This window comes from Equus caballus, chromosome 27 (genome assembly GCF_041296265.1).
Source record: "Equus caballus isolate H_3958 breed thoroughbred chromosome 27, TB-T2T, whole genome shotgun sequence".
Taxonomy (NCBI): domain Eukaryota; kingdom Metazoa; phylum Chordata; class Mammalia; order Perissodactyla; family Equidae; genus Equus; species Equus caballus.
The window spans coordinates 37,005,359-37,149,537 of NC_091710.1; the positions used below are offsets into that span (position 1 = coordinate 37,005,359).

Genomic DNA, 144,179 nt, shown 5'->3' on the forward strand with positions numbered 1-144,179 from the left:
CACAGCTGCTTGGGGAGAATTGAGTTTCTAACATGTGTGCTGTCTTATTTCAAGAACTGGCCAGACTGAATCGTTAAGTAACAGAGCCTATTTATTTGCTAAAGCCTTCCACTGATTATGAATAATAAACTCAGTACATCTCCAACCATGGTGATAGTCCCTGTCCATCTCTTGTTTAACAATTACATCTTATTTACTTTGGTTTTCCTTACCGGACCTAGAGAGGTGCTTGCCTATTTTAAGTTCTTAGTTAGTGTATGGTGGCATTCTCTCTTTGAAACTAAGGTGGAGAAGAATATTGTTTTAGCAGCTTGTAACAAATCCTCCTAGAGAGAGTGATAACTGTATTGGGTAAAGGTTTGTTGGTGGATTTAGAGAAGGAAAGTAAAACTCCTTCATCAGGGACATAGTGAAAAAAAATAAAACGAAGATCTGTGATGCAGAAGCAATTAATAGGCATTGGGCACTAGGTTAGAGCCTGAAGAAAAAGAGAAAGAGCTGAAGGAAAAGGTAGGTGTCTGAGAAGAGGAAGTGAGATCAACCAATGAGATGTTCCCAGTGGTGAGTGACTTCAACAACAGGGATGTTTCATATTTCGTTCTGAGTTGTTGATGTTATTGCAAATCTTATCTGTTTCTCTGAGTCCTCAGGCTTTGTGTTTGTGATATTTTGGGCATGATGGAATTTGAGCGGTATCCATAATGAGGCAATGAAGGAAAAAAAAGGTACTCTTCAGACTCTACGATGAAACCTAAATTAACTAACTCAGAGGAAGCAGGAATGGGAATTCCAGGTTGAGCAGGGAAAGCATCAGGTCTGATCATTCACTTTAGTAAAATTCCTGGAGACAACCGGAGGGACCTAGGTTTTCCTTTGCTGGTGGGGTGGGAAATCAACCTGTTTAATGTAAATTTAAAGGATTTGTTCATTTTAAAAGACTTCCCAGTTCCAGACCATGAGAGCAAAAAGAAATTCTCTATACATCTTATCCTCCCACTTTGTAATTCAATACAGATCTGACATTAAAATTATATATACCCAGATCTTAAAGAACTTGTTCACTATAAAAACACATTTATAATCCTTCAAAATGATGAATTCCTTAAATTAGCATCCTGCTGTGTACTTTCATGTCCTAGAAGTATATTTTAAGATTCTATGGGTAGAGAGCTAGAATTTCAACACCCAAAAATTAAAATAGATATATAGAACTCTGTCCATTGACTTCATTACTAGAGCTTTTAATAGTCTCTTTCAGTATTGTCTTTTGATATTGAGAAATCTTTCCTTCTAAATGACTTATTTAATACCAAGCTTTAAAAACTACCCTCAATTGTTCTTGCATTATTTTATTGATTTTAACGAGCCCATAAGTACTTTTATTATATCCATATACACGTGTGAAAATTGATACTCATGAATTGATGTTTATGGAGTTTAAACTCATATGTGGTGGAACCAGCACCAAACTCACATCTGACCATAAGACTTAAAAAACGAGAGCTCCTGTAAGCGAGGGAGCCATCATGGTCTGTGCCAAAAATTCTTCCCTTAACACTTTCCACACATCATGAGCCTTTTATATGCCAAGGTGGGCCTTTCTTAAGCCTTTTAAAAAAATATGGAAATTAAAGCAGAGTCTTTATTACTAACGATGCTGGCACCTGGCAATGTCATAACATGAATTATACAATAAAACAAGGTAATTATGCCAAAATGATTATTCAGAACTACTAAGAAACTTATATTATTATCATATATTAAAAATTCATCCTACACACATGTATAATTCTAGACTCAGAATTATACTAGCCAGACTCACTCCTTAAGTGTAAAACAGAAACAAATTTTCTCTGCCTTTCTCTTACTTTCTCTTCCTAGACAGCAATAATAATAATAATGCTAATTTAACATTTATTAGACTGTGCAGCTTACACAGGTTTTCATATCTGAATCCAATTTTTTCACAACAGTGACACAAGTAGAAGGTCGAGGTGTTAAATATCTCATTTTAAACATGAAAATGCGTTAGGCATAGAAAGTGTCATTGGCTTGCTTGATTTCACACTACCCACCTAGGGCACCATGAGGCTCCGATCCAGCTTTTGTAACCCACTTTAAAGTGCTGTGGCGCAACAGAGAGGAATATCACTTTCAGCTTAAACAAGCCCATCACCAAGTTAAACGGATGCCTGGTATTATGAACCATTGGTCCCTCAAGCCTGCAGATAACCAGCTTTTCTTCTAGCCACCATCATCATTAGATATTACTTCCCTTTCCACAGCTTTCCAGTGGTTCCCAGATGCCTCTTAAATCCAATTAAAAACTCCTGAGTTGGAGTTCTTGCTCTTCTAGCCATCAGTTGGTTTGTTTTCAGCTCTTAGTGTTTTACTCAGATTGTTCAATTTTATCCTTTCGTGGCCCTGCTTGTAAAAATCTCCTCTTTGCCAAAGCATGTCCTTCTCCTTGAGATCACAGCCACTTCCCAAGAAAAGCCTAAGCTTCATCCTTTTTTTGTTTCCCACTTCTCTAACTTTCCACGGCCTGGCTGGGATGATTGTGTGCTGTGTCAGGCGCTGGCTGACGGATGGAAGGAGGGAGGGGTTGGGATTAAGACCTTGGCAGGCGTTCTCTAGGACTCGCCAGTTTTAGTCTAACACCTCTTAAATTAAACTCTAGGCCTTTTCTGGAGTGGGAGGCGAAAGTGAAGAAGCAGTGGAGATAAGAGAGGACGGATGTAAAGAAAGAAAAATCTTCAGTAAGAGGACTGAAACTTTGGACGGCAGAGAGAAGTAGATTCATCTGGGATTGTTTCTGCCAGCACTTCTTGATCTGAGATTTCTGCTATGGCTCCATTCAGGATCAGTCTCTGTGAAAATTCCTCTTTCTCTTTTCTTTCTCTGAACTCCTATGGAGGCCTAGAGCTGGCTTTCTACACTGGGCAAGCCAAGTACCCCCAGGAAGGCTTGGAAAAGTCCCCCTGATTGGTTTTTATGTTTTCAGTTTACAAGGTAATTCCTTCACTAAATTAGACTAAGCTGATTCGCAGAGCATTTCTCCCTCCCTAAAGATCTGAGTAAATTAAAAGTTCTAGATACACAATAACTTTCTAATTTACTGACGCTATCATATTTTGAACCCTAATGATGTGTGGGGGTCTCCGAGTCAAGTCCAGATGAAAAGGACACAGTCTAGAAAACAGAGCAATTTCAAAATCATTCAAGTTCTTTACTTGTATTAACACCGTCAAATGTGGAAGGGCTAGTAAATACTAGCAGTACTTGAAAATGAGTAATTTCTGTCGTGTCAGTAATTCATGTTCACATCGGGTCCTCACAAGCACACCCTGAGTTGGGTAACACACATATAATCATTCCCATTTTATGTGCCAGGATTTGAGGATTAGAGATTAAATGACTTCCGTAAAGAACATGGAGCCAGCAAGAGGAAGAGCCAGGACAGAAATATGGATCTCCCCGCTCTTGCCCGGTCCACTGAGCACATATGGCCTCCTAATAAAAAGCAGCCTTTGCATGACATGACTACAATGAAATGCCTTGTTTGTGGAGAAGGCACTTGGCAAATAATAATGAATTGTTTAAGTTTTTCATCTCTACCAAAACAGCATAATCCACAGAGAATGTTATGCATTTGTACTTTATCTTAATGTGATGATTTTTCTCATGTTAATGATTAAAAGATAATAATATTGTAATTCTATTTTAAAATGAAAAATACAACAAATGGCGTTCTAGCATAGGAAATTTCTTTTGTTTTCTCTATGTGAACGTAAATCAAGTTTACAGGTGGAGATCTCCCCCGGTTCTAATTTGAGTAAACAGCCATTGCTAGGGAATTTTTATATGATAAATTTGTTCCCTTAAATTTCTTGAGTCCCTTACTACCTGTGTGGAATGAAACTCTGTTTTTAAGTAGAAAGTCAACTTTAGAATTTGAATATTAAGATAAAAATAATTATCTAATATTACTGTAGTCCAAGAGCTTTTCTTTCCAATTAATTTATCTCATTCCATTAGCATAAGATGTTTAAATGTATCACAAACCGACCTACCTTTTAATTCAAAATTTTCGGTGTATAATGAAGTGATGATTAGCAAATTTGCTATTCCTTGGATCTCTTCCTTCCTTCCTTCTTTTTTTTGTTTATTCCGAGTGCGCTCAGGTCATCGCTTTTATCCCCTAACCACTCTGGCAGCTCACTTGGATATATGACATATTAGGTCTATAAGTCAGCAGACCTTGACTTCTCTAATGGGCCCTCATTCAGAATAGCAGCTGTGCTTTCATTTTATTCAGCCATTGAACCTTTAGAGTGGGACAATTTTATGTAATTTAACAAAAGGAAATAAATGAGCAATTTGTGTCATTAATTTCTCATTCTTTTTAAGGAAATGATGTAAGGATAAAGAATCAAAGATTTTTTTAAAAAATTGAAATGTTTTACAGGTTTGATTGAACTTATTTGGCCCTAGGGAGGTTCTTATGACGATTAACAAATATATTTGACTTTCTTTTCTTTCCTCCCTAAGTTCAAATTACTCTAGGCATGTGAAATCAACTAAATAGATTACAAAGAAGACAAAAATGACAAAAATTGTAATCTTGTGGTGAAGATATAAATTGGAGCCTATGATTGGAGTGTGTTTCCATGATCATTGACTTTTGTATAGAATATGTATATTCTATGTAAGAATATACATAAACTTCAATATACTCAATTCAATATACGTCATTATGTTAGAAAAGTCCATTAAAAACCTAGAGAAGTTAAAATGGTTCAAATATAGACATACAGTAAGTATGAAGGTATTCAATATATTTATCCACTGACTTTTAATATTCCTTTTCCTTGGACAATATTCTTAATCTCTTAAATATTCATCAAACTGATTTAATGGAGCAAAGTCATAAAAGTCATTTTGCAGTGATTTCATAAGTGTAAATGAAAATATGGTACGTTCATTATACAGCGCAAGTGACTCCAGCATCTTCAGCATGTGAACAAACTCTCACACCCCATTGTTTGATTTTACACTCTTCGATAGATGATTCTCTCCCAAAGCAAAATACTTCATTCAGCCATATTGGACCAGTACCTGCAAAAATCCGATAAATCTGCATTAGTAAGTATAGTTTAGTGCTTATGTTTGAGTGGGACAAAGCCATTAATTTATTCACTAATTTAACAAAAATGTGTTGATCTTTATCTATATACAAATTCTGTGTCCTCTATTAAGATTCAAAATTAAGTGCCCACCCTAGAAAACTTTATACTCTGTCAATGTGTAGACTACCAAAATACAACCTAATAAGAGCTATAACAAAGGTGCATACACAGTTCCACAAAATCATAGGTTAAAGGATGATTGTTTTTCTCTAAGGCTTTGACAGATTAGTTATATTTTAAAAATAAGGAAGGAAATAGGCTTTAATAATAATGGATATATGCAGTGACCCGGTGATCTAAATGCATCTGTATGAGGCATATCTGGAATGTAAGATAGCCTGGGGTTCTTTTCTTAGCTCCCAGTGTATTTCAGTTTACATGTGCCTGGTTTACCAAATATATTATCTATTTTTAATTAAACTAAGACTAATACAATCAGCAAAGGGCTTACAAACTATCCTGCAAGAAGACCACGGGTTATTAATTGCAAGAGCAAGCAAACAACAAGAACACGGCAGAGTAATACTTAATGCTCTTTGTCGAGACTTGTCCTCAGACACGCTAGAAGGAAAAACAATGGCTGTCACCAGTGGTCTACCTAGCAGATAATTAACTAAATAAACAAGCTTAACTGCCGCTTTCAAGATAAGGATGTTATTTTATCAATGAGTAAGAAAACAGCTGCATTTCTTGAAAGGAATTCATGGGAAGAAAAGATAACTTTAAAAATGAATGTTTGGAGAAAAGGTTAAAAGTTCTCCTTTCTCTTACACTTAAGACATTTGGTAACAGAGCCTTTGAAAAACTTCTAAATGGTTTTGTTAAACATATAATTATGCAAACATCTTAATGAGTTTTCCAGAGCATTTCATGCCATCAAGAAACTGATTACTTAGCAAGTAAATTTTAACAAACACCTTTGCAAAACTGGTGAATGGTAAATAAATATAGTAATACTATAAGCATAATCAAAAATGCATTTTTTTCATTTGGATCAATATGATGTTGAAAGGTTCTCCTTCAGTCACAAGAGCTATATAAAACATATTTAGAAATAAATTCGACTTAGAAACAAACATTTGTGTAGCTATAAAATAGTACAAAACAAGTTAAATGAAGACTTGTGTTTCTTTTTTTTTTTTTTTTTTGGTGAGGAAGTTTCACCCTGAGCTAACATCGGTTGCCAATCTTCGTTTTTGTTCTTTTGGCTTGAGGAGCTAACATCTGTGCCAATCTTCCTCTACTTTGTACATGGGAAGCCTCCACAGCATGGCTGATGAGTGGAGTAAGTTCTCACCTGGGGTCCAAACCCGTGAACTTGGGCTGCTGAAATGGAGCGTGTGGAAGTTTAACCACTCGGCCACCAGGCCGGCCCCAAAGACTTGTTTTTCTAAGAGGCATATATCATGGCACATATAATGACATTACTCTTTCTGATTTTCACATATCTTGTGAGCTTAATAAATAAAAGTTTACAATATGTACATGGTTAATAATGTGCAGAATTGTATAGTAGTATGTGCATATATGAATAAATTAGCAGATATTGGGGATTTTGTAATCACAATGTAGATAACATTTGACCTAACCTTAAAAAATGGATAGAGGTTTTCCATGTATAAAAAAAAAGTCATTCCATGTAGTGGGGGCAGCATGAAAATGCTTGCTGTATTAGAACAGTTAACAGTTTCCTGGTATCTAAAACACACAGTATATTAATGAGGGGAGGAGGACTCATTGGAAAAGTTAGATAGAAAGATGGGGCCATGCTTTAAAAATGTTTGAACTTTATATTGTGAGTCACCAAAGAAATGACATCATCAGAACTACATTTTAGAATTGTATGTCCAACAGAAATGTAGAAGTTGAAGAAGAAAAAATTTGTAAGCCAGAAGGACAGTTAATAGGATGTCTAAATAGACATTTCTTTTGAAGACTCATGTTTTTATTTATCTTAGAATTAGACAAGGAACTTTGATTTCCACACATAAAATAAATTGGTGCATTCACTTAATTTGTTGTTGTTGTTGCTGAGGAAGATTCACCCTGAGCTAACATCTGTTGCCAATCTTCCTCTTTTTGTTTGAGGAAGATTTGTCTTGAGCTAACATCTGTGCCAATCTTCCTCTATTTTGTATGAGGGATGCCACCACAGCATGGCCACTGATGAGTGGTGTAGGTCCATGCCCGGGAACTGAACCTGGGCCACTGAAGCTGAGTGGGTCGAACTTAACCACTAGGCCATGGGGCCTGCCCACTTGATATTTTAATAATTTATACCTTCACTAGAAAAATCCAAATATTAGACAGAATTATATTTAGCTTTATATTATCAAGGTAATTAGGAATACTGTATTTTGCATTTCCTATAACAGTAATTAAATCATTAGAATCCTAACAATGTTTCTATTAGAAAAGCAAAGGTTTTCCTGGACTGATCAATTATAAGAGCAGAAACCTGGAGAGCTCAAGGGTTTTTCTGAAATGTTCGTAACGGTATGGAACCTTTTCGACTTGAAATTTTAAGACAGAGAAACAGGACAGATGAAGGAGATTGTCGTCTCAGAATTAGACGCCTTGTCAGGAATACGTTTTGGTTCCCAAAGTGCTCTGACTGGGCATAGCGCTGTGCCTTTTGTGTTTGTGAGTGTTTGTATGTGTAGTAGGTTTGTGTATGTGTGTTTCTTTTAAATACATAAAGTCTATACAAACTTTTTTGGAAGCCCCCAAGGGCTACTCAAAAATAGAGGCGAATAATAACAATTGCACAAACAGTAAAACTACTTTCATGTTAACACGGAAGGGAGCCAAAAGAGTGGGACAATTATAGATTGCATTTATGGACGTTTATAAATTGTATAAACAAACACAAGTAAAATTTTTGGTGCAAGCCATGGCTTTGTTGTAATTGGGAGCATGAGGATATTATGGCTCCATGGCCTCCATAGCCAGGCACTGGGATGTGTTCACTCTACATTCTGTAGATCAAGGCACTGGATTTAGATCTCAGCAGTGCAGAATTTTTACAATCCAGGGAAAGAGAATTAAGAATGAGAATCCTCCCAATGGCAGCAGCACCAGCAGGGCCATCCCCACGGGGGCAGCATAAGATAGATATTATTTAGTCAATTAACGTGCTGACACGTGAGCACAAGTTTTTAGAAACCACAGTAGGGGAATTCATGAATGTTAGAAGTTCTTGTAATCGTTCTTATAATAACCTTGTGAAATAATGGCAATTATCTCCATTTCATAGGTAAATAAACTGAGACTCAGGAAGGATGGATGACTTTCTCAAAATAGCAGAGAGAATAGAGCCAGGCAACAAAATATCTCAAATTTGCTGCTATTCATTGACTACACAGAAGCCCAAACAGAGTTATCAAAATAATTTTCAAAGGCTTTTAAAATTTTCCATGAATATGTTCAGAACTATTGAGCCTAAGGGGAAAATTTGTTTAATACTCATTTCCCATTTCCTTCCAAACTGTTTTCTGCATTAAAAATTAATGCAAAGGTAGCATAAAATTTTCTCTTCATGTAAGCCTCAAAGATTATCAAACAAATTTGTTTTTATTTCTTCAGGTAATAACTGTTACTCAAGGATTTTTGGTGTTGTTTCTGCCATTATTATTTTTTTGCCTCTGAACTATGCTTTCTGCTAGTGGAAACATGCAAAAGTAATGTGTATATTTTAGATATGTTTTTTTTTCTAATCCTATCAATTTATCATCTTTCTATCTATCTGCCTAACCATTTATATACATCCACAATTCCCTAGACAATTTGAGGGCTGTAGGGAGGACAAATTGATCAATTTTGTGTTTCCAAAAGCAGACAATGACAACGCTAATTGTCCATGGCTTCTGGAATTTTATGAGCTTGGTTTGTGATGCTTGAGAGTACGCTTGACAGATGATACCATTTCTTCTTAATCTCTTTTTTAAAAAAAGACAGATATTGATATTTCTTTGAGGGATTTGAGTTTCTTTAATCTGATCCTTAGTAACCCACTGCTTTTATGAAAAAAAAAGATAATCATATTTTATACATTAGCCAGATGTGTGGTAGAGTGACGAGATTTGAGATTAGCTGCTGAATAGATAAGTGGGGAAGCAAAAATCACTAATGGTTAAAAGTCTCTGAATTTTAATGAAATCCAGTCATGGCTGGGTGACATGAATTTGTATCACTTTTAAGACTTCTAGTTGGGAAATGCTTTGTTAACAGCTTCTCCTTCGAGGAAAACATTATTTTGAGGGGATCAAATTTGCAAAAGGAGTGGGAATCAGAATAGAGAACGGGTCAACTTTGACAATAGTTCTGGATTCTAGTTTTGTGGTTCTAGAGAAGCCACTTATTTTCCCTGTTTTATCATATATGCACAAGAGAGGGGTGGGACTAAAATAGCTCTAAGATTTCATTCATACAATTCTAAGATTCTGAAGAAGCAAGCTCCTTAGAAATGAAGTTCTTATGGATAAAGAACTTAGGACATTCTGTCCAGTGGAAAGAGACAGGTGAAGGCATGAATCTTCACCCACTCCCTGAAACCAACATAATAGCTATGTAAATTTGGCCAAGTTTTGTGACAGTTCTGTCAGTTTTCCTTCCTTTATGAAAATTGGGGCTATAATATCTAACTCTCACAGGTACTGTGAGCACTAAATGAGATCATGTGGTAAGCACTTGATAAACAATATTATTCCATACTTAATATTGTCTTTTTTAGCATAAGTAACAAAATAGATACGCTAAGAACTCCATAGGCTCTATATCAATTCCACAATATCCAACATTTAAACATCTACATTTTAAAACTTTCAGTGTTCACGGAGCAGTATGTAAGAATTTGAGTACTGACCCATTGATATATTTTATTTACCTTTGGGATTATTTTTATTCCTGTTCACCAAAGGATAGTTCAGAGATGCAGATATATTTTTGATCTCCTTCAGTTTATTCCTGTATTTTTTTAAATTCCACTTAGAGAATTATTATGGAATGTGAAAGGGGTAATGAATAAAAGATGGCATTTATGTCTAGAATTTTCTTTTGTTTCTGCTTTCAAGTTTGGAGCTTCAGCACACAGACTCTTGTGAACTCGGAAGACGAGATGGCTGCTCCGGGTCTTGCTCTTACTTCATGCATCAGCAAATAGGCCCAGACATGCCTGAAACAAATTCCCGGAGACCCACCATTATGTGGTAAAGCTCATCCAAGTTTGCTACAGGGAGACCATGGGGACAAGAAATAGGACAGCATGCTCAGGGGGAGAAGTGACTCACTCCCCCTTCCCTGCCCCATGCAATGACAAGCACCAGAGCCTCTCAGTGCTTCCTTAATTTACACTTTCTGTCTCCCTAGGAAAAAGAAAGAACATTCCACTTGATGCAAAAGGCATGCCCGAATGAAAGAACCTATTTAAAGGAGCGTGCTTTAAGCTTTATTCCTATAAATCATTTTGCTTGCAGCTGCAAAGCTCATTGTTCTTAAAGCTAACAAGGATTATCTCTGGTAAGCCAGGTTTGCTATTTTAAAATCAGAATTTAAAAAAGGGAGGGGGAAACTGTGTCCAGAAAATTGTATGCTTTCTTTAATGGGGGACTCATATAAAGGGTTTATCCTCTTCAAACCTTTTTCTTCGTTTCAATTTTGGTAATAGTGTACAATATAGTATTAATCTGATTCTTCTTACTTTCTTAAGAGAATGACAAATAATTAAAACTCTGGTGTATCTCTTACTCTTCTCTACCCCTCCAATCATATTTCTGTTTCCTTTCCTGTCGCTATTCTGCATTCAAAATTGCTTTTTCTTTTCCTCCCGAGTAAAACTGTAAATTTAAGGGGAAGAAGTGGAAAAATAAGGAAGAATTTAAACAGCTTTACATAAAAGGGTTGCTTGCCATGTCTAATCCAAAATCAGCTTACAACGTAAGCCTGTTTCTTAAAATACAATGTACGGTGAAGCAGATCATGGAATTCATTTCTCAGATTCTTTTTCTTCAGAACAAATAACCTCAGTTCTATTATTTCTCCCAGCTCATCGTGCTTTATTAGTTTAAAATTCTCATAATCATTCTTCACTTGTTTGGGACTGAACTCTACGCAGAGAGCTGAAACAAGAGCCGGGTCTGTCTTGAGTGGAGTGAGGAGATAAAGCTCCTACATAGCATACTTCTTCAGTCACACCTCTGTGCAACAGAAAATCACATTCAACTTTACAACCCTTAGAACATCACTGATGTCGCTACACAAGATAATACTGATCTGACTGTTTTACCTTTCAAAGAGGATGGCAAATAAACTTGTAGTCATGCAGTTGGTGGTGTTGCTAACTGTGAGCTCTGCCACCATTGAGCAATGCTGTGAGTCAAGCTTCGAAGTGGGCACTTCCTATACGTCAGCTCATTTAAGGTTCCAAATAAATCTGCTGGGTTGGTATTATTATTCTCATTTTGTTGGAAAGGAAATTGAAACTCTGAGACATAAGTATCAGAGCTGAGGTTTCAACTCTTGTCTCCTTAGTTATAAAATTCCTAGTCTTCCCAAGTCACTTCAGTAGGCACTTAAAAATGTGGAAGGAAAAACAAAATTCAGACACACCTTGTGTTATTATAATAAAGCTCTAGTATAATGTTTAGAATCACCAACTACCATAAATACACAGCCTCACCAAAAATGAACATCTTAGAGAAGTAGTCAGTTATCTGAAGAAAACTTGAGAGAAATTGTCTCCACAGGGCCAAATAATTTCACATGAGACTAAACTCTATTGTTTCATTACTTATTTAAATAGAAAACATTTTCTTGCCAGTATTTCAGAATACTTATTTCCTTCCTTTCTGACCAGTGCTTTCAGCCAGAAATCTCTCGAGATATAAGCAGGAATGAATAAAAGCTGTGGGGAAAAGAATATTTTACTTGTGAGGCGAGACTTTAAAGTTAATGCAATCTTAGGACAATAGTCGCCAACTACGTGTTTCCCATCTATGCTTGGAACTTCAAGGGAAAAACAGCTTTGAAGTCCATGGCAAAGCCTCATGTTCAGAGAAGAAATAAACCTTTGGTACAACATCTCGTTCGCTTTCCTACCACAAATTGGGTTGTGCCAAAACCTTCCTAGTTTCCCCTGAATTAAGGTACAGATACTACTGCTGTTGCTCTGAATTTGGTTTTCTCTTTGTAATAGATTAAAGATTTCCTTCAAGATATAAGAGATTAGTAAACTGTACTACCGGGCTTGTTTCTTAAAGATACAAAGCTAAATGCAGAGTTGTCAACTCTTTGGATAACGTAAGCTATAAAATAACTCATCTTGATGAAAGGTATTTTAGGATGTTTTTCTCTTTTTGAATTGAACTATTCAGCTAGCCCATGTGAATTAAATTATCTGAACAATTGACAAACTATATTTCATTTCATCAACAGAGGCACGTCCTGGGAATCCAAAGCATCCACATGCTGCTATTTCTGAAACAAGAATTTCAGGTGAGTAAGCCACATGGATGACGACTGTGTATCTTCCATTAGAACTAGAGCTGCCTGTTTTTCATATATGCTAACAGTCATCTGAAATGTTTTATACAATTGTGTATTTAAATAAACGGTCTTTCATGCTACGGATCTTAGTTATCATAGAAATGGATTCTCTCCCCATACTACACCGTGAAAACTCAGATTGGCAGCTTAGTTTTGCTAAATGATTGACTGATTCTCTAGGGGCTAAGAGCTGGGGATCTTTTTCTTTTCCCTTTCTATGGGAAAAAAAAAATCTAACTTATTGATGTTTAGAACATTTCACTTTAGGGGGTAAATTTTACAGGTGCAAGAATGATTTTAGGCTCGCACTTTTCAACCTGGGGAAAAAGTGCTGAAAGTGTAGCAGAGATGGAACATTTGGAAATTCCAAATATTTATTTGGTTTTGGCAAATCATGGGTATTTTCCATTTCCTTGTTTCTTCTTTTCAAACTTTTAAGGCACAAATTAAAAACTGGTGGCCAGGGGCTGAACTCACAACATCACCATTTTCTTGTCTTGTCTAGCCCTTTTATGAAAATAAATTATCTTTCTTGCCTCTGAAGCCTTTAGAGCCTGGACCCCTCCTTAAATCTGATACAGTGAATGCTCTTAGGTAAAAGAATAAAGGATATAATTGTGACCCATTATTAATAGTATTCAGGTGTTTAGCACAATGCCTGGAACATAATTGTTACTCAATAAATTGTAGCATAATATCACTTAATATCTTTTATGAATTTAAGAAATCTATCTTATCTTGTTCTGGTCTTTTGATATGATGATTTGATACACCTCCCTATTTTATCATATTTTTATAGAGATAAAATAGCAGCATTAACAGGTAATCTTATCTTTATAATTTTGCATACAATTTCTTTGTGCCCGTATCTATCCAGAATAACACTTATGAAATCAAGAATGTCAAATCTTTCTTTTTGGTCCACATCAACTTCAGAGAAGCCAATTATTTATTTATCAGATTTGGATAGTAGGATAAGTAAATGGGAAATATTGACTTTTAAATTCTAGTTCATGTATGTATGGCTACTTTTAAAAAAGTCCCTTTGTCATTCAGAATTGAAACCCTTGTATATGTTTAATAATACATAAAACCTGCTATAAGGTGGCAATTTAGAAAAAAACAACGGGACAGTAAAACTGTCATGGGTATACATTCAAATATTTTGTCTCCTGCAAATTTTCTTCCCAGCTCTTTTAATACATTCATGGAACAGGTGACTGGGTCATCCAAGTGAAAATACACAAATGCACATGCAGCCAAAGAATTATTCAAAGTTTTATCAGCCTCAAATAGAGGGGAAGTAACCTTACATCTTCCCTTATTTTCTCATGTTCCTTAAAGGAGAAGTCATAAGTTGTGGGTATAGAGATTCTGTGCAATTGCTTCCTTCTCTTTCATGACCCTTCACTGTCCTTTCAGAAACAGGTGCACCATCATGGATTAAGGATATACCTCATTCCTGTGGGACACGACTAGGAGGGAAATGCAGAAGCTGGCTCCCTCCTCTCCAGTTCTATAGAAGACAGAATATGAGCAAACATGCGGAATTGCTCAGATCCCCACAAGACCCAGATATGTAAACTGAGTTTCGCAGGATGTCATGCCTTGTCTCTATAATGCTCTTGTCCCTATTTCTCTTGCTCTGCTTTACCGATCACTCTATTTTCCTCTCTGTTAGTATTCAACTAACCAATTGAGTCTACTAGAAACGTAAACATTAAAGGTTGTCTGAGAGCATATATCATTTGTTTTCAATGTCTCTTTCTTTTCATTTCTACTTTCTAGGAAAGGCCATTAAAAAAATCGTACATGGAACTTTTCCTCTTATCCTGTATCTTCCTGTCTCTACCTGATTCTACATATTGGAGAAGCCTACATTTCATTTTTTAAGAAACAACATTTTTCTTAAATTACCTTGTCCAAAATAAGCTCCCTTGTGCACATTTTGAACATTTTGGTATCCCAAACTCCTGCAGATGACCTGTCCGACACGCAGTTCCCAGCGATCGTCACAAACTGTACCCCACTGGCCGTTATGAAAAACCTCCACTCTGCCCTCGTGAGGGCCGCTCCCACCAACCAGTCGAACCGTCTTAGATGGAGCTGTAACAAAAACAACCAGGGATTAATTATATATACACGTATATAGTTACATACGTGTATATTATATATACATATAGTTTATAACACTTTTTTAAAAAGTACTTTAGCATGTTTTTTCAGCAAGTTGAACTATTAGAATAAATATTAAACTTTCTAGCACCACCTATTGGTAAAGAGTTTAATGGCAAACATTGCATTAGTCAAAGCTGAAGCATAAAATCTATTCTCTCTAATTTAACATTTATATAAGTGACATATGCAGCCCTGGTGGTGTAGTGGTTAAGATTTGGTGGTCTCGCCACCATGGCCTGGGTTCATTTCTGGTCAGGGAACCACACTCCTCGTTTTTCAGTTGTCGTACTGTGATTGCTATGTGTCACTGTGATGCTGAAGGCTTTGTCATTGGTATTTTAAAAAACAGCAGGGTCACCTATGGTGGACAGGTTTCAGTGGGGCTTCCAGACTAAGATAGAGTAGGAAGAAGGACCTGGCCACCCACTTCTGAAAAGATGAGAGGATGGTGCAAAAAGACTGGGTAGGTTTTCGCTCTGCTGTTCACAGGGTCGCTAGTAGTTGGAGTGGACTCTACCGCACTAACAACGAAGTTACATATACGAGAGTGCTTTAAGGACTGTGTTCCAATAACTACTATTCAACAGCTATAGGTTTTTCAATGTTATATAGACTTTTCACACTAGTTAGAAAAGTTTATACCAAAATGATTCATTATTTTCTTGACACACTAACACAACCCAGTGACTTTCAATGATGTAAGAGGTCGAGGACATTTTATATCATAAACACAACAATAGGTGACCAAACATCCCATCTTTTACCGAGAGAAACAAGATAACTATAGTAACAACATTCTTTTAGAAATAGCGCAGATCTTCCTGGTTATAAGACCCCTGCATTTTGTCCCAATAATGAGATAAAAATCAGATAATTTTTGTGCATTTTGAGAAATGACTAAAGCAGTAAACTTTGTGGAGAAATATACAATGTTTTTAATTATAAAAGTAATTTTGTTCTGCCTTGTCTAAGTAATCAAAATTGCCATATAAAGGATAAACTTTTGTATAGTCTTGATCATGCTCAGAGATTTACATCAATATTAAATGTGTCTTTCCTATTTTTAAAAACCAACATAAACATTTTGAACCTAGGGACAGATAAATGAAGTGCGTAATTAACATTACAAAAACAATTCACTTGGAATATCAATATTTCTTTAAAGAGCTTGTGCTATTCTAATAAGTATTTGCTTAAAAGTCATTTGACTAAAGAAGAGAATGAAAGGCAGAGACAGAAAATGTTTTTCAAAATTTAGTTAGTGCTGAATAAAAACAATATTCTTCAATAATCATAAAGCCAATGAATACAGTTTTATTTAAATATATCTTTTCCAATATAAGTTTGAGATACACTATATTATAAAAAAGCAAGATATAATTACCACAACAAAAATATCTCTAATGTGAAACTGGAGTTTTACTAAATGGGGTTTCAGAGCTCAGTTAATTGAAGAAATATTTAGTAACCTTTTTTTTCTAATTGGAGTAAATTTTGTTGAAACAGTAATCCAATAACATGTAAAGAAAACCAACCATTTTCTATAACAAAACTGACTGAGCCACTTAGGAACATGAAAAGCTAACATGTTATTATATAGTATTACGATTATAATTATTTCTCGATTCTTTCAAAATATACTTCAGCGTTAGATACTGAATTAATGTAATCATGCCCAAGTGCATGAACCATCCCTTACTTGATAAACATGAGTTAAAAACATTCTAAAAGGGAAAATAATTTGCTATTACAGTATTCAAACTTTCATTTACAAAGTAAAATACCTGGGTGACCCAGTCATTCACGGTAATTGCCTAAGAAAATAGGAAAGAATAATCAAGGAATGGATTGTGTAGAGTCTTAAAAATTAGAGTCATGTAGTATTAACTAGTGTCACTCCCAAATGTTTATTTTTACAGAAGTCACATGTATCCAAGCATAATATATTTATCACGATGCTATAACAAAACAGACACCATATTCAAACATTTGGTTATATGAGCTCGATTGTCTCATTGCACCAGTAAGTGTAGGAAAGTCTTCTCACTGTGCCTTCTTTACCTTTTACCCTCCCAAATATCATTAAAGAGGCTTGGCTGTCCTGGAGCAGAGGTTCTCAAACTTTAGTGTGTCCTTAGTCAGCTTGGTCTGCTACAACAAAATATCATAGACTGGGTGGCTTAAACAACAGGCGTTTATTTCTCACAGTCCTGGAGGCGGGGCAGTCCAACACCAACGTGCTGGCAGATTTGGTGTCTTGTGTCTTCTGAGGCCAGCTTCTTGGCTGGTAGATAGCTGCCATCTCCCCGTGTGCTCACATGGCCTTTCCTCTGTGTATGCTTATGGAGAGAAGGAGAACACGCTCTCCAGTCGTCTCTTCTAATAAGAGTACCACTCCCATTATGAGGGACCTCACCCTCAGGACCTCATCCAAACTTTACCTCCCAAAGAGCCTACCTCCCAATACCATCACACTGGTGTTTAGGGCTTCAAAACGTGAATTTGGGAAGGAGGGACACAACTCGATCCATATCAGTCTGCACTGAAATCTTAGATTGTTAATCCCACACCCAGGGCTTCTGGTTCAGTAGGTCTTGAGTGGGACCCAAGAATTTGTGCTTTTAATGAATTCCCAGCTGATGCTGATAGTTTTATACAATCCTTTGGCCTCATTTATTCCAAAAAGAATGGCTGCAGGTTTCTTTCAAATCTCCCATGCTTGTGGGATTTTGAATTCCCCCTTTTTTTTTTTTGAGGAAGATTAGCCCTGACCTAACATCCATGCCCATCTTCCTCTACTTTATATGTGGGAGGTCTGCCACAGCATGGCATGCCAATCGGTGCCATGTTTGCACCCGGGATCCAAACCGGTGAACCCCGGGCCGCCAAGAAGCTGAAGGTGCGAACTTAACCACTACACCACCAGGCCGGCCCCTTAGGGCCAAATAAGTTTGGGCATGCCTATGCCTATCTGTCACCTAAATATATTCAACTATAAATCAACTACTGACAGGTGACCACACTTTGCTGATCCTTGACCACCTCTGAAGGAATATAGAGGAAAGAGGCAGGTTGATAGACTTATTCAAGTGTCAGCATCACACATTCACTTCTGTTCGGCTGATGGAGAAAAGTTCATTTTGTCATTTTGCACAGCCTCAATCATCACATTTTCTCTATAAGACGGCAGATCAGAATTTTCTTTGAATTTAGCCAACTCGTTATACGGATGTAAATAACGCCTATGGTTTCTTTGGCATCAAGCTAACATATTTAGTCAGATAGATTTTTTTCCAACGGAGAATTTTTGTCTTGTATCTAAAGATCAGAAGAAAGAATGGTTTATGCATTTTTCTCTGGGTAGCAGTCTTAATTTTCCTCTTGACTTTATTAATGTAGACTTTTTCCACATTCAAATCAGATAAACACAGGTAAGTAACTATGTGCCCACTGAATGATTCTCTGTATTAGTTATTTCTTTGCAATTGGCTCAAAACAGAAACACAAACAAACTGGAAATGATATTACATGTTAAGGACCACAGGATTGCCTATGGAACCTGGGAATAAGTTTATATTAGGCATCTGGAACAGCTGAACCAAAACTCGAATCTGCTCAGGACTCTTTTCTCCAACTTTTACCCAGGAGTCTCTGTAAGTTGCTTCATTCTTCTCTTTTGTTGCAGGCTGGATATCTTTGTTCCCCAGTCCACATGACAGAACACATCTGTTAACAGCCCCTAAGTTTATATTTTACAGTCTCTTTCTCAATGGCAGTTCTAAAACACCCAAGGAAGTTCTCCGATGGCCTAGTTTGGACCAGCTGTCAATTTATGGACTAAACAGCTAGGCCCAAAGACAGTGTCACTTGCAATAATGTAGCATTCCTTGAGTAAGGATGGAGAGGCATTTCTTTGTTGAAGGTTTTAAGGTGAGTTTTGAGCAAGACAATAATTCAGTCCATAAAAGACATTGTAATAATCTTGGTATCTATGAATATTAGTTATATATATATATATATATATATTTGTATATGTTTAGCCATGTGTTCTTTTTCATATCTGTGGCTGTAGAGAGTAACTGAAATTAAAAACCCAGGAGTCAGATAATCTGGATTTTAGTTCTGCCTCTGATACTGTTTATGCAAACTTATTAAACCATTTAACCTCTCTAGGACCAAATTTTCCAACTGTTAAAAAGAGAAAATGATATTTGCTCTCAGTTAAATGCATCTAAACACAACTTCTCTGTGCCAGCCATTTCCCTCAGTTCCAGGAATTATTTGAATGAATAAATAATTTAATAAATAAATAAAATTAATAAATAAATTTGGATAAATAAATAAATAAATTTGAATAATAAACACATATCCTGCCTTCAAGAATTAGGTATCTTTTAGGTTATTATGAAGGTTAGAGAAATAGTTCATTCCTTAAAATGGGGTGGAAATATAAAGTTTTTATTTTTATAAGTTGTGAAAATTTTGAGGTTTACATTTTGCCATGAAAGTGTTAGAATGAATATATTATCTGTGATATTAATCACCTTACTCATTAATTTTTTTTACTAATTCCCTATTTAATGCTTATCTTTCTCAAAGAGGAGTTCATAACCAGCTGGGATAAGCTTCTACAGGTAGAGAAACCTACCCCATGGTTGAAGATGTGAGTTCATTTGACCTTTGTTATTTCCAAACATGATGTTACGAAGAGTCTCTTCTAGGCCAGTAACTAGTAAACTGTGGCCCGCAGGCTGATTCCAGCCTGCTGCCTGTTGTGTGAATAAAGTTCTAGTGGAATGTAGATTAGCTTACACATCGTCTAGGGCTGCTTTCAGGCTACAACAGCACAGTTGAATAGTGTGACAGAGACCTTCTGACAAGTAAAGAATATTTACTATCTGGCCCTTTACGAAAAAAGCTTGCCAAACCCCTGGTATAGTTGAAAACTCAATAGGCTAGAATGAAAGAGGATTTGAGTGGGGATAGAGCTGCCAAGTGACCCTGGAAGAAATAAGGTCACGATTAATCTCTGCTTACCTCTCCAGTCTGCCTCTTTGAGAACCTCTCCGCCACCGCACTCCTAACTCTTTTTACTTCAGTTATAATCACTCACACTTCCCGCATATGCCTTGCTCTCCTTTATTTCTGGGACTTTGGTCCCTGTCTAGAATGCTCCCTTAGTCCCCTGCAACCTCCACTCCCACACGCATACTCCTCTCATTTCTCCACCCTCAGTCCTCTGGGTTTGGATGGATTTCCCTCTTCAAGCTCCCACAGCACTATAAACCACTTTATTTTCTCCACTAGATTGAGATCCTTACAGTATCTTTTCAGCACCTGACAGAACGCAGGGTTTCACTTCGTAGTCACTTGATGAAGAGTTATGTTACTAAGGACTGACTGAATGAATGAATGAAAATAGTGAGCGCTTCTTGATACGCGAAATGCGTTACCTGAGTGGATTAAATTGGTAAATGCCTAAAATATCAAAGAATAGAAGAAAGAGAATTTGGTATTTCACAAGTCTGTAGAGAGAATATAATTTCTATGTGTGGAAGCAATGAGAGAAATCGTAAAGGAAAGATTGATTTAAACAAGGTAAACATGAATCCTATTACGGGAAAAAACTATTTGGTTGTCTCCTGAGAGCTCCCCCCCGCCCCCAAAAGGTGGGAGGGACAGGTGGCAGGGTCCTAATCAGGAGCCTTAAGTATTCCAGAACGAGATTTTGTAGGTTTAGAGAATTTATCTCTTAGTGGCAGACTAATGTTCAACAGAATCTTGGGACTAAATGTCAATTCAATTTACAACGAGAAATGTAATTGCCTCAAAAACTGGAATATTTTATATCTGCTTGACAAGGCCATTTTCTCTCTGTGGGCAATCTGCACAGGAAGTCAAATCACAATCAGTGAATTACTCGTTCAATTAATTTATTAATTTACAGGGAGACATAGCAGTGAAATTTTGCCTCTGGGACTGGCCAATGCTCCTTGGTTAACACATTTTTCTTTATATATGTTAATACATTCAATCAGCTTAGGTGATTTGACATCTCTCTGCTCCGATTCATTGCAGTTTAACTTTCTAAAGGCAGTCTTATTACTTCCTAGGTCTGGAGGGAAGAGTATTATACTGATAATTTCTCTATATATTTAAGTCTGTATATAAAATAAAAACAATATGTAAAACAATTATTACACAAATAGCTCATTCATATTTTTATGGCCGTAAGACACCAAAAGAAAAACAAAAAATAGAGCAAATAATTTAGAACAGGTTTTGTAATCTAATCTGAGGACATAACTCCAAATATAGCAAAAGTTAAATTCAGTGATTATTTTTCTTTTGTTCTTGAAGGCTTATTTTTAAAGGAGGAAGTAAAAGAAAAATATGTTAGCTCAGAATAGAACAATAACTAAATTAAGTATAGTATATATCTATATATTAGAGTGATAGTTTTAGATGCATTAAACATAACTGCCAAAGATCATGTAGAAAATGGAAAAAAAAGATGATAAAATAATAAGTGACTATATTAAGATTAAAATTTTATTTCAATTATGCAAAAAAATTTGATACATAAAAAGACTGAAAGGAAGTATCCAAGCGTATTGACAGTAATTCTGTACATGGGACAGAAACTGAACATATAATCTTTCCCTTATTTTCTGTAATTGTGTTATTTTAAAAACTAAGAATAATTTAATTAAAATAAGTGGTGGCTGGATATTCACCAATGTCATTACTGTTCTAAAGGGTCTATGACTCAAAAAAAGCTGAAATTCATAAAATTGAAGGGAAAGAACGAGATCAGATGGGAGATGTAGTATAATGCCATTTATGCAAAACAACACAAAAAACAATACCACCTATTATTTATGCACACATACGCATGTAGTAAATGTATAAAAATGTAAATGGAGAGAAGCATATAAACTCCATGATGAAAGTTTACCCTGGAAAAGTGAGGGAGGCAGGCATAAATGGGGCTTCAACTGTATTAGTTAACATTACATTTCTTAAAAAACAAATACCTATAGTCACTATGGTAAGATGTCAACATCTCCAAAATCCAGGTGATGAGTACAGACTACTTATTAGCTATTTATAAATGTTCTTCCTTCTTTTCTTTATGTTTAAAATATATTCTATTTAAAGAAGAAAATACTTTCACAGTGACATTGAGGAAGCCATACATGAGCCCTAATTAATTACAAAAGTGCTTCATATACAAGTCTTTCCTTAAAAGTTAGAAAAAGGATAATATCAATTTACTAACCTATATTAGACAATATTCTGATTTGAGCAGACAAGTCAAGAAGGATGCGAACTCTGGGAGCTTCTTTGCATGGGTCCCTCACTGCTACACAAGTAAAAATAAAGAACTGAGGTCCAAAACGACTTTTGAGGGGGCGGCCTGGTGGTGGAGTGGTTAAGTTTGTGTGCTCTGCTTAGGTGGCCCAGGGTTCACGGGTTTGGATCCTGGGCACGGACCCACACACTGCTCATCCAGACATGCTGTGCCAGCATCCCACGTACAAAATAGATTAAGAGAGGCACAGATGTTGGCTCAGTGCCAATCTTCCTCAAGCAAAAAGAGAAAGATAGGCTACAGATGTTAGCTCAGGGCCAATCTCCCTCACCAAAAACGTAAAAAGATTTTTGAGGAGTGTAGTCCTTTCATTTTAATTATCATATTGTTCACCTCCTTGTCATGTTTCTTTTTTTGAACTAAGATTTAAGGTTAAATTTATCACAGTGGTGATTATTATATTTGAGTCCCAAATGTAACAAAGAAATTTTAAAAAAAATCTGGTTTCAGGTTGACCTGGAAGTCCTTGCAATATGGCAAAATTCCTCTAGAAAGGGAATTGATTTTTTTATTTAAGATAATCAGCTTAATGAGGTGTTTAGCTATGAAAGGCATAATTGGATATCAGATATTTGGAGAAATGTGTTAAAATCTACAGGAAAAAAATGTAACAGATTTTGACTCTTACTCTGGGAGTCAAAGGAGACAAGTATTTTGGAAATCCCGAGACAAGGTAAAGCGGAGAAAGCAGAGAAACCAGAGGGACAGAATTTCAGTGGAGAAGGAGTGTACAAAAGTATTTTGATGGCAGCAGAGAGATTGAGGAGAACAGCCAGTGAGGAAAATCTGGTTTCTAAGCCAGCTGGGAATTTCAACACAGTGAAGTCGATGGGTCAACTTTCAGTTGTAGACTCTTCTGCTTGCATTTTCCTGTTTTGCGTAAATCTTTAGTAAAATTCTCTTAGATCCCCAGGTGGAACTAGGGTACTTCGCCAAGGGAAGGGAGAGATGCTGCGCTCACAGCTGGAATGAGTGATGTGGAGAGAAAGGAGCAGCCGAGGATGCCTAGGGCTACTGTAACAGATGATCACAAATGTGTGACTGAAAAACCACAGAGATTTATTTTCTCACAGTTCTGGAGGCCAGAAGTTTGAAATCAATACACCATCAGGGCCAGGCTCCCTTCGAAGCCCGTGGGGAGAAATCCTTCCTTGCCTTTTCCCAGCTTCTAGTGACTCCTAGCAATTCGTGGAGTTCCTTGGGTTGTAACTGCGTCACTCCAATCTCTGCCTTCATCTTCACATGGTCTTCCTTGCTGTGCCTCTGTGTGTCCTGCTCTTCTTAGAAGGATGCTAGTCATTAAATTTGGGGCGCACCTGAATCCAATATGACCTCATCTTCGTTTAATTGCACCTGCAAAGACCCTGCTTCCAAATAAGGTCACATTTGAGGTTTCAGATGGACATGAATTGTAAGAAACACTGTTAAACCCACTATCAAAGAGGTGGCAGGGATGTGGATGAAGAGACATGGAGGAACATAATTTTTCTGTATTTTCCTCAAACTATTTTATATAGGAGACACTGGAATTGCCTTAGAATGTGAGGCTCGTGCTCAAACAATTTTAATTCAATATTAAAGAACAAACTGACTGGGGCTGGCCCAGCGCTGTAGTGGTTCCGTTCACATTCTCCACTTTGGTGGCTCGGGGTTCACAGGTTCGGATCTAGTGGATCTAGCATAGCTCAGCAAGCCATGCTGTGGCAGCATCCCACACACAAAGTAGAGGGAATTGGCACAGGCGTTAGCTCAGAGACAATCTTCCTCAAGCAAAAAGAGGAAGATTGGCAACAGATGTTAGCTCAGGTCCAATCTTCCTGTCCAAAAAAAAAGTTAAAAAAAAATGAGTAAAGAACAAACAGACCTCCAAGATGTGAGAACTGCAGAATAGCCAAGCAGTAGATATTTTGGTTACAATGGAAATTAACCAGTTAGCAAAGTCAAGCACAATTATACTGAACATCCATAGTTCAACTGCTGAATAACTGAACATTGCAAATGTGTTGCTCCAGAATAAACTGTGCTAAACTCAGATGATGCTGAGTAGATCTCACTTAATTCTGAGTAAGAGTAAGTTACTTCAATGTGTGAAAATTAAAAAATAGAAGGCTTTTAATTTCCTACATTTAATTTGTCAGTTTTTGAATCAAATCATGAAATAGGACTTTAAAATTCTTGCTAAAAGAAATGGCAAATATTAAGATGAAACAAGAACTTGGCATTTAAAAAGAATATTTCCCTAGATGTACAAATCCTCACAGGGATGTGATGATTAAGTATCCGTTTATCTGGGGAAAAAAAAAACAAAACTGAAAAGTCGACTGAGACAAGAAAAGCAGAGCATGGTTATGGTATAAGTTCTCTTCACAGTATCATGAGCTACAATGCTGTTTTTACCATTGGATTTTCAAATTTCCAATCAAATAAAAATGTCTGCATTTCAAAGAGCATATTGTCTTCTTCAAGGGATCATGTTCATATATTGGGATTTTGTTACGATTTTAGAGCAATCTTGTTGTTATTTAATATTTCATTTCTAAGTGAGTCAGTTTCTATAGTTATGTAGGAGAACTTTAAAAAATTTATAAAGGTGAATTTTATTTACCTATTTGTAGGGTATTTAAAATGTTGCTGTTCACTTAAAACCCTAGGGCATAAAAATAATCAAGTTGTCCATTAAGATATTAAGCAAACTAGTTTAGGAAACTCACTTCATAAAACAGCATAAATTACATTATCATTCTTTCTACTTTCTAAAAATGTCGGCCTCAGACCTAATAAAGTCCTCATGGCCCTCTTTATAAGCTCTTTATTACTTATCACTGATAAGTAATCTAATCTGTTTGACCCTTCATTTGCCCGTTTATAAAATAAATGTAATAACACCTACCTCTTAGGATTGAGGTTTCAAGTATGACAATACGTAAAAAAATGTATTTTAAACGGTAAATTACTATACAAATGGTAGTGATAGAATTATTAATTATATTTTATTCCGAATATCCTAGGAAACTGTACAATCATAGACTGTAGGAGATTTGAGCTTTGGATCTTGGAGAAAAATGTCCCAAATTTGGCCCACTAAAGTTTAATCTGTCCAGATATTGGCAGGGCTGGCAATTCAGTACAGGTTCTCTGACTTTTCATGAAGAGAAAATAATTTTCTGAAATAACTGAGTGTTTGCACCTTGAATTGAGTTGGGAGGTAAACTGAAAGTCAATATACATTCTCCTTGGCATTGTGTGCTATATTGTGTTCATGCTCATAACTGTTCAGAACTCTGCAAGCTGTTATCAGATTGACTTATGGGAATTGGTAGAAGACAACAGTGCGAGCGGTCTTCATTACGTCTGCACTCAACAAGAGAGGCCATAATTTGTGTCCAACAGCTGTGCCTGGAGGCATTTGAGATAGATCACTTGATGCCTCAAAAATCTAACAGAGAAGCTGTTTTCCTCCTCCAGGAAACATTGCTTCCATTTGCTTAGGTTAAATCTTGACTATCTTGGTGTAATCAAAGTAGATACTCTTAGAAACAAGAAAAAAACATGAGATGGGCATATTTTCTTCGGGCAATAATGGAAAGAAAACCAGCAAAGAACTGTAAAATATGATGTATCTCAACATCTGGGTTCTTAGTTAGATTGGGGTACTAAATGCTTTATTTCAAAAGAGAGGGTCCTGTGCTCACTCATCAGAGAAGGAGCAGGATGCCTACCATGAACCCGATGCTTTTCTAGACCAGGAGTTAGGGGACCAGGGCTCTAGTCCCAGCTGGACTGTGCTACAGACTTGCTTTATGACTTTGGACATACTCTTTTGCCTGTTTGCGCTTTAATTAGTTCGTTTTTTCTGGCATCTTTTGTAATTATCTCACAAGAATGTAGTGAGAATGACTCTAGTTCACGAAAGTTCTTTGAAGAAGTTTGAGAGGGAAAGTCAGGTTAAGATGCAGTATAATGTTGTACCTAAGTGATAGAATTTAAAATTAGATAAACCAAGATGCAAACTGCAGACCCACCACATAGACCCTGCTGTGTGCTTTTGCACAGGTCACTTAACTGGTCTAAATCCCCAGGGGAAAAACAGCAGCATGAATTTACTTGTGAAGATTAGGTAAAGGAGACATAAGAAATGCTTTGCAAAGTGCCCAGCACAGAGGCGTCACTATATACACGTATTATTGTTATTATTAATATTATTATTTCTTAAAAATTCAGATGTTTGGCCTCATGATTGGGAACGGGTTATGGTGGCACAAAAGTATCATAGATTAAAGAAGAGTTTCTCAACTACTTTGTGCTTCAGAATCCCAAGGGGAGCTTTTGGAAATCACGTATATCTGTCCACAATGCAAACCCTTGAAATCAGAATCTCTATGTGTCAGGTCCAGCCATCTGTATGTGATAAAAGCCTTAGAGTCATTCCTATGCTCGCCACAGCTTGAAAACAATTGCTAGAACAATATTAGAACATAGTGTGATTTCTTAGAGAGTTCTAAACCTTTCACATTATGGAAGAATTGACCTAATACATTGCTGCCTAATAGCAGTTAGCAAGAATATTAATAAATATTATTGGACAACACAGGTTGATCCACTTTTTCAGGGCCCTTTACCCTGCATTCTGAGATTCTGAATGGGCAATCCTAACTAACCCATCACTCAGTATTTCCCTCATTTTGTTGGCAATGAGTGTGCCCCATTCTCTAGACACTACAGTAGTTAGTCAACGGCAAACTCAGGATCCAAGGAGAGACAAGAGTTTTTTGACAGAACGAAGGGGGCATTCTTTCTCACACATGGTCAGATTTGAAGATAATGCAGCATAGCAAGAGCCTACTTGACAATGAAACATACGTAAAGAGAAAGAAAGACAGAGTCCAAAAGACTTAGTTTGAAGTCCTGGATCCTGCCAGACCTGAAGCAAACCCATCTTGGAATTCTTAATTATGTGAGGCAATAGATTCTGCTTCTTGACTAAGCAAGTTTCTGTTATTTTCTACTTAAAAAGTTCTTACAAATACCTAGGTGGCGATTATTTGACAAAGAACATTAGAAGTAGTTTCCCAGGTCATTCTGTTTGTCTCATCACCACTGGTTACTGTCTACTTAAATTTCATTACCCAGCAATTTTCATTATTTCATGAAACACCATAATGTAAAAGAACATCACAGAAACGTGAAAACACAATATTGGCAAAAAAACAGCATTGAAATTGTTTTCTTAACTATAAAAACACAAGAATGTCTCAAACTTATTTATGCTACAGTTTAGGCCCTCTTTAAGAACAGACTGACAGAAAGACAGGCAAAGACAACTGAGGCAAGATCTTCCTCATTCTGGAACAGTGGCAGCCCTGTGCTGTGAAGATTTAACATGAGACTGCTCACAGTCACAGATGCTGAGGTCAATTCTTGATACCTTGCTGTTACGGATCGACTCGTATCTCCCAAAATTCCTATGTTGAAGTCCTAACCCCCTAATGTGAGCATATTTGGAGATAGGGCCTCTTAGGAGATGATTGAGGTTAAATGAGGCCATGGAGGGGAGGCCCTAATCCAAGAGGACTGGCATCCTAAAGGCACCTTGATCTTGGACTGTCAGTCCCCAGAACTGTGAGAAAATACATTCCTGTTGTTTGAGCCACCCTGGCTGTAGTATTCTGTTTTGGCAACGTTAGCAGATTAATATACTTCCTTTTTTTTCACTTTGTTTTGTGTTTTTGATTAGTTTCAAATGAAATGAGAAACAGAGTACCCCAGTGGGTATAAAGTTGAAAATATAAGCTTTGTCTTTAATTTATAAATAAGAAATAAGCCGCCATACCCAGTACATTGTGATCTGAACAGATTACAAACTTCTCTTTAACGAAATAATCATTTTGTCACTGAAACACCTACTTCAAAGGCTTGGAAGATTCTTATTAAAAAACTACAAAAGACAACACAACCAGAGGCACTCACAACTAGAATATACAACTATGTACTGGGGAGCTTTGGGGAGAAGAAGGAAAAAAAAGATGGCAACAGATGTTAGCTCCGGTGCCAATCTTTAAAAAAGAAAAAAGAATCTTCAGGAATTTAGAAACAAAAGCAAAAAGAAAACCTACAAAGGTATTTATTAAGGACCTACTAGATGTCTGAATACAGTAATAACAATTATTCATTTAGCTACTCTCTGTGATTAATGCATGACACGTTGTTTTGGTGGAGAAATAGTGTTCCCCAGTACAGTAGGTAACAGGACTAAATGAGAATATAACAGGAGAGTTTTGGAATAGAACAGATAATCATTTTGTAGAGAACAAATAGATTATGCTGCAAGCCATGTAGAGTTTTTGTGAAAATATTGTGCACAGAAACCTAATATTTGTATTTGTATTCAGTTGAAAGAATTTACCTTTCAGCATTTATAAGAAATGAAAATTCAGAATTACACAAAACATCATTAGGAAGAAGGGTGTTTTTCATTTTGCTGAAGAATTCACATTGGGATTCCTTTAAATAGTTCCTGTAATGAGCATCAGAAAGGTTGCTGGGACTCAGTTATTTAACTTTGCAGGGGGTCAAGCAGGATGTAAGAATTCAGGGTAAGCAGGAAACGGGAATAACTATAGCCCCTGGGCAAAGGTCAAGAGTGTAGGTTAAGCCACAACAAGAGATCTTCCTCCAACACTTCATGTGCAAGCAAGTAACTGTAGGGGAGTGCATTTCCAGAGCAGCCAGGCTGATGAAGGCAAGTACTATGTTGTCAACCTGTACTCTTGGAAGATGCTTTAATTGGAACAAAATAGATGATCTTGGGTCAGTGTAGGACCAAATTTACTGTGGAATAGCGAACCAGGACCCAGTTCTCTGAAGAGGTGCAGGAAAGCCATGTGGTCCTCTGAGGCTATGGAGGAACCAGAAGTGGCGTGTTGGGTCTCTCTCCTCCATCTGCCTTCCGGCACATAACTGGGTGAATTTCAAATTTTCCTGGTGCAAAAGGCTTTGCTGAAGCTGTGTGGATTGTTTTGTTGTCCCTTCTAATTGGCTCTAGTGAGAGTCAGGCTGTGAGAGTCAACTGGAAGAGGGACTAAACCAGACTAGCACTAACTGCTGGATCCATTACTGAGTCAAATCTGTGTATCAATTTACAAGACATATCAGTTACACACACTATTAAGGAACACATCTATTGTGTTAATGGAACATTACGTGTTTTAGCAACAGTTTGTGGAATTATATAAAGCTTTAAATGCCACGTAACTGTCAAGACTGAGCAGCATTTCTCTAAGTTGCCTGGAGCCATCACTGCTCGAGTATGCTCTGCTCTGCTACACCATAACCGGGCCTCCTGGGAGAGGTACAGCAAGGAGTTGAAAAAGGAGGCACAACAAAAAAAGAGAGACATCAAAGCAGCCATGTTATATTGAAAAATGTTAAAATTGAGCCAGTTCCTGAAACAAAGCTAGAATACTAACAATAGCTCCCTCCCTTGGCGCACGTAAGTCACATTCATTACTGATAATGGAAGCTTTGTGAGCATTCCAGGGAGAATATGCTTTTGAGACATACACTTAGGGGAGAGACTGGAGGCAGTAGCTACAGCAGTAAATGAAGGTGGAAACATAAGTAAAGACTGAGAATGCTTTTTTGGAATTTGACCTAATGGAAGTCATACTGTAAGAATTTTCATCTCCTTAGAGTCTTCAAATTATTAGGCCCATTCTTGAAAACTAAATTGCTCATTGCAAATCTTTCTCTCTCCTCCTTCTTTCTCTCTCCATACCCTCCATACTACATATTTGTGGCATTTGTATATAAAAATGCGTAACGCTAGTGTGAGAATGTTGAATGGAGTCATAGTTACAAAGAGGAATTTGGGAGATCGACACATTTGGCTTTGAGTTTCTGCCCTTCTATCTATTAGCAGTAAACTTCAGTTTCTAATCTATAAAATGGGAATAATAATAGAAGTTACCTCAAAGGCTCTTCTGAGGATTAGATGAGATAATGCATCCAAAGGCCCTGGTGCACAGCAAATGCTCTCTAACTGTTCATTGTTATAACTATTGAGTGCTTGGAGGAGAAGGCTGTATTCCAGTCAATTGAATGCTTTGAGAAAGACCACAATTCCTTTAAGATTGTGCTGAGTCCTCAGTAGAAATCTAATGAAAGACAAACTGAGATTTCATAACATCGTACAAGCTTCAAAGTAAGATACTCTAAATTCACATCCTAGCTATAGTCTCATTGGGCATGAGCAAAGCACAAAATACTAACAAATGACACATTAGTAATTGAGATTTTTAGGACAGAGCATCACACAAGGTGTTTCATTGTGTGGAAGGACTTCATTTGCTTGACTGAAACACTTACCCTTCCAAGTCAGTGAGAAAACTGCAGACAAACCTTTGTGACGGTGTTAGAGCTCAGTGCAGACTTGTTTTCTCTTCATTACACCTTATTAAAGTTGATATAATTTGTGCGTTTGAACTGGGCATCCAGTATCTATTTTGATCTAAAGAGAGAAGACAAGCCCTTCTCGCCTAATTTGGAATGTTCAGGCTAGTGTTTCACACACTTAAGGATCCATTTGTAGTTTGGAGTATCAGCTAACTTATGAACTGAATCTCCTGGAATGGTCTCCCACGGTCTCTGGAATCAGGGCCATTCTGTAGCCAATGTGGACCAAGGCTGGCTGGCAAGAGAACAGGATTCCTCCCAGGCCCCACCTGTCCCCCAGTGCAGAGTAGGGTAGGAAGTCATATCCAGTTAAACCACGGACAGAGACATCCAACCAATCTCCAGATGTTTGCATTAACCGGTTAGTCAGCTCTCCAGTTTGCTAACATTGAGGGCTCTCTGATGACTGGCTCACGCCCCTCCTTCTCACTTCTTTTCCTGGAGACTTTGGTGTCATGCAGGCACAGACCCAGATGACCACTGACAACTCTAATTTGTGTCAACCCTTCTTGGAGCCTTCTCATCAGCCACATCTTGGGCTCATGCTTTGTCCTTCAGAGCCTGCCCTCTTGTTTTATTGGCCTGACATTTTGTTCTGACCTCTGTTGTCAGCTTCCGGCCCTGGTGTGGCCTCTGTTCAGTCACTTCTTTTATTTATAACTTATGCTCTTCTGCTCGGCTCAGACAAACTCGCTGATTTGTGATCTGGTCACACTTGCGTTGCTCTATCAAATGTAAGATCTCGTCTTATTCTCTAGCATCTCTCTTTTTGTCCATGACATTTATTTGGCTTCTTGCATTTTCATTTTGCTTTCCGTCCTGATTACAGATTTAAAATGTCTGCATTATACCAGTGAGGAACAGCAGTTCCAGTTCAGAGAGACCACTATGAACCATACTTTACATGTTTAAAGCATTTTATGATTTTATAGAGCATCTGCATCCACTCAACATCTTATGTGATCCTCACAACAACCCTGTGAGGTAGGTGTCAAGACCCCATCTTACAGGGGAGAGAATGGAAGTGGTGAGATACACATACACATAGTGTGACTTAGAATTCTACTAGAACCTTAATGCTGTGAGTTCTGGGACTTTGTGCTAAACTTTGAAGGAAAGCAGTGCTGTAAAAATGTGATCTGTTAATAGACAGACATTTAAAAATACCATGGAATCCCATATTTTACCTACTTCTTTTTTTTCTCCTGCCTTTTCCTACTTTTTCTCCTTTCTCATTTTTGGCCCTTTCTTCACCTACACATATCATTTCTAGTTCTACTGAAGTATTTCTTTTTCTCCAGGATCTATACTGGATAGCTAAAGCATAAAACAAAAAAGCTTTTTAGAATAAAAAATTATCAGCATTATTTTTTCATGATCAAACTATTCTTGCTTTAAATGGTCAGGTAATTTAAGGAAATAGTTTTGTTTTTCGGTTCAAATGTGTTGAATGAACTGTCCAAGCTCCACTTTTCCTCACTATAAAACTTGAAAAAAAGATGCTATAACTTGGATAATAAGACAAGAAGGTAAACTAAGCAAATCAAAATCAATTTATCTTTTTAATATTCTAAGGAATTTAAATTTCTTGATCTCCTCTAAACACCCATAGAGTCCTGTTCTTCCCCCAGCATAGCTTTGCTTTATTGTATAGTTGCCTCTTTACATGACTATGTCTTTCAGGGACAATCAGCTCTTTAAGGCCAGAGACAATAGCTATCTTATTAGCTGCTGTGTCCAGCTTTATAAAGAGCTATATGTATGTACGTAATGAACATATGCCAAATGCATGAATGAATGAGGGAATGAACAAATAGATTTTCTTTTATGTCATCTCTATCTCTAGTTGAGAATAGTGTTTTTGAATGTAAAGAACCCACATATAATCAGTATTCATGAGATTTCTCCTAGAACCCAGTGGGTTAAATTGGGTTCAGCAAGATACTAGATGAATGGGTGGCAGAGGGATGCTGGTCTGGCTCTGTGGACTGGTAGGAGCAGCCTTTCAGTTGGTACATCTCAACCAGGGGTGCTAGGGCATGGTGGTGATGGTGGGGTACTGGAGAGGGGAGAAGTATGAGCATGGGAGCAGAGTCCCAAACAGCACCAAGGACCAGGAGAAGCCATGAGGAAGCCGGGCACCGTACAGGAACCAAGGTTGTTTGGAGGAGCCACAAAGGGATCTCGGAGTCAGCTGTGCTGATGACTTGTCCAGAGGTGAAGGGCCTTTTAATGAGATGGTAGCAGAGGGTTCCTGCCCAACCCACCTGATCTTAAAAGGGCCCTGCCCTAATATGATCAGGGAGTTATACTGGTCCTGACACATATATAAGAGAGGAAATCAATGATTATTTTTATTACGTTTAAATTATGCCTGAAAAATATGAAAAAAATGCATATTAAAGTAATTCAATATAAATTTTCATATATCATAATTAATTGAAGATGTAGAGAATCAGGCACTTTCGTACAGAATACATGAGTATCTTTTTGGAGCCATTTGCAAGAATCCATCAAATTGTAAAATGCATATCATCTTTGGATTATTGATTCTACTTTTAGCAAATTCTCTATCAAAAACTGTTCCCACAAGATCGTATATAAGAATGCTGAATGTAGCACTGTTTATTAAAGCCAAACAAAAGAAAACAAAAATCATTAAGTGCTCACGGCTAGGGGGTTGAATGACACATTATGGTATAGCTATATAATGGAATAATGTGCAGCCATTGAGAGAGGAGGTAGAGCCATATATAATGACATGGGCAGACGACTGGCATATTAAATTAAGTTAGAAGAACTTATTTAAATAAGAAGAACTTAAATATTAAGAACTTTCTTAAATAAGAAAGCAGAATGTACTGTATAGATGTTTGTGTAGATGATTCTTTTTCTCTTTTGGGACATTATAGTATTACATACTTTCTATGGGGGGTGAGCATTAGGGTAATTTAGAGGCTAATACACGAAAATACCTCCCATTACTTTCTCAAAGAAAGTATGCACATAAACTTCAAAATAGCCATAAAAATATCTTATCTGCAGCTGAAAACATTTCTGAACATATCTGAAAAAAATGTTCAAAGCATTTGATAACTTCAGGTAACAGAAGACAGTGTGTGTGTTCAGTACAGACTACAAAATCAAGAAGCCCCTTATTTGCCAAGTTTGACCAGAGTCAAGGTTAAGAAGCTCAGAGAAACTCTCAAGAAAGCAAGACAAGAAGATAAAGAAGAACCAAAGATAAAGATAAAGAGAGAGATAAAGAGAAAGAAAAGCATGAAGACCTGGAAGAGAGCTATACAAGGAACTCAAGTGAAAATGAATGGAGGGACAAGAAGAAAGGGAAAGAAGTGGAATAAAAACTATACAGCAGACAAAAGTGATCACATGAAAGGATAAATGGATACAAAGGAGAAAAGATATACTAATGTTTCTATTATCTTAATACAATGGTAATAACACTGATAATGATTGAATAAAACAAAGCACTTTGAGGAGACACAATATTCTGTGTTGTTCAATTTAGGAGCAAAGACAGATCAACAAGGCAATGATGGTGGAAAGCACCCTGTGGTTACATTATATTTTAACGAATGGCATTCACAACGGTGACCCTAATTTGTCTAAATGTGACATCCATACACAGTATTAGGCTAAAATAATTATTTTTGCTGAGACAGGGAAATTGTACTATAGTTTTTAAAACAATAGCTACAATGGAAAACTGCTAGATTTTTAGTACTTTAAAGGATTTGCCATAACCTGTCTAAAACAGACCCTTGATGGGTAAAGATTATGTTGCTGTGTGTGTGTGTACCAGCTATTCCCACAGACACACACACATCGCTTGTAGCTCCTATTGGGAATCCAGAGGAGTTGTCCCTGCATTCTGAGAAGTCACGTGTGGACTCCTCAATCCTTTTCACAATCCTTTCACTGTATCTGTGAAGACTGGGCCTAGACGCACAATAGTTGACTTATGGCATGGCATATTGAAGGCAGCTCTTCTAATATTTAGTTTTTAAGGTCCAATTTACAGATTTTCTACACTGCAACATGAGGTGGGCATTCCATCGACACAGAATTCTGTTGTGAAATCTATTCTGTTGCAGTTTTGAAAGTCTAGGATATAGAATACCACTTCTCAAATTTTTGGTAAAATATAACCAAACACAAAAACCCGAGCCATCAGAGAATTAGTCTGTGAAGGTCCTTAGATTGTCCAAATTCCTACATGTAACCTTTCAGTTAGCTCAGTTAGTAGATAAAGAGGCTGTAATTGTTTCTATTCATAAACTCGATTTTCCTTCAGCAGATAGAAATGGACTTGAAAATTGAACAATTTTCCATGTGGAATTTTTAGAAAATCGTACTCACCACAAAAATAAAATACAAATGGGTAATGAGATTTAAAGAGCTGTGTAATTTAATCTATTTGTTTTACTCCAATTAGCACGCTTTGTTTGTAGAAAACTGTGGCTGACTTCCACAGAATCTCTACGGATTGATGCTGAAGCTCCCAACATTTGCCTCAAACCCAGACCACTACTATCACAACTCGTTTATAACAAAGGCACACACGAAAAACAAGAAACTATAAACTTACTTAGCATGCTTCCACTCCCCTTTTCTCCCTTCTGGCCTTTTTGTCCTGGATTTCCTTGAAAAGAAAAGCCAAAAAATAACTTTTTAAAATTAGGGAAGTTCACAATGCTTGCTTTAAAGGAGACAGGATACCTCAAGGTGATCTAGAATATTAACGTATCACAATCTACAGATATTCAAATATAATAATGCTGTTGATGATGGTAATAATAAAAATAGCTGTCATTTTAGAAGCCCTATTATGAACCTGGCGTTGTTCTGGGTAGGTCCTTAGCACATTATCTCATTATTTACAAGGGATTAAATGTTCCATTTTCCTAAAAGTGGGAAAAACTGAAATGTAAGCAGTTTAGCAGTTAGTTTGGTGCTGATTTATCCTTTCGTCCCCAGCCTTTGACTGTGCCTTCCTTCCTCCCCCAGGGAGCCTGGTGCTGTCCATCTCATCCTACTCCTTGTGACTCTATTCCCATGACAACTTCTCTATCTTGTTTTCCCTTTCTTTAGCATGGAGCATCCCAAAGACCCGGCTGGGATGAATTTCTGGGAGTGCCAAGACCCACCTCAGTCCTGGGGGAAGCCAGGAAGGTCTGAGGGGCATCGCAGCCTCTGGGCTAGTTCCTTTTGGCTTTGAGAAACCTCAGCCACTTCCCTAGGGGTGTGGTCCAAATGTTATCATTTTACATGAGGATCAGGACTTCAAATAGGTATGGAAACATTGCTAGGACCTTAGTCTTTGCTAATGGGCTGCTATTTCACCCACAGTTCCATTGTTAAAGGTATACCCAGAAGACCGCCCTTTGGTACCTACTAGAGATTTTAATGGTAATCATTTCATCTTCTGAGAGTGGTGGTGTTTTTGCTCATCAATTCTTCTTTCAACAGTCCTCAGATATCTACCTTGCAAGTAACAACCTTCTTGACATAAATATAGGACAGATCATAGTGCTGTCTGTCTCTAACAAAGTCTTTGTTAACGTTCTTGATTCCGCCCAACAAAATCAAGAACGTCTATCTTTCCATCCAGGAGGTCAGAGGATGTAGTTTAAAAATCATGGGCTTTGGAATAATAACAATAATTTACAAATCCCTATCTTGAATTATTTTGTTCTGCCACTTACTAGTAAGTGGCTCTGAATAAGTCTTCCTGAGCTAAAGCTTATTCTTCTGTCAAATGAAAAAATAACACTTTCCATTGCAGAGTTGCCTTGAAAATTAGCAGCCTTTCCCATAATTGATAGTAGCTCTTACTATTATTTTTTGTTTTACATCTCCCAAAGCTTAGCTAGAACTGTCTCTCTGTGATGTTATTCTCAGTGAATAAGAGGACTTTTCATCTCAGTTCACTTTTTTTTGTTTTCCTGAGGAAGATTCACCCCGAGCTAACATCTGTTGCCAATCTTCCTCTTTTGTATATGAGCTGCCACCAAGGAATAGGTGTGCGTCCGGGAACTGAACCTGGGCTGCTGAAGTGGAGGACACCAAACTTAACCAGTAGGCCACCAGGGCTGGCCTTTCAGTTCACTTTTTATGGCACAATTATTTTTTATTTTACTTTAAAGTTTTAATCTTTATTTTGGGTTTTTTGTTTGTTTGTTTCTCCAGTTTACTTTGCCTTCTTCTGTGCTTTATTTTTGAACATTTGTCCTTATTCACCTCTTAGAGAAGATTTTTTGATCCCCAATTTACCAGATTTAAAAAATATAAAATTATGTGTGATGAGTAATGTGAGAATTCAGACTTAGCACTTAAAAAGTATAAATAATTTCCAATTAAAATTCTATTTTGAAGAGTTCATGAAATGCCAACCATTCCTTATCAAAGTATTATAAGAGAATGCCTCTAATTGCCCTGCATACGTGATTACATTGTACGTGATTACATTCACTTTTTAATTATGATTCAGTCATTTCAGGTAATGTTAAATTGGCAAAAATAATTAATTTAGCACAGAGTACCTAAAACCATTCCTATTTTTTTCTTGATGGTATCTTTTTATGAGATATAGTATCAAAGTTTCTGATTTCTCAAAAGAAAAAGTCTAAGATAGTAAAAAACAATTGAGAAAGAGGGGAATTAAAAGGGTGTCACTGATCAGTTCTAATTCTTTTCAGAGAAAGTAATATAATAAGCAAGCTTAACTTCATCATTTCAGAATTATTTTCACAATTAGAATAAAGGAAGTGACCATATATTATTCTTGAAAAATCTTTTCATTACTGCAACTTGTGGTGGGTATTTTAAGAATAGAAATGCTCAAGTCAGAGTACCAAGTGAATGACCCACTTAAGTCTTGATAGCTCTAGGATTGTATAATAAATAAAAAATTAGGGGGCTGGCCCCTTGGCCGAGTGGTTAAGTTCGCGCGCTCTGCTGCAGGCAGCCCAGTGTTTCGTTGGTTTGAATCCTGGGTGCGGACATGGCACTGTTCATCGAGCCATGCGGAGACAGCGTCCCACATGCCACAACTAGAAGGACCCACAACGAAGAATGTACAACTATGTACCAGGGGGCTTTGGGGAGAAAAAGGAAAAAATTAAAAAATCATTAAAAAAAATTAGTTTCTTTTTTATTTGCTTTTTACCTTACACCACTCTTTTTTTTAATGATGGTAAAATGAAAACTACCTTCTTCTTATAAACAAATACAAATTTTATGTCATTTTACCATGATGCAGAGATTATCTCACAGATGACACTTGGAAATCTTTTCTCACACTTGAATCCATTAAAAACATTCTAGAGAATGGGAGTATTTCCCTCCTTTAGAAAGACACCTTTGGCTAAAAAATGAGCCCAGGAACTTAGTGAAAAGCTGGAATAAACCATCTCCTGTCATACATGTTGCTCTTCAATCAAAGACAAAGAACACGTATTTCTGAAAGTCATTGAAAAATAAGAAGTAAATAGTATGTAATATACTGACATTCTAACTTTAAATATAAAGGGAGGTAATTTCAATAAATCATTACGATTTTAAGCATTTTTAGTGCCCCTTCCAAGAGCTAGACATTAGACTAGTCGTTTTCACGTACACGTCATAAATATCCCAGCCATACTGTTTGCAGCTATTTGTTTCAGATGTGACCATCTCCCTCCTACGCCTAATACTTGTTTCCCGAATTCTTCACCTTCAACCTTCTTTTTAATCTTACACTATCCTTCTACCCTTCTTTCCTCTCTATCTTCAACCACTCCTCTACTTTATCTTCCCAACAGCATGTAAGCAAGATTCAAATCTCTCTTTCACAGAAATAAAAGCAAATCAAATGAAAAAAACACAACAAACAAAAACCTGATTTCTTTCTCTTCCTCTACAAAGGTTCAGGTTTCCCAGCAATTACAACTCTCATCCCCAGTTCACCTCTAAGCATTCCCCAATCTGCTTCCCACCTCACCCTGCCCCGCCCCACAGAAACTGCTCTCAGTAAAGGCAACATCCTTATAACAACAAAAGCAAGCAGCTTTCCATACACGTCATCTTACTTGACCACCTTCTGAAACTCCCTCTGCCTTTGGATTTTTCGTACCACATTCTCTGGGTTTTCTTCCTCACTCTGGCTGCTTCTGTTCAATCTACTGCTTTGCTGTTTCTGCTCAGCCTGTACTTCTGGAACTACTTAAGGCTTTATCCTAGGCCCCTTGTCTTCACATCTTTTTCTCATTGTCTACCCACAAAATATAATTAAAATCACTGATTCCAATGAACATGTATATATCACAGCTTCAGCTTTGTCCTTCTAGCTTTTGCCTCTCCTCTGAACTCCACAGCCATATATTCAACTATCTATGAATATCCGCATGAATGACACAGAGAAAGTGTTCAGTAAGTATTTCTCAAATAAATAAATGAACTATTTATGGTCCATAGTTTTAGATACTCCCAAGAAAGACCATAACTCACCCTTTGTGGAATCAGACTTGGAATGGACTCCAAAAGTCTGAGTGGAGAGAAGCACATTATTTACATGGTAGAAAGTCTAGTTTATTGGACAAGGTTATATCCAGAGTCCTCAAGGGATTTTGAAGATATGTAAGGTTACGCTTCAATTCAATCCTCAAAGCTTTCTGAAGTAAGTATGTCAGATCTTGTAAATGCCCTACTCCATAGATCTTCTATGCATGAAGAAAGCATGAATTCTTCCTTTTATCTTCTCTTATTTGTGTATCTGATCAGCCAAGGACTATGCCTTATTCGTTCATCATTTCCCTGTATCTAGCATGGTACTTTGTATATATAGTATGTACTTAATACATGTAGAAGGGGTTGGGGTCAGGAAGAAAAGGAGAGCAGGGGAGAAAGCAGGAGAAAATAAATAAATAGTCCTGCTCTTTCTTTAATTTTTTGCTTTGAACTCTGATAAAGCTTTTGATATCACTCAGATAGTCCAGGCTGTGTCATTAGACTATCAATTATTGGATTTCATCTCTAATTTTACCAGCTTCTGTGGACTCTTGTAGAGGAAGCACTCTGTATTAGTCCTTGTTTTAGTCTGCAGTACAACTAAAGCAGTACCAGGCACTGCTGCTCACATTTCTACCAAATTTGAACCTTTTTATAAGGAAGTGATATCTTAAGGATATTTTTTTTTTTTTTTTGAGGAAGGTTAGCCCTGAGCTAACCGCTGCCAATCCTCCTCTTTTTGCTGAGGAAGACTGGCCCTGAGCCAACATCTGTGCCCATCTTCATCTACTTTATATGTGGGACGCCTACCACAGCATGTGCCATGTCCGCACCCGGGATCTGAACCGGTGAGCCCCAGGCCGCCAAAGCGGAACATGTGAACTTAACTGCAGTGCCACTGGACCAGCCCCTTAAGGATATCTTTTGTTAAAGGTTTTATTACCTCTTCCTTTGGTTTTATTTTTGCCGAGTTTCTTTTGCTCCACTCCTTTTCGTTACCTGAAGATGTAGTTCTCAAGGTGTGGTCCCTGCATCAGAATCATCCCTATCACCTGGAAACTTGTGATGAATGGAAATTCCTGAGGGAAACCAAACGCTGACTCTTGAATCAGAAACTCCAGGGGTCGAGTCTAGGATGCTCTGTTAACAGGCCCTACAGGTGACTCTAATGCCTGCTCAAGTTGGAGAACAACAGACCTAGAGAAATTCTATGCATCTCTTAGGCCAGCACTAGCACCACTTCTGTAACACGTTGTCTTGCTCTGTGGAATTAATGACTCTCAACTCTCTACTCCCATAGCATTTTGTCCTACTTCACAAATGTTTATCACTTACCATATTACATTATAGCTAATCGCTTCTGTATTTTTCTGTCTCCTGCTCTGGGAGGGCAGTGCCTGTGCTCTATTATCTCCAGCATACAGTGAACCCTCATAATACTGTGTTGACTGCATGAATGACTCAGTGAGCGCTCTCCCGAGTACTTTGACTATGGGCACTTGCTGAATTCTAGGAGTTTAGGAGTAGAGAGAAACCTAGAGCTTGCACTGGCTGTAGCTAATAACTAACATGTATATGCAGCCTGCTGTGTGATAGACACTGTTTGAAGCACTTTAAGACATCTATTAATTCATTTGATTTTTATAGAAATTCTAAAGTGTGGGTCCTCTTACCAGCCCTGTTTTGCAGATAATAAAACCAAGGCACAGAGAGGCTAACTAAGTGGGGAGGTAGGGTTCAAACCTAGGATTCAAACATGCACTGTGCTATCCCTGGAAAATACAAATATGGACCATGCTATCCTTGTGCTTTCCAACAAGGCAAAAAGAATAATATACATGGAATAACTATGTGCCACCATGAGATTCAAGTTCAAACCCCTCTGACAAACATTTAATCCTCCAAAACAAACAACCTCAGATTAGATACGTCACACAAACTTTACAGAATCATCTTTTTGATTATACTTTTGAAGAGAGGTCATTGTGAAATTCCTGCGAGAAAACTTTTCAAGGATGGGGAACTAGCTTGTGTCATATCCCCAGCTCCAAGCAGAATGTATGAGACAAAATAGACACCTAACAAATGAGGAAAGTTATTTCTCGTTAAATCAGTTAAGTTGTGCTATAGTTACACGACTCTTCTGTGGTTCATTTCTAACTTCTTCCCTGACCACATAGAGAGAAAGTTGTACTTAACAGACAGACACTTGTGAGAAATAGTGAGGCTTTCTTAACATTCCTAAAATTTCTGCCACTTTTCCCCTTTTTGTGTAGTCTTTATAGAAAGACAAATTAGTAACTCTAATTTACTCAGAGCTCATAGTGATATTCATTGGTAAAGTTAATCTTATGATTTAATACAAATAGGAAGTTATAAATAGATCATGCCAGAAAGAGTCCCAAACAAAATCTTACCACAATTTTGCCAGGGATAATAAATGACTATCTATTTGAGATAGATAGTAGACTAAGACACCATTTTAACTAAAACAACACAAATAAAATATCTTTTCTCACTTCACAGAATTATTTTGAATTATCTTGGAATCTATAAGTAGCTTCACAATTTTGTCAAATTAAAGGTTTTCAAATACATTTATCTGTTGAACACAAACTGCCCATCCAGGAAATTCAGCAATTCCTGAGCGATGTAGATAATGTCAAACAAATTAACAAACAAACACACACTCTTCCCACGTTGCCCAAAACGCCTGATTAAAGCTAGCTGGTTTTAGAGATGGTTGGTACATAAATACATCATTCAGTTCAGGTGCTCAGGTCTCTGGGGGAGACACAGTCCACAAACACTGATACTACCAAAAGTACCTCAACCCACATATTAGAATTGCTAAAATCCAAAACACCGATGAACATCAGATGCTGGTGAGGATGTGGAGCAATAGGAACTCTCATTCATTGCTGGTGGGAATGCAAAATGGTGCAGCCACTTTGGAAGATAGTCTGGCAGTTTCTTATAAAACTAAACATAGGTCTCCCACGTGATCCAGCAATGACACTTCTAGGTAAACTCAAGTCCACACAAAAATGTGTGCATGAATGCTTATAGGAGTTTGATTTGTGGTTGCCAAAACTTGGAAGCCACCAAGATGTCCTTCAATAGGTAAATGGATAAACAATTTGTGGTGTATCCATACATTGGAATATATTGAGTATTAAAAATAAATGAGCTATCAGGCCACAAAAAAATATGGAGAAACTTAAATGCATATTGCTAAGTGGAATAAGCGAGTCTAAAAAGATTACATACAGTACAATTCCAAGTACATGACATTCTGGAAAAGGCAAAACTATGGAGATAGAAAAAAGATCAGTGGTTGCCAGGAGTTGGGGAGGGAGCAGGGTGGTGATGAGTAGGTCAACCACTGGGCATCTGCTTCACAGGGCAGGGAAACTATTCTGCATGATACTCCAGTGGTGGCTACTTGTCATAACACATTTGTCAAAAGGCATAGAAAGCAGAATACTGAGAGTGAACCCTAATATAAACTGTGGACTTTAATCACAATGGATCAATATTGGTTCACCAATTATAACAAATGCACCACACAAATGCTCGATGTTAGTAACAGGGGAAACTATGTGGGTAGGTAGTATATGGGAACTCTGCGTTTTTTGTGCAATTTTTCTGTAAACCTAAAAACTGCTCTAAAAAAAATCTGTTAAAAAAACACCTCAATGATAAGGATCCTATTCTCTTGGTCATACTTTTCTTTGAAATTAGGGTAAAGAATAAGCCTGTCTCCCTCTACAATTTCTGTGCAAAGTTCACAATTCAAGCTTAGGCTACTGGCATAAGGAGTAGAAATAACATCAACATGTATGTAAATTTTAAAGGGCCCAATCAATGTTGATTAAGTACTTATATATAATACCAGGCAGTTTATCTTGCATAGGATAAGATTTCAGGTCTATCTCTATTTTGCTAACCGTAACTGAACAAAGTTTGGTCAGTTTTGGTTAAAGAGATATTTATACTTTGCTTGTTTTTCTTTGCCCGTCTTTCCACTTTCTTTCTTCTAAGATAGATACCATTTTTCATGGTGATTTATGATTATTTGGGGTTTATAAATCCTGCTTTATTTTTAGTAAACTATTTTCCGTAGGGATATAGAAACTTTCCTCAGGTGGACAGAAATCAGTTTCAAAATGTTTAAGACCACAAAATAAATTGCATGAGTGCTACTGTTCATGCTATGATGACCATCATTTTGTTATCTAGGAAGTTGAAAACAATGTGTGTGGACTGTGTTATTTTACATATTCTATAAAGATAATATACGTTATCATAATACCTGTCCTCCCGCTCTTCCCCGGTTGTCCTGGGTATCCTCGACTTCCGGGAAAGCCAACTGCTCCCCGATCACCTTTAGGACCTGAAGGACCTACATGGTTAAAGGAGGAAAACACAGTGGTAATTATTCATTTTTCATATAGACTTGAGGGTATAATGAACAATCTAGTTTCATTGATGAATATGAAATAGGTGTATCTCCAAATAGAGGAAAAACATCTTTCCTAAAACTTCATGTGTGCCATTGGTAGATAATATAAACAGTAAATAGAATGTCGGTACAATTAGTACACTGTAGACATTCAATAAATACATTTTTTATTACAAATAAAAGCACATGAGAAAAAAAAAATCTTGGGGTTTTAACCAGAGTTTCATGCAGTCTAATCAGAAATCTCCAAATGGCAGGATTTTGCTGTAGCTGAAATGATAACTTTGAGATGTATAAGCTGAAAATTGAGTTCTTAAGAATTGTCGCAGAAAAAGCACAACTCAAGCAATAAGAAATATCAAAGAGTATTTATTTAAAAAACAGGGGTTCTATTTCTAGAATATATTACTCTATCTCTCATGGACTTATTTTTACATATTCCATTGTAATCCCAAACAATAGTGTAACTCTGTGTGTGTGTGTCTGTGTGTACAGTATACAGAGATTCATTTATGGGTATATATTATACACATATGCAAACCCAGGGTTTTACATGCTTAAATAAAAACAGCCATTTTTTTTTTTACCCCAAATATCTGTGGTGACTATGAAAACTGCATATAATAGAAAGTGTTATTTTCCTGTGGAGTAAAATATTTCATCCTGGAGTCCAGTGGTTTGAGAGAAACTATTGTAAAAAAAATTATCAGTTCACAGAGATCCTATTAACCCAATTTTCAGTTAACTCCTTGGGAAGCACATTATGAAAAATTGATTATACATCTTTTTCCAGTGTCAATCTTTTAATATATTACCATTATTTTACAAGTTCCAGGAGTCAGGACTTACGCATATTTAATTCATTTAAAAAATCTTTTGAGATTCATTTATATAGACACCTAAAACTGGGTTAACTGTTCTCTATGAAATGTTCAGTTTAAGAAGTATATTATTTTAAATAGTTAAATATTATTCAACCCAGGGTAAAACTTTCATTCCAATGGAAATTAAGTAGGTATCTAAAGCAATAAAATGGTAAGTTATGTTTAGAAATGTTAGTAAAGTCAGGCCACCTCAATTTACTCAATATATATTACTTTGTGTATATATTGATATATTGTGTATATATAGTATATATAGAAATATACAATATATACCTAAGTGCAATATATACATATGCACAATATTGATATAAGTACAATATATACATATGTAAAATATTGAGATTATATATATAAGTACTTTGTAGTACATATTGGCTAGACTTCATAGCATACAGCCTAAAAAATACATAAAATCAGTTCTCAGGACAGGCTTATAGATGAATATTTGTATCTTTCTTCACTATCCAAGCAAGGTAGTCAGAACTTTCGACTTACAATTGTTAAAATCTGTCACTCAAATTTATAAATAAAAACATCAACTCTAAATTCTCTCTCTCTTTTTTTTTTTTTTTAACCTTAGAACATCCTGCACTCTGGTGTCTCCCATTTTTACCATTTATCCATTAATTCAACAAAAGATATATTATGCTTGCATGTTGTGCATCCCTATCCATTCCTGGAGTTACAAAGGTTTTCATCCAAACAGATCACCCAGTGTGGAGAAACAGTAAGGGGAGATGGATGTAAGAAAGTTAGCAAATAAATTTTAAAAAAGGTAATGTTGGACGTCGTAATTTTAGAAAAATGAAGAAATGTAATAGAGAATGCCTTGGGATCTGCTTTAGAGAAGGGGATCTGAAAGAGCCTCTCCAATGATGGCTCATTGAGTACATTACAGTGACACTCAGAATACAGCTATTCTACTAGAAATTATGTTATATTTTCAAATAAATAAAATCCATGAATCCATGAAATTCAAATGAACCCATGAAGGAAGCACAGGTGATACTTTCATTGCAGTCACTCGATCATCAGACCTCTATTATGGGAGAAATTTAAGCAGCTCTACATGGCCTATGGGTCATGTGACTTGTTTGTTTAATGATGTTTGCAAATATGACTCCTAAATATAAGCACCACAATTGAATTTTATTCTAAGAGATCAGATTCTCTGAGCCTTTGAGTTGGCAATCAGCTAATTTTCTGCAATTTTATCTGTGGCAAAGGGAAAGGGTCTGGCACCTGCTTCTAACTCACAGGCAAAATCAGCACATTTTACCCAGAATCCAGCTATGGAATGTGAGAGCTTCAAGGGACCGTACAAATCATCCCGTCCAAATATGTCATTTTGCAGAGGCGGGAACAGAAGACCAGAGAGATAAAACCATGTACATAAAGCTGGTTTGATAATAATTCACATATTCTCGGTTCCCAGCTCTCCATCCAGGCTTCTTTCTGTGGTCTAGCGGACTGGTTAAGAGCACGGACTCTGAAATCATGTCCATCTGGGATCAAATAGTGGCTCTGCCACTTACCAGCTGCTGACTGATCTTAGGCAAGCCATTTAACTTCCCTGTGCATCTGTAAAATGGGCATATTATTTGTACCTACATTATAAATTTGATGTGATGATTAAGAGCTAATAAATGCAAAACACTTAGAATAGTGCCACCACATCATAAATGCTTGGTGTTAGGTCTTCTTTTTCTCCTCCTCTTTTTCCCCCACCCCTTCTTCCTCCTCCCTGTACTCCTTCTTTGTAGTAATATAATAATTATTTTCACCAGCCTTTTGTGTATAGTTAGCAGTGACATTTTTGGATGCTTTTGCACAGTTTGTTACCTCCCAAACAAATCTGCTTTCAGGGCCAGCCCTGATGGCCTAGTGGTTAAAGTTCAGCACACTCTGCTTTGGCAGCCCTGGTTCAGGTCCCCAGGCATGGAACCACACCACTCATCTGTCAGTAGCCATGCTGTGGTGGCAACTCACATAGAAGGACTTACAACCAGACTATACAACTAGGTACTCGGTTTGGGGAGGGAAAAAAATGAGGACAAAAAAACCCCCACCTGCTTTCAATACTCATGCACAGAGCAACAGCCTGAAGCTGTCAACATTCTTTCCTTAAACGTATATTTTAGGGAGCATTGTCCTTGTTGAGGCCTGGAGGAGAGGCCTCTCTGGGCCATAGACTATGAGGAGGGGCAGGGTAGGGCAAAGACATGCACGGGAAAGTGCTCAGTAGACATTTTTTCAAGTAAAATGCATTAGGTCATTCTCCCTGGCATGTTTCCAAGGAAATGATATTCTGAAATGGATTTCTATTATATTATTCTGAAGTGAAGCACATTTTAACATAATGTCCACCCCAGTACATGAGTAACAATTGTAATATATTTAATATATTGACTATTTAAGACCACTAAAATAAATACTTAAATTTCATATCATGGTTGTTAGTCTACGTGACTTTGACTTTGTCAAGCTGAGTTTAGTGGGCTCAATTGGATGTATAAGTGGAGTTTTAATGAACTTGCTGAAATCAGGAAGTAGAATTATCATGCCAGTACATCATATACCCTTAAATTCCAGATTCTAGTACCAAGTATGGGGCAATTAGGCAATCTGGCAGAGCGCAAAACAGAATGAAGCCATTAAGTGGGGAAGAATCCATTAGGAGAGATGCCTGGAAATTGAAATACTTTTGCCGCAGTGCAGCAAACCAAATGGTAACCTAATAATCTAAAAGAGTCAATTTATCAGCCCAACAATGAAATCGAACTCTCTTTTATGAGGGACTAGATAATGCCTACTTGTGTACATGAGCAGTACCAAGTGGAACAGACTAGGCTCTCACTAAAAGAATCAAACCAGCTTTGCAATGGTGTCTGTTTACGGTATTAATAGAAGCTGAAACTTTCAAACTCCTCTTTCTATTTCATACATCTGTAGTTCAGAGAGAGCTGCAAAAGATGCTCCCAAGATGAAGCTTTGTTCGGCAAGTTATAGCCCAGACTGCCTTTATGGTTGAGCTATAAAGCTTTGACAATTGCAGTTTGTAATGGCAGATCTGATGGGACTTTGACAATAGCAGCTCTGGCAGCTGATATAATACTGGTTACTTCCCCTTCTTACGGCATTAACGCACCATTGTTAAGATCTCCTGAGTGCTAGTCAAGTAGAAAGACTTTTGTGAATAAAGAATCGTATCTGGTAGTACTTTCAAAGGCACACTGACAACCCACGCAATATATATATATATATAGATAGATAGATAGAGATATATAAAATAGATATGTTTTTTCTTTAAAATAATTTTAAAATCTTTTTAAATGTAAACGTCATATATTGCTTTTTAAGCACAATGTTTTAAAGGTCATTTAAGTATCAAATTCATGCTCTTCATTTTTAAAAGTTATTTTTCTAATGTAACCTGGGCTAGTAAATACATTGATCAAAAAGAAGAACATTTTGTGTCATCAAAAGACAGAAAAATAAGATGATGTACATGGTATTTAGACATGTTTTTGGCAGCACAAACCATCCTAGTTATGATTAGACCATGCAATGTATTCCCCGCTTACAAAAAGCATGCAAGGTATTTGATTTCTAGCCAAGAATAACATGACAATCGTGTTATTGTTATTGTCTTTGTTTTCTTGAGAGGAAAGAAAGTTCATGCTCTTTCTCCTTTTCTGTCTTCTATTAGCTTCTTTCAAAATATTGCTTTCGAGATTGCAACATAGACAGAGGAAAATAATTTGAAATACTTTTGCTCTAAGTAAAATAGGGAGAGTGACTGACAGCAAAGGTAAAAGTCATCTGCGTTCTAGTCAGCATTTACATTCAGATTTCGTAGGTTTAAGCAGCTAATTTCCAGCGAAGGACTATGAAGGAATACAACCCAATTTGCCTTTGACTCATATTAATTATTTTTTTTTTTTTGCATTTTAAAAACCAGATAACTTGCAAACATATTCAATGTGAAGATGATTTTCATATTCTCCTTCACACGTGACCTAAAGCTAGGTCTGCCATACCTTGTTTCTAGTCAGTGATATAGATATAGACATATTCAATGACACAGATAGCACTCCCCAGACTTAATAATAGCCCCATGTGGTGGCTCTGGCTAAAGCATTTGACTTTCTTCAAAAATTAAGAGTCAGTGCTTACCATTCACTACATTATAGTGATTAGGCCACTGGAACACTTAATTTCCATCTCAACATACACACACGCGTGCACTCATCCCACGGGGGAAATCAAGTAGCTCTTCACCACCCACCCCGGACACATATATGGATGTATATTACCTGATTCTGTAGTATATGATTAAGCAGTTACTATGTCCATACCTATTGGACCTGGAAAGCCTCGTGGACCAACTTCTCCAGCGGGACCTCTATCTCCTTTTTCACCTGGGGGCCCAGGAGGACCTTTAAAAAAAATTACACTTACTGATCATAGTTTCAAAGCATAGGTAAAATGGATTCATCATTTGTTGAAGTAAATTCAAAGTCTTTTATTTGTTGAGCAATAGCATAGAATGAATAAGACTTCCCTTCCTGAATGGAGGCACACTCTGCTATTGAGTAGTGCAATGCCCTACACAGGTGTGGGTGAGATAGCCCTAAACTAGACAACCAAATTATATATTCAATATCGTCTATGTGTGCCTAGCACTTTTCTACATTCTCAGGACTTGGGGGCAGAGAAAAGACACTGAATCAACGATGGCACAAACCCACTTTAGTATTGTGTAATACCAGGTGGATTTCACTATACTGAGTTCGATAGATGCTCATAGTATAGATACATTGAGTGGAAAATGTATAAGTAAAGATTTACAAGTCATGTGTGGTACCCTCAAGGGAAACAGAAGACCATACATAGTAGACAACCAAAACCCATATTGGTGAAAATGACAAACTCAGATATTCGTTGGAGAGATGCAGATCAGCATGAGTGGCAAAGGTTGAAAAGACTTTACTGAGGGAGAAGGATTTGAAGGGTACTTTGAAGAATAGGTAGAATGAGAAGAAAGAGAATTCTGGGTAAGTGGGAGAGATGTGGGGAAAGGCAGGACAGTAAAAATGAGTAAATAAATACTTTTTCAAGTAAAATATTAAGTAGAATCTCGAGGTAGATATAGATATTATAAAATAAGATGGAAAGGTTGCAGGGAAAAATTTGACTGCTTTTGTCTCACAATTTCCCAGGTGTCCTCTGAGTACTGAGTTGGATCAACATTTATTTAGTCACTTGAATTTTCTGTGCCCAGCAAAACACATATCCAGTGATCACCTCTATGGAATAATGGCACTAGGTATGTCTTTAGAACTTAGAGGTAATCCTGCCAGTACTCCCTTTTCTATATGGAGTATACAGGACAAATATTATTCCTTTCATTTAAAGCAGAATGCTTAGCAATTTTCTTTTCAATTCCAAAAGGGAGAAACAAACCTGGATACACCATAGAATAATCAAATAGCAATGTTTTAAAAGAGGCATTTTCAATTGCTATGATTCAGCCACATACATAGGCCAAGGACAACACACAACTATATTTAGCATCACTGGTCTACAAATTTTGTTTACACCTTTTAATCAGGTGTGGAGATAGAATACCCGAAGAATTCTAAGAGGGGGCCACATAAATAGGTAAAGATTATCTCATAAATACGTATATTCTGTCCATTTTCTTTGCTTCTTTGGAAGTCTTTGTCCCTGCTTCTCTCCATTTCCTTATTTGTTCCTTTTTTCAAGGTCTAACACGGGTGTTAGAACCTTCCTTCCCTGGTTACTCAATTTTCAAAATATCATTGCTCTTCTCGATGGCACATTGTCCCTCGCTCTTAAAACTCAACATTGGGCAGTAATATTTTATTGTATTTTCATTATAAAAGCAATTCTACTTATTATAGGAAATATAAAAGCTTAGGAAAAATATAATTCGTAATCCTATCATCTTAAGAGACTATTAACATTTATTTCCTGTTTCTGTGTGTGTGTGTATCTTTTTTGGTTGCATTTTTCTTTTTACATAATCATGGTGCAAGCAAATTCTCCTAAGCTACAGCTTAATGTTGGAGACATATATTTAGGTGTTGCACAAGAAATGTCATGGTTCTTCATCAGTGGGAATCTGTGTGCATCTCCTATTCCACGCAGAATGTAGTTCTTCCCAACAAAGGGAGTTTAACTTTCAAGACCACAAACACAGCTGCAGTTCATTGCTCTCTGCACCGCGATGAAGGAGGGGCAAGTAGGACAGAAAGAGTCAATTTGCAGCCAGAATTTTGCTGAGTAAATTGAAGAGAAGCAAATCCACAGTACTTAAGGATGGTGTTTTGGAAAAAAAAAAAAAAAAGCACAAGAAATGATTTTGATTTAGTAATTAGGGTTCTAAAGCAAGACACAGACATTCCAGAAAAACTAGAATGTGTGAGACAAAAATCAAAGGCCACACAGACTAGATCTAGGCTCTCAGCCTCTGAGAATAAGAGTTTTCACCATTTCTTTAGTAGGTAAGAAGTGGAGCTCTTTCATAATCACTAACTATCCTTTCAATTATTTTGCATGTGACTATGTATGGTAAATTTATACAGCTCTAATGTTGGAGTATTAGTTCAATCATAGCAAACCCATCTGTGTTATTTCACAAAATTCTGAGTTGAAGATCCCTCTCTGTGTATTTTCATATAAAAATACTGACACCAAGTATCTGAACCCGAGTAAGAAAAGCAGGTAAAGCCTTTCCTTAAAGAGTTCCAACTAGGTGTATCAGATGATATATTTTTATTGTTATTTTATTCTTCATGTAACATTAATCTCACCTATTATATTATGTTTCATTTTTATACGTTGTTACATCTCCTCTACTGCCTAGAACAAAATGTGGGAAGTATCTCAATAAATGTTTTTAGCGTCTTTCAGCTCTTTTGGAGGGAATGGAAGTACACAGATCATATGCCACTTTTCTCTTAGCTTCTTGAGAACACTGTCACCATAACACTATCATGTTAGACTCCCAGACTGGTCTCCTCTCCACCCCTGCTACAGCTGACATCATCATCATCCTACAGGTGGACTTTTCTAGAGTTTTTTTTTATCTGGTCTGAACATATTTTTCTATTCTACCCTATTTCCTTCAGTGTCAGTTTTCATTTTTTTTAATTATATCTCTTTGTCAAAAAGCAAACCCAGGCATATTATATCATTTAAAATCCTCAGATAATAACACAGCACTAATAATATCTGCCTTAATTTCCAGAGCTATGCTCCTCTATGCCCCATTCTTTATGATCATCCATTTTCTACTTCATTCTTAATCGTGCCTCATATTTAGATCATCATAAAAATCTACCAAATCTTCTAAGCTATTGCTGCTTAAACCTGCCTCTTTTTTTTTTTCTACCAGTTTTCATGCTCATTGACTTAGATATGTTTAATCTGGAAGAGGCCTTAAAGATTTCTGAGTCAAATATTCTCATAGAGGGTCAGAGAGAATGAATTGCCCATGGTGGTAAAGCTAGTTGGGTAAAACCAGATCTGGAACACTTTTTCCTAACATCCTAGGCTATACTGTTCCAAACTTAATTGACCTCATTTTTAGCATCTGCTCTTCCATTATTTCTGAGACGAATTTTTCCTTTACGTAGTTGTTAAAGACACAATCCATTTTTTCACATACCAATAATAATTGCACAAATCTCCAAATTCAAATTCTATCAATTGCTTATCCTTCTTCCTTATCATGAAAATTGATTAAATAGATAGATAATTTTTGGCACTTTTAGATCTTGGAAAGAAAATATGTTTAAAATGTTCTCAAATAAATATCATGCTATCTTTTCTCACCACTGAGCCCATTATATTTTATTTCTCTTAACTTCTTTCCCCGAATGTTCACCAACTTTGTTTCTTTAGATCATGTTATCCCCCACTCTCCACCAAACTCTACTTCACCATTTCAATAATAAAATTTCATTTAGTCCTTTGGACTCCAATTACTACAATTACTTGAGAAATGAATTAAAACATTGTATCTTTTTATCTTCATGATTATTAGCCATTCTTAATATAAAGAGGAGAGACACAAAGTAATGATGCTAATCCTACCACCAACAAATGATAAAGCACTCATTAATTTATGTAATATATCTCTCAGGTTATAGTTTAATAAATATTTATTAACATTTTATTTTATGGCTAGATGTTGTAAAGGACATAAGAAATAGTCCCTAATTTTAAGAAACTTACTGTTCTAAGAAGAGGCAACATCTCACTAGAAGATAGTATGGGATACTTTTAGATAAGACTATCATACGAAGAATTCTCTTGTGAAAGAATACTCAGTGTTCAATATTAAGCAAGATGTAAATATCAGCAAGAGTATTATTATGGTGGAACCAGAGAAGTCTTCACATGTTAGATCGACATTGAATGATAGATATACTCAGATATAAATAGAAGAGGAAAGATATTATTTTAAGTGAAGGAAAAGGCATGAGGCAGGATGTAAAAAGTACTGAGTATGTTAGAATCAAAGTAAAATCAGTTGACATATTTCCTGTCAAAAAGGGAAAAGGGAGGCAATGAGGTATTTGAAAGTAGTTGAGACACATTTTGGAAGACTTTGAGTGCTAAAGAGAGAAATGTAGGTCTAATGAGGAGGGAATGACAAACTTTTTGCCATCTAGGGTTTCCCTTCAGGAAGGCTGCATTCTAACAAGGGTCTGAAAGGACAGAGTCTGAAAGACTGAGGCAGGAAATGCTTGGGAGACTATTTCAATCCGGCAGAGTAGTGATAAGAATAATTCACACAAGAATATAAAGAAGTGACAAGACCACAAAGAATATAGAACATAAGAACTAAGGCTGGTCTGGGGAGAAAGAATAAAAACAACTAAAATTTCTATCCTGGAAACCTGGAAGAATGACACTACCATTACAAAGTTAACTTAATAAGAAGGAGGAGCTAGCTTCACTTATCCGTTCAACACATATATGATTGCTCGCCTACAATACACCAAGCTAATAGGTGCTGAGTATTAAGGGATAGACGAGACACAAGACTCAGCCACATGGAGCTCACATTCTATTAGAGAAGATACATGATAAACAAATAAGCAAATGTATATAGGAAACAATTTCATGTAGTCGTAAGTACTATGAGGAAGTTAAAGCAAATAATTATATAGAGGGATGGGGCATAAGAATAGGAATGGAAGAGGGAGAAATTATTTCTATAAAAGGTAATTTTGAGTGGAGCCAAGGAGTGGAGATCTAAGAGAAGAACATTTCATGAGAGACAGAAAGAGTCTCGTGAACATTATGGACAAGAAGCGAAACTAGCACTTCCTCCTTACTACCATATACTTCTTAATGGCACTTTCATTCTCCCAGATTTCCAAGTCAGGCAGAGGAAATGCCAGAGGGAAAATCAGAAAACAAAGGCAGGGAAGTAGATGGGTTCTAGACCAAGTAGAACTTTAGATTTTATTCCAAGTTCAATGGGAAGATATTGGAGTGTCTTAACCATGAGAGAGAAAATATCTAATAATGTATTTTTCTGATAGCACCCTTTTGCTCTACATTATGGAGAACGTATTAAGGGTAAAGTCAGGGAGAACAATTGGGAAGCTGATGTAGCGCATCAGACTGGAATACAGCTGCTTGAGTTAGAACAGTAGCAGAGGAGATGAGAAGGGCTTTTATTTGAAATATTGGATATAAGAAGAGTTAACAGGACTCATAGAGAGATTGGATGTAGGGAGAGAGAGAAAGAGACAAAGAGCTTCCAAGATCTTGGAGTGAGTAACTAGTTGGACAATGATGTAATTGACAGATAAGATGGGAAAAGCAATGAATTTGGTGGGTGGATGGGGGCGGGATGCTCAAGAATCAAGGATTTAGTTTTGGATTTGCAAAGTTTTGGAAACTTATTTGAAGTCCAAAGTGGAGTTGTCTAACTGTTAGAGGGAAAGCTGATTAATTCAAAATTTTCTTTATCATATTTTTAATGTAATAATTAAAGAATACATGCAATGTTTTCTATATAAGTGAACTACAAAGCACAATAATAAAGAGAATACCCCTGCAACATGGCAACCCAAGAAATTAGTATCTCTCCAGGTGCTCTCCGATCTCATTCATCTACTTTCTTTTCAGAGAGAGATATTAACCTGAATTTTGTGTTTCTCATTTTCCTGCATTTTAAAAACAACTATTTTTATTACATGTGTAAGTATCTATAAATATCCATGGTTTGCTAAACTGTGAACACTAGAAGCAAAAAAGGCACTATATATAGTCTACTTGGACTTGTTTCAAAAATGTTTTTCTTGTAAACACTTAGATATTAGACTTCTTAATTTTCCTAAACTAGTATTATGTAAAATGAAATCTTTCGGATTTCTGTTTCTTATTACTAGCTAAAATAAAAAGATTAAAATTACAAAATAGAGCTTAACAGACGTGGAACCTAGAATAAAAAGATCTAACATGACTTTAATTAGTGTTACAGAGGAACGGATTGAGAGAATCGTGGAGAAGAAACATTCAAAGAGATCGAAGCTGATAATATTTCCAAATTTATGATAGACTTAAATATGCAAATATAGAAAGAAAAAAGTGCCAAATGAATAAATTGTAGATATAAAAACACAGATTAGTGAAATTCCATGTATTAAAGACAAAGAGAATGACAAGCATTTTGGTAGCAGTCATTTTTAAAACAACAAGGAAAGCCAGAAGCCAGGGGAATAATATCTTTAAAATACTAATAGAAATAACAAAAATAGCTGTCAACCTAACACAAGTATGTGCACTAAGACAGTTTTAAAGATCAAGGATAATACAGAAAAAAAATGAAATCAAGAAGTCTCATCACCAATGGGCTTTCACTAAGCGAACCTTCAAAAGATAGACTTTGGGAAGAAGAAAAATAATTCCAGAAGAGATGGCTGAGACGCATTTGGAAGGGAAAAAAATGGTAAACTCATGGGAAAATCTAAATAAATATTGTCTGTATAATGTAAGAAAAATAATATTGTCTGTATAATGTAAGAAAAATAATATTGACAAAATTATTCATTTTAAAAACCCACATAAAATAAAAGTGAAATGCAAAAATAGGAGGAAACCAGGGAAGGGGGTCATCAGACAGAGCATTTTAAGTTCCTTGTACATTTTAGGATAAAGGTGAAGATAGCGATGAACTTTAGATTTTGTTAAGATACATTTAAAGGGCAACTATCAATAAAATGGGAATAGACTATAAAGTTTTCAAAATCTTTTTTGGTGCCTTTGGTGGAGAGAAGAATTCAATGAGAAAAATGTCAATCAATCCAACAGTCTACAAGAGAGGAAAGCAAAAGGAAGAAAGAACTGGACAAAAGCAGCAGAAAATAAGGTGGTAGAAATAATACAATGAAAAGAGGTGGTCAGATTGCACAATAATAATAACAATAGAAATAATGTGTTCTTTACAAGATACAAAAACTAAAAAAAAATACAAGAAGGTTGACAGTAATATGGAAAAATATAATGTAATAAAAGCTAGTGTAAAACCATATATGATGTATATATTGATTAGAAATTCTCTAAGATTTAATTCACCTTTTTTACTAACATGAACCGAAGAATTTGACAAATTCTTCGTTATTTTTTAAGAGTTCAAAGAACTATTTACTTAAAAATATAATCAGGTAAGAAGTAAGAAAGAATCTGGAAGTTTTGAAAAACAAAATTAACAAACTTGGTTTATGGACAGGTAGAGACTTTGTGCCTTACAGAAAATTTGTCTGCAGTACATGTGGGATATTTTGAACAATGGCTTATTAGACTTTAAGAGCAATTTCATTTTTTATCCCTTTCTGTTCAAAGGATACCAGGATAGTGTTATCTTACCACGTCTTGACATGATCTCAAGATTCTTTCCCTTGAATATTTGTAGTAAATATTTGTTCAAAAACTATTTTAAACCTTTAGGATTTCAAATAGCAAATCTCTGCATATATCAGTACATTTTAATATGTCGTTTTCTGGAAGGTTAAGAAGATGTTTTACCTTGAATTAAAGTGATATTTTTCAATGTCTGAGAATGCTCCCAATCTTTCAGTCTGAGATCATTAGTGATGTTATTCAATACTTTCACTTCCCCTTTTATTTCCTCCTCCAAATGCGCTTGCTTTTCTCTCACTAACGTAATTTCTGCTGATGCCTTGTACACACGCTCCTCTAATTGACGGATCTCCTGTGAAACATAAGCAAGCACCCACAATTTCGGTCACACACATAATTATCAAATATGTACATTTAAGAAGCCCTGGGAACCAAGTTTTTAAAAAACACACATTATAGGAATATTATGGCATAAGAGTATAGAAATTAGAGAACTGTTTTAAAATAGTGATTCTTTCATTTGGAAGCATTTCCTCTTTTGACTGAATGGCTGAATTGTCACACCCTCTGCCAAAAAAAATTAGTTGAATATATCTAAGGTATGCTTCTATTCCCAAATATATATATGTCAAAATACTAAAAATAAAATAAAATAAATTAACTTATGTGGTTTTTCATTTATCTGAAGTGAAATTTCTTTATATTCTACTTAAAGTAGCAACATATTCCAATTCTGTGACTTCAATAATTTGTGTATTAGCTGTTGTATAGCAATAACAAAGTTTGATGTCATAATTCTCAGTGGTAATGAACATTAAGGATAGCTTTGCATATTCAATAAAATCTCAACTAGCATATTAACAATTAACAATATTAACAAAACTTTCCATTTTTATTACCTTTGTATCTGAGGTTTCATTATTATTTTGTGTTTTCAAGTACATTTCATTTTGTGTATATTTACATACATACATGCATATATAGAGAGAGATTATGAATAAGAGAGATCATGCTACATTCTGGAATATGCTTTTATTTTTCACTCAATAAGATATTAAGGATAATAACCTATTTAATACTTAGAGACTGTTTTCTTTTCTTTTCTTTTCCTTTTTTTTTTTTTGAGGAAGATTAGCCCTGAGCTAACTACTGCCAATCCTCTTCTTTTTGCTGAGGAAGACTGGCCCTGAGCTAACATCTGTGCCCATCTTCCTCTACTTTATACGTGGGACGCCTACCACAGCATGGCTTTTGCCAAGCGGTGCCATGTCGGCACCCGGGATCCGAACCGGTGAAACTGGGGCGGCCAAAGCGGAACATGCGCACTAACCGCTGCGCAACCGGGCTGGTCCCAAGACTGTCTTATTTTCAATGATTTAGTGGAGTAGTATTTTTCATAATTTATTTAAGCTTTCTGCTGATAGAATTTTGAGCTACACACTTTTTTTTACAACTTTAAACAATGCTGCGGTGAACACTATTATATATATATATATTTATTTATTTATACAAATGCTTCTATAGGACAGCCTCCTGGAAGTGGATCTTATCAAAGGGACTAAACATTACAATTTTTGCTCAGTACTGCCACTCTGCCCTCCAAATATATGATGTCATTTTTTGAATCTTACTAATTGTGTGTCAGTGCCTGCTTTTGGCACCCAGATACTGGGTACCAGCAATGTATTTAAGTTTGTAGAGTAAGAGTAGACACGTTACAAATCATTGTTACTTAATTTGCTTTTCAATTATGCTGAAAAATATCCGGTCATAAAGTTTTTGACAACATTTTTCTATATTACTTTTCCCTTCAAGCGTGTTGCTTGGTTTTCTTTCGGGTGTTGGGCTTTCTCTTTCCAATGCATGAAACCTTCTTATCTCCTCTGGTGGATGGGAGGTTTTCTGTCTCTCTCTCCTACTTTTATTGCATCCTCTGTCTTTACTCTATGTTCTATACTTTTCTAAGAACTTCTATGTTTAACTGATGGATTCTCATAGACGTAAACCAATGGTCTATTGTTCCTTAATCCAGGCATGAAGAGAAAATTACACTTTCCTCAATTGGGCTGGACAAGTTGAAGTGAGAGGGTCAAGACAGAGTGTAAAACCTTTGAAAAGAGATGAACGTGTACCAGATTTGTCTCTTCAATGGCACTGTATTCAAGCAAAGAGACTTAGCAGTTGTCACTGCTCTAACTGTGCCTTGCTCCAACCCAAACCTTATCCTAGATTGGAACACCTCTACCTTCTACTTCCTCCTTCCCTGAATTTTTGGCATTTTCCATACAATATGGTATCATGGTGGAGTAAGGAGAATGGATGTTTGCGGAACACAGCAACATGATAAATACACTTGGCTTAATTTAAATGGCTACAAATTGCTGCAGGTGTGTCAGGTAGCTCCAGATGTCCACAGAGCAGAGGTGAGGGGTCTAGCAGGTGATTTTGCTACCTAAAACACAGGAATTGCCTATGTTTTTCATACCTAAAGCTGAGGCTGCCTTTTTATTCCCTTCTTTGAAAACTGCGTATGGTGCTCACATTAGCTAGATTTCACTTGAAATAAGTTTTATTAGAAAGAGGAAAACTGCATTTGATTTTTTTAAAAAAGTCCTACATGGCATCCACACACACCTTCCACAGTCTACCTTCAGCGGCACTGCTGGAAACAGGCATTTGATTTTGCAGTCTTACAGTTCTTTCTATGTACAACAGAGACAGTAAATTCCACCTCTCTTATTATTTTGTCCCAGTATTCTTCTTTTTTCTTTCAGATTAATATTGTTGTGCCCTTCATAAGTATTATGCTGATATTACTTATAAATCTTTTCCTCAAACAGTATTTACTGATTCAGGCATTTGTTTAATTGACTTATTTCTGCATTGGGCTAAAGATTCAAAGATGTATAAAGTTGTTTCAGCAATGAGGATGAGATTCTGAATATTATTTTCAGTGAGCAAATGCATAAGCACATACACACACACACGTAAACTAGCACTGGTCTGGTTTCTGAATCTCTACAAGTGACTACTGCCTTTAAAAAGAAATAACTTTGGAAAAAAACTTACCTTTGGAAGTTCCTCCATTCCCTTGTACCTCCACTTCTAATGCTGGGACCCCCTCCAAAACATAAGTCCCCTCTATCCAACTCAAACATCTCACTGATCACCAGATTTTGCTTATTTCCGTTAACTATCACTTCAAACATGTTTAAGATTTCTTCTGCCTTCCAAATGGTTTCGAGTTTGGTTTCAACTTCTCATTTATGTGTGTTCACAGGTATTCTATAGTCTCTGCTGGATTTGGGGCATTACCAATATCAAATATATCCTTGCTCTTCCATCGTGTCCATCTTCTCTCTCCTCACCCTGTCTCACTGCGCCTCTGATCCTGTTTCTACATAAAGTAAAATTTCTTCTCCCTCCCTCTTTCCCTCCAACTTAGTCACTTTCTACTCCTATAACTGACTTTTTCTTTTTCGCTGTCTCCCCTATTCCCCAATCCTATGGACAATTTCTTCTTTGTACATTTTCTCTAACCCCTCCATAGCCCAAGTCCTTGATATGCCAACAGGATTTGATATGCTTAGATACTATTTAACCATGTGGGAAACACTAACAGTCAGGTTTTGGAAGATGTGACATGGAATGGAAGCAGAGTATCAAGGTTGGTGTTGGGATGAAATTCACCAACACAGTCCCCATATTTAAACAGCAATGCCATTGTCTTCTGACCCTTTAAGATAAGGACCATGTAAAAATTCAAAAGCTCTGAGTGATTGCACCTTACAAGTAATAATTCATAAAATATTCTTTCTTAACCTGTTTAGTCTATTCTCTACTGAATAATTTAGGTGGTTTTCATCTGAAGTTATAACTTTAGAGGCTTCCCTTTGCTCTATATTGATGACATCCATTTGTAAAAATCACTACTGTGTGATATTGTACCTGTACAGAAAACAATTTTATTAATTAAGAATGGGTCTATTCAAGTGAAATATACTACAAAGATGCCAGTGTTGCTTAACCAATGGTGGAAATTTGATAGGTTTCACATTAATATTGATCTTAGGTCTTAGATATTTTGTAATACAAAGATTACTTTTTCACATGAGTTGTGAACTTTTAGTCATAAGATTATTTTTCAGAGAAACGAGCAATTATAATTACTCAACAACAAAAAATAATACAATTTTGAAATAAGTGACTTGCTTCTTAATTTCCTTCTCATCAATACAAAATAATCCAGAGGGTTGGCCACAGAATGGTCTAGAGCAGAGGTGAGAAAACTGTGGTACCCAAAGCCTAAAATGTTTACATCTGGCGCTTTTCAAAGAAGCTTTTGCTAACAATTAGTCTAGACTATGCCTTGCTCTCTTGTCTTGTGCATTTGATCCTATGACGATAAGATGTCTACATTATTCAAAATTTAATTCATTAATTATAGTTATCTTTACACAGAAAAACATTTATATTTCTTGGGAATAACAAAATAAATTATTTTAAAGTTTAGATTTTGTAGGTTATCCGTGTAAATTAGGTTTCCATTCCTTTGATGATCAAGAAATTTGGGGTCTGTTGTAAAATTTACAAATACAGAGTACCTATGTCTCCAGATATGATAAGATAATTTAAAAGTTATAATTGGTTTAGACAGTCTCAAAAGGCGTTCTAACAGGACTTATAAAATTAAAATACCTTTAAAAAGTCTATATCCAATGGAAAAAAATCCCCCTTTTGTGGAAATCTGAAGCAGGCACTAGGTAAATCCATTTGAAAACTTCTGGTAAGATTGCCAGAGGAATCAGGGTAAGGAGGATGATACTGAAATAGGGTTTGCAACTTTTATTTTCCTGCACTGTCTGAGGAGATAGGATCAGGATGGATTCAACCCCACCATGAGATCTTCCAATACAAAAACTCTTACCTCTTGTTGTTTAAATGTATTCTCATGGACTTCGCCTTTCACTGTTTCAATATTGAGTTGCAGATCAAGCAAGGTGGTATTCAGACTTATTAATGACTTGGAGATCTCATCTATTGCATTTTCATGTCCCTGGACTGAGGAAACCAAAGTACTCAGCTGGAGAAGAATGTCATTAAATCTTTGATCAGTCATCACACTGAAATTTTGGAAATGCTCTGAATCTATGAGATTGGCTTCTGTGTCTGAAATAGATTGTATTCTCTTCTCCATGTTGCTCATGTGGTCCATAACAACTTCTCGAAATCTCATTTCATCTTCACTGTGATTTCCTTTTCCAGTGAGAGTTTGAGATATATCATTTGCATTAGTTGAACCAACTGTGCAATTCTTCATTTCCCACTTCAGGAGTTGAGCTGCATATTTAAGTAAAAATAAACAGGGTCAAGGCCTATATCCTTAAATGCATACACCATTCCATTTCCTATCATTCCATTCCATACCATTTCATTCTATTCCATTCAAACATCTTGAATACTTTTGTAAATCAGGTATTTATTTTAAATATACAATGTATGAACCGCACTGGGCATATTGCTGAGAGAGAGACAGTCTCTTTTTCTCACTTTACATTAGAATTTATTTCAGAATTAAGTCAATCTTTCTGAACTGCCGCTTATATGAATCGTCTGGGCCTTTGGGTTTGGCTTTGACGGTAAGAGTAAATTCTACAGATTATGAAGTGCGTTGTATCCTACTCCTCAGGTCTGTTATTAGGATAAAATGAGAAAATGCTTAACACAGTATCTGAAGCGAGCATGTTGAATACGTTAGCTATTACAAAGATAAACGATGACGATGGCAAAAACAATATGTAGCAAAAGTAGAAGAATTAATGTCACCCACTGTATGAATCAAATGTTGATTCAACTTCCTCATCTTATCACTAAGCTAGCAGAGAATTGTCTTTTTCACTTTATACAGGCCTAATTTACAGCTGGTGAAGCAGAAAAATGGACAAATTATTTTACTCTAAAAATATTCCTTTTATAAGGCTCCTCTTTACCTCTTATAAAACATATATTCATAGCAGAAAATTTAGAAAAGATGAGTAACAAGGAAAAATAATTTACCATTAATCTCACGATCCTGAGTTAAATGCTAACATTTTGGGGTATGAATATCAAATCTGCTTCTCTATTGCCACTATCATATTATTATTACAAAAGCAAGACTATATTTTACATGAAATCTGAAAGCTACTTTTTAATTAATACTACATCACAAAGACTTTTGCATATTATTTAATATTGTTTTACAAAAATAATTTTAGTAAAAGTAGCTTGTATTCTATGTATTGATCTGCCAGATTTATTTGGCAAAATCCCTACATTTAGTTTGTCTGTCTCCACTCATATATTCAATGTTTTGATGAAAAATTTTGTGAGTAATTATTTCCCAAAGAAAAAAATTCTAATAAATGATATTTTGGGGACATACAGAGCTGCTGACATATATTTCCAAATGAGCATATGTTCTCTAAAGAAGCTAATTATCCTTTTGAAAGGATCTAGAGCAATATGTTTACAGTTTCAAAAAATGAAAAGCATAAACATTAACTTTGAAGATAAAAATACAAGTTTATACACAATTAAGAAAATGTTAAACACTATTGTATCACTAATGAGCGATGGTTAAGATTTTGTCGTTTTTTCATCTTTCTCTATATTTATCTATATTATTTTTACCTTTTATCTACATATATATCAACCTCTTATTCACATTAGTTTGAATGCATACGATTTCCCATATTTGACCATTATCGAGCAATAAAGGAATAATTTTATATGGTTTAAAAATATATCTACATAAGCAGCTATATCTGATCTGTCACTTTTCTTAACACAAATGATATGGCAATAATACCAGCTTTAAAGGTTTTTGAGAACTAGATGAGATAACGCATGAAAAACATTTCCCTCCATCCTGAGCTGAGTGTACCTCTGATATGAATGAGAGCTCGATGTTTATACAGGAGCAAGCTGCCTGATTCTGGAATCTCGCTCCACTCCTCAATTACTAGGTGCGCTACTCTGGGCAAGTTACTTATCTTCTCCTTACTTTGGTTTGCTCAAAGATCTAAAAGTAATTACTACCTCAACAGTGGTGCCGAGGATAAATGAGATAAGGCATGTAAACTTCAAAGCACACAGCTGGCACACATGAAAACTCTCTTCAAATTTAAGTGCCTTTATCCATGGAAGATATTATCTTAGTTATACACTGTCCCCACCACCTTTACCTAAAGAAGCTGTTTGATGACAGTTGCTGCTGTAGCTATTATTATATTAAGAATAAGAATTAAATATATTTGCAATTAAATCCCAATTTTAAAAAACACATGTCATAGTCTCCTGGTTACATTCTTTTTATAATTACTTGAATTAATAAAATATGTGACCATATTTTGATATGATCCACAACAGAGGGCATATTGAGTATGTATTATTTTATACCTGATTTATCAAGAAAGTGAACAAAAAAGTATGTGTTTTAGTTGAATCTCATCACATTTATTAAATTAAATGTGGGGAACAAGCTTTGGCTGGACAGCCTCAATCATACATTCATCAATTCTATGATTTATTATTTACTAAGCACCGACTAAATAGACAGCACTGTTTGAGCAAATCTGGGAATATAAAATTGACTGGAAATGGATTTTGAACTTAGCAATCAGAAACCCAAACTAACAATTTTTACAAAATTATCTTAAATTTGTCCCTTAAAAATTTTCGTTATATGATGATTATTGCATTTTGATTATTGCATTTTTAGGCAGCAGTTAAGAAGTCATGTTCTGGAATAGAACTGCCTGGGTTAGTAAGTCCTGCTCTTTCCTTTATAAGTTATGACCTTGGACAAGTTAATTTGTCAAAGCTTCTTTTTCACTGTTTGTATAAATGGGATACTAATAGTCAGTATTTAAATAATTAAATGAGCTAACACAGTGCTCAGATCCTTTCCTGGCACACAATAAGCATTTGAAAACTTTCAGCTTTTTTGTTATTATTGATATTTTGGATTCAATATCTGTGACTTATCCATTTTCCAATATTGATAACTAGGGAGAATTAATATTGTGAAATAGAAAAAAGTGGTGGGAAGTTGGGTGTTCCGATGAGCACAGTAGTCTCTGTGCTTTATTTTACTAGGCATATTGATCTAATTACTCAACTACATAATTTTACTTTCACTGGAAACAATGAAAGTGTGGACATAAAAGACTGATTTGAGAAAATGTCATGTGACCAAGTGTTTTTATTCAATATCAAGTTCAATATGAGTTGACAATAAAGGGTACATTTTGCTTATAGTTTTAAAAATACAACATGGCTTGTTTTTCCAAATCCTGAATGAAAACTAATTTAATCTTTACTTTTGTTAAAAATGTTTAACTCTGTATCACAAATCTAGGTAAAGAATGCTAGAGTTCATATTTTCAAATGTTCCCTTTGCTCATTATCATCAGAGAGATGGCATTTTGTGACTGTTCTATTTCCCATAGGAAAGGAGACAAACTTTTACGGCTTGTGCAAACACCTAGGCAGAGTCATATTTGATTTTACAGATCACATTTACTCTTTCAAGTTGGTAATATCCTATCCTACTAAAAATTTTATATTATTTTGAGCTAAAGAATCTTCAATATTTCAGTAATGATTTATATGCATTAATCCCAGATTATATTTTATTGTCCAGAGACATTATTATGTTGTTATAATGGGACAGTGATCTAGTAGCTTCTTTAAGAAAAGGTAGCATATGGAGTAGAATTTATAATGAAGTAATATCTTTCAATGTATAAGACACTTGAAATTTAAGTAGAACAGTTATGTATGACATTTTATTTCATCCATCAATTCATTTCCAAAACAGAGTAATTTCTATCATTTTACAGACATATTTTGTCTATATTTGTAATTTTTTGATATCAAGTAGAGATACATATTACAATCTAGTTCCTTTTTTGAAAATATTTTGATCTACAACTTAATTGAAGTTGTAAATGGAGTGTCCATGTTTATTATTCAAATATGATAGACACAGTGAGATCTGTTCCATATTCTGGTAAATTTGGGTGCTAATGTGAACTTAAAAGATTTGAACATTTTCAGCTTCTTGTCCGGGCTTTATAGGTGTCTGTTGTAGTTTTAGAAGACAAAACTACTTCAGATCAATCATTGAGATCACTCGAGAACAAATGTATTGACTTGGTATTTTTGAATAGCCCAGAAACTTTGAACTTGGTTAGAACCCTGAATGCTTTTCAGACTTTTGTCTGCATTCTGCATGGGCCTCTTAGGAAGAAGTTGTGTTCCCTAGGGTTGCCTCTGCGGACGATAGTTTGCATAAAAGTAAAGAAATTCACCCAAATTCTAACTGGTTTATAGCTAATGATCCCAAACAATGAAACTTCTTTCAGTTATGCATTTCAAACTACAGATAAGCATATACATGAACAACATACAGATAACTTTAGTTCATCAGGAAGTTAACTGTTTACTGGCAGACACATCAGGTCCTTTTCCTTAGGATGGTTGAGGTTGGTTGGTTGGTTAACTAGTTTAGTTTGTTGTGGTTGGTTTTTTTGTTTCTGTTTGTTTTTAATGGTCAAAATAGGAGTTAATTTTTACCTGTGGAAAATATTTTCCTGGATAAAATTATGGCCACTCTGTTTAGTATTCTATTGGCCAACCATATTTTGTTATTAAAAACCCAATTACACTGGGAGATAGTAGACCATAGAGTTAGGAGTTAAGAGTCATGAGTAGCAAGACCAGCTCCACTACTGAGCGGTCTCAGTTTCCTTTTGTGGATAAAAAGGCTAAATATATGTCTACTGAAGGGTGATTGTAATGGTGTCTTAAGATAATCTGTGGAAAGTTTATAGCCCAGTAAATACTCAAAGATGATAGTATTGTTACCACTGTGTTGTTTCATTATCATTTCTTTGTTAACAGAATTTTAGCTGTCTTGGAGTATTCCTTTAGGTTGCCTCTTAGCAGGGGAGGTTTATCCCTGCATTTAGGAACATTTTCTTGTTAAGCTGATTAGTATGCACTTAAAAATGTATCTTACTCCTGGCCTCTCTCCTGTGAGAGCATATGTCCAGACATTTTGCCAGTCAGAGAGAAGAGGAGAGCGACAAGTCATATAAATTCAAATACCAATCAAGTCCATCAAAAATGCTACTGAAGAGAATGATATTTATGGATTTGCTTGAGGTATATGCAAGCCATCCACCCTTGTGGAAAGCCTCAAATCTATTCCCAATTCAAGCCCGACTCTCCGAAGAAATATGTACCTGGAAAATATGTTGAGCCCGCGTCACGTGTTTTCTCTAAAATATTTTTTAAGAGGATGATATCAGGTTATTTTTAGAGATGTTTTAAATAATAGCTTTATGAAACATCTGACTATATAAACTATATTGATACCAATGAGGTGTAGGCCAAGATTTTACAAGGTCTCCTCTTTTTGAAGACTTATAGGAATATTTCTTTTGTTCTCAATACTCAGAATAGAAAAGCTTTTCCTGAACAATAAGCTTTTGTTTATAGTCTACACATTAATGTAAATTATCATGTTTATATCTTCACATTGGTAACTAGAATACTTAACATGAAATTTGTGATCCACTGCCAGAAATATATAGGACTTCAGAGGATAACATATTTTTGTAATGATCTAATCTTTCCCATCTTACCTTCATTTTTTTATCTTAATCTTTTTTTATCTTAATCTATATTTTTATCTTAATCTTTCATTTTCTATTCTATTTCTTTTCTTTTCTTTTTTCACATAACTTTGCAGAATCTACTTTTTCATTTAATAAACTTGAGGAACACTTTGTGACATGAAGTTTCCCTTTTAAATCTCCCATATTCAAAAGATTGAATGTTTCTTTTTGCCTCTACAACCACTAATTCACAGGATAGGCGGCTGAGTTTCAGAACTCTAGGATACTGTACCTGCCACTACTCCGATGATGGGTACGAGAACTACGAACACAAGGAGATAGAGGACAATCAAGGCAGCTTTGAAGGACTTCAGTTTCTCTTGAAGGGCAGCGCCATTTTTGGGATCTAAATAAACAAAATCCAAACCTACTGTTAGAAAATTCACCCTTCTTATTTAAGATTCTTGTAATCTCCAATTATATTGTCACTACCAAGACTATTAGAATAAAAAGGGGAAAAAAATATGTCCTTGCTTATTTGGGAGGAAGCAAAAACGACAGTCACAGAAAAAGCCAATACAGGCGTAACTATGGACATTTGATTTACTTATCCATTCACGAAACATCCATGACAAAGTTACTATCCTCTGCAAGTTGTACTTGTCTCATTTTGGGGCATTTAGTTGGCAACTTTAATACCGTCCAACATACGCAAACATAAATTTTATTCTTCTGTTTCATGTGGGAATATATTCTGAGTGAAAATAAAATTACTCAAGTAACTATATAATTATGAATTCTTTAAGATTTTAAATCAGATAGAAATTTATTTTTGATGATAATTATGCAAATTTTCTTTTCCAATCCATCTCACTAATTTTTTATTTGGATACCTCTTATAATCTGAATACAATGTAAAAAAAAAAGAAAGCAATGAAATAAACAAAAGTTTTCACATTTTGAGTAAACTTTGGAATGGATCAATGAAGCCTATCCTCTGGATATTTCAGCACATATTAATATTTTCGTATTATTCATTTATATGGAAGAGTGATTCATATAATGGGATGCTAACTGTGGAAAAGATAATGATGTAGGGGGAATCTTAGTAGAAGAGGAAGATACTTCTCTGGTTAGGTGAATAAAACTTCCATTAAAAACTTCTTTCCTATGGCCATTGTTTATACTGCTCAAAGAAAAAGGAGTAATTTTTTTCTTTTCCTGAGGAAGATTTGCTCTGAGCTAACATATGCTGCCAAACCTTCCTCTATTTTGTATGTGAGTCACTGCCACAGCATGGCCACTGATAGACGAGTGGTGTAGTTCCTCGCCCAGGAACCAAACCGGCCTGCTGAGGCAGAGTGTGCCCAACTTAACTGGTAGGCCACCAGGGCTGGCCCAAAACAGAGGTAAATTTTGTTTTCAGGTTGTAAACTCCTAAATTTAACACAAAATTTAGATGTTGTTTAATAATGTTCTATGAGAAAGTGAAAGGAAAAGGAGAGAAAATTTTTAAGTAAAGAAAAGAGAAAGAAATAGGAAAGAAACGATCTAACGAAGGAGAAAAAGAACAACCCACAATACAAGCAAGCTGGGATGTTACATCTGCCAGATTGATTAAGCCTAAAACCCAGGAGTCATATTCTCTCTCATCTCCAATTTACAATAAATTCTCAGTATTCTGCCATTTAAATAGTTCTCAAAACTTTCTGTTGCCTTTTCTAGGTCCCCAATGCCTCTGTCCTCCCTCACCAATCTCTCAACAGCTCCACCACCTAACAGCTTTTACTATTATCTTTTTTCCTCTGTGTCATGGGAGTCACATTCTCTCATCCACCGTTTGCACAGCACACAAGATGCATCGTGCCTTGGGTTGTAGTCTGTATTTCAGGTTTGTCTATGTAAGAACTCACATATAATCCTATAACTTTGTATTTGCTGCTTCCTCTGACTGAAAAACCTCTATGGTTCCTTCCCCACTCATCCCATCCTTTTGGGGAAATGCTTCATTCTTTAAAAGTTAGCAGAGCTATAAGCCACGCCATCCTGCTGCCTTAAAGGAGCCTGTGCAGATACAGCTGAGCACTGCTTCTATGGAGCCCCTGTAACCTGTGCCAAATCTGTTTCAGCACTGTTGTGGATTGAGCTGTGTCCCTCAAAAGGATATTGTTGAAGTCATAACTCTGGTTACCTGTGAATGTGATCCTATTTGAAAACAGGATCTTTGCAGGTGTAATCTGGTTAAGATGAGGCCACACTGGATTAGAGTGAGCCTTAATCTAATGATTGGTGTCCTTATAAGAAGAGAAGAGGACACATAAAGACACAGGCAAGAAGACCGTGTGAAGCTGGAGGAGGAGATTAGAATGATGCAGTTATAAGCCAAGAAACACTAAGAATTGCCAGGAGCCACTAGAAGCTAGGAATAGGCAGAGAAGGATTCTTCTCTAGAGCCTTCAAATGGAGCACGACCTTGCCAGCACCTTGACTTCAGACTTCTGGCCTTCAGAAGTATGAGAGAATAAATGTCTGTTGTTTTAAGCCATCTGACTTGTGGGAATTTGTTACAGCGGCCCTAAGAAACTAACACAAGCACTGACTACCCATGATTTCTAAATATTCATGGTGCTAGGGTCATAGTCAATCCCAGGACCTAGTCCAGTGCCTGGGAAATCAGAGGACTCAATCAATATTGTAGACTAATTTAATCTATTACAATGTTTCCTTACTTCAACTTAAGCTTATTTTCTATTCTGTGTCAAGACAGGAGAAGACTGATTCATCCAATGAGTATTATTTGAACATTTATACACAGTTAAGGCAAGTCTCAAGATTATAATTTTACATGATGTCAATAACTCTAAGGGCAACCTCCATGGGCACTCCAACCTCCTACTTACTCGGAGGAAGCAAAGCTGTCATTGAGCGAGCATCAAACTTCACAGACTCTGTACAGCTGTCAGCGTCCTCTGGTTGATCAGAAAAGCTATCCCACTGCTCCATACTTCTATCAAACACATGGAAAAATATATTAATTACACATGAAATGGCTAAGGACCTTTGGCATAATGTTTCAAGTTGAATTTTATAATTATAGCAAGGAAACAAGCATAATTAATTAGCTAAATTTACAAATCTGCCATATAGAGCCATAAATTAAACCTACCCATGCCTTGCAATTTTAACATTACAAGACTTAATGGAGCCTACTCATGTATATTTCTACATACAAATGTGTATCTATTTGTAGGTGTGTGTTTTTTGAGAATGAAAGGTAGTTGTTTTTCTTAGCTAGAAAAATATTTTCCCAAGTGACAGAAAACAACTGTTTAGCTGAAAAGAAAAAATAGTTTCCCTTGGAACAAAGATGTGCAAAGTTTGGAGCAAATATTTCCTGTGACCTTTTATCAGAGCTTCATGAGTCAGTTTTCCTTTTACCAACGCATCTGTTTATGATTTTGGAAAGATGAAGTCTAGTTACTAGATTAGGAACAACAGGAAAAAGTTTTTGATTTCTTTTTTTTTTTCCCTTGTATTTATATATTTGTTCAGGGCTTTTCTCGTTATACACTGGCAGCATCACAAAAATGTCCTTGTACCTTTTTAAGCACAATCTATATTCTATGACATAATCTATGCCTGTGTCTCTTTAAGATGCATCAGAATCGTTTGAAAGACTTGATTAAAAACAGATTGATGGGCCTCACCCCCAGAGTTTCTGATATTTGGGGTGAGGGTCATGAATTTGCAATTTCAACAAGTTCTCTAGCAACGCTGCTCCTGCCAGTCTGAGGACCCATTTTAAGATCGTTTTCGGTCAAAAGAAATCGTATGACTTTTTCTTGGAAACAGTTGAGTTCATTTGATTGATAAATTTAGCATGAAGCCAACATCTTCTGATCATTTCTTATTTTCTCTCAAGCTAAGTTATGGATTTAACACACCTGTAATTGTAACTGAGTACACTGGCAGTTCCAGGACACCAAATTCACATTTTGTCCAGGAAATGAAGGACAATGGCTCATATGCAAATGCTCATCCTGCCTTGGGGAGAGATATTGACAAGTAAGGATGCGACTCAATTCCTGTCAATATATTGTTTTAAGTATTATCAAGGAGATTCTTTATTTTGCAGTTTGCAATGACAATCTTTGTACACGTATCATCCTATGGATTGGTTGTAGTTTCTGTAAATCCTATTGATCTGACCAAGAAGTGTATTTAAATGTTTGGCCACTGTGGAGGAAGGGAGGGGACGGGGAAGGTATAGGACCTACCTCCTCTTTTCTTAGGCAGAGGCAAAGTGAAAGAAATAAATAATTATCGGGGAAAATTGACCATTATAGAAAACTAAATTGGATAATTCAGATCCAACCTCTATTGCCATTTCTACCTTTTGAATTTACTCTACTATTTGATTTGGATGACAGTTTTACTTTCCAAGCAAAACAAATTAACAATTTTTTTTCTTTTTTTTTTTTTTTTTGCTGAGGAAGATTTGCTCTGAGATGACATCCATACCAATCTCCCTCTATTTTTCAGTATACAGGCTGCCAGCACAGCATGGCCACTAACAGAGCGGTGTAGGTCCACACCCGGGAACCAAACCCAGGCCACAGAAGCAGAGTGTGCTGAACTTAACCAGTAGGCCATGGGGGCTGGCCCTCAAAAAAACAAAATCTTAAAAACTGAGATGACAATAAAGCTTAGTTATATTCATTTTAAAACTATAGTTTAAAGCAATTGGGACTATGTGACAAAGATTTTTAACTTTGAGCTCAAGTTTATAAAGGATGGGCTCACAAAGTATACGTTTAGATACACCTGCTATGTAACTAGAAATCCTTTCCTTTCAGTCAGGTTTCTGGCCACTTCTCCACGTGTTTGATGATGGCTTTGGTCCTAATATTTGAGACATTATGACTCCATTTTCACTTATACACAAAAGAAACATCTCTTATGTTACTCTCTTCAAGATGGGAATATTTTTATTAAAAAAGTGAAACCTATTGAACCTGACAAATCTCTCTAGACTGTGAACTGCATAAGAGAAGGGACATGTCTGGTTTTGTTCAATGTTATATTACCAGAGCCTAAAGCAACCAGGAATCATAAATATTTATATTTATTATTTATTTAATATTTATTATAATATTAGCGTTTGTTTTTATTTTGTCAGGTCCAATTGACAACCAGCTACGGTCACATCCCATTGTGGTCCTGAAGGGAACATTCCTAGCATTGTGGCTGGAACAATTCCCTTTTGTGAAGGAGTATCTTAGTTGTGTAGGATGTTTATCACTCCTGGATGCCACCCACTAGATGTCAAAAATGTCTCCTAATCATTATTTCACTGCTTCCCCCCGCAATTATCCAAAAACTTCATCCCCACACAGTTCCAAATACCCATCCCTCTTTGAGAACCACTCTTCAACCTGCATCCTCAGCGTGAATGGACAGTCAGGAACTGTCTCTCTCTCTCCCCGCGATATTTGCCTTGAGCAATCTGACTGTTAACATGTCTTTAATGAAGATTTGTTTTCATGAAAAAAAAATCTTCATGAGCTTTAGCAACAGATTGCTCAAATTGTCTTGGAGGATTTCTCTCAAACCACTCCGTCTGTGTTTAGCCCTTTAAATACATATATTACAGAACTTTGTCAAAGCGTATAGGAATGCTTCTTACAGAAAACTTAAACATTTTAATATTTTAAAGAGAAAAGAAAGTGGCAAATCCAGGATGATCATTCACTGATCTAATCTTGGCCTCAATAAAGCAGAATGAACTTTATTTTTGTCCATATACTTGCTCAGAAACTTCACATGTACTTTCAAATAAATTTGCAATTTAGAACCCACATGGCCTCCTTGGCTTAAAGGACTTTTCTTGGGAGAAAGAAAGAATCCCATTGGGTTTTTTTAGGGGGCTCTAGAATGCTAGATGCTACATTGTAAAAACAGAAAAGTGAATGATAAATTTTGGGATATTTTCAATCAATGAATTTAGGATAGAAATACCTATCTCTTCACATAGGCCAGTCCAACCAATTCCTGGTATGAGTCATTATATTAAGCATTGTGCAAGTCACTAGAATGCCAAGGTCATCATGTATAGAACATTCTCAACCACCAACAATTTTCTGCATTAATATGAATGACTAAAATCTTCATAAATAATCTCCTGACAATGTGGTATATATACACACAAAGCACAGGCATAGTCCAAAAGAGAGTGATTAACTCTTTTGGGAAAGTGGCTAGTTAAGATGGGAATACAGAAAAGATAACAGTTTATCAGAATTTTGAAAAATGAGCAGGAATTTGGAATAAGAAAAATATTCCAGGGATGGAAAATACGTTAAAGAGCATGAAGGCATGAGGAACATGGGAACCAGAGTGGATCAGCATCATGGAAGCAGGAGCTCTGGGCAGAGGGCCTAGCAGAAGAGGCCAGAGGAGAATGTAGTTGGGGGCATCCTACTCATCAATTTCTTCTTTCATTCTTCTGATTATATAAATCAATCTGGCTTTCACAACCTACTCCAAAAATAATATTCAAGATATATCTATACAGACTACTATCTTAGCGTGTACACAAAAATTAACTCAAAATGGATTAAAGACTTGAATGGAAAACCTGAAACCATAAAACTCCTAGAAGAAAACTTAGGTGGTATGCTCCTTGACATTGGTCTTGGTGATGATTTTTTGAACCTGACAAAAAAGAAAATCAACAAAAGCAAAAATAAACAAATGGGACAACATCAAACTAAAAAGTTTCTGCACAGCAAGGGAAATCATCAACAGAATGAAAAGACAACATGCCGAATGGAAGAAAATACTTGCAAATCATATGTCCGATAAGGGACTAACATAAAAAATATACAAAAAATTCATACAACTCAATAGCGAGAAAAACCATTCTAATTGAACAATGGATAGAAGATCTTACTAGATATTTTTCCAAGGAAGATATACAGATGACCAACGGGTACATGAAAAGATACTCAACATCATTAATCATCAGGGAAATGCAAATCAAAACCACAATGAGATATCACCTCACACCTGTCAGAATGGCTATTATCAAAAAAGACAAGAAATAGTAAGTGTTGTTGAGGATGTGGAGAAAACGGAAACCTTGAATACTGTTGGTGGGAATGTAAATTGGTGCACCCATTATGGAAAATGATACGGCAGTTTCTCAAAAATTAAAAATAGAACTACCATATGATCCAGCAATTTCACTTCTGGGTACTTACCTGAAGAAAACAAAAACATTAATTTGAAAAGATATATGTATCCCTAGGTTCATTGCCACATTATTTACAGTAGCCAAGGTATGAAAACAATCTACGTGCCCATTAGTGGATGAATGGATAAAGTAAATGTGGTGCATATATACAATGGATTATTATTCAACCATAAAAAAGAATGAAATCTTGCCATTTGTGACAACATGGATGGCCTTTGAGGGCATTATGCTAAGTGAAATAAGTCAGACAGGGAAACACAAATAATGTATGTGTTATCTCTCTTATATGTGGTTTCTAAAAAAAAAAAAAAGACCAAGTTCATAGATACAGAGAACAGATTGGTGGTTGCCAGAAGCAGAGGGTAAGAGGTGGGAGAAATGGCTGAAAGAGGTCAAAAGGTAAAAATAAATAAATAAGCACTTAGAGCCCAGCACATAGTAAGTACTCAATAAATGTTACCTATAATAATTTCATCATAAAAAAACAGAAACTGTCCCCTCTATATCACTTAGAGTGATTTAGGTTAAAATTTATGTGATTAACCCATTCCTCCTGTGTTTTAGTTGAAGACAAAATTATGTTTGCAGCTATGTTTCTATCTTTTCTGTAATTCAACACTGCACAATCCAACTTGCTTTCTTTGGCTTTTAGTTTGCCAGAAAACTAAAGATATCACCTTCCTTTTGCAACTGTAATAGTCTAAACAGGCCAGCTGCCTTGAAAACATCTATCCAGACTTCTGTTTTACCTTTATCATTTTAGCTAACACTGTGATACAATTTAAATGAAATCAAATCTTGATGGAAATAGGAGGGAACAATCTCAAACAACCATATCGCTACATTTCTCACCTAGAAACATTTGAAACTGCCTTAATAGTGAAATGACTGGGGAATGTAGGATCTTTAATGTAAAGGTGGATTCCATTTTTCAAAAATGAAGATGTACCTACACAAATTAAGTAATAAATTACTCTTTGCTTTGGCTGTAGTGGTGTTTATATTACTAGTGATAAAATACATATATAGTCATTAAATACATTTTTGGTTATTTCACTCTCCCCCTGAAATAGAGATTAAGCTCAATTTTGTTTTTCTTCAGGCCTCTAAGCTTTGATCTGTCTTTTATGGGCTTATATAGATGATAATAAATGTTTTGTAGATAATTGTATTTCATACTATTGTTTCTTTGGGTAGATTTATTAAAATTTTGAAAAAACAAACCCTCTAATAAACCTCTGTGAGTAGATCACCCTAATTGCCCATATCCAGTGTATATAAAACCCCTGAGAGGTGTGGAGGGCTGGAAGGAAGATGAACACTAAAATCTGTTGAGTGGAATGATGACTGAAAAATATTCCTCTCAGTATATCACATGAAGTTTTGTTTGTTTTCTGGGGCAGCATATAATGCAGGTTGGTTCATCATGAACTATATGAAATATTGGTACATTTTTTTCCAGAAAAAAAAAAGGTTAGGTTAATCATAGATGGTGCTGTCACAGGACTGCTGGCATTTTCTCTTGTCACTTTCTTTTATTCTTAGTCTCCACGCTCTTTTTGAGAATGACATCTACTTCTATGGCTTGAACTACTACCTGCATACAGACCAAGCCAATATCCAGCTCAGATCTCACGTCTCAGAATCAGATTTTTTTTCTAAGATTTTATTTTTTCCTTTTTCTCCCCAAAGCTCCCCAGTACATAGTTGTATATTCTTCGTTGTGGGTCCTTCTAGTTGTGGCATGTGGGACGCTGCCTCAGCGTGGCTTGATGCGCAGTGGCATGTCCGTGCCCAGGATTCAAACCAACGAAACACTGGGCCGCCTGCAGTGGAGGGCGTGAACTTAGCAACTTGGCCACGGGGCCAGCCCCTCAGAATCAGATTTTTTGAAATAATACAACTAGCTACAATGGTAAATTTTCCACATCAACCTAACTTTTCTTTTTCCAGCATTTTTGGTGTTGGTATATCATCCATTTATTATTATAATCATTTATTATCTTCTATCTAATGTGTAGTGGAACATACATGATACAGTTAGGCATATGACAATACAGAAGTAATATACAGGCATTAGAAAAGCATGATCACTCAAACCAGCAGCCAAGGCCTTATTCTAGATCTTTCTCACGCACAAGACCCATATCTGATTGCTCAGCAACTCCTGACTTCCTCAGAGCCATGCCTTCCCAATGTTTGGGTTTCAGCTCTTTTTTCTCTACCCCAGACAGGCATCTTGGATAGAAGCCATGTGATAGGCAATTAAGGGGAGAATCCAAGAGGCATTAAGAAAAGAAGGAAATTAAAAGAATTGATGAACAAGCATCACAAGGAGGACTTTAACAAAGAATAGGAGAAAAAAATCAAACAGTAGAAAGTATTATTGAGGAAAAAAATATGGGGGACGTAAACTTGAGAACAAATGTATTTAGTGGGCAAGTAGAGGAAGACGAACTAGCCCTAAAGATAAAGAAGAACCTTGGACACTATGGGAGAAGAGGAAGTCAGGGTCATGAAGAAGAGAAAGGAATCTCAAGGCATGCAGGGACATCCATATCTTGCCACATGTCTCTGAGCTGTTTTATGTACGGTAGAGGCAGAAGCACATTCTTGAGAGATCAAGAAGCAGCCAAGGTAAAAAAATGAAAGGCCTTGAGTATATACCAGAAATTTGGTCATGCTCATGCTTTTCTGTTGAGAAGAGATACTGAAGATTGCATTGAGATGGTACCTTGAGGAGAGTTAGTTTTCCCTGCTTCTTATTCCTCCTCATCTCCCAACCTATTAACACTGAAGTGTGTCAGGTCTCAGTTCTTGTCCTCTTTCTAGCTTTACTCACTCCCTTGGTAATCTTCCAGCCTTATTGCTTTAAATACAGTTTCTAAAGCTGATGACTCTTCCACCTCTATCTCTTGCCCAGATCTCTCCTCTGAACTCCAGACTTATGTATGCAACTACCTAGCAACATGACTACTTGGATTTCTAATAAGGCCCAAATCTAGGAGCTTCCTTGTCCCCCACCCTCTCTCATCCTCCACATCCAATCTATCACCAGATCTTGTTGGTTTGTTTTCAAACCCTATGGAGAAACTGATTGCTTCTCATCACCTCCTCTACTACCATCCTGACCCAAGCTCCATCCTCTTCCTCACCTGGACTATCTTAATAGCTCCCTAACCGGCCTCTCAGCTTCACTCTTCACTTCTGGCTTATTCTCCACATGATGTCTTGAATGTTCCTCTTAAATAGTCAGTCGGATCTTGTCACTCTTCTGCTCAAAATACCTTCCCATCTCGCTCAGGTCCTAACTAAAACCTCATTCTCTCAGGCAGATATTTCTGGGGCATCGGATTTAAAATTGCAACCTCTCTTTTTCACTTCCTCTTCTCTTTCCTGGCTTGATATTTTTCCCTCAGATCTTATCCCCATCTAACATGAAATATTTTTTCCTCATTTATCTTGTCTATTGCTGGCCTCCTTTCACCCAAATTAGACCCATGATTCAGGAGTTTTTATCTCTTTGGGTCAATGACCAGAGAGTTCCTGACACTCAAAACGTGTTCATCACATACGTAAATATATTATGAGAAATCACATAAATAAATGAAATGCAAAATATTTTGCAGGATGACTGGGTTTCATATCTGGGGTTGTGCCTCAACCCCAAAAGTTCGTATTTCGCTAATGTGGGCATTTAAAAAGTTCTGTTACACCTTGGGTAATAAAAGGTTTTTCTCTGCATTGTGTTAATAGGAAGCGGAAACAAAATATTTGATCCCTAATGTCCCCACTTTGCCTCCACGGTATTCATTAGATTTACTAGATTACTTCAGTTCTTTACTCTGATCATTATCATTTTCATTTTTTTAGTGACGTTAGAGAACACATATACATGTGAAGTTTTGTTAGCAGTCAGTGAACAATTCACACAATTCAAATGAGCCTTTAATGTCATTTCCAAAGGTAAGAGAAAAAATAACTTGACATAAAGTTACAATTCTTACCAAAACGCAATGCGCTGACAAAGGATTGAGAAATCTTTTGAGTTAGGATAATCTATTAAAAGCATGTTCTCATGAGAAGTGAAACACATCTGTGCAACTTCAGCTTTTTATAAAGTGGGTGAAAAGCTTACAGAAGCTCCAGCAGGAAAACAATAATGAAAGAATTTCAGTGTGAACCTGTTTGGAAACACAGCCTTTATTTTCTCCTGTTTTTATTACAAAAACATTATAACAATATTACAGATAATTGGGACAAAATTTCTATCATTCCCGTCACCCTAATATAAGAAAAAATACCTTCATTTTTCATAGGAAATTTGAGTCTTCGTCCACATATATGTTACATAGCTGATATCATAATGTACATTATCATTTGACCTTATATATTTTCTTTAAAATACTATTAATATTTTTATATTTCAGATGATTTTTTTCAAATTTAAAATGATGGGCTACATAATAATTCATGAAATATATGTATTTTATTTATGTAACCATTTTCCTATAATGTAATTCTTTTTGAAAAATTTTTCCCCTCTTCTTTGGAGGCAATGTTTTACTAATATAGATGATGATGTAAATATTTTCATAATTCAGCCTTCTTCTTTTGAAGTGTTTCTTTATGATAATTCACCATTTGTTGAACCACCAGGTGTCAGGAAAACTATTTTAAACTTCTTTGAATCTACTGATTGCTCTTTAAAAAGATCTTAAATATTTACAAAGATTCCATTCATAAGAGTATGACAGTTTTAAACCAAATTCACCACTAGTTAGTAATAATTATTCAGTAGTAATTATTTTAGAGTCATTTAGATTTTGATAAGAGTTAAATGATATCTCAAGGTGGCTTTATTTCGCATTTTTTATTATGTGGAAGAGGTATTTCCATGTAATTGTTTACTATTTATTTTTCTTCTTGGGTTTTTGTTTATTTATATCAATAGCTTTTACATCCCCAGGGGATCCTTCTTTATATAGATGTGAAAATTCTTTATATGTATTAAATACTGCACATTCTTTCTTCTAAGACTGTCCCTATTCAGAGTTATCATCAAACTCTTAAGGTTCATTTCATCTTTACAATTTGGGGTAAATAATCACTGTGTAACTTTCCTTATTGTTTAAAAACAGAGACTTTGATTTTTTATGAACAGTTAAAAATATATATGAAATGAAAATAAAATTAACGTATTTGTCAAGCCAGTGGCTCTCCACAAGATGGATTAAGGTAAGAAATGGAAGAGTCCATACTGTGCGTGATGCCACTCATGTTCATCCTAGGTAGTGAAGAAGACAGAGCGTCCATTTTTAAATCTGAAGTCTAGATTTGAATATTGACTATGCTATTTCCTAGCTATGTGATCTTTGGCAAATATTTTAATTTATTTGACTGCAGTTTCTTTACATACGTAAAATATGATTACATCAATTGAAAGAATTATGAAGATTAAAAATAATTTTTGTAAATTGCCTGGTACATAGACAACTGTCAATAAATGACTCACCATTATTTTAAAATGTCAATTTTTTTATATGGATTTTTAAAATTTTATCCTCACAGCAGCTCCGTGAGGTACACAGCAGTATTTTCTCCATTTTACAAGGTTAGGAAACCAAGACCTAAAATGTTTAAGTAAGTAGTTAATGTTGTACAACTAGAGTGTAGGGGAGCTGATTTGAATGTAGGTGGTGTACGTCCAGAATAGCAGCTCCTAATTACTGCATAAAACGTAATAATCTCATTCTATGACTTTTCTATCACTATGCTCACGTGGCAGTGAGAATGCTAACCCTGTTTGATGCTGTGTAAATCTCACCTATTCTTCAAGATGAACCTAAATGCTAACATCTCCATGAAGTTTTTTTGAATAGTCCTTTCTCCCCTTGAAGTAATTTTGGCCTCTCATTCGTTCCCATGTTAGTTATCTATAGCGCTTTCCCCCTACTTAAGGTGCTCAAATTATATTACACCTATTTGTCTTAGATCACAAACTCCCTGAAGACAGAGACTGTATTTTATTGTTTGTATCCCTTCCTTACATCTAGCTCAATGAAGTGCATGCAGTAAAGGTCCAGCCAATATTTGCTATATGAGAAAGTAAAGATAATAAAATGTATTACGTTAAAGCCAAAACTATTATATGAAAAGTAAGGAAATGAAACTAATTAAAATGGTTAATCATATTTTGAATAAAGTCAATAATTTTTTAATAAAATATGGACAATTACATGCCAAAAATTTCTTGCTAGTTCAACCAACAAAGTATTTAGTATATTTCATATATATTTGTGCACACACGTTTTTCACTCACAGAAAACCTTGCAGAAATCTCTATTTTTCATCATTGAAATAACCAAATCAAATTATTAGTAGTAGGATAAAAAGTTCTACCATAAATTATGGATTATATATATATATATATATATCACATACACACACACACACACGTACACAAACACACACAGACACAGAACAGACTTATATACTCAATGGAAGCAATTTGGGAAAAATATTAAAATGAACTTCTTTTACCGTTTATCCTGAGGACAGCAGCACTGATTTATCCACTTCCCTCTCTTTACAAATGAAAGCTAAAATCTTTATCACATAGTATTTCGCCATCTGGTTCATGAAGAAAGGAAATGACACATTTGTGTGTTGAAAATCTTTCTTAACAATGTATTTCAATAGGACTCTCATCAATGTACAAGTTTGCAAAATCTAAATTTGTCGGATAACTCATTCCTCTTTCTATCTAGGATATCATAAAAAAAAGAGAAGTAAAGTGAAAAGAAATGAGGATTATTGTAACAGGGTACATAATATATGGTAGATTAATCTTTCCCTTTTTATAAGATATGAATGCCTTCTGTAATATTCTCATTATCTATTATCTTCTATTAATCTCATTATCTTCTACTAATTCATATTATCTCCTCTTTCATCCTATATAACATTGAGGCAAGACTCCATGTTTAAGTGATTTGTCTTTCTTCATCCTTTTTCCTATATCTTTTACCTCTAGCTTCAAACACAGGAGGAAAGACTATGGATGCCTACTAAGAAAACGTAATAATCCAATAATGCTTACTTCAGCTCAACCTATACTGATGTTAGCATTATGTCTAGACCTCTTTCGAGCATCTAACAAGTTGTTATTTCCCCAGGAGTAGAGTGTAGGAAAGGGGTCCCAGGTATGGGGTCAGAGGAAAGGAATGTCCTTCACTTTCTACCACTTTGTCAGAGTTTTACACTTTTCATCTCATGTATTTGATCACATTCAAGTTCCAGTAGGACTCATATAAAAAACACACAACATTGCATTACTGAGCTAATTTTTAAATCTAATTTTTCTGGGGGAAAGTATTTAGTTTATATGCCATAGGCACTTCTTGGTACTCTAAGCAGGGAGACATAATACGTCCTACCAAAAGATGGCCACCATGGTCTTGCCGTGCCCATGGCCACCGCAGAACACTCCCTCAGAAGACAGTATGCCTGGTGGAAAGAATGCAGGAACAGTGCACTGTGAGAGACAGAAAGTAACGGTATCACACAGTCATTCTTAAAGACTAATGGTAATAGTAACTGAGGAGTTGGAGCAAGCAACACACATTCTAGCCAGGCAGCTTCGACAAGGGGTAGGCTCCAGGGCAGGACCGGAGTGGATCCAGGTTAGACCAGCATAAAAGGTATTAGGCTATTCCTTAAGTACGCTAGTTTAAATTTATCACCAAATTCTCAGTGAAGAGGAACTGGAGACTGACATTAGGACTCATTCTATTTCCTTTATAATTGTTTGTATAAACATCTTATTATAGAATATGTTTCTTCTGTGGTCTTTACAAAAGTCTAGAGTTTAAGAACTCCTTTGTATATTGTTAAATTTGGATACCCCTTTCAACACCACATGATTAAAAAGTCAGACTCTGGGAATAGCAAGCTAAGACACCAACTTTCCAAAATTCTATCCTAATAAGGTTTATTTCTGTGAGGGCTATATTTCTAGGCTGTCTCTGTAATATTGTTATGTATACATCTTTACTTCCACAATGCTAACCACTTCTCTATTTGATTACTTCCACATTCTTCCGCCAATCTAAGTATTCATGGAAAACAAAATCTGTCTCTCTGTATGTATGTGTGTACATATATATATATATATATATTATATTACATGATATTATCTATTAGGTCTTACTGCATGTAAGGTGCCTTACCAGGGAATCAAGTAGAAAATGTTCAGGTCAAGCTAATGATTAATTGAAAGAACAGAAAGAATGTCTAAAAAGTTGGGATTTTCTATTCATCGTCTCATTTGATTTCATGGCAACTTAGGTCAATTTCCTGATTAAGAAATTGAGGCTTAGTTGGACATGTTGTGGCAGTGTCCCACATATAGAGGGAGATTGGCATGGATGTTAGCTCGGGACCAGTCTTCCTCACCAAAAAAAAAAAAAAAAAAAAACCAAAGAGAAAAGAAATCGAGGCTTAGACATATTAAGAAAACTTGTCAAACTCATAGAGCTATGAGTCATAAGAGCTGGTATTTAAACCCAATTAAGTTTGATTTCAAAACTTGGCAAAATATACATTTTTCTCAATCTGAGATCAATGTATGTATTACCAGTGTTCTTTATCACAAATGTTATATTGAAAACAAACCACAAAAAAGACACATTCCAGATTACCTGAATGAATGGTGGCTTTACTATCAGTTACTGCCATGGGATTCCAATGACTTTGTTTTTGTTGCTTATGGACATATGTGTCTGGAGTGAAGGCTCCATAATATTATGCCCAGTGTTCAAATAAGAGTTTCTCAATCAGAGAAATGGGTTGGAAGAATTGACTTCAGTCTTGTAGGGCTCATTGTGGTAGAGACATGCACGCTGAAATCAAGCAAAGATATATTTCACACTCATTAAGAGGTACTTTTGCATGTCTAAATGAACAGGTCATTTGTATAAGGTGTATAATACCGTATATTTGTGGGATAAATTTGCAAAGATAATATTTTTTCATATTCTGATCTCAAAGCATTAACTAGATAGTGACTTAAATAAAAGTTGTAATAATGTTGCAGTGGACACAGCTCTCCATGTGAACATAATGCATTTATAGAATTATCAAAGCATACTTCTTCAAATATATTGAAAAAATGCATGCTAGCAGAGGTTAAGTCTGATGGTCATAAATAGAAAAAAAGAAAAACCTTGATGTTATCAATGACATTTTATGCAATCCTATATGAACAGAAGTTTCTTGCATGAGTATTCCTGAAGTTAACAGACAGAGACAGACTGAGCAGAGGAGCAGAACTAAGCAGTATCTTCCTCTATTAAACCTGTTAAAAATGTTTTGGTTCAGCCACACAGTCTTAAATTGATATTATTGATTAAAGTTTTAGTATTTTTATAGGATTTCTGAGTTTAATTTGCAAATGCGTCATATTTCAAAAGTTGGTTAAGAACTATAGGCCTAAAGAACTTAAGTCTAAATTTATGTTTCTATGTTTTAACATAAAATAATATAGTATCAACACTCAGTGGGGTGGAGGGACCAACACATTTACTTTCGTCTGAGAAACAATGCACTTTACCACACTGTCAGTTTTTAAAACAAAGTGCATGGAAGACTTTTAGTTCCAGCCTCGACATCTTCCTCTATTTCATGTGGGGTCCTGCCACAGTGTGGCTTCATGGGGGTCCACACCTGAGATCCGAACCCCTGAACCCCGGGATGCCAAAGTGGTGCACACAAACTTAACTACTACACCACTGAGCTGGGCCCTGCAAGGTTCTTTTTGAAGGGAAACCCAAAGACCACAGAGAACACAAAAGTAAGGACACTAGAGGAAAGTTTAGTCTCTGATGGCTACAGCTGCAGCAAACTTTAAACACAGCCCAACTCCTAGCCAGGTTATCATAGAATCTCCCACCGCAAGCCTATTTACCTCAGTTCCTATTACCTGATTGATCATCTCCAGCTTTCAACCCAAAATTACAAGTCATGCTAATAGGCAAGTAAGCCTATCCCAGGCCCTAATAGTCACACTCGCTGGACAGTCAGGGAAGTGGAGGGTTAGAGTGTGGACATAATACCAGTGACTAATTTCCTTGCAAGCTCAGCTGTCTCCCCAAAGCAACATTAACGATTCACTCTTTCCTTGTGACTCATGTCTTCATAAAAAGCTACAAAAATGCCCGTTAAGAAAAAAAGTGAATGTGAGCTCATTTTTAAGTGATATTTTGAAACCACGAATGCATATTGGACTGACTTTAGGGAAGCACGACTTCAGAATTAAAGTGACAGACCCACATAGTTTAAATAAGCTTAAAAGTGGCAAAAGTGTTATTTAAACGTGAGCAAAATTCATTAAGCAAATTCTTACCCAGAAGTCTCCTGGAATCATTGTAGGATGTCAGCCTAGGGACTCAAAAAGAGAACAGGACTTATATTGTCACCAAGGAAATTGTAGCAAGGTGCATAAAATTTACTTTATGGCAGTTTCACATACTCCATATCCTTTTCTTCTCATAGCAAAATCTCTTCTTTTTAAAATGAGAGAGCTTGAAGACTCTTCAAAGGAAATTATCTAGGGCCACCTGGCTAGTGACAGAGCATGAACTAGAATCTATACTCCATGCTGTTCTTTCTACTATGCCACATGGATCCTTAGCTTTTGTGAACATACATAATCGCTCATTCTATATATCTCCATTTTCTCCCACAATATCTTCAGAAGCTACAGCTGATGATTCCAAGGAGTGTCTCCAAAGCTCAGATCTCTTTTGCTTTTTGAACTGCCTGCAATGGCTTTCAGAGAATAAAGGGTACTTTCTCTTTTACCTTCCACTTGAGAGGACCACTCATTGGCGAACTCCAACCAGGAACCCTATGGGGAAGGTGATTCTGAGCAATGGAGTTCACTGTATCTCTTCTAGGGCACAGAAGAGACAGTAAAAACAGGGTGGTGCTGATGTGTAGTGAGGCAAAAAGCAATACTGCATCCCTACTTAGTCTGGGAACTCTGAAAAGGATACTTAGTATTTGAAGAAAGAGTGGAAGTTGAATTGCAGAAAAGGAAGAGAGAAGATCCTGGGTGGAGAAAACAGTGCATTCAGAAGCCTGAAGAAGACAAGAACATGAAAAGTATCAAAGACCAAAGCAAGGCCAAGGGGATGGAGTGAAAAAAGCAAAAGGCAGCAAGCAAAATTCCAGATCAAAGTCAACGGATCAAAGAGTTTATCTTTAGAGCAGTGGAAAGACATTAATGTTTCTAAAGTGGGATGAATGAGACACATTTGGACTTCGAAAGTTGACTCTGTTTGTAATGTGGAGAAAAAATAAGTGCGAGAAGTTCAATTGAGGGCAAGTAGACTAGTGAGGAAGTTGCTGCAATAGTGCAGGGGAAAGCTGAAGGCAGCTTGGACTTGGGTGGTGTCAGTGGTAGTGAGGAGAGGTGAATAGAGATATTGAAAGGCAAAGGGTGATCCAATGGTGAGAGATGGTGGGCTTGAATTTTTCTCATTTCTACTCCAGATTCATTCTCCCCCTTTCTCCACCCTTCTATTTTCCCCAAGAGGCTGACCTTTTTGTGTTGAAACAAATGGCTCCCTGGACCTCTGGCTTCTGATTAGTTTTGGCAAATGTGCTGCACAGCGGGAGATTTGTAAAGGGAAGGAGAGTTAGTTCTTCATATTAATTGTCTAGAAATGAAGTAAGTATTTATTGTCTAGGAATATTGGGTAGCCTCTTAAGGAGCAACTTGATCTATATAAGCAGAAAATTTCTATGTGTTAGGCAGAAATCTAATTCTCATTATTGTGGGGATTTCAATATCTTACCTAGTTCCAGAACTGTGACAGTTAAAAAAAATTCCACTACTTTTTGAGTGATGGGACCTTTGAGGAACAACTCAGCAACTCCATGATAGGTCTTGTGGTAGGCAGACTAACGCACTTCCCCAGAAAGATAGGCACCTCATAATTCCCAGAATAATGTTATGTTACAGGGCAAAAGGTAATTAAGGTTGCACATGGAATCAAGGTTGCTAATCAGCTGACATTAAAATAAGGAGAATATTCTGGATTATCTAAGTGGGTTCAATGTAATAACAAGGATCCTTAAAAGTAGAAGAGGGAGGCAGAAGGAGAGAATCAGAGAAAGTGAAGTGATGATGGAAGAATGGCCAGAGAGGTACAAGGTTACTGGCTTTGACAATGGAGGAAGACAGCCCCAGGCTAAAGCTGGTGGGTGCCCACTAGAAGCTGGGAAAGGTAAGGGCATAGATTTCTCCTGGAGCATCCAGAAAGTAGTACAGCCCTGCCAATAACTTGATTTTAGCCCAATGAGCTCCATTTTGGACATCTAACCTATAGAACTATAAGAAAATAAACTTGTGTTCTTTTAAGCCACTAAGTTTGTGTTAACTTGTTACTGCAGCAGTAGAAAACTGATACAGGACTCGATTGTTTTGCTAGGGCTGTGATAACAAAATGCCACACTGGATGGCTTAAACAGTAGAAATTTATTTCTCACAGTTCTGGAGGCTGAAGTCCAAGGTCAAGGTGTCAACGTTTGATTCCTCCTGAGGCCTCTCTTCATGGACTGCAGATGATTGCCCTTTTCCTTCTTCTTCACATGGTCATCCCTCAGTGCTCTTACTCCGAAGGTGTCTCTTTATGTATTCAAATGTCCTCTTCTTAATAAGGACATCGGTCAGATTGGCTTAAGGCCTCATTTTACCTTAATCACCTCTTTCAAGTCCCCATCTCCAAACGCAGTCACATTCTCAGGTACCAGGAGTTAGAGATTCAACATACGAATTTTGGGGGAACACAATTCAGTCGACAACCAGGACTACATCATCAATCTTTCTTGATGCTATCTCCAGAGGGTCCTGAAGCGATATGCCGTGGTGACTTACTGGGGCTTGTTAAAACAAGGCTTAGAACCTATGCCATTTTGGATGCTTATGGACTGTCTTGGCCCAAGTCCATCTCATAACTAATCCTATGAGACTACAGACCCATCCTTTGGTTGTTTCCCGAGACACAAAATGTGTATTGAGAATAAATATATTTAGCATTTGCCAAAATCCACATTGGTTTCTTGACCCAAGTAGCAAAAATTCTTTTGGTTGAAAGGATTAAACAGAAGCCAATGAAACTTCCCCCTCCCCACCAGGATAGTCATCCAAAAGCAAATATCGCATTTCTGGAAGAAGTAGTGAGATCAGGGTATAATCGAATATTAATGTTGCAAAGCTGTGATTCTGAGGAAATGATACTTTGAATGAATAAAATGAATGAATAAAACTTTCAGAATGGGCAAGTGCGAAAACATTCATTACCCACGTACATGACCACTAGAGGGCATCCACCATGGAGACCCAGTCACCTGGGTGACAAGATCACTTCTCTGGAGAAAGCTAGTTAGCCTCTACCTCCAGCCACAACATATACAAAGTAATGTCACAACAGATATTCCTGAGCTGAATGACATGGGCTTTCTCTCAATAAGGATGATCTGGATATTGCTGCTAATATGTCAACAGCAGAGGCAAACACTGAAACCTTTTGATATGGCCCAGCCAGTCATCTGACACATTGATTACACATGACATCTTCCAGGGACAAATGTTTAATCTTCACTGGAATAAACACTTGTTTAGGATGTGGAGTTGCCTTTCCTGCTTTCAATTCTTTTCCCAGCACCACAGTTAACAGATACATTGAATCCTTTATTCAACATCGATGTATACTACTCTACATTGCTTCTGACCAAGAAGCATATTTTATAAAGGTTCCAAATTTAAAGGCTTCAGAAATGGGCTTTGACTGATTAAGTTTGGTGAGGGACCCATCACTAGACCAATTGCTTTCCTCTAGAGTTGGATTTTGTAAGTATGTCAACTCTGTCACAAAAAATGGATGGTTGGATTGGGAGAATGAATATGCCTCAGAAGAAGAGTGGTGGTATGGGGAATGTGCCAGCATTAATTTTGTGTTCTCCTAAATTTCATATTTATCATGGCAGTTTTTGACTTTTCATCTATTTTTCCTATTTTTCAAATAGAATGATAAATAAGGACTAATATTTTCTCTCTCTCTCTCTCTCTCTCTCTATATATATATATATATATACTTTTTTTTTTTTTTTTTTGCTGAGGAAGATTTGCCCTGAATGAACATCTGTGCCAATCTTTCTCTGCTTTGTATGTGGGTCACTGCCACAGCATGAATGATGTAGGTCGATGCTCGGGAACTGAACCCAGGCTGCTGAAGCTGAGCACACTGAACTTAGCCACTAGGTCACAGGCCAGCCTTCAATATATTTTTTAATTAATATATTGACAATAATACCTCACAATAATACATTCTTTAGGGCATAAATTATTACTATTACCTTTTGTGTGTGTGTGTGTCATACATAGTAGGCCCTTAATACTTTTTTGAATGGAAAGAAATTGAAAGAAATCTTACACAAATTATCTCATTTCATTCCTTACATTCCTTATATTCTAGACAGAATAATATTATCCCAGTTCAAAACTGAGAAAACAAAAGATCAGAGAAGATAACTTCCTTAACCAAGATCATGAAGATGGTAAGGGATTGAGTTTGAATTAGAACATAACTTGTTTGTTAACTGATCATTCTTAGCCACATTGTGAATATAATAATGATGCTTGAAATGGTCTTTTGATTAAATAGCATTCGAGACCCTCTCCATTTCTGGTAAAACCCCCACTGTGAGTGTCTTTTGGGGAGGCAGAGTCCATGAGGCTGCAAGCTCCAGGAGCTCTCTCTTCCTGCCCGTTGATAACTGAAGTGCAGACTGTGACTCAGGCCAGGTCAATGACTTAATCCTGCCTGGGTTTGAGTCTTGAGAAAATAAGACAAAGATCTTAGGATAGATAAGAAATGATTCATGGCAATGGTAGGAATGAAAGTCCAGAGGAAGATTTATGATCAAGAACCCTGTGTTGGCAATGCTATGAACACCATCCTCAACTGAAAGAGCCTTCAGGCCTGTGTGCTTGGACTTCTTTACTTCCTGCCCTTTTCTCAAGTTGGTTCTCCATCCTTCACCCTGATTCTGTGAGGGACCAGATAGTCTATCAGTGAATTTCTTTGCTGCTTAATTAGCCAGTAGTAAGGCTTCTTACTACTTCAATGATGATGATACTCTTTGTAACCAACTAGAAGCTGATTTTGAGAAACCAGATGGTCTCAAGAACACTGATTACTCTTCTCTGGCTTAAACCTTGTCCAGAATTTTTCCTTTCTTTCTTTTTTTCTTTTCCAATTCACCCGTTATGACTTCAAAGTTTAATAGTTTACACTATTCCAATTGTAACTTTATAGATGGCATGCTATCTCTACTGAATCATGGGCAGTATGAATAAATGGATTCTTACATGAAAATTGGTCACATTCTATTTCTCTTTATTATATATGTGATATGGATATAAGATATGCTTTGTGATCTTTAGTAATAATCCATTTAAAAATATTCTCTCAATCCTTAGTGACTCAGAGGTAAACACTTTAATGTACCAAATCTGTGATAAGAAGAATAGTGAGAGCTTCATTATTTAGGCTCAGGTGTCGGAACAGATCTGATGGAGTCCTGCAGCTCTCTGCAGGACAAGGATGTCATCCAAAAAGCACCGAACTAAGGACAACAGTGAACATGATAATAAGGATGAAAGGAAATGGCAACTTTTTATCATCAGCCAAAGTAAAGGATACCCTACAAAGGACAAAAAGCAACACCATCCTTTGAATAATAGCTCAAAGATGAGGACGATTCAAAGAAATGAAGAAATGGAACTAATAGAAACCACTCAAGATTGCACTTTTCTGTGTAATATAAATGGCAAGTGCAATGCTTAATCTTGAGCCTTCTATTATTTAGATATGAATACAAACTATCTTAAGAAAATTCCTTTGCAAGGCAAAAGTTTTTTGAAATTTAAATGAGCGCTTTCCCATCTGTCATAATGCTAACAACAAATTTGCACAGACTTCACATGGCATTGTCTTAATCAAAGGGAATAGTCTTCCCTGGCTGTTTTTATACCGTATGGGAGAGATTTTGTTTGTTTATTTGTTGATTTTATTTTGTTTTACTGGGGTAGACACTGGCATATCAAATATTTCAGCCTGTCTGTATAATCTATACCCAAAATACTGTATTTCTTACATTTTAAAATATCAACTAGCTAAGGCAGATTAAGGAGAATTACAGGAAAATTGGCCATAGACGTTATTATATTTATGTCTTGAAATAAACTCCTTGCATCTAAAAATCACTTGCTACGTTTAGACAAGACAGCAAAAAATGAGCAAGGTGAGACCTCTAACGATAGAGCATAAATCAGTTAGTAAAAAACTAGCCAATAAAGAAACGTGGCGTTATTTATTTAAGGCATGCATTACAGAATCCCCAGTGCATCCCAGGAACTAAACATTTTTATTTTCTTATGATAATTTACTCATTATTTTACACAAGATTCTTATTTAAATAGCATGAAAGATAAAGTATGGATGCAAATGCAGGCTGCTGGAGCTGAATCCTGACTCTGGAACTTACTAACTGTGATATCAGGCAAATTATTTAACCTCAATTTTTCATCAGTAAAATGAAGATTTAAGAAAGAACCTATTAGAATTGAGTACATTCTTTTGTAAAGCCTATATAATAGTGCTTGACATTTGTACATCCTGTTGAAGTGCATTGTTAAATTGTAAACAGTAAATCATAAAATCTGAGAATGTAAAACCAACATCGAATCCTCTTCGTTAATATTACAATTCTTTGTCTTAAAAGATCAATCTCTTAGGAAATATTAATCAGTTAGCAAGATCCTTTCATCTTTGGTAACTGATTTTTAATCTTGGCATGCTGCTTTACCCAGTAAACTCATCTGAGGAGTCCTCTTTGATGTAAATGACATGGGCTGTTATATTTTCTATTCTCTTATTGACTGTCTCCTGGCAGACTTCTTTTTGTCTTAATAATTAAGCAATTTAAATTAATGATGTAAATCGTACAGTGGTTGGAAAGATTCTTGTTGTGGATATCATCATGACTGATTTTCTTATGAAATCTAGCATTATAATGTCATCAGAAAAATCACAGATTCTAGAGCCAAACTAGCTGACTTCAAATTGCAGATGTACTCTTATTAACTACATGACTTTGGGCAAGTTATTTAACCTAACTCTGACTCAATTTTCCTCCTCTTTAAAACAAAGATAAAAGGGAAAATTATCTCATAAGTTTGTTGTGAAAATTAAATGAGTTTACAGCTGTGCTTTCACAGAGCGAATAGTCATAAGTGTTAATTATCATTATTGGTACTCTTATAATAATTCTTGTTGTAACATCATTATATTTTAATTTTTGGTGTCCATTTCTGGGCCTTTGAAATGCATATTTGCACTAATCTTCGGTACATGTCAACTTCTATGACATTGCCTACATTTCAAAAATATCTGAGTTAGCCACTTTGCTAAATGTGTAGGTGAAATAAATATAAGAGTAAAACACTCTTTGTGTTTAGATTTACAATCTAGAAGGGGCATGCGAAAGACATTGCTAATACTCATCAATAGTAGATTTTCCTTTCCTTCCTGGGTATTTGGGAGATCACACTTTTCAGCCCACTTGTGGGGCCATGTGACTATTATAGCTGAGAAAATATGAATAGAGTAATATGAGTCACTTTGGGGCTAAGGCAACAAAAAGTGCAGGGTCATGTAGCCAGGCATACTAGAATCTTACAGCTGTACAGATGATTCAACATTGGATTAAACATTGCAAAGAAAATGACATGACATCAAAAATAACACGCCATAGCATGCAAAAAACTATTTAAATTAGTACTGAAAATACTGTTTCTTAGAGTAGTAACTTTGTCTCTCTTTAAATAAAATAAAAAAAATTATAATTTTGGATAATTTCAAAAAATGTAATTAAGAATAGTTTATAAAATTCCAAAAAAATGAGTTTTATAGAATTCTCAGAAATGTTTTGAAACATCTTTAGAATGGAATCTTTCACGATATTCATGGATTTTGTGAAATGAATAAAACATTTACTATTTGACTCTTTATGAGAAAAGTTTACTAACTCCTACTTGTAGAGTTAAGAATTTTTATTAATTTATCAATTTTTAAATATTTTTAATTTGACTCAGAGTTCCCAAAACAGAAACCTACGCTCTTTAAAGTATTTAGGAGTTTTAAGTAAAATAGTATTCAGTTCAGGGAATAAGGTGTCCACAAAATTGTTGGAAGGGCTGAAGAGGCTAGATTTAGGCTGGGGATCTTGGAATGTCTCCCAGAACAATTCAGAACTGACGTACCAGGGGACCTCCTCCCTCTGGGGTATCCACTGGAGGGAGCTAGACCCAAAGAAGCCATCCCAGGTCTCTGCCCCTTCACTTGCTCTGTCATCCAGAAAGCTTAAGAGTGAACACCAGTCTCCAGAACTTTCCTGCAGGAAAGTTGCGCAGTTCCATGTATCTACTTGCCAGAAGCATTGGGTAAGCACCCCAGGAAGATGTCCTGTATCTCAATTCTGCCTTCCAATTTGCCAAAGAGTTATTCTAATTGGGCATTCAGGCTTAATCTGCAAGGGAGTCTGGGAGATGTTAAACGTAATTTTTAATTTGTTTGTTTATTTTTTGCTTTCAAGCTCTCCTTCCAGAAGAAGGGAGGAATGGACAGAAGAGTGAACCTACATAGAGAATCCACCTGATAACTTAATAAAAGCAGCAATTATACTCATTAAAATTATTTAATTAGAGGAGAAACATTACAGGATATTTAGAATGCATACCTAAAATTACACACACACACACATGCACATACCCCTATATATATAAATGATGAAATGCTAATATTCCATCAGTAGGGATCACAATCACATTTTGTGGTTAACATGTTGCTTTTTTCCAGTTAACATATTGCTTTTAGCTCACAACAGGTTAAAATTTCAAAGCAATGGAGAATTTATGTGAACTTAAAATTATTCCAGGCAACTCTGATGTTTTTAGCTATATTTTTTCCTTTCTTCTTTTCTTACCTCATACCCTTTCAATGCCACCTCTACTGAAAATTATGCATATACAATAGACTAAAAGTAAATGTGCCAAAATATTTGTAATGGTTGCTACTAAGTCGTGAAATTATTACTGGTTTTCATATATCTTTCAAAATTGTGAAATAAAAACATACGTTTAATTGTATTGTTTATAGAGATAAGAATAGCTTTTACTGAGTTAAATAAAATCTAGTTTGGTAGATACCAAAGTTGTATTCCAGAAGAATTACACCATTTGTCTTTCCATTCACAGTTCATGGAAGCAAATACCTGTCCCCTTAAACCTTTATTGCTCTGAAGTTTGTGGTGTTATTTTTAACTTTGTCAATTTAATAAATGAGATTTTTCCTATTAATATGTCTGACTGTAGGTGAGGTTAACTTAATTTTCTCAGTGCGTTGGTCATTTGCATTTACTTTATGAATTGCTTGACTATCACATAGTCTCTTGAAGTTTGTTTTCTTTTATTCTTATTGATTTTATGAGCATTTATGTACTGAGGACAATGATTCTTTGTGTATTGAGTACTGTTAGAATTCCCCTTTTTTGTTTTTTTGCTTTTTGATTATATTTGTTGTGATTTTTTATAACATGATTTTTAAAACTTTATGTAGTCAGGTCTATCAATCTTTAGTAGTTTTATTTCTTGACTTTTTTAAAAAGAAACTTCTTCAACTCGATATCATATAAACAATGTTTTAGTAAGGACCATGCAAAGAAAAGTCACAGGTGAGAGAAAATACTTGTAACACAGCTAACGTGAAAAAACCTTATATCTAGACTATATGAAATATTCCAAAAAATAATTACCTAGTAAATAGAAGATATTATATTTCAGTAATTTCATTTCTAAGTATATACTTGTATTAGTCAGGGTTCTCCAGAGAAACAGAACAGTAAGGATATATAGAGATGTACGTAAAAGGAGATTTATTGTGAGGAATTGGCTCCTGTGGTTACGGAGGCTGAGAAGTCCTGTAATCTGCCATCTGCAAGCTGGAGACCCAGGAAAGGCGGGGTGTAGTTCAGGAGCCTAAAGGCCTGAGAACCTGCAGAGCCGTTGTGTAAATCTTAACCTGAAGGCAGGAGAAGATGAGATAAGATGTCCTAGCTCAGTCGGTGCCCAGTGGATACATTGGGGTGGGCGATTTACTGAGTTCATGATTCAAATGCTAATCTCATCCAGAAACACACACACCCAGGAATAATGCTTAATCTGGGCACCCTGTGGCCAGTCAGATTGACACATAAAATTAAAAACGGCAATAGGTTAGAGAAATTCTTGCATATGTGCACTAAGAGATATGTAACCATAATTTTCAAATAAACGTTTCCGTAACAGCCCCATTAAGGGTATATTTTCTGCACAGAAAAGACTAGTATTGCTTTATATTTGTGGAAAATGTCAATTTCTTTAATGTTTGGTTTATTAGAAGATAGCTGGTTTCCCATATCAGCTTCTGCATTCAATTGATGGAATATGTTACATGGACTGAAGTATTTGAAAGAAATACAGTCTCACACAGATGTATAATTGAAAAATGAGAAGTATTTTAAAAGCCTTTTAAGACTATTTTGGATATTCTTTGTTGATACTACACCCAAATTTCACAAGTGATGGTTTCTTAAACTTTAATTGCAATGTGGAATCAGAAGCCATATTAATGAACTTTTCATACTCTGTTACATTAAAAACTATTGACTTGTCTCATACTTTGAATGGATCTTTTACTTTGCTCGATTTTGTAACATCATTTAGGATCATTTGGAAAATATAGTTTATTATGTAAATCTCCCAAATGTTTATATATTTCTTCATACAATATTTTAGAAATTCTCATTTTTTATGCAGAATATTTTGAAAAGTGTCCTTGAGCTCTGTGTTTTAAAAAAGTTAGTAATATTTAGGACTTCATCAAGGACGCTCTTTGGTGAAGCTGGCAGGGTTATTTTTCCTGTGGGTGTGTGGCAGTGAAAGATATAATTGTTACCATGACAGTTTGGTGTCATGCTATTGACTCATGTTAAGGCCCCAGCTATTTTACCCGCCTGTGACTTTGGAACATCGATGCAAGTGAAACACAGTGACAAAGTCCAATAGCATCATGGTATTGCAGTAAAAATAGCTCTGACCTCATGGACCCCCTGAAAGGGATTCAAACACCCAAAGAACAGCAGGCCACACTTGGAGGACTACTGTTCTAGAGTATTATTATAATGGTATACTACTTGATAATGAAAATGGGCAAACTAAAGGTATAGAAACCAGATCAATCTTATATACATATAATATTTTTTATAAAAGAAGCAAGATCTAAGGGCCAGCTTCATGGCATCGTGGTTAAAGTTCGGCATGCTCCACTTCAGTGGCCCAGGTTCATGGGTTTGGATCCCAGGCATGGACCTACACCACTCATCAGCCATGCTATGGCAGCAACCCACATCTAAAGTAGAGGAAGACTGGCACAGATGTTAGCTCAGGGCTAATCTTTCTCAACAAAAAAAAGGGAAAAAATAGAAGCAAGATCTAAATAATACCTACATTGTGATTTTATTCCCACAAAGCTCTGAACAGGTAAAACTGAACTCTATTTTAGGAATGCACACATGTGGTAAGACTATGTAGAAAAACAAATATGTGCATATCATGACAGTCATGCTGGCAGTTACCTCTGTACCTCTGGGGCAGTAAGGAAGTTGTGATTGGGAAAAGGGAGATGGTGGATATCTTCTCTGAGAGGTTGTAAATGATCCATTTCTGAAGCTGAGGGGTAGTTCCACAGGTGTTCATTTGATAACAATTCATTAAACCCTACAAATCATTTCATCTACTTTTCTATGTATTCATCATATGTCAAAATTAAGTAACAAAATTTGTGAGCTAACGTTTATTCTAGTTTTTTTGTATTTCTTTCCTGCTCTTTGTTGGTATAGAGGAAGGGTCTAGCTTTTCTTTCCCAAATAGTAGTAGGATACCCCACAGCCCCTTATTAAATGATTTATTCTTTCTCTATTGATTTGAAAAGCCACACGAGAAAAGAATGTTTATGATGTTTATAACTCTTCCTTTTCTTTTTGTTCATTTATTTATTTGTTTTGGTGAGGAAGATTGACCCTGAGCTAACATCTGTTGCCAATCTTCCTCTTTTAGCTTGAGGAAGATTGTCGCTGCGCTGACATCTGTGCCAAGCTTCCTCCATTTTGTATGTGGGGTGCTGCCGAGCATGGCTTGATGAGTGGTGTGTCTGTCCGTGCCGGGATCCGAACCTGCTAAGCCCAGGATGCCAAAGGGGAGCACAGGAACTTAACCACTACACCACTGGGCCAGCCCCACTCTTCCTTTTCTTATACCCATGTGTGACACTGTCTGTGTGTAGAGTAAAATTTCTTATACGTATGGTACTCAACTTACTTCACTTTGAATTTTTTCCTGGAGAGTTTTTGCTTAATTTGTTTTACTTATCACTCATTTTGGGCCACTGCAGCCCATGTACATTCCTCTTCTCTGTTCCAAAGATAGCATAATGAGGCGCCATTTTGCGTGTCTAAGAAAGAAGCTTACGTTTTAACCCTTCTCTAGCGGTAGGATTCAAAGACCAAGAGAAGGCTGGCTCACTCAAGAAAAACTACAGTAAACTTTTGGTATGTGAGGTTTGACAATTTGCAAATGACCTGAAGTTTCAGAATACGTAGTAATTTGCAAATTAGCTGAGGCACAAATTTAGAGGACACGCACTAGGAGAGTACTGCGGGGGAGCAGCACTTAAGTAATGAGAAAACCTAATGGATCACACACCATCACCAACAAGACAGTATCAGTATGACTTTATCAGTTAGCAATGCATACAGAAATTTCTAAGTTTACTCTGCATTTTATTGAACAGGAGCCCTGAAAAGAATGCAATTGATTGGTGCTAAAAAGAAAAAGTGAGGCAAGGTAACATAAAAGCTTAGGTAATAGTACAAAAATTATTTTAGTGGCTGCGAAACTCACAAATATTAATTAAAGATAAAAGATAGTATGTAAAGATTGTTTTGCTGTGAAATTTTAATTCTTATTAATTTTTTTGTAAAATCCACCTGGGCATTACTGTTAGAAATGGGAAATTTTAGGGAAGAAAAACAATCTATTTTCTTAATTATGAGAATTCTCAGGTGACCATGGGGTCTTTAAATCTAAGTCTAGCTCCATGATTTTCACTACCATTTCGTTACTGAGAAGTTTTGGAGGGTAGGGACTGGACCTCATAATTTTTGTTTCTCTGCTTACTTTTGAGAGGTGATAGATCTGGAATGCGTTATATTACACTAAACATTATCTGAACTTATGTTAAAAGAACAGTAACCCAAACAATTAGCATCTGTTTACTGGTTTCTAAATACTGACGACATCCATTAGTACATTTGTTCCTGAGTACAGGCACGACAACTTTTATCCAACAATGGCGTGTTTCTGATCAAATCAGAAAACATGTGAAGGCTCTTTGCAAACTTGAATACTACACGAATATTGATGTTATTATAAGTATTTCTATATAATTAATAGATGTATGATTATTGACAGGTTAGTTGACGCATGGTATGATTTGAAGACATCATTGATAATTAGGCTAGAACAAAACATGACCAATATTTGGCTTTACCAAACAATTACATAGTAGGTAGAGTTTCTGTAGTTGAGAAGGACAGAATGAAAACAGGGAAGTAAGGACATAGAGATAGTGAGTTAGAAAGCATTTGATTTAGGAATAAGGCTGGAAAAGGATGAAATAATTAAATCTGAAAGGGCTACTGTGGGGATTCAGGAAGGGAATCATCAAAATATTAGGAAGGAAATAAAAGATTTCACAGGTGTAGAGCTTGCTGTGAAGAAGTCAGATATTGCGATTTTGTAGTGAGGAAGATAATTGTAGTCCTGTGGTATTCACTGAAAACATTTTCGGACATACAAAAAAGTCCCCTCACTAGGTTTTTAAAAAATATTTCATTACCGTAGGATCTCTAGTATACATGAAAGAAATCCATTCTAAGTGAAGAAAAAGGAGTGAACTAATTGTCTTTTTTCAAATTACACATTTTGAAAATAGATTTTAATTAAATAATTCCTTGGTAATGTTTTGATACTAAAATTTCAGCTGATGCTGAGAACAAAAGCTCAGCTAGAACTTGTGAACTTTGAAGTTAGGAGAGAATTTCAATGTTAATCAGTCAGGATGTAAGAAAAAATGGTGATCATTACTATGAGATAATATCTGTGCCAAGGTTGAAGCTAGTGAACTATGAGTCTTTCTAAAGAAGAGGATTTTCTCACTATTTTAAATGTCTACTGAATACAAACTATCAAATTTTAATATTCATAAAGCTCATAGGTAAATATTTTTGAAAACTTGTCCACACCTGAGTGTAAATTGAATCAACCCATATCAAATTTTATATCATGTCATAAACTGTGTAGAATTTAGAATTATGAGAATATATTCTGTATTCTTATTGCATTTTAAAATACAGAAATAAAATCTGGTTAAGAAAGAGAAAAGTGTTTTAACAATTAATCCAGTCTTGTCTTTTTTACAATTTTATTTTTTCTGCAATCCATTAGTAAACAATACTGATGCCTTTCATGTTTGTTGCCTAAATGTAGTAATCCCAAATCTTACTAGGATAGATTGTAGATCTATCTGAAAACTGAAAAACAAATTGAAAAATTGCTAGCTTTGAACTTGGGAGTAGTAAAGTAGATGGCTATGTATTCTTCAGTTGACATAATGGAATGTATCACTTTCAGAAATAAATATAAAGTTTCTTAAGTCAGAAGGTGAATAGTAACCAGATTTGGTGTGTACACCAATCTAAGCATATGCATGGATAGATGAGGAACACTGTTAAATCAGCCATAAGTAAAATATCCATATAATCCTGACATTATAATAGACAACGTTTCTTTCTTTCCAGGTGGGATCAAGAACTCTTTTATGATGACTTTGAATTTAGTAGCATGACAATCAGTATTGTTTAAGATACAGAAACTTTAAATCTAGAATGAAGATGAAATTAAAAACGTTTTTATAATTCAACATAAAGAAATGGGCCTTCTAACGAGTTCGTTATCTTAACTTCAAACACTCTTCAAACATAACTTAACTTCAAACATAATCTTGCTATTCTCTATCTGAGATATCATATTTCAAGTTCACATTTAAGTCTTAGAAGATTGAAAACTTCCAAATTTCTTCTTTCACAGTTTGCTAATATTTTAAAGATTTGGGACACCTGTGTGCAACTTAACTATAGTTGCATGTGACTTACTCTAATTTAGGAGTATATTGGTTAATGATTGTAGTGCTGTGATTTAAAAAAAACCCTCATAATTCAAGTGTACACATTCTAGATATGAATGATAAAAGTTTTAAAATATAATTTTATAATGTTTCAGAGGATGGATCTTCACTTTAAAAAGTTTGACAGCAAACAAGAGGCATATCCTAATATTGGGCAGTTGGAATTGAGAACAAAAGAATTTGTCAAGTTAACCCGAGACCAGTCTCAAGTTCTTAGACTTGTGTAGGTCATCCAGCCCTTGATCTTTTAACTTTTCCTTTTCTTTTAGTCTCTACAGCCTGTATCGTTCCTGACCATCCAGAAGAAGAAGATTAACTTCTACAACTACTAGATCACTAACACTTTCAACAAACTTTTCTTTACCTTTTGAGTGGCTGCCATTCAAGTTTCCAATTTCAATCAAACCTGTGACTTAACTTCTTAGCTCCTGCTCCTGGGCTGAGAGGGCTGGTGAAGATACGTAAGACACCACAGAGGGCCATACCACGAATTCATCGTTTCCCATTTGATTGAGCCCTCATAACCTGCCAATCTTTCTGCTTGTCTTTATTTTTTCCCCTCGTCCTCTAATCTAAGATTTGGTAATTTTTTCAAGCCCCTATCAAATCCCTCTTTCTCTTTACACTCAGAAAAATATCTAAATTTATGCCTCCTTAAGAAAAACAAGATTAAAAAGTTGGAACTACCTCCACTTACTGACTCCAGCGTGCACACTTTGCTACAGGTGTCGTCACCAATCTTGCTCCTGGTCTCAGAGGGTGACTTTGTCCCTACAATTCTTGCTGTTCAAAAATCACATCTCTACCTCTACCCTGAATTCCATGCTTTCCTGTAGCCTCAGAGTCATACCCAATCAGTTGTGCTCCCTGCTTTCTGTTTTTTCAAGTTTTCTTGTTCTTCCAGCACCTTCTCCTTGGTCTATAAAAATAACTTAATACAAACAAGTAGACAAGCAAATAAACAACTATTAAAACATTAAAACCTCCCTCTGGCTAATATCCTTCTCATTCTATTGCTCTCTCTGTCTCTTCTTTCTTTTTATTCTTACCATCATTTGATTCCTCAACCAACTGCAATGTGTCTTCATGCCTATCATCAGCAAAAGTGCTTCAAAGTCATCAGTGAGCTTTTGATCGCTCATTAAAAGTTTCTCCGCCCTTTGCTTCTGTTCCTGCTCTTATACCATTGAACATTCTTTCCCAGTCCATTTCACTACTTATTTCTTGGTTTATTTTGTGTTTTACTTCTCATGAAATGCACTCTGCCTATTCAAGTTCAGTGATTCAATCAATGATTTTTACAAGCACTTATATAAAAGTAGCCCTAATCCATATCTCTAAACCACACAGTAGTGTCTAAATTCATATATTCACACATTTTCCTGGACATCTTCACTGTTCATCTCCCAAAAGTACTTTAAATTTAACATTTGTAAAACTCAGTTTGAGAATTTCAAGGATAAAATGATGTAAAGTAATTTAAAGAGTAAAGTAATCTCTCTCTTCCTAAAATCAATTGAAAACAAAATTTTAATATATATATAACTGTCTTTGACATAATAAGAAAGCAGTCATAACTGCTAACTAAAATCTCTAAAGACAGGATTGTAAATTTTAGTAAAATTTGTTTTTGATCAAAAGAAACCACACACAGCTACTAAGTTGTTCAGGAAGCAAGCCAGAAACAGCCTTTCTATCATGAGGAGCTCTGTCAAAGTCCCCTTAATTGGAGGACCAAAATGTGTCTGAGTGGTTGGGCTGCTGAACATCAGATCATTATTTTATATCACTAGTAGAAAGGTGAGAAAGAAAGAGGTGTAAAATCTTCCCATAAAGCAGGTTGTTGGTGTGATATGCTGGAGACTATGGGGGAAAAAGCCAGACTATAAGCAGCACAGTCATTCTGATCTTATTAGGAATAAAAATAACAAACATGGAAAGACAGGGCTTTGGTGAAAGTCAGTGAGGTTTAGAAAAACTAGACTATTGTAAAATGATACTCAAAGCCAAATGTTAGGATAAAATTCAGAGAACACGGACTGAAACATATGGGGTATGTTGTGCCCTTCACTCTCCCAGCCCTTCCTTATCCCATACCTCAACAAATATCTGATGTAGAAATCAAAACACCCAATCAAAGAGAAGTTATATCCGGAAGGGGTTCAATATGGGATACATGTAAAGATCCTGCAAGAAAAAGTGAGAAAATTACGGAGACTAATGGCAGATGAATATGAAAAATTATTCATAAGAAAATAGAGAAATATTATGAATAAGGATTACCCCAAGTCAAAGAAATTAAAAAAAAAAAAACAGTAGCTCTGAAACAAAAGCTCAAACAAAGGATACAAGCACTCAAAGAACGGAGATGGTTAAGAGAACAGATCAGGGGCCGGCCTGGTGGTGCAGCGGTTAAGTTCACAGGTTCTGCTTTGGTGGCCCGGGGTTCACTTGTTTGGATCCCAGGTGCGAAGCTTTGCACCGCTTGGCAAGCCATGCTGTGGCAGGTGTCCCACATATAAGGTAGAGGAAGATGGGCACAGATGTTAGCTCAAGGCTAGTCTTCCTCAGCAAAAAGAGGAGGATTGGTGGCAGATGTTAGCTCAGGGCTAAACTTCCTCAAAGAAAAAAAAGCAAAGCAAAGAAAACAGATCATAATCTGCCCAAGATCAATAAGAAAATGATTAAAAAGTTAACACCATTCCAAAAACTAAGAGAAATATGACAACACATTCCATAGAAAGCGTAGTTAAACACAAGCAGAATTGGGTCAAAATGAATAAGTAAAGAGCAGAGTTAAAAGTTCATACAACAAAGATAAAATGTAGTCGTAAAAATAAATCAAATGGCCAAATCATTTAGATAGCGTTCTGGCATTAGAAATCTATAGTTTGTAAGCATACATTTTTCAGAGGAAATATTGATAAAAAATGAACAAGAAATACGTTGGCAAAGCTAATGAATTACGAGAGTAGTGATTCTGAGACACCCAAGTAAGAAAGAAGGTCACATATCAAAAGTGGGAAAAGCAGACTTTTTTCACCGCTCCATTCAGTGTTAAAAGAACAGTAAAACAATGCCTTCAAAGTCCTCAGTGAAATTACCGTGACTCAATGATTTTATACTCTTCCAAGTTGTTACTAGTTGCAAAAGAGAGAGACACTTTAAAAATGCAAAAATTCAGGAATCCTGAGATACATATATTAAAAAAATAAATACATGAGGATTAAAAACAACATCCTTAATGAAAAGGAATGAAAACCATAAGTTTCAAAGATTGGTTGTAAGCACCGAAAGCACTCATACATTGTCTGAAAGTTGTAAATTTCCTCATCACGAAACAAAACAAAACAAAACAAAAATCTCTTCCACTGACCAGATAAACCTCTCCAATCACCTATTTCTCTGTGTGGCCTTATAGTTAATTCCTCAAAAGCATTCTCTATAGTCACTCTCTATTTTCTCTCATCATATACTTTAAAATAAAAAAGCTTTATTAGATATAATTTGCATACTATAAAATTCACTTGCTTTAAAACTCTTTTGATTTTTAGTGAGTTCACAGTATTGGGTGACCACCACCACCATCCAGTTTAGGGCATTTCCATCACCGCTGGTTACTACCCTGACTGCTGCTTTGCAGTCAGGCACCCTTCTCACTCCCAGTCTGGGGCAACCAATAGTCTATTTTCCACTCCATAAATTTCCCTTTTCTGGACATTTCACATAAATGGAGTCATACAATATGCAGTCTTTTGCACCTTTTTTTCCATTTAGCATAATGTTTTTGAAGTTCATCATATTGTAGCACGTATCAGCAGTTTACTCCTTTTTGTTGCTAAATACTGTTCCATAGTATGAATATACCACATTTTGAATTATCCATTTACCAGTTGATGGGCATTGGTTGTTTCCTAAGCACACTTTTGTTCCTATCAGTCAGCTGAAGTCATCTTTATTCTTATTACCAAGCCCAATGGCCAGTTCATCAGTATTTCATCAATTTTCCTCCTTTTGAAAATAGTTTTTAAATTTTAACTTGCTGTCCTGGGCATCCCGTTTTCTTGGTGGTTTGCTCACTTCCGTTTCACTTCTCATTAGTCAGTTTTGCTGGATTCTTCATCTTTGCTTATCTTGTACATCTGTTCTCTCCAATAGAAATTTAATTTGAGCCACACGTATAATTTTAAAGTTTCTAGTTACCACCTTACAAAAGAAGAACGCATGAAATTACTTTTATACTACATTTTGTTTAACTCAACATACACAAAATATGACCATTTCAACATGTAATAAATATACATAGTCTTAGTGAGATATTTTATATTCTGTTTTTATACTAAGTTCTTTGAAATGTAGTGGTATGGATGTGTTTTTTACACTTTTAGCACATCTCAATTCCGACTAACAAATTGCAAGTGCTTAACAGCTACATGTGGCTATTGGCTGCCAAGTTGGCTAGAATAGCTCTAGAGGTTGAACTGACCCAGGGCAAAGCCCTCAGAACGTTTCCCTTCTCTAACTACACTCACTTCTTAGGGATCTCATTTAACCCTATGACTTTAAAAACCATACAGTTAGATTGTATATCCGACTACTTGCTGGATGGCTTCGACTTGGATGATTAATAATATCTTTAATATAACACTCCTAAAATATTTTATTTTTAGCCCTTCTTCCAAAAAAATCCTTATTCTTGCTCACTTTCCCTTCTCAGTAAATGCTGTCATCCTTCATCCAGGGACTCTAGCCAAACAGTGGAATCATCTTTGCATTTCAAGGCAAAGAGAGAAAAACATCGATTTTTAAGTAACATGGCAACAAATAAGGAGCTATTTGTGGGAAAATAGCTTAGCAAAACCCATACCTCACGACTCAAATCAAAACAAATTTTAGATAATCAGAAATGTAAAGTAAACATAAATCAAATCAATAAAATGCAATGGAAGAAAATGGAAATATGTGTTTTCGTTTTGACCAGAGAGGGTTTTCTTAAACACAAAATAAAACCCAGAAGCCACAAAAGAAAGCAATGTAGTGAACTAAGTTAGAGATGAAACTTTCAGCACCAAAAAAATATTGCGAGAAGATGCCTGATGTATGCATTTAGAAAACATGTTTAAGATACAGGAAATTTTTACGTGTTCATTTTCTCTACCAATATGAACAACTACTTGCAATACATCCTCCCCATATGTTTTAATTTTTTTTAAAACCCCAAACTCTGCAATTCAATTTCAGTTTGACTTATTTGTGTACAGCCATGCATGCTTAATGCTGTGGATAAGTTCTGAGAAATGCATTGTTAGGCAATTTTGTAGTTGTGTGAACACCATAGACATTTATTCTCACAGTTCCAGAGGCTGGAAGTGTGAGATCAAGGTGCCAGCATGGCCAGGTTCTGGTGAAGGTTTTCTTTCTGGCTTGCAGACGGCTGCCTTCTTGCTGTGTCCTTACATGGCAGAGAGAGAAAGAGAGCAAGCAAGCTCTATGGTATCTCTTCCGCTTTTTCTCCCCAATGCCCAGGTACGTAGTTGTATATCCGTGTGGTCAGTCTTTCTAGTTCTTCTGCGTGGTATGCCGCCACAGGATGGCTTGATGAGCAGTGTGTAGGTCAGCACCCAGGATCGGAACCGGTGAACCCTGGGCCACTGAAGCCGAGCACGCAAACTTAAGCACTTGGCCACAGAGCTCTCACCCCAGTATCTCTGCTTATAAGGGCATTAACGTCATAATGAGGGCCCACTCTTACAATCTCTTCTAAACCTAAATATCTCCCAAAAGCCCCATCTTGACACGCCATCACAGTGGGGGTTAGGGTTTCAACATACGAATTTGGAGGGGCAAGAATTCAATTTAGAGCAATAGGCTAAAGATAATCATCCCCAGAAATGTGTACCTTATTAGAAAATTGATTTATTAACAAAAGTGAAAGATTCTACTTATGTCAATGCGTTAAGCAATACTTTCATGACATATGAAAAGTATGTTTCAGAGTATAATGTCTTAATCTTATGGGACCGCCATCAAATATGGGGTCTGTCAATGACCAAAACGTCGTTTATGCAGTGCATGACTGTATTTTGCAAAATGATCACCACAATAAGTCTAGTTGGCATCCGTCCCCATATATAATTACAAATGTTTTTTTTGAGATGAGGACTTTTTAGATTTACTCTCTCTCAACTTTCCAGTATGCGACACAGAATTATTAACTATAGTCCCTATGCTATACATGACATTGCCATGACTTATTTATTTTATAACTGAAACTTTGTACATTTGGCCCCCTTCACCCGTTTTTTTTTAACGTGTTTTCTCTTTTTATACTGATTAGTCTGGTGAGAATATTAGACTTTTTATTTATCTTCTCAAAGAACAAATTTTGGTTTGATTTTCTCTTTTGGTTTTCTGCTTTCCATTTCATTGATTTGTGGTCTCATCTTTTTATTTCTTTTCCTTTAGTTTTTTTCAGGCTAAATTTGCCCTTCTTTTCTAATATAGCATTTAATGCTACAAATTTATCTCTAATGGTACAAATTTTTGATATTTGTGTTTCCATTTTTACCCAATTCCAAATATTTCCTATTTTTTCAATATGATATTCTCTTTGACCCATGGATTATGAGAAAGTAAGCTGTTTAATTTCCAAATGTTTGGGAATACTAGTTATCTTCTTTTTTGTTTGTTTTTAAACTAAATTCCATTGTTAGAACATATTTTTATGGTTTAAATACTTTTAAATTTATTGAAATTTGTTTTATGGTCCCAAGTATCATCTATCTTTGTACATGATATGTGTGCATTTTAAAAGAATGTGTATTCTGCTGTTGTTTAGTGAATTTTTCTATAAATGTCAACTAGGTCTAGCTGTTTGATGGTGTTTAAATATTCCTGCCAATTTTCTATTTCTTCTTTAAATTATTGAGAAATGGATGTTTAAATCTCTATCTATATTTGTGAATTTGTCTGTTTCTCCTTTCAGATATAACAGGTTTTGCTCCATGTACTTTGTATCTCTGTTTTTATATTTTTACATATTTATGATTTTCATGTCCTGACATGACCACATTATTATGAAGATCTCTCTTAAATCTCTTAATATTTCTTGAAATCTACTTTTTGATATTAGTATAGCCAACATACATGTGTGTGCATGTGTGTGCATATGTGTGTGTACTGACATGGAATATTATTTTCTGTCATTTAACTTTAATCTATTATTTTCCTGTATAGGCCATTGTCACTTTGAATGGTTCTGATATGAATGATTTTCTGTTGCTGTGGTTTAGTTAAATAAACTTGTTGATACTCCCTGAACAGCATAGCTCAAATTTCAGTTACTATTGTCTGTTCACTATGAGTAATTTCATAAAGTACAACTTCAATGCGAGCTCTGTAATCCACAAATCATGACATTACATGAAAGGCATGCATTTCCTGCCAAGTCTTTCATTGATTGGTCACTGCATATCTGTTATTAGTCTCATGCACAGACAGCAAATGATGTAGTTGTTTTGCCTCCTTAATTCCTCAGTGAGAAACCTACATGACATTTGACAAAAATGGATACCAAAAGAGGAAACTGGCAAGAAAAATGAGAGTGGAGCAAGGAAATGAAGAGTGTTAATGCTAAATGTATATAGAGTTAGAGAAGAAATAGCTGGCTGTGGGAATGTTGAAACTGCTGTCATTTGAGAGACTCCAGATTTTTAGCCAGAGGAACATAGTGAAGGCAAACAGTGACAAAAATTAGGAAAGTGGTTGTGACAAAAAGAATTAAGATGCTAGAATTGATACTGGTGAAAGCTTCACATTACAGGAACTTTCAAAGACTTCACAACTTGAAAGCAAAAGAAAAAAATGTTGAAAGTTGGTTCAACCCTAGAAAAGAGTATGAAAAATTGCCAAGGCATGAAAATGCTTCTTCCTTATGATGTTATACAATGAGAAGAAGGCATGTACTATTCAAATTACTCCTGATACGTTTTTTTCACAAAAAAGTAAAACAGGTAAATTTTCAAGGTTTCTAGTGTTTTAAATTAGAGTATTAAAGAAATAACAGCTCTACTATCTTTCATTTTCCTATATATTTATGACTTACGGTAAAGAGTTTAATGTTTTGACAAAAGTTAATTTTAAAGCTAATAGAACTATCATAATTTTCCTCACTGACTAAACTTGCTTACTACATTTTCAACTGGCACAGCTTTTTCATTGTCCCCCACCACCATTCAAAGTGAGAACTGCTTATATTTAAAGTGGATTTTTTTTAAAGATTTTTTTTTTATTTTTTCCTTTTTCTCCCCAAAGCCCCCCAGTACATAGTTGTATATTCTTCGTTGTGGGTCCATCTAGTTGTGGCATGTGGGACGCTGCCTCAGCATGGTTTGCTGAGCAGTGCCATGTCCGCGCCCAGGATTCGAACCAATGAAACGCTGGGCCGCCTCAGCAGAGCACGTGCACTTAACCACTCGGCCACGGGACGGGCCCCTAAAGTGGATGTTTTTATAAGACAATGAAATGCTCTTTTATCCAAATGATAGTTTGTCCATATTGTGAAAACATAACAGCAATTAAAATATGATAATGACAGTCTACATGAAGAAAAATATTATTCGTAGATAATTTCCTTCAAAAACATCAAGCAGAATAACAGATGGAAAGCTCTAATTAAACACATTGCTTTGTTTGATTGAACTATGCCAGCAAGATGGTAACGTTTTATACATTGTGATTTGAAATAGTGTGATCAAGGAACTAAACACATGTGTATCATTTTTAAACCAAACAATTTGTCGTTGAATTTAAAAGATACAGATTTCATGAGACACAATGAAAGGCATGACGAATAGATATTCACGTGAGGTGCTTCTCAAAAATGATCGTAATTGGAATTCGTTTGACATGGTTAAGATGGTTTGCTTAGTCTCTTATTACTTTGTGACTTCCCTTTATCTATAAGCAATATCAATATTGACAGTTTCCCATGGTACCACTGTAGCATTTGCTCAACATTTTGCAGATGTGTGCACATAGATTATAAGACAGAAGTCGGGTGTGAATTCCCTAGCTTCTGAGGTTGCTTTGCCACCAGCCTGCTTTTAAGTCAGAACTGTCATGCTCTGATTTTTGCTCAGGTATTAAAGTTTTCTCAGGCTTCTCCTTCTTTCTAAGGATTTCTTACACATTGTGCCCACTTCTTTATAAATTTAATTCTCTTGTCATGCAAACACTCAGTATAGACTTTGGAAGTTGACATGCATCTACCATATAAAATTTATTTTATTTCACTGCTGGTTTAAAAAATTCTAATATTATTCAAAAATGCAATTAGAAGATTACATACTGCTCCTCCTCCTGTCCCAAATCTGGGAGTCTTACAGTGATAGTAAGAAAAAGGTTTGGCTTACTCCTCATGATGACATTAGTACTAACCCTTAAAAGAAAGAGAAAAGACACCAGTGCTCTCTCTCTACCATGTGGGGATGCAATGAGAAGGGGCCATCTACCAGCCGGAAAGAGGGCCCTCACCAAGAACGCACCATGCTGGTACACTGTTTCCAGACTTCCAGCCTCTGAATAAATGTCTGTTGTTTAAGTCACCCAGAATTTTTTTATTTTAGCAGCCCAAGATAACTAATACACAGTATTTTTTTTTTTTTTGGTTTTTTTGGTGATCTCATTTGTCCTTGATAGCTTTTTACCATTCTCTGTTTTTTCTTGTGTTTTGCAGACAATGATATGTATCAAGGTGATTTTTTTTTTTTAATCCTTCTTCTTATTTGGCATGTTCTTGCAAAACTCACATCTTTCTGGAAATATCTAATTTTAGCTCTAAAAATTCTACTTTTCTGTTTCTGGGACTATTCTAAGAGCTATATTGAGGCTTCTAAGTCTAGCCTCCATATAATTTTAATTCTCTCTTTTTTTCATATTTATTTACCTCTTTACAAAACTATGGAATAGATAAATACAAATGAGTCTTATTTAAGAATTTTTCATATTTTCTTGTTTATTTTTATGGAGGCTATTCTTTCCTTTATCTCTCCAAAGATTTTAAACATTTATTTTAAAGTTGTTTAGCATGGTGCTTTAAAAAAAATTATTTTGAAAAAATTTTACCTTCTTTTTGCTGTTTTTTTTGTCTTTTTTGGTGTTAGTTTTCCTCACGTGATTTTTAATTTCAGCCTGAAAACTTATCTTGATTGGAATATTATTCCTCTTGTTGTCTACTTATTCCTTTTGTTGAGAAGCCTTGTTTTGGCTCCAAACCAGCAAAAAAGCGAAGTGTAAAATCAGATCCTTTGCTGATAGTCAAGGGCTCTCATCTGTGACAACTGGACAGCACCCAGATATGCCCAAGCCCTCACAGTATACCTCTTAGTTCCCACCCTAGGGTTTTGCTGATGACATTACTCTTATAAGGGTTACTTGGAACTTTGGAGAGTTGCTGTTTAGTGAAGTAGGGCTGTCTGACCCATGGGAGACAGACTGAGGGATAAATGATTTTATTACTTCCTTTAGGCAGACGATTCTAAGACACACTTCAGAAGTCTCTTCAGGAAGTCTGGACTTGATCACTAGCCAACTTGATAAAAATATCCTTGTCCTGTATTTCCCTCCTACCGCATTCCCCTTTCCAGGTATCTCCCTAGGATCAGGCAGAAAGACAAAAACAGCACAAACTTCCTGCACATGAGCCTTTGTATCAGGTTTTTCTTCGGGGTGGGAAGGGGGGCTGCTCAAATAAAGTAAACGGCATTAATTTTTTCTCTGTATGTGCTAATTTCATTTCTCTGCCTGAGGTGAAATTGAAACTAAAGAATGAATAAGAATTATCACAAGCCATTTACCAAAAAGAACCTTTCTGCTGCCGACAACTCCTATTATACTGGCCTCTCCCATTGTTTCAAATCATCTAGGCACTTTCATGTGGCCTGGTCAACTGGCTCTTCCCTTGAAGAATTAAGGAACTACCTTGTTTCTAGGGGCACAGCAGACTGTCAGCTATACCTCCCATATCTTTTTAATCTTTCACCTTTGTTTATGCACAATCCAGAGTAAATGCTAACGACAAATGTTTGAATGAATGGATAAATAAATAATTGTACTCAATCTTAGCTAATCACTCAGGCAGCAAGAAGCTAAATTAATTTCTTCTTCTACTGAATGACGGTTCAGATGGAAGGAAAATTTCTAAGAAGCAAAGGACACAGCGTCTTTTTCCCTCGTTATCCCCCTTCTTTATTGAAGATTGCAAGAGCTTCAATAGGTTTTACTATAATTGGCCATAACTGCTTGAGATTAAGCATCACTATAGAAACATGACAGCAATACATTGTAACCAATTAAGAAACTGTACCTTGAAATATTGGTAGAGACTAAATTTTCATATTAAATTTAGAAGCTAAGATATGGCAATGACAAGGTATACATCAGAAAATTTTCACCTTTATGCAGAATGAGAATCACCATATCACAAACAAGAATCACTACAGGAAAACTTTAAGAGAGTTTTAACTTTATGCAGAATTAGAATCACCACATATTCGCTATAGCTTTATGTAAATATCTATATGTATATATGCAGTGGGATGGATCCCTAATATCAAAATAACTTAAACAAGGAGGCCAAGTCTGCATAAAAAGGTAAGATAGAAGTGAAATACTTCATCTTTTTGCTTATTTGTAGCTTATTATAGCTCAATATTCCTAAAACACTAAAACTACATTTTAATATGATAATTTAAAAATTAAAACAATTAAAAATTTTATTCTAAATCATATAAAATATGATATATATGAAATATATAAGATATCTATAGCTATGCCAAGATTTCATTCCCAAGACAATTGTTTTAACTTGACTTATCATGAAAAATTATATATTAATATTTACTCCATGTCTTTATGGCTTATACAATGAATGGAGGAGAAAAGAAAATAACACTTGTAACCTCTCTTGATTTGTTTATTTAAGAAAATTTGGAATGTAAAGAAATATATGAAGAAGGAAATTCAAATTATCTGTAAAACTCTGAAGAATATATACTGAAATTAACTTTGTACTATATAAAATGAGTATTTTTATACTCATACAAATACTTATATTTTAAGTGGATCAGATGCCTGTGGGTCATTTTTTCCCAAATTCATCTTCAGAACTCTTCTCTTTGTAGGTTCACTGCTGATTTACATTCAAAATGTCCACACGAAATAACCAATAACGATTCTATAGATAAGAGAAATAAGGTGAGTTTTACTTGCACCAGAGTGAGGATTATAACCTGAGAAGGCATTTTCCAGAAAGGAAAAAAGTGTTCCAGAGAAACATGGTTTTCAGCACAGTCTTATATCTTTTTAGAGCAAAGAACATACATTAAACACACCCAGGATACATTTTCATCAGTTTCAAAGAGGTATTCAGTTGCAAATTAGCAGGTCAACATGACCCTGATGTCCAGAAAGGGACTAATAGGGTGCTACCAATAGGCTAGGGGTGTTCAAAGAATGCCTTACCTTAAGAGAGTGCATTCATTTCTTTAATGGTTTAAGCAGATGTACAGTGTATGTTTGATATGCCAAGTCAGGCTTCTTTAGTTCAAGCTGAATCAGTTTGGAACACCAATACGCCTCAATATGTGAAAATCTCTTGTCATCATCTTCACACAGCCTCCTCACTCAGATATTCCTCATTCTGTGAACAGATGAAAGAAAAGACACAAATCCCCCTTGTCCCAGACCATTTTCTTGTTGGCAAGAATCACAGCAAACGTATTAGATGGAAGGATTAGCATTGGAAACCAATAATTCAGCTTATTGCACAGTTCCATGTAAATTGTACCATCTCCAGGTTTGTTTTGTGTCTCAAAACAGAACTAATAGCAGGTCATTTGCTCAAGAAACTAGAACTCTTGGAGTACCAAACTTGTCATTTCCATCTGGGTGTTTAAATTTGGGACTATCAGTGTTGCCTGGGTCCTTTTGTGTTCACTCCATGTTTGCATATGATCAGACTGACTGCAGGCTGTAATCCACAGTCATTAGGGGTTAGATTTGTATTTTTGAAATTCTTGTTGTAGAAAATGCACCATCAATTTTGCCTGTTCATTCTCCCATCTTCTCTTTGCAAACAGCTAAATATTTCATTCTGGGAAAACCTAGAATACATGTTTAAAACAAATTTTTATTTCTTATACATTTCTATTCTAATTAATACGTTTATAGTAGTTTTAAAAGTATTATATGTTTCTCTTAAAACATTTTGTTTCAAGCTTACATTGCAATGTAACTTATTTTCCAACTTCAACTCAGATGCTTTTGCCTGATGGTGGTCTTTTCTTGGTTGTACCCATGAAGGACCTCTAACTTTTCCCCTATAGAAAGATTCCCTTTGCAATTTTGAACTCCAAATACAATAAATGTAAATAGTCTTCAATTTCCAGTCTATGCTTTTCTTCTTAATAATATATAGTTGTTCCAATTATGCAAGTTGTGCGATAATTGAATACATTAAAAAATGAAGCCTTATTAAGTGCTTTAAATGCTGTTTTTTGCATATGATTTTCATAACTCAATAGAAAAATAGAACAACAGTCCACACATACTTGAAGTAAGTAAATAGTTGATGTAAATATGCACGCTATACACATTTTATGTGTATACAGATTTATCCTGAGGCCTTTAGGACTTACATTGATCTTGGCTTTGAGTTTTTGTTTGGCTTATCTAGAACGATCCAATAAGTTGGATAAAAGACAACTCTCTACTTCTTTATGTACTTTCAAAATAGCTAAGGTGTCTACAGTTACTATTTGTTTATTATTAGAGTTGTTCTATAAATGCCTACTCGACTTTTGGCTTGAAGAGAACTAAGAAAAATAAAATGGATCAAATGGTTTCAAAAGAATGCTAAATTCAAAGTTAATAGTTTCATTTTATGTATTTCTACTAGATATTTTTATTGCCTCTAATACTGAGGTTTACAGATTATATATTCATGCCATAATTAAAATTATCCTTAACATCTCTGTCAAATACATTCTTCTTGAATCATTTGAATCTTTAATTAAAAATTAGCTGCAGCATTAATGATAAAGAAGTTTGAATTTGTTTATGTTGTTTACCAAGGCATATTTTTTTTTTTTGTATAATGAATTTAGCACATATTGGGGACAAATAAGGTTCCATAATCCTGACTTCTAACATCATAGATTAGTTTTGCTTGTTTTTGAATGTTTTATAAATGTAATCATACAGTATTCTTTGTGTCCAGATTCTTTCTTACATTATTATGTTTGAGAATTATTGAGGCATCCTATTGCAGTTCCAATTGTTGTATAATATTCCATTATATGAAGAAAAATTTACTTGTCCATCTTTCTGAAAATTGACTAAGATATTTTTCATATTGGGTGAATATAAATAACATTGCTATGAACATTATCGTATATGTGTTTTGGTATGTTCCCACTATATAAAAGTACATATTAATATTAACATTTCTTAGGTGGATATGAAAGACTGGAATTTATCAACAGTAGAGGATGCAAATATTCAGGTTTAGTAGATGATGATAAGCAATCTTCCAAAGTATTTGCACCATTTTGCACTCACACTATCTGGGAATTAGTTTTCAGGTCCTCCTCGTTCTTACTAATTTGGTATTTTTCTGTCTTTTTCATTTTAGCCATTCTATTTTATGTATGACTTTAATTTGCATTTTTCTGATGACTAAAATATTTGAGTACCACTTCACATGTTTATTGGGTTTTGGATATCCTCATCTGTGAAACACTGTATGAGTTTTTTGTGCATTTTTCTTTTAGGTTGCTACTTTGCCTTTTTGATTTATTGGAGATTTTTCTATATGCTGTATGAGTCCTTTGTCAAATATATATAGCAAAGATCGTTTTGCAGGATGGAAGTCAGCTTTTCTCTCAACTCTCTTTAACTTTACTCTTTTCTGAAACAGTCTTTGCCTACATCTGGGTCTTGAGGGTATTCTCTCATGCTTTCTTCTAAAAGCTTTATTATTTTACTTCGATGTTAGAGCTACGACGGGGCTGGAACTGATTTTTGTGTTTTGTGTAATAGAGATGTGATTTGGTTTTTTCCATGTAGATATCTAATTAACCTCTCACCACTTGCTAAAAAGACATTCCCTTCTCAACAGCACTGCAGTTTCACCGATGTCACAAATCAAATGACCCTCTATGTGTGGGTCTGGTTTGAGCTCTTGTTCTGTTTTATTGGTCTTTTTGTCATACTCTTGAAATGTCTTGCTAATCATGAAATTTTCACTGTATTATTGAGTAGTAGCTCAAATGTAGAATCTATTTAAAACAGAATTTATTTTTCACAATAATAAGTGCAATTTTGTATTTCAGACTACTCAACAATTTAAATTTTTTGTAACTTCTCATATTAGATTAGGTCGTCAAGGTTTTTGCCTCATAATGTGGCTGATGAGGAGTTTGTACTTAGAGTAGACATGACAAAACAATTTTCTTGTTATCCTCTTGTTCTAAATTATTTTCAAAATGTGGTTTGCTTGGTGAATTTTTTAGAACACTTGACCATTCATTCTAGCTAAAAGTAGATAATAGAAACTCCAGATATGCTTAATCAGAAATGTCATGCTAATTTCAATACTCTGAAAAGGAAAGGATGCCACTACCAACCCTTCTGCACTGAGACTCAGACGTTTGTGATAACTCCTCATATGGCGTGTGACACAAGGACCAAATGAAACTGCCAGTTTCAATAAGAATATAAAATATAAATGTAAATTTAAATTTTCTCTTGTTTTTCTTTTTCTAAGATGAAAAATAAATGCAACTTCTGCTTTCAGCCATGATGGAGTGATAGGGACTAGATTTCTCCTCCTGCCTGAAACAACCAGAAAACTAGATAAAATACATGAAAACAATTTTCAGACTTTAGACAAAAGATAGTACATGATAGTGATTCCTGAGAGAGGGGACACTACAAAGGAGATTCACGATTGCCTCAACTTACTGTCTGACTTAAGTGCAAGGAGAAGCATGGATAATTTAACTCTAAGCAGAGCTCATTGTGAAATGTGTAAATAACTCAGCAGACAGTGGAGGAAATTGAGGTGGGGTGGGAAGGGCAGGCAGGAGTTAAGGTGATTGTTCTTTGCTCTATATTCAAATATAGTTGAGTCCCACTCTTTAATCCCATGTCTTTGACCCACTAAAAATTTCCTCATCCTACAATTGCACAATCCTTCCTCCAACTTTTTTTTTTTTTTTTTTTTTGGCGAGGAAGATTGGTCCTGCACTAACATTTGTTGCCAATCTTCCTCTTTTTTAGCTTGAGGAAGATTGGCCCTGAGCTAACATGTATGAAAATCTTCCTCTATTTTATATGTGTGTCATGGCCACAACATGGCTTGATGAGTGGTGTATGTCCATGCCTGGGATTCAAACCTGTGAACACGGGCTGCTGAAGCAGAGCATGACAAATTTAACTACTATGCTACCAGGCCAGGCCCTCTCCAACTTTTGTTGAATGATGCCTTTCCCTCTTTTGGTGTCTGCTTTTAACATTTTTGTGAAAGCTTCTGTAAAGAAAAATCTAGAAACACCTTTCAAAACATTCATAAAAATCTGCTATTTAGACCAAAGTATATCTTCATATAGTTACCAGACTAGAGTGCCTATTAACTGTTTGATTGATTCTGTGTAAAAACCATTAGCAAGGTGGTCTAAATATAAAGAATTAAATATAAGTGAATCATAGTGTAATTTTATTTTATTTTCATAGAAAATTACAGTCTTGTTTGGGATTGTATATTTTCATACTTTCCCTTCCCATTATCACCAAGAACAAGTAATTGGTGATTGAGACAATTGATTTGGAAAAATGAACTGATCCAAGGAAGTAGAGGAATAGGGATTAGCTCCCTCAGGTTTTTATTAAAATGAAAATTTGCTGCATAATTTTGCTTTCTATTATTTCATCAATTGATTCAAAATTGGATATTTATTCAAATTTTTAGCTTTAAGATAATATAGTTTGCGTTAAGAATAAATGAGTAAATCTAAGCCAATAGATGTATTTCTCACATTAAATGATGCCAGATAATCTGTCCACATTTCCTGACTAAAATGCTGAACTCCAACTGACATTAAATCAAGATGAGGGGATGTTTTAGATTATGTGAATGAAGAAGAAATGGGAAAATAAGTCTCACTGAATTCAACAGAAGAGATGGGAGCATTTGAACTAAGGGCTACTTTTCAAGGGTAATTAAAAACATAACTAGCTATCTTAGTAATTTTGACTGAAAACGTCAGCCTCAGTGGTCCTTCAGAGTAGGAGGGAAGCCTGGATCTCTCTCAGTATATGAGAGTCCACCTTGTGATGGGTGCCAGCCTATGAAATGGACAAACAAAATTGAAGAAGGGAGCAAGGGGATGGTAAGGGAGGCTGAATTTCCTAGTCACTGGCTTTGTTTCTGAGGAACGCTTCAGCAAGTAGAACAGAATCACAGTCTTGTCACCTCACTCAATGGCATCTTCTGCTGGGCACCGTGCAGCCATATCAAAGAGCAGCGATGAGACTCATGGCTGAATCTCCCTAAGTTTTAGCAAATAGCTCTCCTAACTGATGGACATGGACTGTACCAGGAAATAGGATCGTTTTCAGGATTAATACTAATTAAATTTCAGAGTCACAAGTAGGCAATAAATCTAGACCCCTTACCACTCTCATTGCCTAAATTTTTATCATTATTGAAGTAACGAATTGCTCCCATCCCTTTCCTGGAAAATTTATTAATCAAGTAAGATTTTATAAATTCCTCTGCAAGTCTGTTCTTTGGGACTCTGATATATTTGCTAGGACAGGAGCTAAAAAAGGAAAAGCACAAAGTGAAATTTATCTCATGATCCCGAGTCCTTTCATAAAGACAACGGTATATATCTATTTTTTATTTTTCGTATCTAATGAAGTACTTTGAAGTGCCCTAAAAGGAAAAGAAATCTACTGTAAAGTCTACTTATAACCTCTTGACGATGATAATTTTAAACTGTAAATAAGAATTTGAAAAAATGGAGACACTGTCTCTATCAGCATCAGTTTTCTCATCTTTAAAATATAGGTGTTAATCTCAGTTGCATAGGGTTTTGGAGGAGTCCTTCAGAACCTTGCCTGTGGAGTGCTTAGCACAGTTCCTGGATTCAGTAAGTCTTTGCAAATGCCTGTTGTTGGAGTAAAAAAAGATCAGGAAAGGAAACAAGCGTTAATAAACTCTTATGCATTCCTATCACAGGGAAACTGAGTTAATTTCATTCCAATCTCTAAATTGGAGAGCAAGTTTTCCAGAACTCTTTCCTTGGAAGTGTGAGAAGGACTTCAGGGAACGAGATTTCTTCAGAGCGAATCTTCCTTACCCCTACAGTGACCCCCTGAGATCCTAGCTGGACTTCATAAGGGACCCCATGGATAATGGCATGGGTTGGGGAAAAGGAAATTGGTGGCTCCAGAACCTAATTACAAGTCACAAACTTCTGAATTGTTGTGGTGATTTTAGCCTCTTTCATATTCATATCTTGCATCAGAAATGCAATGAAAGATTAAAGCTCTTCTTTCAGGCCAGAGGCTGGCACGGTCACAGAGAAAGACATTTGAGCAATGAAATTTAAGTCTCAGCTGGTCTAAAACTCCCCCTTTTTCAATGGTGGTTGTCGTAGACCCACATTTTTAGATATCCCCTGAGGGGCATTTAAGAGTGATTGCCTGACTAGTGAAAAAGACTTCTTCCACTGGTGTTTCTTGTGATTTCTTTACCTAAACATGAATAAGTCCAAAGGGTATCCCAAGTCACTCTGGAAAAGTGTGTTACTACTGTCTGAGGCCAGAGGAACACAGAAAGAGGAGGAATAATGGGCAGAGCTGCGGGGGAGGATTTTGTTATGCTGGCCCTGAGGATCCAGATATGAGCATGAGCACATTGTTTTGATAATGGTGGCAGGGGACAACCTGGGTGGATCAGTTGCAGAAGGAGGCCAAGAGTCAAAGACCTGGACCTCTGGCAAGGAGAGGAAGTGCTGCTTTTTTTGTTTTTAAGTAGCTAAAAACATCATACCTGAATGACCACGTCAATTAGGAGAGGTAGGTTCTGTTTTCTTTTTTTTAAAGATTAGCACCTGCACTAACCTCTGTTGCCAATCTTCTTTTTTTTTCTTCTTTTTCTTCTCCCCAAATCGCCCTAGTGCATAGTTGTATATTTTAGTCGTAGGTCCTTCTAGCTGTGCTCTGTGGGACGCCACCTCAGCATGGCCTGATGAGCGGTGCTAGGTCTGCTCCCAGGATCTGAAATGGTGAAACCCTGGGTCACTGAAGGGGAGCCCACGAACTTAACCACTCAGCCCGGGGCCTGGAAGAAGTGCTCTTGGGAGAGATATACCCTGACAGATGGGTAGAAGTGAGCTTAAAGGGGAAGCCAGTGGAGACCTCAGCTTTAGAGATGTTTCAGGAGAAGGGATTAGGAACAAAAGCACTTGGGGTCACAGGAGAAAAGAAGCTCCACTCTAAAATGGGGTTTTTGCAGGTGAAAGTTAAGTTGTGTCACGGAATCCTGTATTTACAGAGCAAAGTAGTTCCAATGCTGCTAGATCTCATGAACAGGGATATTCAGTGGTGTGGCTGTCTCCCTCTCAAAAGAAAGGTCAGGGGGCCAGCCCAGTGGGGCAGCCGTTGAGTTCTCACGGTTCGGCTTCGGTGGCCTGGGGTTCGCTGGTTGGGATCCTCCATGCGGACATAGCACTCCTTGGCATGCCATGCTGTGGTAGGCGTCCCACGAATAAACAAAAGGAAGATGGTCATGGATGTTAGCTCAAGGCCAGTTTTCCTCAGCAAAAAGAGGAGGATTGGCAGCAGTTAGCTCAGGGCTAATATTTCTCAAAAAAAAAGAAAGGGCAGGCATCTTGACACAGCTTAGGGAAATCCAGATGTATATGTCGAGAGATGCCTCATTGATTTAGGGATCAACATTGAGTCTTAGGAAAAAAAATTGAGAGGGATTATAAAAAGAAATATTAAAAAGTGAAGTTGCCAAATTGCTAAGGATGGCCCTTATAATAGTTAAAGACTTAATAAGGAACAATCAAGATTAAAGAATAAATAAATAACAATAAAGAGCAAAGGGGTCTACTATGAGTACAAAGGATAAGAGGTGGTACTATGCTCCCACCTGGAGTAGGACAGGAAACTCCGATAATCAAAGTATTTTTTCCTATTGGCCCAAATGAGATTGGGGATGTGTGATGCTAATGGCTCCTCTTGGATATGCCTTGGCTGTGCTCTCTCTGCCAATTTGTGGCTTCCATTAGAGTCAAAGTTTGCAGAGTAGGATTAGCTGCTATCCAAACAGAAGGAATGTAACAAGCTAAGAAAGGCAATCCTACCCCAAACCAGGACTGCTCTGTGTTAAATGGCCCATCTACTGCCAGGATGTTACATAAGACGGCCGCGTCTCAAATCTCACTGGTTTATTGACTCTTCAACCAGATCAGAATTGCTTTAGTTTTGATTGATTAAAACCGATCTAAAGTTATCTCTAACTCATAAATTTAAGACCTAGCATGCTAAATCAAGCACACTTAATAAATGAACCTAATTACATGCTCTAGGATTCTCATTTTACCTTTCTTTTTTTTTCAAAGATTGGCTCTGAGCTAACATCTGTTGCCAATCTTTCTTTTTTTTCTTCTTCTTCTCCCCAAAGCCCCCCAGTACATAGTTGTATATTCTAGTTGTAGGTCCTTCTACAACTGAGGTGGGACACTGCCTTAGCATGGCTTGATGAACGGTGCTAGGTTCATTCCCCAGATCTGAACCGGCGCAACCCTGGGCCGCTGAAGCAGAGTGCACGGACTTAACCAGTTAGCCACAAGGTTGGCCCTCACCTTCTTATAAAAGAGATAATTGACAATATTCTTCAGGAAATTGAAAGTGCATATTCTTGGAATGAGCTAAAAGCTGTATAACTGAGAGTTCAGAACAGAATAGGAAACTCAGCATTCCCTCCAAAGTAGGACCAGTGGAATCTAGTTTTTTCCTCTTGAAAAATTCTAATTTTAATGATAAATACCAATGTATGTCCTTCAGTATTTTTTTTAACTTTTTAGCATAGTTATTCTTATATATTATTGCATACTACATTTGTTCCAACTAAAAAATGTATAGTGAACGCTGATGATTCATTGGTTGGTATCTTCATAAGGAAAAATCGAAGTAAACCAGTAGTATTATTTGATGGAGTAGAAGACAGGGAAAGAAAATAACCAAATAATAAAGCTAAACAACAAAAACTCGTCAAAGGGACAGAATTGTTTTAACAAAAATACACACATTGGCATATTTATTTAGTTAACATGTATTTACTGAAAAACTACTATGTCTCAGAAATTTTGTTGGGTCCTGCAGATGCAAAAAGTAAGGTATAATCCTGATCTCAGGAGCTTACATTTTGGGGTGAAAACACACAGTAGAAAAATATATCCACATTAGGAAAAAAGAAGATTAAAATCTAGCAGTAAGTGTCCTATAGCATATGAGTGCAGAGTTTGTCACTGGAACATGTAATAGGGACACTGAACTCAGACTGCCATAAACAGAGCAGAGTCCTAATTAATAGGTAAGATTAAATAAAAGGAGATATGGGCTAGGAAAAGGTTTTCTGTGTGAAGGGAAAGATAAAAACAAAATAAGGTGGTGATAGAGAATATAAAATATTTTTAAAAATCACAAATAATTTAGTATGGAAGAAATGAAGAATACAGTACAAAAAATATATAAAAAATATTTCCATAATTTTGGATTGAGAAAAACTTTCTAATTCTGATACCAGGATGCCATATTAGACATCAAAAGCAGAGGGGAAGTTCATGGACCTTAGGGCCCGACTGCTTTCCTTCACTTTTTAACTAATAAGAGAACTAATTTCCAAGGCCTTCAGCACTTCAGTCGCCTCAAGTGAAAATTGGGAATAATATAACCTTTCTTTTACCTGCCTGAAATGTTGTTTTGAGGATCAAATGAATTACTTTCTTTAAAAGTATCTAGACAGTGTCTGATACATAATAAAAATGAGCTATTACTACTATTAATAAAATCGGAAACCATGAACATGTTGACAGATGTAATTGTATACAGTACAAAAACAAATTTCCTAGAGATGAAGTCGTCCTGAAGTGTGTCCATTACACTCGTTGAGAATAACTGAAAGGGCTCATAGACTTCTCGGTGTGTACTAAAGACAAAGGGTAGAGTAGCAGAAGAGAAAGGGAGGGCAGGAGCATTGGAACCAGAGAGATTTTCAGGCGCAGTCCCACGGGGCACTTCCTTGGGCACACAAGATGTGCTTCATTGCCAGGTCATGAAACACCAAGATATGCCTTAGGAATCCTAGTTTCAGGAGAGCCTGGCCAAAGTCCCCACTGGGAGCCTTTATGCCACACTGGCCATGCAGCCAAGCCAGACTGTAAAACTGGGAAAACTAGGTGTAAGTCACCAGTCCATGCATCCTAAAGTAGTGCAAGAAGGCTGGTCCCTGGGTCTTATGGATAGTTTTGAACCTCAAACAGCACCTCTTCAATCACCAGTTAGTGCATCTCCTCCTACTCTTGGCCAAGGAGGAGTGCTAGAATTCCACACATCTCCGAAGATGAGCATAGAGCTGCCGCAACCCTACTGTGAGATAATTTCATCTCATACACTCCCCACTTCTGATTTCTGTTCAAACTTTTAAATTATACAATGTTCCTTATCATATTTCTGTATTTTTTGTACCATTTATAAAACAGAAAAGGCAAAGAACAACCACCAAAATGCTAATTATTGGTACCATACAATGAAGTGTAGTATTGCTTCAAAGAAACATTTCCATTTGCAAATATTCCAACCTAAACTTGTTTGTAATCATGCAAAACTTAACAACTCTTTTAACTCCTTTCACCACCAAAATTTGAACTTTGGGAATGGTAGCAATAGATTAACTAACTAATAATTATTTAATTATTAACTAAATCTGGTTGCTCCTCTAGGAAACTAGCTTTCAACAGAATAACATTTTTGGAGGTTTTAATTCAATCTCTCATTACATTTGATCATCAATATCAATATTACCAATTCAATTTAAGTGTATCAGATACACCAATATTATGATAAAAAGCAATTGCATTATGAGTTAGAATACAATTATTAGAAAATTAGCCAGTTCTAAATATAATAGCATTTTCTCAGCCTTTTCACCAAAAGCAGCTGTTACCCATATAAGAAACATTGTCATAGATCAGGGCATAAATCAAAAGTGAAATTTCAGCTAATTTTGCATTCCAGATCTCTTATGGGCATAGCCAAATGTCTTGTTTCATGCTTTAAGGTTGTACTGATATGAGTTCCCAATGGGCCTAATCTTTAATTAATGCCCATTTCTCCTCACTGGGAAAATCCTAGTCAAGTTTAATAAATTTCTAATTCCAAGTAACTGCACTATTGAGTACATATGATTTTTGTTTATGAGTGGGCCTTGGCATTTAGAGAGCTCCTTTGCAAATTACACCATCCACTAATGAATTCTCATAGGTTAGAGGGACCCTAAGTCCCTCATAAAATCACTTTTTGAACTTCTGCTGCCATGAACCAGGCTAATGCCCTTGAGCAGGTGAAGCAACATTAGAATTATTCCAGGTGTTCCTCTACAAAGTTGTTAGCGTTACTGACATGTAACATACAGATGACTCCAGATTGAATGTCTCTTAAAACTTTTGGAGCCCATGTTGGACCTTCAACTTGAAAGAAATGAGGTGGCCTCTGTAAGAAATTAGCTTCACCCGTATGGGCATCAGGAAACATGGCTAAGAGATAATATCATTCTGTTGTTCTCAGCCTCTCACAAGACACCAAATTAATACAGACATTTCCTTCTTGAATGATCATTTACTGGTTTCCTTTCCAAAAGCATTCACTTCCCCTTCTTTCCATTTGTCAGTAATTTTCATCTCTGGGGAGGGCCATCAGCTTCTGTCAAAGAATGGACTCACAGAAGTGGCAGCAATATGAATCTGGCTTAAGTACAAGTTTATGAGACTATCTCTTCTCATCAACAGATGAGGGGAACAAACAACCTCTGTCATCTCCCCTTTAAGAACTGGGATAGTTAAATTTTGAGGTAGTGCCATGGGTAATATTTAGCAACAATCCTTCATCAAGAACTCATAAATCCAATCCAGATGCTGGTACGACAGGAGCAGGCAGAGAAAAAAAACTAGGAGTAGGAAAGAAGTTTATATATGTTCCTGTGTCATCTCCTATCCCCTCTTTCTTATCTTCCCCACAATATTTCAACAGTCTAACCAATGATCCCTGTTTATTTCCATGCATGTGAAGTTATAACACACATTCATTCCATTGTGAAAGCCGTCCCTTCAATCTTTTCTTACCCCAATATTTTAGTAAGTAGGTTTTTCAACTATATCTTACAATTTTGAAACCATCCACTGCTTTGTGGATGGAGAGGTATATGATAAGCCTCTTGTATGATATGGTGTTTTTCAGGTCATTGTAATATTGTACTTACAGTAAAATTGTTTCTGTGATCAGATGATATATAAGCAGGGGGTCCAACCTAAATAATATTTTCTGTGGTAAGTCTCTTGGAAAGTTAAAACGTTGCTTCAATTACTAGGCATGCAAATCCAAAATAAGAATGAGAAGGGATTCCAGTCAAGACCCATTGGTATCCACACAGAGTTGTAGGCAACAAGTCAACGCATTCCACCTGCTAGTCATGGTCCCATCTGGCTCCATTCAGCAGGTATCTGTAGTTGCTTTTAGTTTCTGCTGGTCTTATTTACAAACAGAAATGCTGTTAATTTCAAGCTTCTGAGGATGACAGTGGGATACAGTGGGATGCATCTTTATTATGCCTTTTAAAAATTTGGCCTTGCTTGCATACCTCCAGTACCTCCATGGCCACTCATCTTGCATAGGAAAAACCCAAAGAGCAAATAAGGACCTCTATGTTTTTTTAAAAAAATATGATTCATTATTTTTATATTAATGAGGCATAATTAACATATAATAAACTACAAATATTCACAGTGCAAAAGGTAATATGTGTAATACAGCCATGAAACCATCACCACAATTAAGATAAAGAACACAGGCATCATCCTTCAGAATACTCTCACACCCCTTGGTAATTCTTCCCTTCCGCCCTGCTCCACACTCCCTCTCTGGTTACCAGGTAACAGCGACTTGCTTTCTGTCACTAAATTTGACTTACATTTGCTAGAATTTTATATAAATGGAATCATATAGTATGAGCTCTCTTTTTTTTAAGCTTCTTTTACTCAGCATAATTATTTCGAGTTTGATCCATGTTTAAGAATATTTTAGCTATTTACTCATTGACATAAATTTTAGAGATAAATACTACAAAAAACAAGTCTATTAATACTTTAACTGGAATCTCATTAAATCACTAATTTGTGAGGACTTGACACCTTGAAAATGCTATGCTTTCTTCTCAATAAACATCGTATGTCTCTCCATTTATATACTTATGACTTATTTAGTGTCTTTAAGTCAAGTTTTTATTTTCTCCATAGGTGATTGCATATTTCTCATTAGATTTATTCCTAAGTAACATATCTGAGTTTTTGTTACTATAAATAAAATCTTTAGTGTGGCATTTATAACTGTTTCCTGTGTATAAAAATGAAATTAATTAATATATATTGAATTTGTATTCAACAATTTACTAAATTTTCTTGCTAATTCTCTCTTTGGGTTTTCTATATAAAAAACTTACTACTTGTGGATGACGCCAATTTTATTACTTCTTTTAAAACGTTGTAGTATATTTTCATTTATCCTGTTCCGAGGGCTATCAGTGTCTCGAGATACAATGTTGAACATAAGTATTTATACAGGGCACCCTTATTTGTTCCTGATGTTAAACAGAAGCTTTGAACAATTCACAACTATGTTTCTCTGAGTCTTTTGTAGATATTTTTGATGAAATTAAGGAGATTCAACTCTTCTGGTTTCCTAACGGTCTTTATCACAAATGCATTGGATTGTATCAAATGCTGTTATTCTGCATCTATTAAGATAATAATATGATTTATCACTTTAATTTTTAATTTGATTAATTACTTTAATAAATTTTCTCATGAGAAACAACCTTGCAGTCCTAGAATAGACCAAACTTTTTTCCCAATAATTTATTTCATTTGTTATTAGATTGCTGAATCAGTTTGCTAATATTTTGGGAGAGGTAAAGGCCTCTCAGATGTGACCAAAAAGAGCCTGATTCATAAAGTAAGAAATTGTTAAACGGCACTTTATGAAAATTAGAAATGTTCGTTCTTTGAAAGCCATTGTTAGGAAAATATGAGGATAAGTTGCAGACTAGGAAGAAGCATGCGTAAGACTATTAATAGTGTTGTTCATTATAGCAAAAACAAACAGCAAAAATCCAAATATCAAGCTCTTGTAGAATGAAAAATTAAATTGTGTCTATTGATTTAATGGCTTATTATAAGAAGATAAAATGAATAAGGAAGAGTTAATCAGCGTAAATGAATTTCAGGAACATGTTGAGGAAAAACATGTTAATTCTAGATGAATACATAAAATTAGAGTCTGTTTATAAAAATTTCAAAAGCTGGAAAAATGAAATATTTTATTTTGGAGGATAGTGGCAAAACCATAGAAAAACACAGGAATTATTAATTCAAACTTCAGGATCTTGAATGGATAAATTTCACCCTGTGATCTGGGGAACACAAGAGAATGTTAAAGACCCTGATGATACACTTTTTTTCGTTAATAGCTATTATTATTTGGAACAGCTTTTAGCTTTACAGAATATTCAGCAGAAATAAAGCCCATAAAGCCTCTCACCCCGTCTCCTCCCCCATGTTCCCCTATTGTTAACGTCTTGCATTAGCATGGTACATTTCTTAGAATTGATTAGTCAATATTGACACATTATTATTAACTAAAGTCCATAGTTTATATTAGGGTTCACTCTATGTGTTGTACAGTCTATGAGTTTTGATAATGTGCAATGATGTGTATCCATCATTACAGCATCATACACAATAGTTTCCCTACCCCAAAGATCCTCTGTGCTTCGCCTGTTCATCCCCCCTCCTGCCTGAACTCCTGACAACCGCTGACCCTTTTACTCTCTCCATAGCTTTGCCTTTTCCAGAATGTCATAAACTGTAGCTGGAATCATACAGTATGTAGTCTTTTCAGACTGGCTTCTTTCATTAAGCAATATGCATTTATAGTTCCTCCATGTCTTTTCATGACTTGATAGCTCAGTTATTTTTCTCATTGAGTCATATTCCATTGTGTGAATGTACCATAATTGTTCATCCATCTATTGAAGGACATCTCAGTTGCTTCCAAGTTTTGGCCATTATAAATAATCTACTTTTTAAGTATGTGAGGTATATAAATAATTTATTAATATTACTTAAACTTTATTCATTATACACGTTATTACATATTTATTATATATTTTATAGTTAATATAAAAAATAAATTATCCAATTATTAACATATATAATATATGCCTCTGTGTATACACTTATATATATATATATGCCTATATATGTGTGCGCATATGTATATATATTAGGTAATTGTTAAAATAAAAATACTTGTTTACATGTATGTATCTATATGATTTCATGAGTGTGTACATATATTGACATGCAATCTTTTTCATGGCATATTGTTAGGGGAAAAAAGCCTAGCTATGAAAATGTTTTCTTGGGCATTGTGATTTTGTAGATATATAGCTAGAAAGAGACAGCAGATACATAGATAAGTAGATAATATCTGAAATTATGTTCATCCAAATGTTTACAGTATTTGACTCTGGGCAGTAGATTTAGAATGATTTTAACTTTCTTCTTTCATTTTTAGGGTGAACTTTCATTATTACTATTATCCTTTCCATTTAGAAATAAAATTTGTCACTTTTATTAAAAATATTGAAACATAAAATATAAATTCAGAAAAGAAAGCAGAGAAGGTTCTTAAATGGACAGAAAATGGAGACCAAAATAACGCCCTTAAACAATGAATTGATTGCAAATTGTTGGAGGATAAAACCTCCAGAAAAAAAAATTTATATATAAAAATAACATATATAATATATAATAATATATAATATATAAAAACAGTAAATAAAATACTAATATTAAGTTAAACTGTTTTACTTAGGTCCTTCTGTGAAAGATTTAAAACTTCTGCCTTCCAACAAATGGAACTTGGTTGATTTGTGATTAAAAAAGAAAAACAAACCAAATCCTGTGAATTGAGTTTTAAAGGAATTTGATGTCAAATCTTTACACATCTACTATGTCACTGGTAAGAGAATTTTTATAAGATTTAGTTAGCATATGAATTTTCATAACTCATGTAGATACGAAAGACATTATATTAAAACAGGCATGATAACTATAGGAACAGATTAAGGGCGATGGAGTGAAACAATACGAGCAGTGGAAAGGACAGCTTAACTTCTCACTGATGGACCAGTTCATGTCAAATTGCTCCTTATTTCAACAAAATTCTTTCCATAGAGAACCACTGAGAAAGTCAGTGTGTTAACAGGAATTTTGTTTCTATCTTCATGTTGAGGCTATGCAGGAAATAAACTATGGGTTAATTCAAAATACATTTAGAATTGCATAATCATATTAACAATTTAAGAACAGTCAGTTGATGTTAAAAATTAGAATTTTGTAATAGGCTGATGTTATGAATTGAATTGTGTAGCCCTAAAATTCACATTTTTAAGTCCTAACCCCCAGTAACTTAGAATGTGACCTTATTTGGAGATAGATAGGGTCTTTACAGAGGTAATCAAGTTAAAATGAGGTCTTTAGGGTGGGCCCCAGTCCATTACGACTGATGTCGTCAGTAAAAGGGGAAATTTGGAGATAGAAATGTATAGAGGGAAGACAGTGTGACAGGACACAGGTAGAAGACTGCTATCTACAAGCCAAGGAGAGAAGCCTGGAACGCATCCTTCCCTGGCAACGCTCAGAAGGAACCAATCTTGCCAACATCCTGACTTTGGATTTCTAGCACCCAGGACTGTGAGACGATACGCTTGTGCTGTTTAAGCCACCCACTGTGTGGCGCACTGTTGCTAGAGCCCCAGCAAGCTAACACAGCCATTAGAGAAATTTACCTGGAGGTTTGAAATGATACATTGTTTTTCTAAAGAGAGCTTTCGCCAGTTTTCAGACATAAACAGTTTCCAAAAATGAAACTAACAAATATTTTGATTTTTTTGAAATATAGTATTTTTCTTTTTGTGTATTTTTCTAAAATGTAAAGGCCAGTATTCAAAAAGAAGTTCAGAAACATGATTAGATAGGAAGATAGAGATCATCCATGACTAATTCCTTATGAATACTTAAGCAAAGCATTTTGAGAAAAAAACAGCTTTCCACAAGTTGAAGACTACAAACATGAAGGGGGAATAAAATCACGTAACCAAGGGCAACTAAATTCAAAATGTAATGTACTCCTGAGGAAGCCAGTAAAACTATTTTCACTTTTACAACCTTAGCACGTTATATGCCTTTGAGTATTTCTGCTGCCTTCCCTCTGGATATAACTCCTTAATAAACCGTAACAGATAACACTAAATGTAAACTAGAGATCTTCTGCAGGTTGCTTTGCATTTTGAAAGTCAAAATAGACATTGATGGATATTTCAAATAGACAGTGAGTTGCACTCTAAACGATTTAAAAATTATTAATATGTACGCACACATATACATACAATACACATGCATATATATTCTTAAGCAATAACTAAACACGTATTTAACACCTCAAGACAAAGACAGCAAAACAAAAGGAACTACAAGGGAAAAAAAGAACCCGATATTCAGAGAACCGTAAATGAGAAAAGCAGAGCTGAAATAATTTAATTACATAAAATATCTTTTCCTGAAATTATGGCAGTGGAGTCAGCATATTTTTGTAAAAGGCATCCTTAACCTCATCTCAATGTGAAGACTTCAACTCAACATTTATTTACTAAGCAAGTGCAATGACAGATTCCATACCTCCACTGCCTTGTCTGGAATTAGAAATAAGGCAGGCATAGAAGAAACTACAAGGCATTCACACAAAATGACTTGTAAATAAGTAAGATACTCTCGTATATGCATAATTGCTATGCAGAACATAGCACATGTCACCGAGTGACCGAGAGCAGCTTTCGAAAGGTAGACCAGGTAGTACGTCTTTACAGTTGAGACCTGGGGTTCGGTGACCGTGTGGGAGGAGAGTCCTCAGGCTGGGAAACCCCACTTGCGAAGGCTCTGAGGTAGCACAGAGTTGGTGTGTGTATCAAACGGTAGAAAGACCAGGGTGTCTAGAGCGTGAGAAGAAATGATAATACGTAGCAGAGACTGGAAAGGACCAGACATCAGGAAGGTCTAGTCAAGTTGGCCAAGAGCCGGATTAGCGCATTAGAAAGCTTTGAACGGCCGACATACAGGAATGGCATTTCCTGATTTATGTGTTTAAAATCTCATCCTGGCTCCTCTGAGAAGAAGGGATGGCAAGGGGAAAAAATGTAATGATAGAGATCAGTTAGAAAACTGTCTTATTCCCTGTGTACCCTCAATGGCCAGCACATGATAGGTGCTATAGGTGCAATAGTTTGAAGGAAGAAATGAATGAATTCCTGGGTTCCAAGGGATAGATGTGAAGAGTCTGTGGAATCATATGTTTAAAAATTAACAGGTTTTAGAGGTACTTCAGTCCTGTATATCTCTTCGGGTTGCATGAGTAATGAACGTTTCTGGGGACATGGAATCATGATTTGAGCCGTGCCAGTTAACACTCATATGGGTAAAATACACAAAAGAAAAGAAATAGAAAAAAAGCAAGAAAATGACCCAAATACAACATTCATTTGCAAGGCCTCTGAATCAGAGATAGCAGCGTGTGAATTTTGAATTGATTACTATACTTCTATGAGATTATACATCTGCTATGTGTGTGTCCCTGAGGATAACACAACTGCTCCGTTAATGATGATTAAAATAGAAAACATATTTTACCTCATTAAAATTCATTTAACAAACAATCATTCAGTTCCTAATTTTTCCAGGAACTGTAAAAAGATCAATAAAGCCCAGTCCTTGCAATCAGTGTCTAGCAGAGGGCAGTGCAACCATCAGGCTGGGCCCCAAGGGGCTCCTACCCTTTAGAAGGCCACATCTTTCACAAATATTGAAACACAAGGACTTTCTGGTTTTTTCCCTGACTTGCTCTTACAAAAAAGTTATGTGAAAGTTCAGCAACCTATTGAGCCAAGAGGAAATGCAGAGAGCAGAAGTGCATGCCCCAGGCAAGAGGATGGGGCCCTGAGTGCAGACAAAAGAGGATAAACCTGGGTAGGTGTGGAGCATGGCCTGGAGAAAGAGTGACCGTGCTCTTTACAGTTGGCCACCCCAAATCAGCCAACATGGTGTCTAAGCAGGCCAGTTCCGAAGATTATCATGCTCCCTCCCTTCCCTCTGCTCAGATGGAGGCATTTAGAATTGCTTGGAAAAGTTGTTTAAAGAGGAAAGTTCCAGGGAGGGAAAACTACCCATCCTCCAGTCCCCAAGTCGGGTTCAGGCTGATGTGGTTCTGGGCCCAGGCCCGTATTTGGCCAGCCCTTCCCCGGTGGATAATGGGTAGCACCGAGGCTCACAGGCTGCAGGGCTGGAGGGAGGCCAGGGGTGGGGGAACTCAGCCCCCTTAGCTTTAGCCCGGGTGGGGACAAGCGTGATGCAGGCTGAGCGTTCTGGGTTGAAACCTAGGCTGGACTTTGGAGATAATTTAGAACTTTAAATATTTCAGACATAACTATGTGGGCCTCTTTCTTTGCACTCATAAACACTAAGTGAGCCTACTGAGGTGACTAGAAAAAAGCACTGTAATAAAATAGGATAGAGTAGATCTGTATAATGGAACCTGGATAGACTGGAACTGGTGGTGAGTCCTGGCTCCCCCTCCTAACAGCTCTGTGTAACTTTTCGAATGCTCATTGTCTCCGAGTCTCCAGGGCTTTAACTGTGGAGGGGTAGAAACAATTGTTGTATATTATAAAAGTGTCATTTTACCTTGTGGGGAACTAGATATTATTGAACTTTTTTATTTCTTTTTAATGAGTGCAATGACTTGATAGGAAAAATGTTGGGAAAGATAATTTCCACTTTGGGTTGACTTCTCCAAAAATAATCATTTACAGTCAGTCATTTTTCTGACGGTAAAGCCCTTACAGAACCTAAATGACAGTCCTGAAAAGGAAAATGGTGGCGCCAATGGATCGAAAGTGGGAATAAAACAATTATTTCCAGATAAAATCCAAGGGTTATTTGTGGATGTGCAAGCTGAGGGTGCTATTTCCGTTGATCCCTTTTGTTTACAATTATATTCACAGTTTATTCCCATTTAAACCCTCCAACAATGTTTTATATTTTAGACTCTACAAGAATAAAAATAAAATATTAAAAACCCAGAAGAAAAGTTATTTTACTCTGACTGCAGTTGATATGTAAATAGCAAAACATCTAAAATAGCCAAAAGCAAGTGAGTGGCTTAGTTCCTAGACAATTTCCGTTGGATTGCATTTCTGAGGTTTTTCGGTACTCTAGATTTTAATGCCCAAGGTTTGGTTACCTTTCATTGCTCTGGTGGAAGTGAGAGGCTTCAAGCTTTGCAGTATGTTCTTTTCCTTCTCAGATTGCGTTTTAAATGGATGGAGCCCCAGCTACATCATAGCGAAGGAAAGTAGGAAAGAGGAGCAGAAAAGAAAGAATATTTCGTACTTCAGTGCTTTAACTTTTACAACCCAACGGTTTTGAATAATTTATCGTCCATAAAATAAGTCCCCCTTGTCTCCTTCTAAGCATCGCATGCCAAACAGCAAATATGAATAACAAAATCCCAGTCATTTTTATCACAACTTTATTGCCCCAGTGTGACACTTTTCTGGGCATTTTATTGCTTTTCCACTTTTGTCCAAGCTAATAAAAGAGTCTGATGCTTCTTTCCTATCTAAACAATTCAGCAGCAACTGTGAGGATAATAAAAAGATGATTTATAATCCATTGGGATAATTTCTCAAAGCAGGTTTAGAACCATCTCGTAAGTCTCGACCTAATGTGAAAGAACATATTTCATAAAATCCTCACACTGGCGTGGCCTTGGGAAAGAGGTCAAGCATCATGTTTTGTTTTGTTTATTTTATTTTGAGGAAGATTAGCCCTGAGCTAACTACTGCCAGTCTTCCTCTTTTTGCTGAGGAACTTGGCCCTGAGCTAACATGCTTGCCCATCTTCCTCTACTTTATATGTGGGATGCCTACCACAGCATGGCGTGCCAAGCGGTGCCATGTTCGCACCCAGGATCCGAACCAGTGAACCCCGGGGCTGCCAAGAAGTGGAACGTGTGCACTTAACCACTGCGCCACTGGGCCGGCCCCTACGTATCATGTTATATTCAGGTGGAGTGATACCTAAATCTTTCTAGTCAAATTCATTCTCTCTCTTTTGCAAAATGAAATGAAAGGAAATATTTTGTGTTGCGATGTTTTAACAAGTATTTTAGAAAGTTTTGCCAATTCACGAACGGATACCAGAAAGACCAGAACATTTATTATCTAACGTGGGAAATATTAATAATTTTTCTGGGACAACATGGATAAACCAGGACAATCCCTAACAAACCAGGATTTATTGTCCTGCTAACATACTCTTTTCTAAACATGTGACTATAGTGCTCTTTTCCTCTCTCATGGCCTTGTAGTTCCTTCTGCACGTATCATTTCCCTACTTAAAATTCTTCAATGGCATCTTACTGCAATTGGGACATATTCCTAATTTTTTTTCTTTTTTTTTGAGGAAGATTAGCCCTGAGCTAACATCTGTGCCCATCTTCCTCCACTGTATATGTGGGATGCTGCCACAGCATGGCTTGATGAGCGGTGCGTAGGTGCGACCAGTGAACTCCCAGCTGCTGAAGCGGAGTGCCCAAACCCAACCACTATGCCACCAGGCCAGCCCCACATGTTCTCCATTTTTAACCAAGTCCGTAAAACCTACACAATCCATTCTGTTTGTGCCTCCCTTACCTTGACTGTTGTGACTAAGACTGCTCTAGCCATATGGCTTCTTACTGTTCCTTGAGTTTGCCAAGCTAATTCTTGCCACATCTCTTTACATTCCTTCTGTCTGAGTGTGGTTCTCCCACGTCTTTGCGTGGCTGCCTCCTTTTCCTCATTCATGTCTCACCCCAAATGTGAGGACTCTGACAAGCCAACCGGAGAGACCTTCCCACCTTCGACTTGTCAGGCTCTTTATTTCATTGCTGTGTTGATTTTTTTTCCACTGCACTTAACACTCATTGAACTTTACACATCAATTTACTTGTCTATACTTTATCTTTTCTCCTCTAAAATTAGCTTCACGAAGGCAGGGCCCTTGTCATGGCTCACCACTGAATCACAGGCACCCCCAACCTGGATACCCTACGCATGGTTACTTGGCAAAGAATTGCTGAATCAATGAGTGGATGGATGGATATACATTGCTTTGCTCAGCAGGATTGATAAAAATGGCTACACATATTTGAACTGCAATGCAGTTATGGGGAGATGAAGGTCCATATTCAAGTAAGTCAAACAATTTAATTTTTAAGCCCTAAAATGCTACATAGAGTCACAAATTAGGAGGAATTTTAAGATGAGTGTATTGTACAAGATAGTATTTTCTTTCATTCATCGATATAAATTTCTTTAAAGCCTACTAAAATGCTAAACATTTGATACATAAGAAAGAGCTAAAAAACACAGCTTCAGGTTTTCTGGAGTGTACCATCTAATGGGGGGATAGTAACAAGAGATGTGTGTAGATTAGTGTAAAACTACAACTACTTTAAATGTTACAAAGAAAAGCTACATGAGACTATGAGATTATATAATGTATGGAATTGACCTGTACACAAATTATATCTATTTTATGAATTATGGTCATTAATGCATCACTAAAGACTTATTTTTATTTTTTACAAAATACCGGATAGATACACACTGATGTTTGTAACATATGTGTAGGATGTAAGGTGGAACAGTCATAAGTATTGTGTATGCTCACTATGCAGGTTCAAAAATAGAACATTAGCATTTTCTTTAAAATTTTATACATGTCCTTCCTCAGTACCAATAACTTCTCTTTTCTCTTGGTGAAAACCCTATCATAAAATTTTGCATTTATAATTTCATTGCTTTATTTGTAAGTTTACAACACATTTGTGACCTTGAAGTTTATATTTCTGAGTTTGTTAAATGTATTAAGTATATCTAAATCGAAATTATTCTATGCATTCTAAGAGATTTGCCTTTTTTGCTTAACATTATCTCCTAAGAATTATCTATGTTGTTTCTTATAACTACTTCATTCATTCTTTGATGATTATTATTTATTTGTATAAATTTATCCCCAATTCATTTATCCATTCTATTTTCAATGAGCATTTGCACTGTCTCCAGTTTTGAGTCATTAAGAATAGGCAGCTACAAAGGTTCTTCTATATGTCTCCAGGTGGTGTTTGCAAACATTTCCCTGGAATATAGAACTAGAGAGGAATTGCAGGCTGATAATCTATTCTCATCTTCACACTTAAAAGATAATGAGAAATTCTTTTCCTAAGAGTTTATCATTTTTTTATCTCTATTAGCAGTGTCCAATTTTATCCATTTTTTATGTGCTTGTGACTATATGATGATGACAGATTTTTTTAAAAAGTCCATCTCTCTTGTTTAAAACACTATATGGTTGTTTATTTGTTTGTTTGTTTTGCTGAGGAAGACTCACCCTGAGCTAACATCTGTGCCAATCTTCCTCTATTTTGTATGTGGGTCGCCACCACAGCATGGCTGATGTCCACACCTAGGATCCGAACCCACAAACCCTGGCTGCCGAAGCAGAGTGTGCTGAACTTGGTCACTATGCCATCGGGCCTGCCTGCTGTTTAAAACACTATATGGTTTTAATTTGCATTTTCCCTTTCACTGCTCTTCTCAAAGATGAGAGTGACACTCAAGCCACTGAAGCCACTGTCATTTTGAAGTCTCCATCTTATTTAATGCAGCAACATTTGACATAATTGATCTTTTTGCCCTTTTGGAAACACCTCCTTCACAGGATATTTATCACCTGGCTTTCTTCCTCCCTTTCTGGTTATTCCTCTTTACATTCCTTGGCTACTTGCTTTTCATGTGTTAACCCTTTAAATTCTGTGTAACCCTGATCTTGGTTACTGACCTCTTTTCTATCCATGCTTACTCCCTGGGTGATTTTATCCAATCTCATTGCTTCAAATATCATCTACAACCTGAGAACTCCTTCATTTATATCTCCAGCTCATGTCTCCCCTGAACTTCAGGCCCACATATCCAATAGTCTAATTGATGTCTCTATGTGGACGACTTAGGAGCGTCTTCAATTTAACAAAATCTGAGCTCCTGATATTCCCTATTCACTTCCAGAAACTGCTTCCCTCTCAACCATCTGCATCTTTTTTAACGGTGACTCAATTCTTTCCATTTCTGGTGCTAAAAACCTTGTATCCGCCTTTGACTCCTCTTTCTCCCTCAAAAGCCTCATCTGTTCCATCAGCAAGTCCTGTCAGCTCTACCTTAAAAGTGAACACAGAATTCTGTCACTTCTTACTAACCCGGCAGGCACTGCTCTGGTCTCAGCACCATGCTCTCTCTCTTCAGTTACTGGAATAGGTTCCCTGCTGCTGTTCTGACTTCCGTCTTTGCCTCTGGAGAATGTTCATAGCACTACAGTCACTGCAATCCTGTTAAAAATGTAAGTCCTGGCACATCACTCTTCCAGTGTCTTCCTGTCTCAGAGTAAAAGACAGTTCTCCACTGTGACTCAGGAGAATGCTAGAATGTTCATGTTCTGTGCTTCCTTATCTGTCTGGTCTTCTTTCTTTTTATTCTCCCCTCCATTCAGCCACAGTAGCCTCTTCTCTGTTGGTGGAACACCATCATCAGACATACTCCCTCTTCGGGGACTTTGTACCTGAATTTTCTTCTGTCTGGGATGCTCTTCTCCAATATCCACAAGGTAGCTCTCCCATTTTCTTCAGGTCTTTACTCAAAAGCCACTTTCTCAGTAGGACATTTCTCTAATCTCAATTGTCAGTTCATATTACCCGTCTCTGATTCTTTGCTTTATTTTGATTATCACCAGGTAACATATTATATATTTTACTCAATGATCTAGTTTATTTTCAGTCTCCTACCACTAAAATGTAGGCTCCATGAGAAGACAGACTTTCTCAGTCTTGTTCAGTGTTGTATTCCCATTACCTGGAAGAGGGCCTGGAATATAGAAAACATCTAATTAATATCCGTTGACTGTGTTAATGAAATTAGAAGCTCTTCTTAACTCTGTGTTCTTTGTTGTCATGCTCCTTTTTTCTGCTTCAACTGAGACTCAAATTTCTTGAAAGAGTTGAAGCCACAGGGACACTTTTTACTTTCTCATCTCTATTTTGCTCTGCAGTCCACCACTCCTATCTGGCTTTCGTCCTTCTCAATCACCTAAATGCCTCTTGTCAATGTCACCAATGGCCTACCTACAACTAACCCTTATTCAAATATTCTAGTCATTATTGTATTTGTAATTTTAGAATATTTCACAGCCTACCACTTCTAACGCTTTCAGTGACATCTGTGACACTACATTCTCCGTGGTTTCATCAATAATTTTGGCCTGCTTTTATTGGTCTCCCTTGCCAGTTCATCCTTTATCTGATGTCTCAATTTCAAGCTCCTGTCTTTCACGAGTTTCTCTCTTTATATTTCCTATGCATGTGATTTATCATCCATTTCAATAGCACTAAATTCCATCCATACATTAAAATGTACACTTATATCTGCAGGCCATAAACTCTTTAGAGATGAAAGGAGAAAATGTACTTTAGCTTTCCTGGTTTTAATAGCACCGTGTTTATTTTAGTCTCCCCGGAGTAGTTACCATTACTCTGTAATATCACAAGAGATTGGAAGAAATATGAACTTAGTGGGAGGTACCAACTTTTCTAGGGAAAAAAATTAAGCCATATTATTTGCCCAGTTGTACTTTTCAGTCCTATAAAAACTCATATGAAATTCTGTGTTATTAATTATAAAAAATTATCCAAAGGGGATATGAATATGTCTGAAAAGATGTATCTACACAGTTTAGATATTGGAAGACTATTTGAGGCAAGAAGTTGTATGTACTCTTTCTGTATCATGGATGTGGTTTTCAAAGAGCATCCATTTATTTGAAGCTGTTCCTCTACTTTTTCACGAACTCAACACTATGTTATGAATTGCTGCAAAAACACATATTTTTCATTTCCTTCATATTCTGAGAGGCATTTCATTATTTATTTTATCCTTAGATAGATTTAACTTATATCCCATTTATAACCATTCCTCAGAGAAATATATCATGTATCTTTTTATTAAACTGTTTATTTTACCCAGACATGATGCATGTTGCAAAACTAATGTCTTCAGAACTTTGAAAAATTAGAAAGAGGAAGGAGGACTCTAAAAATCTCTACAGAGGCTTAGAAACAATTGCTTTTCTCTTAGGTAATCTTCAATGAGGCTGCTTTTTGATTTTATTGGTTCTTTTTTCTGCCATGGGGCCACAAATAAATGGAAAAAATAAAAAAAAATAAAATTAGTGTGCATATGATTGAACAGAAAATCAATATGACATTCTTATTAAATCTAAGTTCAATTTTCCCCAGTAGGAACATGAGAAATCTAGAAACATCACTTCATCTTTGCATTATATATGTTGTTCCTTCTGTACTGATTGAAGCAGAACATAATCTAAACAAAAGTTCAAGTATTTCTCCACTCCAAAAATAGATAGTCTGTACTTTTTTGGGTAGGTAATGTGGTATGTGTGAACTGTAAGGTAATATTGTGATGTTATGCCAAGTTCAGCATATCTGGCTTATAACACAGCCCTTTTAGAAACTTAATTCCAAGGAAAGGTGGGCAAATGGAATGGGGCCAAATAGAAATATTGCTTTATTATGATAATTGCAAAACTAGGCTCTACTAGTCTATTGTGTTGTCATGACTTACACAATCTCAGCCACAAGGAACACGTTGGATAAAACAAAGAGAAAGAGAGAACCAGGTATGAAAAGGCATGAAGAAATCGGGCCTATAGAAGGACACTCTTTTTCAAAGCAATCATTCATCAAGAGTGCAGTGTCCAAAGGTTTAGCTTATGGATCTAAACCAATGGATGTGATATTATAGAAAGATTCTGCTGCCTAAGAAACAGAGACCAGAAAATCCTTCATTTGCTCTCATTCTTAGAGACAGATAATTAGTAGGAAAATTTCCAAGAACCTCCTCCAAAGATAAATAAAATAGGAGACAAACTATAAGCCAAAACTGGATTTGGTAGTGTTCAGCTACAAGGAAGCTAGAGAACCAAGTTTGCCTGACAGCAAGTGCTAGTGACAATGCTCCAACCGAAACACTGAGTCTCGGGCCAGTAGCCAGATGTGGGAACCACACCTGAGAGCCCACATTATACTAAGGCACGTGAAGAAGGATAGAGTGCTGTCATTTTTCTCCTCCAAATATTCCATCTTCAAGTACCTCGACTTTTAGCAAAAGTGGATATAAAACTTCTCTGGAAGAGAACATTTCCAATATAGCTACTCATTATTCATCAGATTGAGAACAAGCAAATATGAGTTTGCAAATGTCATCAACAACACAGGGAGGCCAACCCCCTAAGAGGGAGCACCAACACAAAAAGCTGATTAGGCCCACAAAGGAATTTTGAGGATGAAAGTGTTAGGGAACACACAATTGCTCTGTACAATAACTATGTGAAAAATGATTTTAAAAATGCGAGGTAGCATATGAGGTAGCAATTAGAGATTATCAAGAAAGAACAGGCATATATGAAAAGAATCAAATAGAACTTCCAGAAATGAAAGTGTATTTGTTGAAATTAAAAATCAATAGATGAATTAAACAGAAGATGAGATACAGCTGAACAGAGAATTATTGAACAGAAAGGTTTATCTGAAAAAATTAAACAGAATTCAGTATGAGGTCGGGGGAAGGGAGTGCAAACTATGTCAATAGACATAGGGAATCAAATGTTTAATACCCACCTTATTGACATTTCAGATGAAAGAGGCAACATAGAAGAGAAAATGGTTGAGGATTTTCCAAAACCACTGAAATTTCTCTTAATCATATTGTTTGAACTTAATTTCCTCTCAAAATCTGAAATATAAATCTATTGGGTGAAGCACTTAAAGAAAGATAATTTAAAAGATTATCAATCTAAGAATGAGAGTATCCTTGATATCTCAAAGAATTACTTATCCAAAACACAAAGATTAATATATAAGTAGTTAAAAAAATAAATGATGGTTAGCAAGGAAGATTAATGTGAATGTTTTAAGTCATATTGTCATATTAATCTTAATAGAAGTGATTCTGTAGGAATTAATATCTAACATTCTATTTTTATCACTATAAAGAAAAGGTATTTATCACAGTAAAATTGCTGGAATGAATTTTTTTGTCCATTAGAGAGCATTCATCTTACTCATTAAAAATGTTCTCTATGTTTTATAATTTCTTTGTGTGTTATTGTACCTTTTTCTTTCACATAAATATCCGCATGTGATTCAACATGAGTTACCAAAATGTTTGACACTGTCAGCAGAGTTGGGACTTGTAAGCAAACTCCGGAAGTTATGCTACATGCTGATATTTCTTAAAGCTACTCTCCATTCAAATTCACTCACATCTGGTTCATTCTTTGTTTCCAAGAAAATAAATCAGAATAAGGTAGGCCCAGAATATTTTAACCACATGCTTTGTCAAAACAACTATACATTAGATGCTAAGTAAGTCTATTTAAATCCTGCTGAAGAACTTGATGATTACACAAAGTTTTCAAGAATGCTTTAACTTCTTCTATAAGATGACAATTGTTGCTCATGTGGCCAGTATAACATTTATTTAATGAGGCGTTATCAAGATGATGCACCACTCTGTAGACACTGTTGAGCTAATTACATGAAAATAAGCCTGACCAGGAAGATATGCAGATAGCAAGCATATTTGTAAGAAAAATTTGTCCCTAAACTGTAATTCATCATGGGCACTCACAAACATCTACTGAATGAATGAATGAATGAAAAGTAATTGATAGCACTGAAATATATTACTTAGAGAAAATTATGGTGATTAGTGTTCTCCTTTTGATATCTGAAAGATAAACTACATCATTATAGCTATAAGCTCCAAACTAAACCAGCAAAATAGCTAACGTTTACTAAATGCTTACTAAGTGTCAGGAAATGTTATAAGCATAGTAAATATATCAACTCGTTTGACTCTTAAGCTTATAAAGAATTACTATTACATGAATTTTAAAGGAGAGAAAACTGTAGTCCAGAAAAGTGCAACATTTGCTTCCATTAGTAATTTCATTTGTATTTCTAACAACTCAAAAAGTTGACTTAGAATGCGGCACATGGTTTGTCCCATATGCTTACTAATTTTTATGATTCCAGGAAAGATACTTAGATGCTCTAATCACAAGTTTCCTCATCATTCCTCTCTTACTTTTTATCTTTTCTTACAAGGGAGAAAATTGCATGAGAGACTTCTGGTAAAGCCTTTGTTCAGTGTTTCCCCCACAACCCAAAAAACAGGCAACTTCTCCATTGTACTCTATGACATTGATGATGATGATCTAAGAACTAGGATAACAGAAATGTTTTGTAAACTCTAAGCAAGGTTCTAATAATTTTCTATTTTCAGGTAGATTCTCTACAAATGAATTCCTGGAATACAGCCTTTCTGCTAGCAATAAAGTCACCTTTTTATTCCTTTGAAATAGAACTTGTGCTAATGTGTGGAGGATGGATGACAAAAGGATACATAAACAGCTGCTTGACTGCAGTGAAATTAAATTACTTTAGACAGGGTGGGCAAAAGAAGCCCTAGAAGGCTACACACAAGACACAGTGTCAGCTTTCATAAGAAGCCATGTTTAACGGATGCAAAGAAGCTGGGGCAGAGCAGTAGCAGACAGAATAAGACAGTCCAGAACCATCAGAGAACGCGGTGGTTCACAATGAGTAAATCTTAGGGACGAAGAAAAAAGAGACTCTAACTACTAGTTTGACAAGAGAGCAAACTCAGTCTTCATTTGTATGCAGCTGGAAACAACTGCCTAACATCCTTTGCTGACCTTTTTAACCAGATCTGTGCATACTGATAGCAACGTTATCTGTAGCATACTATCTGAAAACAAAGGACGACAGTGATACATAGTTAATCCTCCTACCTTTATCCCAGTGCTTTGGACTTTGTCCAAAAATTTCTTGAATTCAACAATATTCTTGAAGTGCCCAGGGGACAAGTGAAGCCGCTACAGGCTGTATGGAAAGATATACTCTTCCTGAATATATGAGAGCAGAGTTATTGGCAGACAACATACTAGATGTTTAAGGCAGAATATGAATTTTATTTGGAGTTACAATAAGATTGTGGCTACCTTCATCCCATAGTCTAAGATGGCATCTCACTTTACCCAAAGTTTTTGTTGTGCTTCTGAACAATTGTCAAAATCAACTTATCTCTACACGAATGCAAAATCACCTTCTGACAGAGACCCTTTCTCCTTGAACTTGGAAAGAAAATCCCTGGTAAATTAAGCCCATATAAGTAAGGAGAGAAGACTAAAATGCGAATGACTATGACTGAAGAGAGGTAATAGCATCCACTTGAATTTTCAAGACATCAAAGGAAAAGATACACCCTGCTATATAGAAGAATCTCTAAATCATGCCGATAGTTAAGTTACCAACAGCGGCGCATACACAAGCAATGTCATCTACTTGTTCTGTGACAAATTTTATAAGAGAAGAGAAAACAAAATTAAATGATCTGGGTAATGTGACAATAATGCCTATTCATTTTCTGACTTTTTGTCTCCAGTGGGAAATGTCTTCATTTATATGATAAAGAAGATCCCCTTGTTTCTCTGACTGGAGGGTTTGGCCAATTCTCTGCTCAAGTGGTTTTAACTCCTGATTAATTGGCAATTGGATAAAATTATATTTTCAATTGCACTCTAGGCTCTCTGTATTCAATTAGGATGAATTGCTTTGCAAACAAATAAAACATTAGTTGAAAGTAACAAAAAAGTGCTTTATGTTATACAAAAGGTCTTTTTCTCTGTCAATGGAATAAGCACACTAACAATAAAAAGGAAACACAAAGCCTCGAACAATTTGTCTTGCAATGGTCTATTCAAAATTCCACGGAAAGTCAGATGAAAAAGATGTCTGCAGCTTACAGCCCTGGGAGGCATCGGCATGTTTCATTATGACACTTGCTGGTCTCTCATCCGCTGTGCTGAGGGAAGCGATGGCCTCCCAGCAAGCCAAATGAATTGGTTGACTTTTCTGGCTTTTTGGTTCTCCACCTTCTGGCCATGCATCTCTCTCTTCTTAAAATTGATATACTAATAATTCTTCACATTTTTGTAATAGCCTCAAACAGACAAAACTAAAAATAAATACCTTAAGGTTTTCTTGGTTACCAGGGATTGCTTAAAAAATTATTGAATACATTTGAATGGAAATGTACATTATTAAAGCATTTTTTAAAATTGGGAACTGGGTATGTATTAATGATTATGTTTGTTTTACAAAAAGTTGTAGGGGCAAATGTTTATGATCTATTGATATTAGGCATTGAACCATATGTGACAATGGGCAAATAACTTTCTAGGATTTAATTCTTCATTTTTAAAATGAGCACATTTACCAAAATTATCAAAACATCTCCCTCCAGTTCTATTAAAAACAGCCCTGCATTATTGTTCTTTTCATTTTTTCAAGATAAAGCCAAATATATTACCTACAATGATGTTACAAATGTTAAGATAAATTATTCCACTCACAACAAGAAGAATAAAACAATTTTTAAAAATTAATGATAAAACTGCAAAAAATATCCCAGAAAAAATATGAAAAGTCACAAAACTTATTCAAAGAGGGGTTGAATTATCAGAAAAGTATTTCGTGTATTTAGATGAAGAGATAAAATATTGT

The 144,179-nt window shown here is 36.0% G+C and overlaps 1 protein-coding gene and 1 long non-coding RNA gene across 3 annotated transcripts; one reads left to right on the plus strand and one right to left on the minus strand.

Moving 5' to 3' along the window:
• Nucleotides 1-4,838: 4,838 nt before the first annotated feature.
• Nucleotides 4,839-81,171, minus strand: MSR1 (macrophage scavenger receptor 1). The gene is made up of 10 exons (XM_001488563.6): nt 80,968-81,171; nt 70,070-70,176; nt 67,462-67,575; nt 61,430-61,842; nt 56,668-56,854; nt 48,951-49,031; nt 43,559-43,648; nt 35,345-35,398; nt 14,649-14,837; nt 4,839-5,118 (listed from the first exon to the last, which is right to left on the minus strand). The coding sequence occupies exons 2-10, from the start codon at nt 70,170-70,172 to the stop codon at nt 4,985-4,987; spliced, it is 1,365 nt and encodes a 454-aa protein (XP_001488613.3). The 5' UTR covers nt 70,173-70,176; nt 80,968-81,171; the 3' UTR covers nt 4,839-4,984.
• On the plus strand, nt 12,112-14,475 carry LOC111770880 (uncharacterized). 2 transcript variants are annotated; one of them, XR_002804318.2, is made up of 3 exons: nt 12,112-12,331; nt 12,621-12,680; nt 14,154-14,475. It is a non-coding gene; the product is annotated as an uncharacterized lncRNA (long non-coding RNA). The 2 variants fall into 2 exon arrangements; XR_011433405.1 differs by having other exon boundaries at nt 12,239-12,517.
• Nucleotides 81,172-144,179: the final 63,008 nt, after the last annotated feature.

Coding starts and splice junctions, on each gene's coding strand:
- MSR1 (XM_001488563.6), bottom strand. CDS start 70,172: ATGGAGCAGTGGGATAGCTTTTCTGATCAACCAGAGGACGCTGACAGC. Junction 67,576..70,069: donor GACAGCTTTGCTTCCTCCGA/GTAAGTAGGAGG, acceptor TTGTTTATTTAG/ATCCCAAAAATGGCGCTGCC. Junction 35,399..43,558: donor GGGGAAGAGCGGGAGGACAG/GTATTATGATAA, acceptor TTTCTTTTCAAG/GAAATCCAGGACAAAAAGGC.